We start from the raw sequence: 134,364 nt of genomic DNA, 5'->3' as shown, positions 1-134,364 counted from the left end.
ACATCTGCATTATGCTGCACATAAAACCATTAAAAGCATCAAGGCATTATGCAATAGAAAACAAGATTTAAAAACAATTTAGAACATTCATTAAAACATTAAAAACATTAATAAAAGCAAGAAATAGAATACAAGTTGAAGTGCAGTAAGGGAAATAAAATGCAGTAGTTAGATGCAGAAATTGATTGATATCATAGAATCTTGTTCAATAAAAGGCAACAGCAAACAGAAAAGTCTTCAATCTGAATTTAAGGAGCTGAGGGTCTCACTAGACCTGCAGCTTCCAGGGACCTTGTTCCAGATATGTGGAGCAGCAACTGAATGCTGCTTCTCCATGTTTAGTTCTGACTCTTGGAACAGAAAGTAGACCAGTCCCAGATAATCTAAGGGGTCGGGGTGGTCCATAAAGTAGCAGAAGATCACAAATGGATTTAGGCCCTCAGCCGTTCAATGCTATCTAAACCAGCAGCAGGATGCTAAAGTCAATTATGTGTTGGACAGGAAGCCAGTGCAAAGTCCTCAGAACTGGAGTTATGTGATCCACTTTCCTGATCTATGAGGACGAGAGCTGCTGTGTTCTGATTACCTTTTTACAGAGACCTGTTAACAAACCATTACAGGAGTCAAATGTACTGAAGATCAATGCATGGACACATTTCTCTGATGTGTAATTATTAGCTACAGACATAAAACTATTGTCGGTCCTTCAAGTAGGATTCAAACCAGTAAGTGCTGCACCAGAGAGTCCTACCTAGTCTTTTAGTCTCTGCAGTAGTATGTGATGATCAACCATGTTAAATGCAGCACTGAGATCTACACTAAGACTGAAGTGCTGCCACTGTCTTTGTTTCAGTGGATGTTGTTGAAAACCTTAACAAGAGCGGTTTCAGTACTGTGGTGCTGATTTAGGGCTTACTGCCTTCACACAGAGCTCTCACTATATCATGATACATGGAGCAGAGATTTCTCCTATATGCTCCATATCCTTACAGTTAACATCAGTACCCATAGTTGCATCACTGGGAAGATGAATATTACTTACAGATTTGTCTGTACGAGTATATAGGCTAAGAAGTCCTCCTTTGTGAGAGTTGACCAGTTAAGCTTTTCTGTGTTGATACTTATTCCGTTGCTAGTTATTGCTGGGAGATCTTCAACATGTATTGACAAAGAAAAGGTATATGATGTATATGTTGTTGCTGCCCCATAAAGAAATCCCAAGCATCCTAATGAAGCATGTGTATCAGCTGTGCTTACACAATGGTCGGTTCAATTACCCCTCTGGTTCACCAATGTCACCTTTTTGTCGGCCCCAATTTCCTTCTGGCTGGCCATGTGCCTCTCAAATTAAGTCCAATACCCAGTTAACCTCGGTGCTCTACCAGCTCACGTCCCATTTGGTTTTGTTCAGTGCCCCACTGATTACCCCCATCTTGTTGGCAACCAATGTCCACAGTGTCCCTCTAATTGACCTACATGCCGCAGTGGTAAGCCCTGGTCGTTGTCCAAAGTGCCTAAATGTTTTCCAAATACCTTTTTGCTTTCTCCAAGTGCTCCTATGGTAAGCCCAAGTGACCCTTTGGTTGGCTCAAGTGCTGATCTAATGTGACCTTGGGGCTAAACAAACCATAAACACAACCACAAGCCTGCCCCTGATAACCATAGAGCTACACCTTGTCTTCCTCCCTGTCCCACAGAGAGCCTGTGCATGCCACTCATCAGATGACAAGTTGTACACCACATCATCCTGTACCAAAGCAACCATTGGGCCAACAATCATCACTGTGGCACAACACACTTCAGGAGTGGTAAGAGAGCGCGGCGTAGAGAGACAGAGAGAGTAAAAGAGAAACAGATGTTGCTCAACTGTTGTGTAAGAGGAGACGGACGAACTTGGTGGGTGTGATTTGTGTCCTCACTTGATCTCTCAGGCAGCACTAATAAGACACCCAACATGGCACTCGGTAGAGCGCATACCTTCGCCGCAGCCACATGTTGGCATTAGTTGCATGCCAATTGGATAAAAATTGACCGCGCTATGGTAAAAAGAAGATTTTGACCTTTTCATGACCTTGACCTTGACCCGATCGATCCCAAAATCTAATCAAATGGTCCCCGGATAATAACCAATCATCCCACCAAATTTCCTGCGATTCAAAGAAGATTTTGACCTTTTCATGACCTTGACCTTGACCCGATCGATCCCAAAATCTAATCAAATGGTCCCCGAATAATAAGCAATCATCCCACCAAATTTCATGCGATGCAAAGAAGATTTTGACCTTTTCATGACCGTGACCTTGACATTTGACCCGATCGATCCCAAAATCTAATCAAATGGGATTCGGTTTAATACTTTTTGCGTTATGCGAATAACACACACGCATACAAATATATACACATCAAAACATGACCTTCCGCATTTTCAATGCGAAGGTAAATATCTGATTCTCTCTTATCCTTTCTCTTTTTGTTCTTCACTGTCTCTGAACGTGCTACTGACCATCACTGTTCCCCCTTTGGTAATTTATGCATCACTGGAACTGATTAGCCCCATATGACTTCATCTTCCAGGGTAGTTACATTCCACATCAGTCTTTGCTCTGTCACACTTTCCTGCTCAAGGATCCCTCCCGAATCACCTCTGACATTATTTAAGTATCGATCATTGCAGCAACATATACATTTTCCAGGGATCTCCATTTATCACATAATGTAAGTGTTTTGTTGAAGACCAAAGTGTCAGAGACGCCGGGCCCTGACAACTGAGGTGAGATCCATTAAATGTCTTTTTATACTTTTTAATTTTTATAATTTAAAAGGTTTTTAAGTTTGTAAGTTCTTTAATATATTAAAAGGTTCACAACCGATGCCTAATGGATGGAACCTGACAGCCTGGTATTAACTTATGACTAACAGAACCGATAAGAGCCCTTTTACCCATGCTATACCACAGCGATGGCTACTACAGTCTGCCTTTGTGTTGCTCAAAGCTGTTACTACATGCAATGGGAGTCTATTTATGGCTTCACTCAGCCTGGCAACGGCTTGCTGAAAGACATTTTCCATGATTTGTATGAAAAATGCCCCTCTCCACCAAGCTTGGGTTTGTGGTTAGCTGCGACTTGCACGCGACTCATGGTATTTCCTCCAGAATGATAATACGAGACTCCCACACTGGCACATAAACAAGATCTTCTTGAGAGAGACACAGGATGTAAACACTGACGTTTCTATGGTAAAATTACAAGACGACAAAGAGGGAAAGGAGAGAAAAGAGGGAAAGATTTGAACAAAGGAAAACATTAACAGACAGAAGAAAGACTGATTTAGGTGAGGCAGATTTGTTTGTGTAACATCTTTCAAACATAATGACTCGGGGTAAGTGCTTTGCATTAATGATCAAATGTATTGAAAGACAGGACAGGAAAGAAAAAAAACCAGTTGTCAAGATGATTAATCTACAAAATAAAACTAACAGGCAGAAATAGAAAGTAAGACATTACAAAGCACTGAAGTCTTCAGTTTGCATGTTACAGTATTGTACTGTAAATCAGCTTAATATTTCATTTGTGTACATTATTCCACTAATTCACTGAAACGAAAGAACCTCGACCCCTGACTTTCACATGATACATATGTAGTGTGTCTCCATGAGAAGTACAAAAGAAGAACACATCCTCCATTTAATATACATCAATCCGGCAGTGAATTATGAATCCTTACAAATAGATCGCAGCTGTACACTTTCACAGAAACTAAACACAACAGGAGGCTGAGACTGTGCTTTGCTGGGTTGTGGCTCGTGGTCCAGTAGATGTTCTGATTTTGGAACAATAGTGCTCATTTGCATGTTTAAGTCTCAATTTAATATCCACAAGCCCACCAAGCAGGGCGTAGCTTTGCATATGGTCCTGAAGGACAAGTCACGACCAAAGCTTGGGAAAGACACAACTGTACCCAGCAATATTTTTGTCAACTTGAATTGCCTGTTATTTCGCACAATATATTTTCAAAATCATTCGGATTATTATCGATACTATGTTCGTCTGTCAGAAGAAAAATACATTTCCACGTTTTCCAATGGGCCATCGAGCCAACGAAACAAAATGCTGTCATTTAATTGGCTGAAGTGGAAGAGTCAGAAACACCTAAGTCGTAACTTGCAGAAAGAGAGCTGCAGTAGTCAAGGTAAGCTACTAAATACACTGTGAAATAATAAAGCCTAAAGTATTTCGTTTGATCTCAGCATTGATATTCTTGACCCTGTTGTGCTTTGTAGATATGAAAATGCCACCAAAATTTGAAAAGAAATATCCAAAGTGTGTTTACCACCCAGAGGGTAAGGAGCTATCAACACTTAGTGCCGATGTTGTGCAGGTTGAGGTAGCAGCAGCTGGACCATCAGAGCTTCAGGTGAGGTCTTACTCATGGCATTTTGTTAATAATTACCATGCATTAGCAATGAAACTGAAGTACGTTTGGGGAATCTGAACCTCATGTCAGCACTTTTGGATCGTGAGTTATGTGATGTTGAATACAAAAAAACAAGGTTGTTCCATAAAACCTGAACTTATTACCAAAATATTCTAAAATGCTTTCAACATAAATATACATACTACTCAAATACGTTCTACATGTATTCATTCAGGCATTATTTTGAAATGCTTTCAGGAAACTCAGAAATCCACTGCAGATGTAATGCAGGTGGAAGAAGCAGCAGTTGGACCAGCGTAGCAGCGTCCCGGTCGTCATGAGGAGTGAGCCATACCAGTCTGATCCGGAATTCATCAGAGTACAGCAACTTCAGCAGCACAAGAAGTTACGGTTTCAGGCAAAGTGGTACAGTCAGTAACTGTGGCTGCATCTACATTGAAAAATTTATTTGTTTTGAGTTTATCAAAGCATCAAAAAGACCACTCGGGAAAAAAAGAATGACCCAGCCTTGTGCTTAAATGTCTTTAGTAATTGTAAAAATGCTATTGAAAGCTTTTATCGTAATCAAGCAATTAAAGCACCCCATCATGATGTAACAACAAATGCACTAGAGAAAACGACAGTTCACACCCAACTGCTGAGTGCAATGGCTAAAACACAGCAGGAGGCAAATAGATTTATTTAAAATGTTCACATTTATTTTGTCACTACACAGCTGGTAAAAGTTGTTTATATATATTTTGGATCTAGAAAATACTGTTACTGTATATTGGCATTTTAGCAGAACTTTTCTTATTCATTTATTTAAATATTTATTATTATTATTTATTTGGTACTGGTTTGTATTTAAACTAAGGTGCTATTACTGTTATTATGTTTAAATCAGTCCCAAGTTGCACAAATGTTAATCTATTTTAATATAGTTTGCCTATCAACTACGTTTTTTTGTATATAGCTTGTGGGGTAAGGGGGCTGGCAGTGTCCCTCCCAATGCTGAGACCAAACCTACGAGGGGTTGACAGCCCCAGGACATTTTACAACTGGGAATTGTGGTTCTCTGGTTTTCCATTGAGAGAGCAGTTCATCCTAACAAATACTAAATTGCCACTTTAGACCTTGAGAAATGTTGTTATCAAAATGTAATTATTATGTAGTTAAAAGACACATGTTTTATTATTCATTACGAGTTGGCCCTTCTTTGCCATAAGTCATGGGTTTTAAAGTGTTACTCATCAACGGCAGGCAATGGGAAAAGATGCAGCAGTGACTAATTTAAGCGTTGATGAAATTATTCATAAGTGTATTAGATTCTCGGCCCCCTCTACTCATAGGTGTCATAAGGTGTTTCATGAATTGTTTACGTTTCCTTTTTGGAACATATCGGTTAACTGAGCCCCGGTCTGATAATCTGCATCCAGGGCACACGTGGGCGGGAACCAATGTCCAACCAGGACGGGTAAACAACACCGTCAACAACACTGAGCGCTGATCTCAGGCAGGTGTTGCAGGAGGATGCGCTCCGTCTCCGTGTTCCAATCAAAGCATTTGTCCCACCTCTGCTGCCGTCAAAGATTTGTCTCGTGATAACGTCAACAACAACAACATCATTGTCTTGGTTTTGGTTTGGAGGTGTCTGCTTAGCGTTGGGGCGGTCGCTCACTGCAGCACATTCTACAGTGTCGTTGGGGGGTTACAGATGTGAAGTTTAGCACATTGTCTCATCAACGCAAGTGTACACCGAGGGAAATGTTTCAGCTTGTGCTCCAAGCTGGAGAAGCCACAGCTAGTTATCTGTTGCATCTCCTCTGTTGCTCTCCTGAAGGTTTCTTCCCTTTTTCCCCTGAAGGGTTATTTGGGAGTTTCTCCTGATCCGATGTGAGGTTTTGGGGCAGGGATGTCTATGTGTACAGATTGTAAAGCACTCCAAGACAAATTAGTAATTTGTGAAATTGGGCTATACAAATAAACTGAATTGAATTTAATTGAATAGTTAGTGAACTATACGTCTTCTGCACAGAGCTAAGAAGCAGACATAATAGAAGTGAACATAGTAAAGGAAATGACAACCCAAACCCTTTTTTTGATTTTCAAATTAGCTTAGATTCATTTTTTCATTTTTTGAGCAACCAAAAGACTTTTGTTGTGCTGGAGCTTTTTTTGTGGTAAACATCCTTGCATTTTATTTCACGTTATCAATAGTTAAGCTGAAACGATCCGTAACCTCCCCTGACTGCTTTCACCCTGAAATATGTTGTCTAAACCTGTAGTTTTAAAGGTTATATTTAAATAAAGAGGCTACAAAATGTGTATTTGTACAGACATAATCAGTGAAACAAAATGCCCCCAGATAAGAAAAAAATGTACAACTCAAAAATATGATGTGCACTTTAGAGTCATATTGAACCTGTCTGAACATTGGTTGTTCTTTGAATTCTTTATACAGATCAGCTTACTTTCTATTATTGCCCTCATCAAGACAATACACTAAAATACGACTAATTGTTGCTGTATACACATTCCTTAATGCTTGAATAACCTTTGTTAACTATCATGCCTCTTTTCTGGTATAAAACCCATCTTATCACCGGCTGATGCTATATGGTAACACCACACAGTCCTGTCTTTTTCAAAGTGACCTAAAACAGCATCAGCCTATAACTGATAAAAGAAACAATTCCTACGTCTTGCTTGATACAATTTTAAGCATCACCTCTTATCATCCAGAGAGCATCACATCGTTCAGTGCTGGTAATAAATATTAATTTAAAAGAAATGTGAAAAAAACTTCTTGGAAACCTTCAACAGTGAGCGAGACAATAAAAGTGTGGTTACAAAGCCAAAGAGCCATGGTGGACCTGGTCCAGTCTCTTTTGACTTGGGATTCAACTGGAGTCCCCCGCCCTCGAATCACAGTGTAGCTCATGGAGGATTTAACGGTCCAGTATTGGATAAACTCTTAAATCTTTCTTTGTGTTCTTGGTATCGAGTGGTCCTCTCCTTTTGATAAGAGACTACAGATCCTGCTGATACTCTCCGAGCCCTTTAACTTTTGATCCTAACATGGCCAAACGTGTGTGTTCTGAGATACTCACTTATTGACTCAGAGATCAGGGAGGAGCTCATGTCAATAAACTGGCCTGCCCCATGCTGGCTGCACCATATGGAGAGGTCTGGTTGTAATTCGTGGGACAGGCCAAGGCATAGTGCCAGGGAATTAGAGAGGCGGGCGGCAGGAGACATTTTAATTTGTGCTGCCATGTGCAAAGGCATGCACCTCCATCCTGGGTGGGTTCCTGTGATTAGGCTGGCCAGCGTATTCCTAGAAGAGGGGAGGAGCAGGAAAACATGGGGGAAATAAAACAAGACCCAGGAAATGCTATAGATCGTCTAACTAGCATACTAATAATATGATGTGATCGTAGCTCCATTCTGACTTCATCAAAACATTAGACATTCATCATCAGAAGTGCATTATGCACTTCTGATGATGAATGCAGCATTTCATCTTTATCTTTATCAGAGTCTAACCCATGTCTCTTAAAAATTACGTTTCCATAACTATAAACTGAATTGTCGAGCTTTAGGTTAGGTTTTGAGGGAAGCACATTTATATATAAACATACAGTCTTTAACACGTTGTTCGTTGTGAATTCAAACAATACCAAACAAAGTTGCAAAACAAAACTATTGTATTATGTTCAGGCATTAAAACTACTTTTTTAGGTTGAGTAAAAGATAATAGTTTGTTATGCAACTCAAGCACGGTATGGAACTATGGTATGGTATGGTACAATAGTTAGCAACTAGCTAACGAAGAAAGAGCAACATGAGCAGCTAATCTTTTACCATCAGAGCAACAGGGAGTCTTACTGAGAGGACTTACATGGGTCTTGTTCTTAATTAGTAGTGACACATTTGTTAACGTGCTTATTGGTTTAGCGTTTTGCATTTTTGCACCCTGTAAAGCAGGGGGGTCAAACTTATTTTCACCAGCATCATGGTTGTCCTCAATAATACAAAGGGCCGGTTCTAACTGTAAGACTGTATACATATATATATATATATATATATATATATACTGTATATATATATAATGTATACATGTAAATACTCCCAACATATTGTTAAATAACTGTCTTTGCATTTGATTATTGATTATTCGAGTATAAAAATATATTACATGCATTCATATAAATGTAAACATGTCACCAAATTTCTCCAATATTAGAACATAAACCATTTAATTTAATTGTATTTATTACAACCAACACAACTATATCAAAGATCAAACTCACGTTATTACATTAACTTTGTTCAAAGCTTTTTTGTCACAGTTGAGAAGGACATAACTCATTTTCAACTCCTCAAATTGATTTAATGAAAATATGTTGCAGTTTAAACCTGAGATATAGTTCTGAATATCACAGTATACATGACACAAATTGTTAGAAGTATTCCCTTTTACAGTCAATTAAAAACCAACAAGTGCATCTTAAGGACACAATGTAATACAACATGGAGGAGTCTGGAAGTTCCTGGAGAAGCTATTTACAGCTACTATATTATTTATAAATAGATAATATTAATATTATAAACCCAAGAGGGCTTGAAGTGTCAACGTTTGTGGGACTTCCTCAACATGTACAAAACAGAAATAGTGGTTATTTCTTCCATGGTGGATGGTAATTACGGTAACTGTTTCCATGGCGATAAGCCACACCTCCTCTCCGGCGCTTCTAGCACGAATGAAGCAAATGAAAACAAATAGTCTGGCGAGTAAAATAATGCAAATAAAGCAACGCAAAACATGAAGGAGTGTGAATGGACAGCACTCCGCGGCAAAAAAAAGATTACTTTGAAAATAAAAGCACAGGATATTCTTCTTACATTTTTCTTTTGCCCAGGTAAAGGTGATCATGTCTTTCAAGCCGCCGCGGACCACATACAATGACAAAGAGGGCCGCATTCGGCTTTCGGACCTTGTGTTTGACACCTGTGCTCTAAGAGGAAGAAAAGGTAGACAGTGCAATAATATTTAATCTGCCATTTATTGTTCATAAATTATTTTTGCATCCGCCAGGAAAACATTCATCGTGCAACAAAGGGATCCCATCAAATGTGTTAAAAGGTGCCAACATTATTGAATGTTAGGCTATGAATTAGAAGGACACCAAATAACAGCCATTTATTTAAAATGCTTCCCAGATTCACATCAACAACTTTTTATGTTTACTTTTTGATTTGGTGGTGTAATGCCAATAGGAAACCTGTTGAATTGATTTTATTTCAGCATTTGTGTGAATTCCTTTTACATTAGAAGCAGATAGAGTGTAGCAGTGTCACTGATTAGGCTCCATGCCTCTGATTATCTCATCATGAAGAGTCAACTGGTGTAAACCAGACGGTGGATCTGGTCCTGCGGGATGTGCTGCCGGCTCCGGCAGGGAGGGAGCACCTTTACATCTCCACGGTGACAGATTCCCATGAAAGGAGTGGAGCGGTGCACTCGGCAGCCGCTGAAGATAAAGAGAGCTTTGATCCAAAGTGGGACATTCAATATGTAATGGAGAGAGCACCACTGCACTAAAACTGTTGTTAGAAATGTTGTTACATTTGCCCTCAGAATAGAGAAATTGTGCCTTGAAAATATCTGTCCATGTGAAAGACACATTGAGTTGGACTGCAAAGCGATGCACTGGAGAGTCTTTACGTTGGCTTGGGAAGTCATGTATGTTCAATAATCCGGTGTGGTAGCTGAGAACTGATTGCATACACTGGAAGCTTGTCCGGTGGCGAGCTTTAAGCATTCCTCTGTTTCCTAGACAATGAGATTATGGGATACAGACAGATATGTCCAGACCGCGGGGGCAGCCTGGGTATCGCTCTCATTAGCGAGCTTGGGAGAGGATGGCAATTACCAGTCTGAGCCCCACAGGAAGGCCCAGGCAACTCTAAAGGGACTTGTTAGGTGTGTGTGTGATACAGTGTGCATAAAGGTGTCACCTTTTTCTACAAGTGAGAGACTTAGATGTCCCTCTGTCAGAGCAAAGAGCACTGCTAACTCCACGTTAATTAGGATTATTTCAAATTGTACAGAACTTGAATATCTCATGGTTTAAAAGTAATAATTCACCAGGTCACATGAGGATTAATTAAACCACTATAGCATACAGTCGCATGAGGGATTACAAGCGTATCAAGGTGAGACCACTAATAAATAATGAACTGACTCATTTACTTAATGCATAGTTTGGCATACAATAAGGACCAGTTCATACTTGTTACGTTCAGGATTTCAAGACTGAGCTTGAAAGCTGAGAGCACTTGTTTTGTGACCGACTGTATTTGTTTCCATATAAAACTCAGTTATTCTTTTCAGGGGTACAACTTTGAGGAGGGCACGTTACTCCTTAAATACCATTCCCACCCACAGCGCTGTGACAGGCTGCATTCAGGTTCCGTGGGAAAGCATGATACCACGCATGCATGTGGCAAGTGATGTACCAACAGGACTTGTTAACCCTTTGTGGGTCGAAGTAGAGACTCGTCCAGCTTGAGTGGTTTTTTTACTGATATTTTCTACCCAAGCTCTATATATACAGGACTGTCTCAGAAAATTAGAATATTGTGATAAAGTTCTTTATTTTCTGTAATGCAATTAAAAAAAACAAAAATGTCATGCATTCTGGATTCATTACAAATCAACTGAAATATTGCAAGCCTTTTATTCTTTTAATATTGCTGATTATGGCTTACAGCTTAAGAAAACTCTAAAATCTTATCTCATAAAATTTTAATATTTCCTCAGACCAAGTAAAAAAAAAGATTTATAACAGCTGAGTGTTTGTCAAGGCTCAGGAAACCCTTGCAGGTGTTTCGAGTTAATTAGACAATTCAAGTGATTTGTTTAATACCCTACTAGTATACTTTTTCATGATATTCTAATATTTAGAGATAGGATATTTGAGTTTTCTTAAGCTGTAAGCCATAATCAGCAATATTAAAAGAATAAAAGGCTTGCAATATGTCAGTTGATTTGTAATGAATCCAGAATGCATGACATTTTTGTTTTTTTAATTGCATTACAGAAAATAAAGAACTTCATCACAATATTCTAATTTTCTGAGACAGTCCTGTATATATTTTTTTACAACCTGAGTTTTTATTTATGTAGGCCATCATTCTCATCAGAGATTGACATTATTATAGTCACTGGGATAATGGCTGAGATATGTTGTCGTCATATAGTTTTACAACAGATTGCTAGGACAAGACAAGCAGTCAAACGAGTTTGAAGTCCAGAATACTAAACTACTTATTTTGAAGTAACAACCACAATAATAACATACACTTTACAATACTACAACCAGTTCTTCATGTTGGCCTACTGTACTTATCATAGCTGTGTGTGCATGATATTGCACAATACGAGATAATAGAATATTATTAAAAACAAATGTCATTCAGCAGATCATTGTTTTAATAGCAAGTGTGGTTGTCTGACCAATCCTGTCGCCCTATTGAACTCTGCTGCAAATCTTTATGAGCTATGTCATCACATCTTCAATTAGGAAAAAGGATGTTATTATTGAGTTTCATTTTCAAAAAATGATGGCAGACCTACGTCGTTCCAAAAAAACTGACATGTAACAACCCACAGTTGAGAAGGTACAGACACAAGAAAGCTATTACTTTATTTTTAAGAATTACATTTTAAGCTTTTCAAAAGATTATTTGTCTTGAGCAACATTTACAACTGAAATAATAACCCAACTTTTAAGTAATACTCACCAGATTCTTTCTCTCATGGAACATCAAAGCAGTTTCTAATTGAGTTAAACTTTGAACAAACTTATTTAGCTTTTTGACAAGAAGAAGCAGAAACATTTATCAAATAAATTTAATTCAGTATGTATAATCTTCTAAAGCAGGATACCAGTGCCTTACTCAAGGCACATCAAACGTGAACAAAACTGCCTCTTTACAAAGTGTCCACTGTATTGGTCACTACAGTAGTGTTAGTGTTACTCAGGAAGAAAAATGTGTGCCTGTGTGTATGTTCATAAGAGAGAGGCAGTGTGCGTTTGTGTGTGTGTGTGTGTGTGTTGGGGGGAGAGCCGATCCAGTGTTGCTAATGACTGCCTTCCCATGAGCTTAATCAAAGATTTGTACATTTAATTGCCGTCAAGTCAGCGCTCACCACCTGCCACGTCTTGCCACACATGTGCTCACCCCCTCGCTGGGAGCCTTTCCAGCTCCATCCATCATCCCTGGCTGAAGGCTGAGACAACACAGCCTGCTGGGCAACCGGCACTCAGCCGTCCAGCCGGGCCCATCCAGGCCTGCACAGCATGGACCTGCTCAGCATGGACCTGCTCAGCGCGTCGGGAGGTCTGTCAGCACCTGGGCCTTCCAGTGCCAAGCCATTCCTCACGTTATTAGAAACAGACAAGCCTAAAACTGACACGGACTGCAGCCAGTGAGATGTATGTTTTTTGTTTTCTTCTCCCACTGAGGCGTTCACATGACGCGTAACCTGGCCGTGACCTGAGATACATATCAAAGCAGAGGAGCTCTGTGAATCGCCGCTATCCGGCGCGCCTCTGCAGGCCTCACCCTTTCTCTCACGCAAATCGCCGGGTGTGAGAATCGGTGGTCCGCTCAGCACAGCCCAGGATGGAATGCGGGCCCGATCCGTTATCGGTCTCGGCTTGTTTTCCCAGATGATGCCCACAAGGCAGCCACACTCTGGCACAAGCTGTGGGAAGATCTGTCAGGACTGCTGCCTCTCAGCTTTGGATTTGCGTTGTGACTACATCGCGCAGGACGGACATTATTAGTCCATGAGGCTCCCAGTGAGCTGCCGTGCAACATCAAGTGGACTGTGCCATTTGGAAGGACTTGCAGAGTGCACTCTGTCAGACCGGTATCATACATAGTATCATACATAGTATCATACATATTTCTACTGTAACTCAGTCTTAAAGGCCAAAATCCATTAACAACTTAATTATATTTAGAAATGCAGAAAATATTCAGTTATCAGATCTGCAGTTATGTTAGTAAGGCATCAAGTAAGGATATGGCAATTATTTTTCATGAATATAAAGCCTCAAACAAATTACTTAATAATCAAAAATAAATCCACGAATGACAAGTTGTAAACCCTTTATAAATTGTGGCTTATTAAAGTCTTCTATTTTGGAAATGTGTGAGTGTGGCAGCTGTCCCCAATCTGGCCTCGGCTGCTGGCTGGTTGACAATCAGTCAGCTGCTCTGACTGAGTGGCAATCAGTCAGCAGCCGATGCTGCTTGTATAAAAGGGCAGCAGAGCTGGAGGGAGGGGTCGAGTGAGCAGAGGCACAGTGTTGCAGTCTGCTCGGTGTGTGTTTTGACAAATAAAAGATGTCATTGAGCGATACCTCTTGGTGCGGGTGGGGGAAACCCACGGGTAGCGGCATGGATCTTGCTACAGTGAGATTTTAACCCCAAAACACGAGCATGTTTTAAACCACATAGAGGCAGTGTAATAATGTTTCCTAAATACATTTTGGATTCATAACTTTCAAAGAGCATCTAAAAGGGATTTTATTCTCCTCTCGACATCTGTTTGTCAGACACAAATCTAATCGGCAACTTGAAAACAAAAGTAGAATTAGTTTCACACATAACCAATCTTTCCCAAGATCACATACATTTGATGGTGGCTCAGGTGTTCCAGTTAATCCAGTCAAACACTCACCCCTGAAAGTTTGCTTATTATCCCTTACACGGCTCCAGGCTAGATGAAGGAAAACAGGTCTGACCTGAACGGTGGGAGTTGGTTTGACTGTGAGCTGGCAAGTCTGGACAAGGCCCTCTGCAGCCCGACATCTCCTGGGGCCGGAGCGCTGCCTGCAAGGTGTGATCCAGACCTGCTCCCACGGGTGCCTGAGCCAGGGAGCAGGTGGAAGGCTACAGGTACCTGTTTGACTCCCTGAGCTCATAAGTGGCCCGGCCTTTTCACTGCTAGAGGAAAGAGGACGGTTGCCTCTGTTGGCCTTCCAGAGGGAAAACAAGAGATCTTTTTAAATTGACATTTGATAAGAAAGAATGTCTGTCACCTTTAAACCGTTAAAAGACAACTTTGAAGACACGTTTGCTTTTGATATACCAAAAGCGTTCACTATAAAAAGAGGGAAAATCAATCAACATTGTTGATTTTTCTTTGATTTGACATTAAAATGTTATATTATCTTTAATCCACACTTGTGTAGTTGATTTTTGGATTCCTGCCCCCCACTTCTCATTATTAAATTGCAGCATTGTTGTGTGATCTTGTTTGGACTGTGATATGAAGAAATACGGTTATTGGCTTTTGGTTGATGGTTAGATGAAAAGATTCATCCACAGTCACATTATTCAGCTAGAGTCTAAAACAAATCATAAACAACGTGTTAAAGTAGTGAGCCTTTGGGATTTTGTTTCCTTTGGACCTAGATCCTCGTTACCAGTGTTCAGCTCGGTTCAACGTTAGATTCACCAGACCGAGAGGTCAGTGGTGTCAATCTTCTTATCTCGCTCCCAGCAAATTAGCAGACATTTGTTTTTCCTAAAATCAAGGTTTTGATGGTGTTCCATCTACTTTTGAGCCATGAAGAAAGTGTGAACTAGTCTCCTGGTACCAGCCTGAATGAAAGAATCAATCAATTAAATATGCCACCTTAGTGTATTTAATTGCGTTATACTCAATTATTTTCTCACGGATTTAATCATAAACAACATCAAATGAAAAGATGAAAAGTACACATCAGCACAAATTCTGACTTCAATTGTGAATGAACTGTATGATACTGCATTTTATCGTCTATATAGGATCGGCCTTTTTCAAAGCAGACATGGAGCTTTTTAATTATCAGGGTACACTGAAGCAGCTTCAGTGCGGCAGCAATACATTCCTGTTGTCCCGCATATTGCATAACCAACATATTGCTGCTCCTGATTCATTTGACATCAGTGTTTCTTGAGATGCAGTTAAGAAAAAAATTACCAGACAACCTAGTTTGAGGATTGCACCAGCAGAAAGAAGGCTTGGCCATATGGCCGCTCTCATCATGGAATACAAAATAAATAGGAGTTCATGATCGTGACAGCAGATGCAATCCAAGTGGTCCATTTCGCTGACTCATTTGTTGGGCCACCCACGCATGAGAGCGCCAAGCTAAAATGACACTGTTTCCACGACAACCATAATTTATACCTTCAAAACAACTTTTTGTGATATCTCATACACACAAAAGTATTTAGAAAACTAGCTTATAAATACCACTTTTTTGTTTGAGAAAAATGAGTCTCACAAGGAGATTATTTACTTTGCATAACAGGTTAGCTAAACTTAAACAAACTAAGGGTTGTGAGACAAGCAGATAGTTTGACATGTTGTCTTCATGGATATTGAACCCAGGCAAAAGCAAAAACAAATCAAACAGCAAGATAAAGTTGAAAAGTGTTTTGTGAAGGCCTGATCCTGCATTCTTGAATTGTATCTCACTTCCTACTGTGATTTCCTAGTTCAGGCCAAATGCAGCTTCCTACCTCTTGATCAATCCGGAACATTTCATACGGCCGAGCCAAGAGTTCACTCAAGAGAAAGTCGAGACCTTTCGGCGTATGAATGGGAGGAAGTGGCTGAGGAGCTCACTCCACGCCAGTCATTCAATGATAACACCCCTTCGTTGCTCCCGTGCACTCGGGTTAAATACCAGCGCTTGTTTTCGCTGCAAGGGTTTGATTTGCCTCCATGATTTTGAAACTGAATGTTTAAAAAATAAAAACTGTGGAAAGTTTTTAGATCCCTCCCCCTCCTGCCCCCCATCCTCAGTGAAAACAGGGCCTGATCTGGTCCCGGGCCCCGGCTTGTTGGGACAGCTGCTCAGATGATCTGGGCTCTCTGAAGCTTCCATGATTCACTTTCTGAGTCAACACCACCAACTCCAGATGCTACCTCAATGCAGATCTGGATTCACAGACAGATTTGAACGATGACTCAATTTAATGTGTACAGTATAAATAGTTATACCTCATGGAGCCTGCAAAGGCAATAAAGCAAAACACTAAATAATGACAGTATGACTGTTTTGAAAAATATACAAATGATGTTGAGTTGCCAAAACAACAATACTGCACAGCTTTAATAAACAACTAAAAAGTTGTTTCTGTTATCCAATTTGCTCACAAGACATATTTGTTGCTTCTTGTTTGTTGTCACGAGATTTTATTTTGACAAATGATCAAGAGACGAACAGCTGAATCAGCGCGACAGTCATGCATGTGAGTTCTATTATCTAGGAACTGTGAGGTCCCTCTGCTGTGGTGTTTTTGAACTCCACATCCTTTGATGATCTCGAGCACAGATTGCACCGTTATTCGTTTAAATCATGTTGCTTGGTCAGGATGCATTTTGATGTGCGTGTCTTTAGAATTTCTGTGAATCGTTTTCACCTAGTTAAAGCGACACCGCGCTGCTGGAGACACAGGCTGTATAGATTATTGTTAAAATACCAATCACACATTTTAGAGCTTTAAGTAGTCACGTAAAAAAGCTCCACATCCATTCATCAACATATCAGGACTAATCTGAAAGAGGATTAACGGTGACGGCCACAAGTCAAATTGCCTACGCATTCAATACACACAAAGTGTGTATGTAGTGACTTGGAAGAACTCTGCAGTGTGACACATTCTTTTATGTTTTCTCTAACCCAGGGCATTACCAGAACATGTCCCAGTCACACCCGTACCAACTGGACTGGACTGAATTCGCAGCCTGTCTTTCCCTCACCAGCCTGGCGTGGGCTGGGGGTGGATTAATGATGTCAGGACAGCAGCCACTCCCAGTCTGCGTATGAAGCCACTAAATCACCAATCTACCTCCAGCAGACTGCTCAGAGTTCCCCGCTCCTGCTAAATATTGTTGTTGTGAGTTGTAGGTCTAGTGACTCATACTTTCCATTGACACTTTACTCATTCAGCAGCTACAATGGGAGGGAGTGGTTTTCTGCTGACACAGTAGCGCACACATTCCCGCACCGTTCCTTACCGCCACATTCAGCTGCACTTCCTGCTCCACAAAGTTCACGTGTGGCTTACATTAAAGCAGCAAAAAGCTGTTTGCTGCCAGGCAACATGAAAGGACTGGCGCCTGCAAAGACCGATGGATGCATCGCCTCGCGCTCAAAGTTTCACCTGAGCACAGCCAACGTTTTGCTTGCATGTTCTGAGCATTCAAAAGGAGAAATAACTGGTTAGTAATCTGCACGTAGCCTGCAAAAAAATTGCAGTCTCACAAAACAAACCATCTCGTCATGTGCTCCAAATACACATCGTGATTCCACGTGATGAAAAGAAGGATCTAGCTAATAACGGTTTTGCTTTGCAATGACGCCGTCAATCCAAATAACAGGTGTAACACGGAGAAACGTCACTAAATGCTCAGGCCAGCTGCCTCCAATGTCAGTTCAGAACGCTGTCGAATGGCCGCTGATGAGTAGGGTTGAGTAAAGCCAATTGACCTTTTGCTAAATCCCGACCCCGAACGCTTCTCAGTCAAGCTGTCAGAGCAACCATGGAGCCCACACTGTCACTAACTGCCCTCCCTGCATACATCATATCAGATCTTTAGAACAACGCTTTTGCGAGAAACAGACAGACGGTTCTACAATATGCATGTGTAGGTTATATCCAGGATATCAAACAAATTCAGCAGCGAAAACAAGTTAAACTAGAACGGGCACTCGGTAGAGCGCATACCTTCGCATATCACAAGATTGGGCATTGAATTATGAACATTTTGGCATTAGTTGCATGCCAATTGGATAACAATTTACCGTGCTATGGTAAAAAGAAGATGTTGACCTTTTCATGACCTTGACCTTTGACCCGATCGATCCCAAAATGTAATCAAATGGTCCCCCGGATAATAACCAATCATCCCACCAAATGTCATGCGATTCAAGAAGAGTTTGACCTTTTCATGACCTTGACCTTGACCCGATCGATCCCAAAATCTAATCAAATGCTCCCCGGATAATAACCAATCATCCCACCAAATTTCATGCGATTCGGTTTAATACTTTTTGTGTTATGAGAGTAACACGCATACAAATAAATAAATAAATAAATAAATACACGGCGATCAAAACATAACCTTCCGCATTTTCAATGTGAAGGTAAAGATAACAATAGAAGCGATTGCTAGAGATTACAGTGTAAAAAAGTGGTCATAACCGCCTTAAGATTGTCCAGTCTGCATTAGAGGGCGGGACTTAGCGAAAGTGACAGTTATACTGATCACACAGCAAACACTACAGTGGTCACATGGGCCAATGGCTCCCAAGTGCCGAGCACTTTGATCTTTTTGTGATACGGTATAGTAAAATGAAACACGTCCCACCTTTCTGCTGCTGCTGTTCTACTTGTTCTACTGTCACTGTCTTGTTCTCTCTCTCTCTTTCTCCTGCACTCACCGCGGCTCGGCCTTGGTCTTACGCCTCAGGAGGGGAGTCACTGGTCTGTGTTTTAAAGAAGCGCGCAGCAGGGCCACGTTAGGACCAATGAGAGCGGAGACATTGTGAGTAATGATTGACAGCATGTTGGATTACTCACGAAGGTATTAGTCATGGTGATTTATTACATGTTCTTGTTCTCTGTTCTGTAAGTGTGAAGAGGTCTGTCTGTCTGCCAGGTTCATGATGTGGTCTTGTGCTGGTGGCAGACCTGGTGATCTTTAAAATGTTTGGCAGGAAAAGAAAAAAATTTCTTCAGTTTAAAATACTGAGTAAATTTCATAGAAAATAATTCTTAAGTGAAGTAAATACACATCTTTGACTACCAACAGGTTTCCATAAATCTCTTTTGAAGTGTACACAACTTCATAAAAAGATATCACGTCCATGCAGAAGAAAAAAAACAAAGACAGCTGAGATTGTTCATAGTTCAAAATCCAACAACACTGGACAGATATGGGCATTAGTAAAAACTATTTTGAAATCACTGGATGTGCTCGTGCTCAGCCCAGGATGCTGTACAAAGTGTTCATACCAGCAACAGCAAACATGTTTCTGCTCGGAGGAAAAGCTTACACAATGAAGTATCACAGCCACACACAATACGGCACAAGCATTCTGGGGCCCCATCGGGGGTCCAACAGCGCGAGGGCACGGCTGCTCTACCATTGGCTAATCTTTGGCCGGAGAGAGCCAGTCATCTCTGCGCTCCCCTCTCATCCCACAACTAACCAAACACAGTGCTGTTAGTGTCTCCGATATGCTTTGTTTGTCAGGCCACCTGGACATGCATCTGGTCAGCAAGGGAGTATGCCGGTCAATAGCAGTGACAGATGGACGTGCATTAATAACTGTGTCTTATGTGCCAAAACCACAAGCCGAAAACGCTGACTTTTGAGGCAGTTTTGGAGTTTCTGAACCCCTGTGTTGTAGTGAGTGCACTGAATTAAATGCTGATTAGTGTGATGGGAACCGCAGAGTATCAGAAAGGAGAATTGATGACTGTGCACCAGTGATTCAGGTCAGTACTTCAGTGTCCTCTTTTCCTGCACTGAGACAAATTACATAATAGCCTCCGAAGAGAAAGAGGTTTGACATAAGGAAACCTTTTTTAAATAATACGAGCGATGAGGAGAAATAATTATGATTCGTAAATGATGTGAGGCAGGAGATATCTGAGCTTCATAATAAGATGGACGACAATGCCCCGGGCTTGAAGCAGCTAGTGCACAAAACATGAAGATGTTACATAATTAATGTCATTTTGTATTTATTTTTGTGATCTCTAATAAGGTATGTTGGGGCTCAATTTAAACCAAGAATTCGGTTTGAAATCCAGAAAATAAGAGCACATAATGACCCATAAATTAGACTATTTACGGATAAATAATAAAAACTCTCCTGCAGAAAGTTTGTGTTCAATGTTTTAAAGGGGACTGGCCGTAATGCAAAACCGATAACACGTAACATTGTACACCTTACAGTGTTCCTACACAGTGTCGTGGCTCAAAGTCCATTTTTTGGTCATTCATTGCTCAACAACCTCCGATTGGACAGGACTATCTGTGAGGGAAGATGAGAGCTGGAAAGTAGAAGATTTTTTACGTGAAAAAATGGTGTGACTTGTTTTCTAAACGTTCTAAAACGTTCCAAATCCCCTGAGGCTGCCATTTGTCATTTTAGTCAATTTGAAGTTTGTGCTCTCAATGCTTTACTTTTAATATTCTGTCCATGTTACTTAGGGTTAGGTTATGCTCGATCAGAACTAGTTTGAAAAGTGTGAAGGCTAACACTCTGGAAGTCAATGGCAGTGACAGTTGCCCTGAGTTCTCCATAGAAATATAAGACAACAGTGTCATCTAAGGACAAATATAACGACACGTTTAAGTTAGAGTAAAAAGCTCTTCCTGCATTTGAATCACTATGTTGTGACACAAAAAACACTCATTACATTACATGTCATTTAGCAGACACTTTTATCCAAAGCGACTTACAATAAGTGCATTCAACCTAGAGTACGAACTAAGAACAACAAGAATACAGAAAGTAACATTTCCTCAACATAGTCGAACTACAAATGTACCATAAGTAAGAGCTATTTAAGTGCCACTGAAGTGCAAATCTGTGTTTTAATCCAGATATAGTCGGAAAAGATGTGTTTTCAGTCTCCGGCGGAAGATGTAGAGACTTTACTCTAGTCTAGTTCAACTAGTTACCAAATCCTACTGGGAGGAGCTGATGATTCATTTTGCGAGCGAGGACGCAGCTCGTGGCATTTCTAAGCACGGACATAGAGAATACACAGCATTAGTTCAATAAGCTGTGCACTTGCTGGAGTCATTTTCCTTTTAAAGTTTCTGCTGAGGCAATAGATAAGACTGGAGTTGTTAGCTCTGGATCGACAGTAATCATCAGTCACTGGAGCGTGATTGAGGGGGGGAAAGAAACTCAATATTATCCTTTCACCCAGATTTCTGCTGGTCTCATGCTTCAGCAGGCAAAGGCATGGTGGCCACTGTCATGTGGAGCGGATGATGGGATGAATGTTTGCCACCCTGCTCACCACTACCTGCCTCTAAGTGGTGACTCCATCACCTCTCACATCTGCTAACTCATTAATACAGCCACCGGCAGGAAAAAGCTCTCACCTGCTGAACTGTGTAGGCCCACACGGGGTCACACACACAACTGGTGTGCAGCTGAGTAAGTCAAATTGCGGTGTGTGTATCATTACACATGCACTTTAATGTTGTTATTCAGTTATCCCACTTTTTTGTGCCAAAGAGTGTCGAGTAAAAACATTCGAAGATCCGGCCTGTATCCGAATGGAGCTAAGCTATTGGAAGAGAGAGCTCGTCTATTTAGACTCTTCAATCCTCTAAAATTTAGAGGATTGAAGAGACCCGTCCAGATGCTGAACTTTGCGGTATTCCATTTTTTCCCAGGACTCAATGTCCCGGCCAATGATATCCGAGTTACATCCGGTGAGCTGAAGAAATCCTGGATCTCAGTGCTGGCAGAGCTGCCAAGATCAGTCCTGCTGCCATGAACCTTGATGTCAGACAGCAGGAATGAAATGCAGCAGGATCGACAGCCAGGATCAATATCCACGTATCTTTACCGTTTCAGTGGCGCTTTATTGGGGATTATGAGGGCTGGGTGGTGTCAGACTTGCAATATGATATCAGACAGATATCATGTTTTCTTTTGAAAAAAAAAGGCCACTATTGGGATCAACTGTGCTGAATGTGCATTTGGTTACTTTACAAATAACATAGCAAATCAATCCATTGGGATGCTATAGATCAATATTTATGAATGATAGAGGTTGTCCTTGTGAGATCAAATTCTGATCGAGTCTTTTATTTATACCATATTAAAAGGAGCATTAAACAATGCTATATTACTTTAATCTGGTCACCGCTGCATTAGATAGAGAAAACATCACTTTATATTTCAGAGAGTTAACGTTGTGCATTATTGGGTTTATGGCCCAAAACTGCTGTCGATAATACAGAGGCCTAATGTGCAAATAAAAATATTTTTTCTCTCCACCGTAAACACCATAATGGACAAAGATTCATTAAAAAAGGTAGATTTAGTTGTTTGGTACATTTTAGTCGGCATGGACATGTGAGATGACAAGACAGATTTTCCATTTCTACCGACTACAAAGGAAACTTTGGGCCATGAAGCTTCGGAGGCTGCTATTCACATTGTGGCTGATTTTATTGGTTGAAAACACAAGACAAGTCCAGCCATTTGTTTAATATAATGTTCAATGTTAAAAAAGAAAAAGGAAGGGAAAAAAAATGTTTTGTACAATTATAGACACGGTAGAACAGAGTACATAGTGATAACAGAAAGAAGGACAGAGAGAACAAGCCGACTGTCCACAGCAGTGACGTAGTCTTCGTTCCTCCTGGCGCACAGGAGAGTCGCTCTCACATCCCACAAAGAAGATCCTTCACAACCACATTTGACATTATTGTATATGTTATTATGCTGTACGAATGGCACCGCTCTTTAAACCCGCAGGCGGTCCTTCACTGGGGCTCACCTCGCACTTGTGAGATCAGCCAGGTGGGACAAAAGTGTCTCTCAGGACAGCAAGGCCTGAACCTGCGGAGGTGATCTGGGAAGCAGGTTCTCTGGGTCTTTGTAGCCGTTAGCTGGGCTGGTCAGCGCAGTGTGCACCTCCCTGTAGGCTCTGCACACCAGCTCTGTGGACTGATGGAAGATCTGCTCCCTGCACACACAGATGAAAGCTCTTTACATTTATTATTTAGAAAACAAAAGTAGCAGAAGTGAGCGGGCCTTTCAAGTATAAATCAGATGAGCAGAGGCTGGAAGAGCTTAATTACTTGTGGGTTTTTTATGTTCAGTGACCATTGTGCGCCCCTCGGTGTGTGAAAACAATGAGTGGCAGTATGTGGTGCACACTGCCATCTGTGGATACATATCACTGCATAAATGCAGAAGCATTAGGTGTCAGCCGCAGCAACCAATACATTCAGCAAAGAAAAAACATTTTATTCCCACGAATTATTATTTGCAGCAGTCTTATAATTTACAAATGTATAATACAGTATCATTTTTCATGTCATGGATTTCTGGATCCATGGGTCTAAATGTTTTAAATGAAATTTGGTTCTTCCTCAACACATTTTTGTTTTTGTTTAGTGCTGCACAAAATGTATTACGCAACTTTTTGGATAATAGATAATACTACATTTGAAAAAAACACAGCATTTGTGTGTCACTGATGACATTTTAGAGACCAAACCATGAATCACTTCAAACTAGATAATACATACTTTGCAGAGCTATTGTCTTTGTTGCAACATGGATTCATAATTCATTTGGGGCATTTAATAAATCTAATTAGAAACAACATGTCTTGTTCCGTTTCTTTTAGTTTTCTCAATCATTTATTTCAAAAGTTTTAGTTCCTTTCAAAATAATGTGTCTTAAAAATAAAAATAAAAAATAAAACGTATGCCTTTAAGTGAAGGACATAATGTGACTATTTCTTGCAGTGGAATACAGATGGAGGATGCAAGAGTCTGACTGGAGATAGCCCAGTGAGAGGAAAATGAAATGTAATGTAAAGGACACTTTGGGAGTGCCTCGCTTGAATCTAACTCAGGCTCTTGAGATCCATATTTGTAATTGGCCCCCAGAGAACAGGGTGCATTTAGTATGAAGTAATGTTTTAAAAACAGCAGGTTCCAACGTACACTGTGAAACAAGTGGAGACTATAAGTAAATCCCCATTAGAAGAACTCGTGAAGCCTGGCGGGTGTTTTTATGTATTTCGGAGAGCAGAGTAGCACACTTGAGAGAGAGAGAGAGCGAGAGAGAATTTCAGGGAACGAGTGCGAATCAGAAATGGACCAGAAGCTCATTAATGGCGTCCTGCCCATCAGTCCTCCCATGTCCATTAATAGACAAATTAACCTGCAGTACAGAGTGCTCCTCAAGCCTGCTGCACTTCCCAGTAAGCATGACTCACAGAAAGAGCCCTCCATTGTAGCAGCTGGATTGAGCTAAAACCATATGAATGTTGTATGATCAGTATATGACAAATACAGGCAGTCCCGCCCACGACTATCTTAATGTTGCTTTATCAATTTAGCATTTGAGCTCCCCATGCATTTACTTGAGTGTTTTGTTTGTAATGCAGTAATGATCGCATTACATCTAGGAAACTAATAAATGTAAAACATTATTGCGCCGAGACCCGTTCTAAGGCTATCCCTCTGAACATGCTGTATACCTTGCTGAAACACCACGTTGGCAACATTTAACGCAATGTTCGCTATTCTTTCCCCAAACAGAAAGAGCTATAATCAACAATTAAAACAGGAACTCACTTGATGGCTGCACTGAGCAGGAAGTTTAGCTGTGGCATCACAAGAGTGTCAGGCGACGACAAGTACCGATCGAACTGGACCTGTTGTTTACATGATGAGTCAAAGAATTATAATCATTACGTTTATATGGATTGGAATGATTTCTGCAGAGAATGTGCTTCACACACACACACACACCATTGCTGCTTTCACAGAGGAGGTGTCCATGTTGGGGAGGAGCGACAGAGGACCCTGAGACAGAGAAGTCAACATTAACTCAAGGTCGGTGTTTGAACAGCAACAATGTGGAATCTCAATTCATTCATTCATCCACATTTGCAGGCAGTGTTGAAAAGGTTTTTCCCCTTCCCAAAAAGTCAAATGGATGGAGTATATGATGACTGAAAGCAAGAATTTTACCTCCAACCACATGGGCTGATAATAAGAATCTGGTGATTTGATAACTGCCGTCTATATTTAGCCCTAGTTTACTGGAGATATTTATATGTATCCTCTGTGAATGTTGATTTGTTAACAGAGAAAAGAAGACAAATATACTCCCTCAGTCTTAATAGCTAACGACATCACTGACTTTGTGTGAACACAACAGCTGGTACCTTAAGGCCATTAGTTGACACGGATTATCCAGAATGGCACCATTAAGTCAGGCTTAAATGCCTTAATTGCCAACATTAAAAGCAGCAAATAGAAGGCAGTGCAATGGTCAAAGATAGAGTACGCACAGGGATTTTATGGGATATGGCCGCATTAACAAACACACCATGAGCCTGCAAACTCATCGGCCAGCTACAAGCACGTGTTGATTTAATCACGGTTGCTCTGCATGTGACTTGATCATCTGATGAATCAAAGAATTCACAGAGATCAAATGTAAAGCAGATAGGGAAGGTAAACCTGAAACGTCTAAAATAAACGTGGGTATTCCTTGTCGTCGTTGATATCTAGTATGCTGTCGGGTGTGGACAGCTAGACTTAAACCTTTTCAAACAGAAGACTATTTAAAGCGAAGCCGAGGCAGGCCACCCGAGGAGAGAGGTCGTCTGCGAGAAGAATGACAGTTCTTGATTGAGCTTTGTGTTGAGCGCAGTAGCAGGGTGTGGTGCGTCCTGGCATGACCCAGGGTTTCAAGACTTGCATGCGAAACCACAACTATGGGTCTCGACAAACAGAGTGTTACAAAGAGGGAGGAACAAACCAGGGCTTCAGCTCACGCATTTGCACAGGACCATTCTGGAGAAGCGTGTCTATTTGTTATAGAACCTGAAATGATCTGCCTCCCTCTCTTTGAACATGTGATCGAAATGCTATTATGCCATCAGTCATTTGGTAACCATAGCGATAGCTAGTGTAATGCCCAAAGAGGTGGCGTAAACAATATGCTTTTTCTTTTTTTAAAGGGACCATTAGCGACTCTTACAGGAAAGAAGAGAGAAAAAAACACAGTTCTCCACATTTTTCTAACTTGATGAGTGAGTGCATGTGAATGCAGCGGTGAGTGCTCCATGTGAGACCTGTTCAGGACTATGCTGCTGGACACAGCTGTAGATGTAACTCAGCTGGGTTCTGGTCAGCACGTAGGATGCCTGCTCGTTGATCAGGGTGTCAAGGTGAGCCTCGATCTAGAACATGTAGGAGAGAGTGGTTTAAGCATTATGAGCCGATGGTACTTGTGGTTGATAGTGAGCCACTGTGACATCGATAATGAACTTCCACTGGAGCTCTTCTGGCGCTCCATTATAAAAGACATGCTAGAAATAGAGGCTAGATGGTGCATTTGAGCATAAGCAACAAATGTATGAGGCAAATCCTTTTATTATAAAACAGTTGGGCTCTGTGGGTTTTTAATGAAATTAAGTTTTTTGTCAGTTGTTTTGTCGAACGAAAGTTTGGTCTATTATTATTAGTTTCATGCCCTTGATTGGTTCTAATTGAATGTAAATAGATACCTAAAACATGAAAAAACGTATTTAATCGCCTGACTCCCGATTAATGTGTGAGTCTATTGTTTACTATCGTGACAGACCTGGAATTCGAGCATCTCAAGCCTCTTGTCAGTGAACTCAAAGAGAGCCAAGGTTGTCTTCATGACATACAGGGAGTTGACCATGTAGCTAGCCATGTCAGCAGTGCCGAGGTTACTGGCAGACACAGTACACAACTGTAGGAGGGGATCCAAGATGCAAGAGAGCACCTGGGAAAGATAAAAGGAAGACAGATCCTTAAGATATGAATGACATTTCATTGACGGGGGACAAAAACATGTATATCAGATAGATTCGGAGCAATTGGTTCAATATGACTACAAAGCGAGACGTGTTTGACTTTTCTACTGTTTAAATGAGAGTTCACCTGAGCAAAGTCGGCCTGGCGGGCATCCAGAGGAACCACTGATGAGTCGTGGGAGGCCAGCACCTCCCTGAGGAGGGCGAGGGTCTGAGTGAGGGAGGCGGTCGGTCCCAGGTCTGCAGGTGGTAGCTCCACCTGCTCAGGCAGACGCGGACGGAAGAAGACAGGATAGAAGTAGATGGTGCAAAAGGGCAAGAGTGATCCTTGCAGAGATTAGTTGTGCGTGTGCTTGAGCCTCCACCAAGACAAGCGGCCCTCGTAACATTATCAAAGCATTACACTTCCCTAATGAGCAGCATGACGGACCGTGTATGCGACGGCTTCCTGCTGCTACTCGGAGCCTCAGCTTGTCAGCTTGAGTCAGTAAAGCATTTGTTTAATGAAGAGGGTTTTGATTTCATTGGCTGCTGGATACACAACACAGAAATAAGCCCAGCCACCGTTGTCCACCTAATAGAGCAAATTATGAGAAGGCTGTGTTCCTGGCATTAGCTGGAATTGACACCAAAACCCTCAGGGCTTCCAATTTGATTAACACCGAGCTACAGGGATAATTCTTGTAACTGCTATTGATCAGGACACGAACAGCATTTTATGTGGAAGAGCTCCTACTCGTGCTGAGGTATATTTGGGCGGCAATTTAACTTTATTGTAACATGGTGTTTTTTGGCAGCTAGCGCCATTTCGATGCTGTGGCCAGCAGGCTGAGACTGTTTACAAGCAGGAGTAAAATAGCCGTGTTGTCTTTGAGGGTTTCGACGCTGAGCTCAAATACACAACGCCTGTTTACAGGGATCACGCTGAACTTCTGCACTAACGTTTAAGCATTTTTATGAAAAAAACATATACAAAAATGTTCCTTTACAAAACTTGCTTCTTGTTCTTCATAGGTGAGGAGTCACTTTCTCACATCTGTACAAGAGAAAACACGATTGTGAATTATTCAAATAGAAGTCATACCGCACCTTGTCCATCAGTCTGCTTGCATGAAGGCTCAGGCTGTTAAAGAACATCTTTTTGCTGAGGATGTGCATTTCTTCAATAGTGATGAGCAAAGAGGCCACACTGGTCCCAATGATGGAACTAGAAAAAGATCATTGATTATTTACATTATGAATTATATATGTCTTTCAAGAGCTGACAGTTTTCAATTTACAATGACACAAAACAGAGAAAAGCACCAAATACCCAAAAGAGCAAAAATAAAGTATGTTTCTCTCTGTAAATGACTTCACTTATTAACAGACTCGGAAAAAACTGTTGCCGACGGAGTGAGTTAAAATACCTGATGGTGTGGTGGTAGAACTTGAGCAGGTTGGACAGCTTGTAAAGCAGAACAGCGCCTGGCTCGGCCACAATGACCTGCTCTATCCGAACCTGAGGGACAGATCCATAAAACGCAGAGTGAGGACGTGAACGGCACGCACCCAACAGAGCTGCTCACTGTTCCCCTAAGTGCTCACCTTCAGCGGCCTGCAGACGCCCTCAGTGATGTGTCCAACCACCTCCTGCATGTTCTCCTCCACACCTAATGTGAGGGGAAGGAAGACACACACACACACACACACACAATACATCAACTGTTTTGAGGTGACCATTAAGCAAGCACAGTTTTGATTAATTAGGCAGGTGGCAGCAATGCCATTATTTAAGCTGGCACCAAGACTTCAAGGCTTTACATACGCTACATTTACTGAGGCGATAGGAGATACATTTGAGAGCCTGGATGTAATGGCACACAACATGTTGTGCGTTCTTGACTGGTGCCCCTCCTGAGCTGCGTTGATCCTTAACTCATTCTTTATCCATGCCTTTTGTAGCCATCTGATCATTCTTTGTATAAATCACCGATGTACTGCACAATATACATCCTAGTCCTCGACTGCACTTGATTTATTTTTTCATTATTCTGCTTGTATTATTTTAAACTGTTTGTTTCACGTCATGTTTTGCATGTTTGTATGCGTTACATGTCGTCCTTTCTGTGGACCCCAGGAAGATTAGCGACCGCTAAGACGTCAGCTAATGGGGATCCAGTTCATAAACTAAACTAAACTCCTCTGAGAACTGGAGAAGTTAAATGAGGGAAATGAACACAGGATTAGTCCAGCTGAACTAAATGTACTGGAAATAGTTTTCTTCACGCTCTCAAACTGTTGCCACCATCTCTAACCTTACAGAAGGACTGGTCAACCAAATTCTGTCCAATTAACAAGCTACATATAAGTCAGCGTGACTGTTTACACCAAATTAAAATATGCAACAAAGCAAACATTTCCAATGAGTGCAAGATAAAAACAAAAGAGGAACAGAGCAAACATCCTACCTTGCAGAGTGACTTGTTTCAGCAGAGCTTCTAGGTGCTCCTTCTCCGAGGCGGTGGCTTGGTGCAGCCAGGCCAACATGTCCCCGACATACCTGCAGCGACAACACAGCCTGTGTGAAACAATATCACACACTCACACACACACACACACACACACACACACCTACACACCTACACACCTTCTGGTGTTACATCATGGTGGAAAACATCCAGGTTCAACTTGAATTATTGCGTGTGTGTGTGTGTGTGTGTGCGAGGACACAGGGACGTGAGAAAGAACTTGATGTTCTCAGAACTGTTGATGCCTCCTCTAAAGTGGAGGTGATTTTGCTAGTTTTCTGAGAAAGTCTCCCATTTGGCTCCTGGGCACGGGAGGAAGAGGCTAGAGGATGTTGTACGAGAGGAAACACACACACACTCAGACGCTGGCGAAATAGACATTTAACTTCTTCTTGGATTGGATTTAGTCGGTTAAGAATCGAAGTAGTGTGTAACAAAATCTAATTCATAAACACTCACAATCATACAATAATCACACTGTAGGTTTTATGTAGCGTAAATATATGATAAAGGGGCAGTTGTGTTTTGAAAGAAGAGTACTATATGACTGATATCTTTACACAAACCCATTGTTCCCAATTGAATGTCTCTGTATTGTATGAAGTTTGAAGTTCTGCAGTTTATAATATTGTGTGAGTATGAGAATTGTTTTACAGCAAAATCCTAACAATTGCTAAACAGCCTGGCATTGCAGCATGCATTTTACAAAACATATAAACTGCATTTGTATTTACCAGCTCTGCTTGCGGCCACATGTTAACAGATTGCACATTTTCTATAACATATTTATTTGATGACATGTTTGGAGAGGCAATACCTATTTTGAAAGGGAATATTGACTGATTTGATAAACATCCTCTAATTGAGCTACGCCACACTCAACTCACTTGATCCAGATACATGAATGAACATATGTATTTGTGGTTATCAGAACTAACAGTCGGAAAGGGCAAAGTCTAGTACCTCATGGGGTCATGTGAATGCATCTCTATGGGGCGAGGAGTCCCTCCTAGCCCGCCACGGGTGAGGGCGTCGATGAAGCCTCGGACCACCGCACACCTGCGCGCGGTCCCAAACTCGTCCAGAGTGTACCTAGCCAATCAGACGAGAGAGAAAGAAACACTCAACTCCCAAGCCTCACGGGAAACGACGCTGTCGCAGGTTTTTTTCCCATGCAGACTGTGGGACGGAGGTCAGTCGCTGACACACGTCAACAATAGAGGCAGCTTTTCCAAAAGGAAAAGCTTCGGGGTGGTTTTGATTATTTGGCGGTGGCGGTGTCTGTGACAGACTAAACAGAAGATAGTGCTGAATTAAGATTCCGGGAACATCCGCTCTCATAGAATCAACATACCCAGCCGGCGCATGACCTTGAACACTTACTGGCCACAGACAGGTGCATTCCACAAAAGGCAGACCAACAGAACGAGGGTCTGCCATTAAAACGTATCGTGGGGTGACGTGTGGAGTTCTCCTTTGAGTCAAACTCACAATAAGCTGAAGGAAATTTGTGAGTCCTCTGTAATTCTTTGTTTTGTATATTCTGTATTAAAAGGTATATATCATGTTTCTTCATTTTCCTTATTACATATTAGTGCTTGCCTTAAATGTGAGTCATGGGCTTTAGTAATAGTTATCAAAATATGTACTTCTGTCATTCTTAAAGCCAGAAGTACAGATCATTGTATGATTCTCAAGAGTGACTTAACTTTTTCTAGATTTGATAGATTCTTTCGAAGCCATTGTAAATTACGCTATAAACACACAGCTGTGACACAATAACTTTAGAATTACCGGCCGGTTAATTACCTATCATTTCAAAAGATCAGCTCTTGCTGTAATTTACTGCAAAGTGGGGATAAGTGGTGGAAAGAGATGGACAGGACATTTTTCTATAGTTCCCGTTTAAAAACCTGTGAATGCTCGTCTTATAATCAGTCAGGGAAGTGCCACTCAAATTCTAAATCGAACGAGTGTGTGTTTCTGCTGCTCTACGAAATGTTAGTGAAGTGTGGTGCCTGTAGCTATCTGACACAGTGTTAAGGCTCCAGTCACTATTCATTTGAATAAAGGAATACCCATCTCATTTTAAAACACGTGTACTTCTACCAGGGCCAGAACATGCAACATGCTGTGTGTGTTTGTCGGTTACTTGTAAAGGACAGGTCGGTCCTGCAAGGCTTCCATGGCTTGAGTCAACACAGGGCAGACATCACAGGTCTCGTGGGTCAGTCCTCTGCATTCATCTTTGTGGAGAGAAGGAACATGGGACAAAAGGTATCCATTAGGAACTATGCTTGTGATGTTATGCTCCTTTTATTGTTGCTTGATGTTTTGGGCCATGGTCCGCTTGTCGGAAAGAAAGCACCAAGAACTATTTTCAATCATAATTTCCCATGAGCCAAGAATTCAGTCCTCCAACTTATGCTTCAGACAAAACAAACAATGAACAGGCAGTTGCCAGACTGTGGAGCACTGGCGTCAACACACTCTAGTCTAGTCACACCTAGAAATACAAGTAAATGCCCGATCCAAAAAATGTGCGGTCATATTTGTGTGAAAATGTAGTTCTCCCTCATAAACTACTAAAACATGCATATATAAAATATTCTGGATTTGAGTGTTTTGGCAAATCTAAAAGACAGCAATATAGGTGCTTGTAGCTCATAATTTAGGAGAGGCTCTATAGTGGGCTCTGTGGTGTCTGTGATCTGAATGGTTTATTTCCACTTCAATGACAAAACACATGGCTAAGCAGAGGAAGATTTGGGTTTCTGGCATTCTCTGAGAAAAACTCAGTCAAGGGTTACGAGTCACATGAGTCCTCAAATGTGTCCTTTAAATGCATTACTTGCACTTCAAAGGGCACAATGTTGTGTTCCCAAACCATCAACTGGTAGAAACGTAAGACAAAACTTAAATCACTGATTATGGTGTAAATCAGTATGAAGGCCGTGTACACTGAAGGTCACAGTGAGTCAGCTGCATCAGCCGGTGTGGACTGCACTCACTCTGAGCCCAGCGGTAGAGCTGCTCATATGATGTCTCCTGTAACACGGCCATCTGCTCCATAATCTCTAACCTGGAGCAAGCACACAAACCAAAATCAACATATTACATATCCATAACCTTCTGCATAGTGTCAGATCCCGGCAGTGACATAAATACTAGACCCGGATGTTTTTTTCCCCACCGTTTAGGTCGGAAATTAACTTAACAAATAGAACAGGACCACTTTTTGAATTTTTTTAATGTAAAATGTATTCTGTCAGAGGAAGTTGGGCAATGACTAACACACCGGGGAGAGACGTGCACCTTACCCCGCAGTTTGCTGATTGGTTCGCAACAGGATTTTAACATCCTCGTGGATGTGCTTCACTCGGCTCAGAGCTTTGAAGAAATCCTGGGAAATTGAACAGCACGTGAATTAATTTATTATTAGGAGCAACGGCTTTGGTAAAAAAAATAAAAGTCTTGTGTGACTACATGGTAACCGATCATGCAATAGTAATCAATATACAACCTTAATTTAAGGCAGACAGATGTGTGGTGTTATTATTATTAAATAATATATATTTATGTAATTATTAACATTATTGAATGCAACATTGCCGCGGCATGTTGGCAGAGTGAGAAGACCACGCACTAGAGGACAGTGATAACAGAGTTTCTCAAGCAAAAAAATAAATAAACTGAAGGGAAAATACAGCGACACACTCCTCTGTACCCAAGGCTGCATCCTCGCGTCCTCTGGCTGCGATGGGAGGGTTCTTTACATGATTCCATGAAGTAGTCTACATATGATGGAGATTACCTCAGTGATGGGTGCATCCCTTGCCACTCGCAGGGTTGCCGTCTCCTCATTAGACAGCTGGAACTTTGCAAGGAAGGCCTGAGCAACCTGAGCTCTCAACTCCAGCCGGTGACTGAGAGGAAAGAGATAAATGTTGTAATTTCCTTCCCCTGCCATTGTTGCACTTTAATATCCATGTAAGGAGAATACGTTTTGTCATTTAGTTTCTGTTCATTTCAACACGGGACTTTTCTTGTCATCTTTTCTTTGTCAGTCTTCAAAGCTCTTGAGGATTTTTATTTATTCCCTCACAAAAGCGTTCACTTCATCACAGAGTTTTATCACCGTATTCTGTCATCCTCTTTGTTTTTCTTCCTGTGCAAATAAAAAGACCTGTCAGTGGAGGAAGACTGGAACAAAGTTGTATGCTTTTATTGAACAAAACAGAAAGACGCATGTTGTCAACAAGCTGTAATGTTTAACGCTGCCCAGCAGATGGCAGTCACACCCCTCTGGTCACAGTGAGCTCAGACTGAGACAACAGGGTGGGGGTCACGGGGACACAAACACTGGGGACACACACACAATAAATAACAGAGGAAGACAAAAACACAAAAAGAATACTGAGCCAGATACCAGCTAGGTTTTTTGTCACCACAATAACAGCACAGCGATCACTATCCGTGTCACTATAAGTGTCTCAACACAATAGTGTCCATGGCAACCGCCCCAGTCAAACAGGGAACTCTTGTCACGGGATAGCAGGACAACAGGGAGCGCTCCCTCGGGCCCACGTGGTTCCATCCAAACCACCTCAGCTATATTCTCCAGTCTGCGAAATCAAGGCTGGATGGGTAAATCACCAGGTGGTTTTGGTGGAGGAGAGGAACCCAACATTATCTGACCATTGTCTCTCACACAGCTAATACCAGTGCTCAGCCAGCACAAAGTACTGGGTTGTAATTCTGTAAGAGGCTTCAATGATTTAGTCGTTGTGTGTGCAGCTCACGGAGCCTCACACGCGGGACCTCGAGGACATCTTTGCCCTTTATGTTTTTCGTGGGTTGAGATTTTGTCACGCCGCCCAGACAGCTCGGCGCAAGGAGTAGCAATACAGATTTGTAACTTTTTTTAACATAACGACTTTGAGATTGTCAAAAGTAATATTTTATCTGGTGACACTATTTCGAATTATAGGGAATTATTTAGGTGACAGAAGACAGTTATTATATAATTTTTCTTTAAAAAGGTACCCGTCACTTCCTGACCCTGCGTACGTGACAAAAAGGAGAAAACACACCATGCTAGTGAGAGATAACTCGTATAACAAGAGGCACAGCGACCCGATGCACCATTACAGCTAGAGTGATATGTTTAACCCTCCTGCCCTTCGGTCAATTTTGACCGATTCAAATGTTGTTTGTCGGTGTTCTTTCGGGAGTCAACAAACAAACATAATAATAATTTTCTGGAGATTTTAATAGCTGGGGTCATATTGACCTCAAGGGTAAAATATGTTAGTAAATAAAGGGTGAAACATTGAATCGGGTCAAATTGACCCAAAGGCAACACAAGGGTTAAGAAAAATAACAAGCTATGCTAATGAGGCCATTCATTAAACTAAGTGATGCGCACATTAGGGAAACTATTTCCACGTGAACATGCTTGTCTTAATTCAATATATATGAGCAACATTAACTTGAAATATGTAAAGTCTTGTACAGCAAGAAGCAACTGTTGTCTCAGGAAGGAGAGATTTTATCACTAAAGTGCAAATGTAAGCAGAGAGCTTTCTATCAGTTCTACGGTGCACACAGGGAATCTATATAATTAAAAGGTTGTTGAGTTATTAGCTTCACAAGATCGAGAGAAAAAGACAGAAATGCACTGAATCTGTGATAAAAATGTAAAATTTAATAAACGTCCAGCGCATCAGTTTTATGGGACATGAAATTGATTGGCCATCCGATCCAAATAGGCATGAACTGAAGCTTCTTAATCCTCATCTGATTGGTCACATTTAACACGCCAGAGATTGGACTTTCATTCATAAAGTATTTGATCCAGACTGCATTCCCACCAACAGTTGGTGCCTTTAAATGAGGTTGTGTTCCCCGTGTTTATGAGGAGTTGATCGGAGTGACTCACATATGTGGTATTCAGGACTTTATAGGATTGATTACGCCACAGATAACTTTGTAATATCTTTTGTCAAGTTAGGCCAATGTGTCATGCAGAAAAAACAAAATCATTATCCATTTATTTTTAAAGGACCAAAGCCAGTGTCTGTTTTTATGATCAGTCACCTTGCAACACTGGGTTACGCCACTTGACTGGCAATTAAATAATTTACTCAGTTGACCTCATGAGTTTTATGTGAAGGCGGCAATCGTGCCTTATCCATTAATTACAAAAGCTTCTTCCGATGGACATGTTGAACTTCAGACGTGGAAGCACCGGCAAAACTGTGCAACCGATTCCCCTCCAGAAACCTGTGTTCAGCCAAAAGTGACAGACCGGAGAGGAGAGGGGGATTGTGGGAGCTGTGGTAGCGGAGCAAGAGGAGAGAGAGGGAACGGCGGCGCAGCAGGATCATTCTCCCTGGCGCTGTCAGGACATGAAACGTTCTTCCACCAGACTGCAATTATCGAATACCAGAGGGGAAACATACTCGAGTGACTCTGTAACGTCACACTGCACTGGCAAGTGTGCAGAGAGTCTGGGCTGGTGGTTCAAAGGAAGACCTGAAATAAGCTGTAGTGACCCGGTGCCTGTTCAACACCGAGGCACCACTGGGCTGCTCATCTGCTGGAGGTCCGACGCGTTTCATTGAATTTCAGGGTCCAGTTTGTTATGTCCAGTTGTTCCATTTGCACGTATTTATCTCAAACTGAATCATACACAATGTTGCCACCACCATTTCTGTTTCTGCTTTGCCATGTTGTCCCCTGTTATCGCATGAATCACGGTTGAAAAACTGTTTGCTTCCCACAAATGAGCAACAACTGGCCTCTAAGCCTCTCCTCATTGAGTAGGCCTAAACATCAATTTAAGTTGGCCTTGCGCCACCTGGTGGTGGGAGGTCCAAAGTAACAAAACCCAATAAAAATGACTAACATAAGCCTTACACGGAAGCTCTTCTTGCACAATGTGAGAAAGGTGGACTTAGAGGCAGGTTACAAAGTGACATGATGATGGAATGAAACGCAGTTCCTGTGTTTGTCTCTTTGTGTGCGAGCACACTGCTCAGATTTCTCTCAATTGATTTTGTTTGTTCAAGCAGAGATATTGTTTCAGGAGCACAGCTCGGTCTCATGAACAGCTTCAACACTGGGACTGCCGATGCCCGTTTGATAACCTCACAGAGCTGACTGATGGTGCAGCACCAACTTTATGAAATAAGATCGGTGAATAACATTCAATTAAATTTAATTAATTTCATTTTAAATTGTTCGATTAAAAGATGTTATATTAATTTCTTTCATTTCTGACTGATAATTCATACGGAGCGGATGATGTCGAGATTCACTGTTCTCTCTGTAACAAGTGGACATCCTACCCTCTCGTAAATTGGAAGCCATGCGGGTCGATTATCCATTAAAATCTATTATGAGCCATTTAAAAACGCTTTGCGTGGAAAGTTGGCATTCGCAGGGCCGCTCGTTAGCCACGGACCAATAATCACAGCCAGCTGGGCCTTAATAAGGCTCAAGCGTCCTTTTACACAGGTTGTGTTATCCTATGAGGTCAGGAACGTTCTCTCGAGGCATTTAAACCTCTTGATGACATCATACGGAAAACATGTTGCTCTATTTTCAGGAGAAATTGTCTCACTGACTCACGGGGCTCCATGTCGAACATTTCATCATATGCTGCATCAGTTGTGCGACTTTCTACATCATAATAGTTTATTTGAGAAATTTCAATCAGGATTTAGAAAACACCACAGCACCGAGACGGCACTGGTGAAAATTACAAATGACCTCTTAATGGCAGCAGATAAAGGACTCCTCTCTGTCCTGGTCTTGTTAGACCTTAGTGCTGCATTCGACACCATTGACCATGACATCCTGTTACAGAGACTGGAGCAGTCGATTGGCATTTCAGGCACGGCACTAATTTGGTTTAAATCCTATTTATCAGATCGATCTCAGTTTGTATTTGTAAACGATGACGCCGATAACCACCAACGTTAATCACGGAGTTCCACAAGGTTCTGTGCTTGGACCAATTTTATTTACCTTATACATGCTTCCTTTGGGCAATATTATCAGGAAACACTCCATAAACTTTCATTGTTATGCAGATGATACTCAACTATATTTATCGATAAAACCAGAGGAGAGCAACCAACTCGGTAAAATTCAAGCATGTCTTAAAGACATAAAAACATGGATGACCTGCAACTTCTTGATGTTAAACTCAGACAAAACCGAAGTAATTTTAATCGGCCCTGAGCACCTCAGAGATCAATTATCTGGTGATGTGGTTTCTGTAGACGGCATTGCCCTGGCATCCAACACCACTGTAAAGAATCTTGGCGTTATCTTTGATCGGGACTTGTCCTTTAACTCCCACGTAAAGCAAATCTCAAGGACTGCATTCTTTCATCTACGTAATATTTCAAAAATCAGGCACATCTTGTCTCAAAAGATGCAGAAAAATTGGTTCACGTTCGTTACTTGAGACTGGATTACTGCAACTCCTTATTATCAGGCTGCTCTAATAAATCTCTTAGGTCCCTCCAGTTGATCCAGAATGCTGCAGCTCGTGTTCTCACTAAAACTAAGAAAAGAGATCACATCACTCCTGCACTAGCTGCTCTGCACTGGCTCCCAGTAAAATCAAGAATCACTTTTAAAATTCTTCTCTTAACCTACAAAGCCTTGATTGGTGATGCACCATCATATCTTAAGGAGCTTGTAGTACCATATTGCCCACTAGAGAGCTACGCTCACTAAATGCGGGACTACTTGTAGTTCCTAGAGTCTTAAAAAGTCGAATGGGAGCCAGAGCCTTTGGTTATCAAGCTCCTCTTTTATGGAACCAGCTTCCAATTTCAGTCCGGAGGCAGACACAGTCACCTCATTTAAGAGTAGACTTAAGACCTTCCTCTTTGACAGAGCTTATAGTTAGGGCTGAATCAGGTTCACCTGGTCCAGCCCCTTGATATGCTGCTATAGGCTTATAGCTGCCGGGGACGTTTTAGGATGCACTGAGTACCTATCTCCTCTTTTTCTCTCCTTAAGGATGAATTTTCATCTCTCAATCACACGTTACTAACTCTGCTTTCTCCCGAGTCCTTTTGACTTCACGTCTCATGGGGTCATCGGACCCTATGAGACGGCATAGATCTATCTGCCTGATGGATCGTCGAGGTCTGGGTCGTGGAATTCCTGCTCCTGACTGCGCCACTGTCCTGTTGAGACTCCGCCCACTGTTGAGACTCCGCCCTCCTCCTCCCCACCGCCATCTGCCTGATGGATCGTGGAGGTCTCCATCGTGGAATATGCCTACTATGAACTATTCATACACTCTGTCATATTCATTGAATGTATTTTAACTCTAAATCTGTCCTTCTGTACACATTACATCTATTGCATCTGTCCATCCTGGAGAGGGATCCTCCTCTGTTGCTCTCCTGCAGGTTTCTTCCCTTTTTTTCCCCCTGAAGGGTTATTTGGGAGCTTTTCCTGGTCCGATGTGAGGTTTTGGGGCAGGGATGTCTATGTGTACAGATTGTAAAGCACTCCGAGACAAATTTGTAATTTGTGAAATTGGGCTATACAAATAAACTGAATTGAATTGAATTGAATTGTGGCTATTAGATGCATCTGCATTGCCTGCAGCCATGGAGGCCTTCTGAAGCTCGTTCTGCAGCTCAGCAGTAGCTGGCAACCTAAACGATCAGACCAACAGACAAACCCCGCCCCCTTTCAGCGCCGGCTGCTCGTGAGGTGACACAGTCTCAACTGATCACACGGTGCCGGGCAGCTGGGGAGCGCTATGTTTCATTAGGGAACGACACACAACACCCATTGAGGGATCTCGCTGACAGCGGCTTTGAACAGGGCCAGCCCAAAACAAAAGAGCAGCACACGTCTGTGAGCCGGCGGCCAAACACGGGTCGTCGGCTCTCGCCGGCCCGACCGCTCCCACCTTTGCTTCTGCACACTGTAAACAATGCGCTGCTCCTTTCCGTTTCATTAGAGCTGACAAATGACACAGTGCCATTGGCAGAGAAGTTAGCAAACAGATCGGGACAGGCCTGCTCTGCCAGATAAACACAGATCAGGAGCATCTGCAGGGCTTAGACAACCACTATGCACTCTCTCAGCAGAGCTGCCCTTTAAAGCACCAAACGTGAGATTATGTAGCGCTGCTGTAATAAGTGTCAACAGAAGAAACCTCAAAAAAAAGACAGTGGCCGGGGACTGCAGAGGATTGTGTGACCTGAAAAGGGTCTGGCAGTGAAGACGGGAGTGATGTGGCTGACTGAAGGAGGACAGCTTGACTACACGCTTCCCCTGGCAGCTCTACTGAGAGAGAAATCACTAAAGACAAGGTCAAAGCGCCGCGTGAAGGCACTGTCCCATCTGGCTGCGGGGTCACTGCGGTTTCGCGAATGAATATCTCACACGGGCGGACAGCAGGTCCCGATGGGGCCGCCATGCAAATACGGGCACTCAGAAGGGCGTCCATGTGAAGACCTACCTTCAAAAGAAAAGAACGAGAGACTACCTTCACAGAACGATACGACTTGTATTAATTCACTGCCTGCAGGTATTCGCTGGTGGCAGAACCCATCCGTTGTCTTTCACTGTTGTCGAAAACCCGGCTAAATAAATGTATAGATTAAAGCTGGAGTGCGTCCCTTTTGTCTCCCCCCCTCTGACAGTCTAATGGAGGAGCCACGGCGATACAGCAGCAGCTAGCTTTCAGGAGTGGTTGCACCAAAAGAATACAAAACAATAAAATACAAAACACTCAAAGTTTAGAGGAAGGACATGAAGAGAGTACTCCTGGAGGCGAGAGTGATGCAGCCGGCTCACCTGGAGCCATGGACGGATTAAGAAACCACGGGCCCCTGGGCCTGGACGTGTCAAGGCCCCCCCGCAAAAGTAAAATAAAAAAATCGCTAACAAAACAGTCCGTATGGAACAACGATACCGGAGCTGAGCAGACAACATAACGCAAATTATATGATAGCAGGGACTTCGGTTTTATGTATTAAATGAATAACTTTTGTAATCGTTACAACCACACGGCTCAAAGTGGAAATAACATAGTAGGGAGACCACACCGAGTTAAGGTTTGAATTCAAAAGATAATTTATTAAATTCTTAAATTAACTATTTACAAAAATCCGTAACTGAGAAGCAAGAAAAGGTAAAGCGAAACATGTAGTGCAAATCAGCATAGTGTATGTGTAGTGCAAAAGCTCCCTGAGCTCATGGGCCCCTGGTGCCGGTAGGCTCGTTCGGTAATCCATCCCTCAGTAGGACTATTGGGGCCTTGTTATTGACATGAATGACTTAAGCCTAGCATATACCGGCTACGGCGCATCGTGTCATATCATCATATTCATATCAATACAATGTTAATAACAGCGACGTCACACGCGGAGGCTCTGGCTTAGGGGCCCCCTGAGCTCATGGGCCCCTGGGCCTGGGCCCGGTAGGCCCGTTCGTTAATCCATCCCTGCCTGGAGCCACAGGAAAGTCACCACCAGACACCACAACTACTACTGAGAGCTTTCCCTGGCGGCGATATGCTCAATAGGCATCGAGATAACTTGTTTGGCAAGGGTTTGAACTTAATGGACGTTCATTTCTTTGGAAAAGTCATGCACTTCAGCTTTCATATTACATAATTCATATTATTGGCAGGCTTTAAAGCCCAAAAAACATCCATCAGCATTTCAAAAGTAACAACTGCACCGTCTGACTCCACTCATTGCTCCACATCATGCAGAGCTCTGTGTATGGGAACTTCATATCTGATGACTCCTAATATGTGTTGTCAGCAAACCCCAATGCCCCTGATCAAACACAGGAACACTCTGACGGGCTACTCTCCAGTTGTAATCGTCTGGCTTCCATGAGATAATAGTGTAATGCAGTGTAAACAATAACTACTTTGATATGCATCTCAAAGGCAAACATCACAGAACCATATGAATAACACAAATTAAGTTCCGTTAATGATGATTGCTGCCCTCCTTATGCAAGTTGACAACTGCGGAAGTAATATTCATACAACTCATAAATCATTCACTCCTCCTCATCAGAAATAAAGATGTGCTTGCCAGCTCCCCTGTCCTGCCCCATTTCTCTTCAACATTTGACACTATGAAAGGAGCTAGAAAGAGACTACAAAATCTACTCTTCAATTTATTAGTGTTGGCAGGTCAAATCTGTATTCGTGAAAATATTGAAATAATCCACATGTGATGCTTAATTAAATTGCTTGGCTCCTACTAAATTGAGAAATGCCCTTTGGTTCACAACTTTTAGGTGCAAGTCTTGGAAAACAACACACACATTGTTACCAAAGAGTGTGTGTGCAATAAAAGCTTATCTCTGCCAAAGTGGACTGTGGTGGGTAAAATGTTTCAAATTGTGTGCTTCCACAACATATATACAGGACTGTCTCAGAAAATTAGAATATTGTGATAAAGTTCTTTATTTTCTGTAATGCAATTAAAAAAACAAAAATGTCATGCATTCTGGATTCATTACAAATCAACTGAAATATTGCAAGCCTTTTATTCTTTTAATATTGCTGATTATGGCTTACAGCTTAAGAAAACTCTAAAATCCTATCTCATAAAATTTGAATATTTCCTCAGACCAAGTAAAAAAAAAGATTTATAACAGCAAAACAAAATCAAACATTTGAAAATGTGTTTCCAGGTGTTTCGAGTTAGACGATTCAAGTGATTTGTTTAATACCCTACTAGTATACTTTTTCATGATATTCTAATATTTAGAAATAGGATATTTGAGTTTTCTTAAGCTGTAAGCCATAATCAGCAATATTAAAAGAATAAAAGGCTTGCAATATTTCAGTTGATTTGTAGTGAATCCAGAATGCATGACATTTTTGTTTTTTTAATTGCATTACAGAAAATAAAGAACTTTATCACAATATTCTAATTTTCTGAGACAGTCCTGTACATAGTGTGTATAACACTTTTACATTGTGATATATTAGGCTTAAATGACATCTACAAAGATGATTGAGAGGGCACACACAGCTCTCTCCCTCAGACGAGGGTCAACAACGCCAGACAGAGATAGACCCAGCGGCCTTGTGCTGCTCCAGTCTTAACCGGTAGAGAGGAGACTGCAGAGCGAGGACCAGGAGGCTCAGACACAATAACGATAAGAGAAGTAACGAGGGAGGAGACGTCAGCAAGAAACCTCACATTCCTTAAAGTAACCGGCTTGGACTGGGACAGAGGTCACACTGAGTGACGAGAACTAATATGTAATGAGGGAGTGGACGGAAGGAGCACATGCATTGAGTCTGATGTATAAATAATATGTCAATGTGTTTGTTCGGGGCTTGGGAAAGACAGATGTGGAGGGAGGTCGTTGTCTTTAATACCGGACCCAGACCAGGTTTATTTGTGAAACTGTTGGTTACAAATAAATCTACGTGAAGTGAACTCTGATCCAAACTCTGTGTTCTGTGGGTGTTTGATTACTGAGGTCCAGTGGGTGAGTATCCTGTGGCGTCTCACCAGCAGTCAGATAGGAGAGAGAAATAAGTTTATACGCATCAGGTTAAGAGATTAGTCAGAATCGACCAAAAAGGAAGAAATCCAGCCACAACAGGACCAAGTTGTTCCCGCAGTGCGGTTTGATCGAAGTGCTATTTGTCTTGTAATTTGCCTGAATAGAAAAGAGGTAATTTCTCTGCAGTTGAGCTCCGGCCTGATGAAGATGCCCATCAGTGACGTTTGTGATACGTTTCCAGGGTGACTTGTGTCCTCAGAACAGATAAGGGGAGAATGGCAGTATGGGATTTTTTTGTGTTAAATGTCTGAAGATATTTTACAATAAAATCTCTCATTTAAAAGTTCACAGGCGACAGTTTCGTCATGTTGTTAATTTAGATAGTCAGTCAGACACAACTTGTGCTTGCTTTGAAAAAGTTAAATTGTGTATCTGGATTAATTCCAATCCCAACACTTGTTGGCAAGAGAACAATGTTATGACCACGATGGACACAACCTGACATAAAATAATCCATTTTCTGAATGCTTAATAACCTCTACTGAGAAACTCAGTGTTGTGCAATAAAATATAAAATTTTGTCCAGCAGAGTTATTGAGCAAAATATGAGAAGAACCGTACAGTATAATGCAATCATAATCAGTAGAACCAAACTACTGACACAAAAGTTGCAGTCGAGCTGAATTAACTTTCTGACACACGACTACGTTTGGGAAACTTACTGTTTTTATTGTTTGATCGTGGTAGTTAATGATTACCGTTAATTGGATTGCATTATAATGTAGAGAAGTTTCTACTTTCCTGGTGTATCTGCTGTAGCCACAAGAGGCAACAATACACATGTAAACCAATAACTGTAAGATATATGTATTTTACATATTTCTACGAAGATTCTCAGTCAGCTTTCAACTCACTTTTCTCCCTGCAGCTTGTTGGTTTTTATTATCAGGTCTTGAGTTTGCGCCTTCGCAGCCTGTTGAAGAAAAGTTGCTGTGTTTTTTAAAGTTGGATTGCAAACATTATGCTGACACATTTAAATAGAATACATAAGCAGTGATTGACACACACCATGTACAAATATACCAACTATAAATATGTATGTTATGAAGTAAGTCAAACATAACGTAATATAACATAACGTACCTTTAAGCGATTGGTCATTTCTTCAGAACATATGCTCATGGCCTGTACATCCTCATGAACACTCTCAAGCTCCTTTGGAGAACATGAAGTCACAGTTTAATATGCAGCCTTGTTCACACACGAGTCAAACACTACTGATCCAATAACATGTTGTGGAGTAGCCTGCTTCGATCTCAGGTTTTCAGATTCCCCACTACGGTCTACCATCTTGGTGAGAATAGCTGCTCATAAATTATCCCCAAAAGAAATGTACACATTTCCTTGAACTAAAAACTCCATCTCACGCCCTGAGCTTTAAAATGCACTTTCTGAATTGGACTTTCTGTTCTACATCACAATCACAGCAAACCTTTCCAATAATCTGAAATGAAAACACCAGGGCCAGTCTGTGCCAGTCTGTGTTGTTTATTAAAATATAATAAACAATAGATGCAACAGCCTCTCTCGTCATGTGTCAACCCACCTCAATCAAATATAATAATGACCACTGACTGCACAGGTACTTTGCATGGTTAAATTGAGTTGGACATGAGTGATGTTTAATGGTAAACAACCGGTATTTCCTTTGGAGACGTACCTCTTTCACGTCCTTAAATATTCGGGCGAAGTCCTCGTTGATCGAGAGGCTTCGTCTCTCGATGTCACCGCGAAGATTTCTCCTTGTGCGCAAACTGTTGACGGTGAAGAACACAGAGAGCGCCTTCAGAGCCTCGAGCATCTCCTGAAAGCACGACAAGGACGTCACAACGTGTGCGTGTGTGTGTGTGTGTGTGTAAAATGTAAATGTTGCTAAAGTAAAGCCTTGAAGTCTTGATGCCAACTGAGTTTAAATAATGGCATTGCTGCTAACTGCCTAATTAATTAAAACTGTGCTTGCTTAATGGTCACCTCAAAACAGTTGATGTATTTAACGTGTGTGTGTGTGTGTGTGTGTGTGTGTGTGTGTGTGTGTGTGTGTGTGTGTGTGTGTGTGTGTGTGTGTGTGTGTGTGTGTGTGTGTTGGGGACACAAGCCAGGACCCCAACACACACCCAAGTGTAAAACTACAGCCCCGCACTGAAAGACTGCAGCAACACGCCAACTGTTAAATGAATGAGACTTTGTGGACGTTGTTACTGTGGTTGACCCCAGCATGCGAGGCACAATCTGGGGTAACTTAGGTGACAATACCCCCAGGCAGTGGTGTAGTGGTCCCTGGAGAAGTGGGTATACTCGCGCAAAGGAGAGTTGTTGACGGGGCACCAGCGGTGATTGAGAAGTGGGTATACGCTATGCTGACTGAAAAATAAGTGGGTATACGCCGGTATACGGCGTATACCCTGGACTACACCACTGCCCCCAGGAGCAGCGTTATGTCCAGTTATGACGCGACTATCTTCCAGATTTAGACAACGCCATCTAGCTAGCAAGAAGCTAAACTCTTCCCTCGTACCTTGTCATTGTCGAGCCTCGTCTCCAGTATTTTGTTCAGCTTCCTCGACAGCGGGTTATTGGGCGGCGAAGGCGCATTTGGGTTCGGTAATACAGCGGAGCTATCAGGAGAAGTGTCTAGTTTAGTATCAGCCATCGTATACAAACACCTCCACGTCAACTTTCGGAAAGATGTTTTGGTCCGTCTGAAATTAACGTCCGGTGGGAAAACGATGCAACGTTCCGCTACGCAGTTAATTATTTTTGCGAAAATAATGTACTATTATTTTTTAGAGAACGGGCCACTGGACTGATATACAAATAATAACTGCGATGAAATTGTACAAATATGACTTTTTCTAAACGTTCGGCTTCGTCACCTCTTCCAGAACGTGTTATTATATCGTTCCAAGTACTGGATGACGTCAATGCCATGTAACTAGATATTTGAAGTAAGTATTTACAATAATTAAATGAGAACCCCTTTAAGTTAGTTTACTGGGTCGACATCTGAGCCAGGTTAATTTTTCAAAGAAAAGAGAGACTATTATTAAAAGAGATCCCCGATGCCTTTTCGGGAGATGCTGCGTTCATGTACATATGGAAATATTATTGATCGTCCTTCGATTCTTTAGAATGAAGATAGTGGGGTGACCTTGTGGTTAGTAACACAAACACCATACACATAGGCTTATGGGTTTATACATACATTACTGCAGGCTACGTGACGATCATCGACGATCTGATGTTAATGTTAAAATAATATAATAATAATATAATAATGAGCTGATACCTCTTGTCTCAATCATGTCTCAACAAAATTTTATAGGTTTTCATATTTAGTTTCATCCATCATTCCAGATAAATGTTGCTTAATGTTTGCTTGAATGTCGACAGATATCAAAGACTTTACTCTGTTGGTGGCCTATCAAGAAAACATTGCTCCATTAAATTCCTCTCCACTAATAGTGTCTCTCAGACAGTTAATAAGCAGTGTGTCCTAGGCTAATACACACATATGTATGCCTACTATGAACTATTCATACACTCTGTCATATTCATTGAATGTATTTTAACTCTAAATCTGTCCTTCTGTACACATTACATCTATTGCATCTGTCCATCCTAGGAGAGGATCCTCCTCTGTTGCTCTCCTGCAGCTGATTCCATGTTCAATTTTTCCCTGAAGGTGTTAAATATTATTTGGGAGTTGGGTTTCCTGGTCCATGTGAGGTTTTGGGGCAGGGATGTCTATGAATGCTGTACAGATTATAAAGACTTTACTCGAGACAAATTTGTCATTAAATTTCTGACTAATAGTGTCTATACAAATAAACTGAATTGAATTGAATTGAATATGTGTTTGGACAGGATGTAACACAGGCAAGTATCCTGCATTATGCATTTTAATACATCACGTAGGTTAGCAATTGCATTTATATATCACACATTGACTCCAAAAGGTGTCATGTTAATGTGAGAACACTTTTTCCAACTCTTCCAAAAATATATTTTGCCGCATTTTGTAACAATATTGAGAGAACGGATTGGAGGTCATATTGTGTATCATATATATATATTTATATATATATATATGATACAGCTGTAGCTGTTCGGCTGGGAGTACATAGTGTGTATCATATATATAAATGTGTATATATATATAATATATATATACTGTATATAGATATAATATATATATTCACTCATTCGAATATTTACCATGTGCTGACAATACTATCGGCCTACTACACCAATACGTTCATAACCTATCCTCCTTTCCTCGCCAAGGCAACTCGATGTAGGTTTACTTGATGCGGGATGGTTATTTCCAAGTCCCGCAGTTTACGAGGCATCATTAAATGCATCAGAAACATGAGGAGAATGATAGTAGCGGTGAGTCCAGCCCCTGGGTGGGGATTTGTGTGATCGATGGTGGCCTCCCGAGTGTTTCATGGACTCGCCCCCTCCCCGCCTCCCTCCCTCTCTCTCTGAGCAGGAATGTGGAAACGGGGAGTTCACTCAGTCAGTCAGCGCTGCAGGTCTCTGCGCCGCACAGGAGGGAATAATTCATTTTTGCCTCGGTTACATATGTTGATGAGGAGGAAGTGCTTTGTGAACGGATTCTGAGGTCACTTTTAATCATATTTTTGTGTGCAAGGAGCAGGGGGGGGGGATTAAAATTCTTCGGCTGAACGAATTTCTCTCCTCTTTTCCTCGACTGAAGAAAAAAGTTTGCTTTTGAGAGCCGACACAGCTGGAGTCTGCAGATGGAAAGAAGCTCGCATTGGACACCGAGTGCACATTGTTCCGGAGCACTCCCGACATGTAAGCGCTCGTTTTTCGTGTTTCTTTTTCTTGTTTTCATAATTTACATTCCGGCGGTGTGAGCACTGCGATACCACAGCGAGGTCACCCCTAACGAAAAATCCCGGCATGCATGTTCCCGACGCGGCTGCTCCTGCAGGGAGCGCGTCCTCAACTGCGTGTCCAGTTTCTCTGCTACTTGCTGGGCATTTTCATTCGTTGTTATAGTCACACACTTGTTCCAGTTGTGCTCTAATATGTGTTCTATTATGAGCAAGTTTATTGTACTGATACTTAAGAGTTAACATTGTTTTCAAAATGAAACTAAATTCACAAGGAACCGCACGTGATATTACCAGTCAATATACTGGGATAAACTGGTTGTCATTATGCATATTCAGGGTTGCCTTAAAGGTGCTGAATGGTGTGAACAAACTAGAATGCTTAATTTATTTCTCTTGTGTGATTATAAAGGGAAGAGAGAATAACGGTGCGTTCCCTCATCCTATCATATTTGAGTCGATAATGTGTCGACTGAGTTTGATAATTGATGAATTGTGTCTGCTATTAGTCATGAATCGATTATGAATTGTATTGAAGGTATCTGATAGCTGTGCCTTTTTATTACACAATGTTGTATCTGCTTAATAAGGACAAATCCTTCAGTGCACTACAGGAGAGGAAATACCTGACAAACTAATAAGTAAAAATACTCTCCTGCTTGGATTATTTTCAACCTATCAAGCCGTGGCTGTTTAGGGTTTTCCAAAAGATAACAACTTGTCCCCACAGATGACTTTTTTTCTGTCTTCTCTGCGTCTCTTCCTCCTGACAGGGGCCGGGAGTCACTGAGAAGGTGAAGGCTGCTCCACCACACTGCGACTGCTCATATAACTGCCGTTGGGTCCGGGACTGTGAACCGCTCGCAGGCTGTTTACCATGGCGTCTAGTCTGACATGTACAGGTGTTATCTGGGCCCTACTGTCCCTGCTGTGCGCCGCTGCCTCCTGCGTTGGCTTCTTCATGCCCTACTGGCTGCTGGGGACGCAAATGGGCAAGCCGGTGTCCTTTGGCACGTTTCGCCGCTGCTCCTACCCGGTGAGGGACGAGGAGAGGCAGGCCACGGTGATGCTGGAGCAATGCGGCCGCTACGCCTCCTTCCTCGGCATCCCGAGCCTGGAGTGGAGGATCTGCACGGTGGTGACGGGGGTGGGGTGCGGCCTCCTCCTGCTGGTGGCCCTCACAGCTCTCATGGGCTGCTGCATCTCGGACCTCATCTCGCGTACGATCGGCCGCGTGGCCGGCGGCATTCAGTTTGTAGGAGGTGAGTTGATGTTTGTGTGTTTGTGTGTCTCTCTTCTGACTGTGTGCTGTGGTTGGAATTCTGAGGAGATAGGAGGCCTATCAAGTGTTGATCTCTCAAGTCACATCCGTCCTGACGGTTCGCTTTGCATTGAACGATTCTATCGAACTCTTGGGATGTGTAGAGAGAACTGTGAGGTTTTACTGGCTGTGATTAATTTATCATCTAACATGGTTGGTTCGGGATCACATTCACGAGGGAATGAGGAGGTGTAGAAATCTTAAGAACCGTGAACATTTCACCGCAGGCTCGTTTTCTTGGCCCAGAAAAGCTGTTGTTTCCTCACACTTGGCTCCACAACGATTGGAGCCCGGCTGAAGATATCGGGTCAGTTTACATTTCTTAGCTCCTGATTGCAGATAAATAAATAAAAATATCACACATGTGATTCTGCTCCGAGTAAACGTTTGAAATAAGGTTTTCAAACAGAAATACCCCATTTACAAACTGAATTGTTGATTTCACATCAAGTGTGTTGGCACCAAATATGTGGCTTTGCTCTCAACTAAAACAGCTTGGATTATTTTACTTCCACTCTTATGTGTGGTAGTTTTTGGCATCAATGCATACCTTTTTTTAGTTTTTCTGTTCAACTGATGAAACAATGGAAAATCCAGCCAACATGCCGAAAAATATGTTGTTGACTTGATCCTTTCGAGTTGCAGAGACGCCCACACCCGTCCTCCTGCTCTTTGCAAAAATGGGAGTTCTAGTCATATGTCTTTTTGTTTAGTGTGTTTGTTTGATGGCGATAAGCAAAGCAGCAACGTTGTTCGGCTAAGCGAGGTCTAAGCGAAGGCTTCCACTGAAACTGCAAGTTTCTCCGGCCCTCATCAACTCAAAAGCATTTGCTCTCATACTGCGGGCTCACCACCAATCCCTGTCTCTTCATCCGAGCTTTAAAAAGTAATGTGACAGAAGCAGGTTGCAGGCAGATTTGACAGCTGACAGTTAAAAAAAAAAATATATCTACAGAGAACCACCACAGCGTGTCATGTCCTAGTTCTAGCTGCTTTTGGAACGTCAGTATTAATGATGTATAATATGGAGTATGATGAAGGTGAAGGCTGGTTGGCTTATTCAGAAATGTGCACTTTTATGTAAGGAGAGCCCCTTTTAAGCTCACAGCAACCCCAAACATAGAGTTTTACAGCAAGATGCTATTTTTGGTTACAGGATTTTTAAAAATCCGGTCTGTTTTTCTTGCAATTTCTCTCTTTCTTAGACCCACAAATCCAGCACCGTGAATGTAGATGGAGGGAAAGCGGAGGAAGGTGTTATCGAATACAAGGGCCACCGCTCAGTTCCTTTTAACTTGAATGCTGGCGAGCTAAAGGGCAGAGATGTCTCTGAAGGGCTAATTGGAAGTGACACAATTGGGAAGCTCGATGGGCCCCTCTGTGAATTGTCTACCGCTCGCAAAGAGTGGAGAAATCTCTGGGTCAATTGTGAGAGAAAAGAAGAAGGAAGGGGGAAAAAAACCTGATTATTGAAACATTCTGCACTATTCACTTCCTATTAACTGAGAATCTCGCTGTGAAATGAGGACCTGCTGGTGTGTGTTTGTGTGTGTGTGTGTGTGTGTGTGTGTGTGAGGAGGGGGGATGTGATCAAATCTCAGCAATTAGCGGGAACAGTAAGAGGGAGTAAATGAGACTATTTATTTCGTATTAGCCAGATGAATAAAACCTCATGGTTCCCGGTCTGATGCTGGCGTCTTCCTCCTCTTGTGCTTCCTCTGCTCCTATTGTTGGCCACTAATGAAGAGTGTCTCACCAGAGAAGCTGGGGCCTCTGGGCCACCGGAGGATCACATCCACTTTAATATCTCCCTGTAATTTATCTCAATCCCATAAAAATAGATTAGAGCAGAAAGGGTTTATCAGCATGTTATCTCATTACTTGCAGCACAGACTGAAACTATTGCTGCTGTTGTTGTTGCTCCTGTTGTTGTTTACCTCTTGTAATTCTCCTTTCTCCCAGTTTGCTTCTGGGCAAGTTGTTGCTCCAGCGCTGGTTAATTGCTAATAGCAAAGGCCCAGATTCCCTGTACGGGCCGGAGAGTTTGCGTCTGAGTATGAGACGATGAGACGGTTCTGGCTCACAAATCAAAGGCCTGAGCGCTCGGTGCTGCTTACACTGAACAAGCGCCTGCGTGGTCATTTCTTGTCTTCGTTATGCAGCGGTGCGGAGACGGGAGGTTCAGACATTGAAAGATTTTTTACTTGGATTTGGTTGTTAGGGATTTTGATCCCCTCCTCCCCTGTAGAGTCTTGCCTTGTCTTTCGGGTTGCTTAAGCAGAGTCTTGCACAGAATGGGGGGGGGGGGGGGCTGTTTAACGTTTGTTTTCCACCGGCTCGATACAAGACCTCAGTGGACCTATTAAAGTACTTTGTATCTCCCCTCGACACAGGAAGCTGCCTTTTTATTTTTTTATTCCCGTGTGTCTTTTGTTGGTGTTTATTTTCTCACTGCTGTCCTCTCTGTGACTGACAGGTGGTTTTGTTTTGACATTTTGCTCTTTGATCGCCTCATGATGACTGACACTTTGACGGGCTCTGTGATTGAATGACTGGTCGGCTCCATTACCAATTACATGGGGGAGGACTATTTTTACTTGATACTATTTCTGATTGGTGGGGGCTTATAAAAAGGCTGGGAAACCAACTTAAAATGTCGGTGGTGCAGTTGGAGTAAAGAGAAAGAATTCTAGTAGGCAGCAGTCAGTTTGTGTGAAGCGTGCTGAAAAAGAGACAGTCAGGGCTGAGTGATTTGTCAAAGAGAGTGCTTTAAATAGTGGTCTGTGCCATAGTTAAATTATGAAGCCACGCTAAAGTATAATAATTTAGACTTCTAGAGCACTTTTCTAGTACACAAAGATGCTTAAGTATATATATATATATATATAGTATCTGCACTGATGTGACGTCATTGTTATATATATTTTGTTCTGGAGGTGTCCGAAGTTTCCGTGATGTCCATTTGGTAATGTGAATATGTGAAGTCAGACCCAGTTTCTACACCCCGTTACCCTTTCAAACCAATCAATCAAATACAACTGCCATGATCCACAAGTTCCAAAGGTTGATTAGCAGCATGTAAAGCTCAAATAACATCACAAGTCGCATTCGGAGAGGCAGTGGTGAAGCATTGTTCTAAAACATGACTTAAATCTCCCAAAGATATTGCCTCGACCCGCGGAGAATGTCCAATGGTCTGAGATCACTTGAACTTGAAATGTCAGGCGATATAGCTGCTGGATAGAGGCTATATCTTTTTAATGAGAAGGTGCTGAACCGCCGCATCCTTTAAATTGAAGGAGAAATACCAGGACAAACAATATGATGCAATAGAGGCTGCACTATGGCCTCTCAGGGAGTGTGTTGGGGCAGCTTGTACGGTGCAAGCGGAGGAGTGGTGTCAGCGGCTGTGGTCTCAGAGGAGGTGCAGACTTACTGTATTAGGTTTTTATGTCCCGAAGGGATGGGGGGGGAAGAAGTTTAAAACAGCCCAACGCAGCATATTTTACTGCCATAAGGGAAGGTTACGGTCAGCAGGGAATCCATACGATCTAATTGTGTCTGTCACTGTTGGGAGAAGTACCGAGAACTCTTCGCAGTTTTAACAGAAATGTGCAATGCATAAAAGCATTTCTTATTGATTCGAGACATTTAATGTCTATTCCATACAATTGTACCCCTGGGTTCTGACAATCCATTGATGAAATTAGATGAAAAATGTGGGTTTTCTTCCACATGCCTTGTGATGCTCCCACGTAAAGCCTTTTAGAGATGGATGACACACTTTTCATTTATTTGACATGCATTTATGCTTCCGGGTAGGTTTGCCCCCCAGCCCCCCCCTTGCCCCAAAGCAAGGATGGAGCGTTGGGCGTGTTTTTTTTTTTTTTTTGACCTTGCGACTGTGTGTCTCTCTCTCTGGCTCCCCCCCTCCTCCTCCTGTCCTCCTTTTTGGGGACAGAGCCCTCGCAATACACAACCCCAGATTGTCATCAATCAACTCAACTGATGACAATCAGACACTTCTGAACCACACCCCCGCTCCACCCACTCTGCAGCCGAGCTTAAACACCCCCCCGCTGCCACAGACGCGCTTTCAAAACGTGTGAATTGGATTATTTATTTTTTTGACAGTTTTTTCTTCAAAGTGGAATTGAAGATCTGAGTGTGAAAGCCACACCATCATTTAATAAGATTAGATGAAACGTTATGGGGCTGGTTTGTCTGAACAAAAGGACATGAGTGTGGGTGAGACTACGCAATGCGCTGGGTTTATAGCCTCCATATGGTGCACGGGCCTGTTGGCCGCGCTGGTTGAACACTTCCCCCCACCTGCCTCCGGTGAAGCTGCAGTTGATCTAAACCATCAAATAATTGGCAGCGTTGCCTGCTGGGAAAGCTTCTCCGTTTGTTTTGCTGGTTGATTGGCTCTCAGCATCTCGTTTGCCCACGCCGGTGTGCGATGTCAGTAAATAAAAATATTAAGCCGCAGAGAGGATGAAAAGCACATGAAATACCTTCAACTCCGGGTCTGTCTCACTGAAGTAGTGACCTGTTACATGTAACACAGCATGCTCGCCATGCGGTGTTCAAATGTAATGTACCACATCGGCATGCGCTACCTCACAATGTACGTCAAGGGCACGGGCGCGAGGGACACATTTAAAGACATGGAAATAAATTACGGATGGTCTGCAATTTTGGCTTCCGTGATGTTGCCAAGGGCTATTTGGCACATGGGCGTGTTGTCCTGTTGGAGAGCCACACCACCACAGCCGGCAGCTTTGTCCTTGTGTCGGCTTTGTGAGCTCCTGCCAGCTGGATCGCGCCCAGTCCCAGAATGTGTGTTTCCACTCCCCTCTCGCCATCAGCACTCGTTTTCAAGAGGTACAACTAAATAAAATCACATCCGCACGAGGAAGGCTTTGGGATGAAGAGCTCATGTTTCCTTGGGGGCAGAGGGAGGGGGGGGGGGGAGATTCTGTCCGGGACAGTGGCTCTTGACAGCGATGACTGTTCGCGAGACATTTCCTCAGCGATGGATGAATATTCCCTGAAGCGCCTTTTTATCCTTTTACTTCCAAAAGCATATCTGTATCCTTTCCTCCTCAAAGGCCTGCAGGTTTGATGTGACGATGATGGACGACACTGTCTCATCCGTCATGTCGGCATTGCATAAAACTAATGAGATATAATATATTTGAGAGGAGTCACTACGGACACAAGCCTCGTGTAATATTTTTTGGAACGCTATCTCGCTCTTCATCGCACGCGTTTCCGGCCACTGATAGTGATGAAGTGGACGTCTCTTCCTCCGGGTTGATTGATGACCTAAAGTGCAGAACCCCGGCAGCTAACGTACAGTTCCCTAAACCCCCACCAACATCACCACGAGGATGTTTGGAGTCGGAGCGAAGGATCTGCATCACAGGCAGTCTATATGCTCTATCTTTCTCCTTCACCCATCACTCTTTTTCAGGATAAGCTCACACCTCCTTTTCTGTCCCCCCGCCCCCTCTCCCTTTTTCTCTACCCTTTCGGGTTCCAGTATTATTTCCAATTCTTTAACTTTGTATTACAGCCTTGTTTCAACTTTCCCCAAATTCTACTTTATGTCTGCCCCTCTGTGTCCTTCTTTTCTCCTTCTCCATCTTCTTCCCTCCCTCTCCTCCTCCTCCTCCTCCTCCTTGCAGTGGGTGTGACCGCTGTCTGTCATAAAAGACAGCGAGTGAACAGATGAAGAAGGAAAAAAGAGTGAGACAGATACGTAGAGAAACAGGGCGGAAAGCCCAGCATCAACAGGGATTTAGTTTTGTCAAACAGGAAGTCTGGGCAACCAAAGGACAGACAGAAGGGTTATTTCAGTCTTCTCCTCTGTTGGGTCATTGTTTTCACTGCCGTAGCAGCAGGCGCGCTGCAGATCGCCTCTTTTTGTATCACTCGGAACAGAACTGTTCCAGAAAACGTATCTTGTGCGTTTGTACTTGTTCTTGGCTTTAATGCAGCTATAAAACACTGAGCCAGTTGTGGGGAATACATGAAATTGGGATGTTTTTAGTTTGTGCATGCTGGTTAGACAAAATGAGCACAACGATTTAGCCATGCTAGCAACTAAATGCTAACATCAGCATTCCTACACCATCACACTTGCTATTTAAGTGTCGAATGTCTTGGCACTCAGGAAGCGGATTCACTTCCTTGTGAAGAGTTTGCTTGTTTCCTGAGATAATGATGTTCTCCTCCTCCTCTTCACACGGAGCGCAGCAGTCAGAAAAGTAATTGCTAACACATAGCGCTGACACCTAGAACAGTGAATCTGTGTGAATCAGCGCTCAGGCAGATGCTGAACAGATGGTGGAGGCGCCGCTCTTCTGTATCTTTGGTGACACACATCGCGGAGGGCATGTTTGGTGTCAGTGCACTCGCCGGTAATCACAGTGAGCAATACTTGAGTCACAGGTAGGGATAGGCCGTACAACAATAAACCCCTTTCAAGTAATCTGAGCCATTTTAGGACTTGTTAAAACCCCGCTGTGTGAACAGAAATGCAAAGAGAGAACAAGAGAAAGAAAGAAAAAAACAGTTTTCCTGAACTTTCCCACATTTTCGTCTAATTCGAGATGAAGAAGATGGAAAGCCCACATTTGACCTGTTAGACATCTCGGAGGGAGTCAGAGGCCATGAGTCGCCTGAATAAATGAATACTTATGGATTGAATGGATTGGGCCGGAATCCTTTGGGATGAAGTAGTTTGCTCAGTATGCATACCCTGCTTTACAGTCTCAGAGGCACCATGCTTTTAACACTACAGTTAATGATACCCTGTTCCCCCTAGTGAGGGGGAATGTGGGGTCAATACTCCATTTGTGCTGCCATCTCGTAGGTCAAATCGCAGGCCAGCCAAGAAATAGAATACGAGCTGGATTTGTGAATAAAAATGGCAGCGTATAATAGCCGGGAGGGGAGTTTAATTCTGGCATAAGAATCCACACTAATTGGCTGTTTTTCGATTATTTTGCCTCAAACCATAAATACATTATACTGTACACTTCCCTGTCCTGTCCATGAGAAAAACCCTCTTAAGAACAAGGAAATTTTTCTCCTTTTCGTCACTAGCATTAGGAGCTGCAAGAATAGCCAGAGCCCTCATGAGCGGTAATGCGTGGAAAAGATTTGCCTCGGTCTCCGGGTGAATTATATCAGGGTCAGTGTGCAGCTCCGGGTGAGAAGCATCGTCTCTCAGTTGGTCACTCGAACACATGTGGCTGCGAGGACAGGTGAAGGTGGCGTGAACGGCAGCTGGAGATCAGATCAGAGGAGGACGGGGGAGTGGTGGGTCACCTGTGCACGTGCATTTCCTCGGCCTGTCGGATCACTTGGTGGCGGGGCTGCACGTGTGAAAAGTCTCTTAAAGTGTGAAGATGTTGTTTCCTGTGTCCATATGTGTTTGTGTGAGAGTGCTGGTAGGTTAGCCTGCATGCCGCTGAGTTTATTAATGTCCCGTGCACTGGGGCCAGGGCCTGCCTTCACTGTCTGCCCAAAGTAATGCTGGGAATTTAGGGTAAATATATTCTGGTGCCCCGCCTCCCCCCCGCTCCACCAAAACTCCCCCACCCGCAGAACCACGACCAGTTTAATGTGAGGCTTTTAATGAGTGCGCTTGCATGTGTTGCACAAGAGAAAGTCTCACACTTGAATACATTCCACTGGTTTCCTCTTGTTGTCGTAACAGCAGCGGGCTACAATCTATATTTAGCTTGTGATCGTGCTAACGGAGGCAAGGATTTTCCGTCATCAATTCATCCCATATAAATTAGAGGCAGTAAGTCTCTTGAGGGAGTGAGCGTTTGTGTGTTTTAGTGATCAACACAAATATGAATTCCCTTGAAGGAATGGGATGTGCATTCTGGGCTTTTTTCCCGCCTTGCAGAAAACAAACCATCAAAGGCGCCTTGGTGGTGTAATAAGCAAAATGTCACTCCCGTGATTATCATAAAAGGACAGCCCTGTAATTGTGCTGCATGAAATGATGTCCCTCAGTTTTTATCAGGCTGACACAAGCTCCATTTTGTGGCCCACGTCTGTGCTTGTGGAGACCAGGGAGGGTTTAGTGTGTGGTGGGAAGGCGACACACTGTGATTCCAGTTCTGCTTTTCTTCCCAGACTCTCATTCCAGCTGCTCAGCTGCAGTTGGGTGGGCTCTCCCCCGTTTAGGATTTGGTTTCCACAGCAGCAGGGGGTGCAGCCCCAAAGCAGACAGAGAGAGAGAGAGAGAGGGAGGGAGGATCAACATTTGAAGAAATCCCCCGAGTCTTCTCTGTTAGTGTTCTGTTGCTGAAGATAAACAAGTTAAGCAACAAGTTGCCTTTTAGATACAAGAAACAGCCACCAGCATTCTGCTGATTGGAGTTCAGTCGGCTCAAAAAGCAAATTGTGACCCTCCGCGTGGAGATTGTATGAAAGACTCAACAACTAAACGTCACTTTGTTGCCTGGCCTTCCTGTGTGAACCCAAACGAGAGACGAAAAAAACTAAACTCCGCAAGAAAGAGTCTAAAGTCCGGCGTTACCCCATCTAGCCATCAAACGAAGGCTGTGAAAGTGCGCTGGAATAAGAGGGCCCATGAGATGGAACGCCCGTAAGACCGACTGGCTGGATGTATTTTGCAGCTTCGTGAAAGCATAACACAAGGTCTCTGGAATGCTCCATCTCGGAGAGAGCTATAAACAGGACAGCAGACGTGCTCTACCCATATTTGTATGTGTTTGAGAAGATCAGCAAGCGCTGATGCCCTTATATAGGGTTGTTATGGGAAAAAAACTGTTTGGTGGAAGAGCTGCGCACACCTGTCTGAGGTTGGAAAGCTGTTGTAGAGGAATAGAATAATGTTGGAGTAAAAACCTGATGGATGAGTTGTGTCAAAGGCAGTTGGATGTATTGTAGGTGGTGAGAATGGTATCGGCAGCAATAACGTATGTCTTTCCTCACTTGCCCTCCACGCCCGCTCCGCCTCCTCCTCTGCTGCTTTCATACCCTTTTATTACCCTGAGTCACATGTTCTCTTTTCTGTCTTCTCTTCAGTCTGGCTTGACCCGTGTACGAGATCAAAATGAAAACCGAAATGACAAACACAACTGTAATGAAAAGGCTGCAAAAGTTCCGCTGCTTTCCAAAAGGGGAGCATGAGAACAAAGGTGCTCTTTGATCCAGCAGAGTGACTTTGCTCTCTGCACTAATTCTGTCTCTGGACCAGTCTGAGCCCCCTGGTGTTGTTCTCCCAGGCCTGACGAGCCAACTACACCCAGTTCCTGGCCCATAGGCTCGCTAGGGGGTCCCCATGGCAACGTGGGACCTGGCTCTACTTTCTGTCGCATCAGAATACGACAATATTTTTCCACGGGAGTGATTTGAAGTCACTCTTTGGCCGAACCCAGGGCCTTTTAATCACATATTCCAGCTATTGCTCGAGCTGGCTCACAAGCTGCTCTCTCTCGCGGGTGATGGTGTGGATGAGTTGAAATTATTAAATGTGACTTATTCTCTGGCTTTATAGACTCGCCAACATAATGAAAATGGCAGTCATCATCAGTGTGTGGCTCCAAGATAATACAAACACTGACCTCCATCATTTGCATGCTTTGTCCCGTCGCTTTCATCTACAGAAAGAGTCATCTAATGTCATTCAGAAGCGAAAATTGGATCACTTTTTTTTAATGGCAATGATTGTGCTGTTCCAACATCTGAAAGAAGTATTGATTTGTGTTCTTTTAATGAAACAAATGAACCTCAATTTCTTACGCCACACCTTAGTGCCATTGCAGGGGGAAACTAGAATAGAACCTCAAGGTCAAGAGACACGACTAAAGACAAAGGTGTCTCCTGTTCCGGTGAAGCAGAGGGGAGTGATTACACGTGGAGCCCAACCCTTGGGAGGTGAAGTGTACTGTTGCGATGCGAGTGGTATCACTCACATCTCCTTATCTCCTGCACCGCCAGCTAAGACTTGATCATTAGTGAATGTGTCACTATCGTGGCCGTCCTGATAGTGCTCCTCTAATGCGCGTCCTTTCGTTGGCATTCCCCTCTGGGCAACACCCTTGTCTGCCTCCCGCGGTTTCCTGTCTCGAGCACGTAGATGCAGGAAAGGCGGAGATATGGCTCGCATTAGAGCATTGCCAGAGGTGGCTGCTCAAATTCAATGTGGCTCTCTCACAAGGCACGCATTCATGTGATCATTTCCGACAAATAAACGGATATTTGGCTGACTGCTTGTTATAACAACATTCAGTGGCTGGCTGAACTCCTCTGACAAGTCCAGAAGTCAATCTTTCCCGCCATTGCTGGATCTCTGAGAGATCCGTTGGATCAGGAAATGAAGTCCTTCAAAGCGGTTCTCCTCAACGTGTTTCAGCCTGACCGATGGGCTTCGCCATCTGACATTTGAAGATAACCACAGAGTAAGTGGTTGGCCGTAGCATTTTTAAAATAATTTACTTTCAAACAGAAAGCACTCGGCCGAATGGCTCGCAAAGAGGGAGATAATAGAAGGGGAGAAGTCAGGCACTCAGGCCTGCTGATAAAACAGCAGCCACACATCAGAGTGGACAAATACTAGGTTGTATTATTTTGATCGCCTCCTTGATATCCGATTTTTGATTTCACGTCACATCCATGTCTTTCTCTTGACCCGCCCAGAATCGAAACGCTACCCAACATCAGCTTCTTTTTGTTCCGCCTCTGTAACTGCAGCAGCTCTCTGAAGTGAGGTGACAGAGGTGGCTATTATAGGGGGAAGCGACTCTGACATCCGTCATCCAGTAGTTGCACCACTCCCATCACCCATGAACAGCAGCGACATCAAGGTCAGTCTGTAAGCCATCCGGTAAAACGACCCAGGCTGCATGCACAAAATGTCAATAGATTCAGAGACGGAGACCATGCCATATCATTCTGGGTTTTGGCCACGAACTGTCCATTATTATCTCAGCATCTTCTATTCCAGCCTCCCCTGTGTCTGGAGCTCTGACATCATTTAGCTTCCACTTCCCCGGGCAATGAAGTTGAAGATGAAATTCATTATTACAAGAGATGAGAAACAGCTGAAAAGCATGTGGCCTTACTGTTGATATGTGCTGGAAATGTCCTCTAGAATATGAGCAGGATTATATAATGTATCTCGGCGGATGTTTCCCATGTGACCAACTTTTGGATCAAACTGTGAAGCAAGCGAGCTGCACCTCGTTCATAGAAATCCAAGTGGCTGCTCTACTGGAGAGACCGCTCTATCAGTCTATCCTACAGCAGAGTTTGATTAGTCTGGACCTATTGACCCGGCTTTTTCAGTCCAGATACCGATAGCCATGCTTCGGCTGTCAGCCGATACCGAGTACTGATCTGATACGAGTGTTAACTCAATCGGCTCTACGCATCACTGTGTGGAAGTGGGATCGTTCTCTGAAGTGTAAAGCAACATCAAGCTTGGCCTCAACATTGCTTTCTTAAATTTCTAGGAATAAAATAGAACTGAATTGTTGTTCATTGTTGAAATATTTAATCGTGCAACAGCAAGTTGGTAAAAAACATCCTACAGTGTAAAGTTTTTGATTCAATAATTTAAATTACATTCTGGATAGTATATAAACATATAATTGGATTGAGTAGATCAGCCACATTGTCATTGATTCCTGAATACAGCTGTTTAAGTCTGTATCGGTTTGGTACTTAAGTCGGTACTTCCTTCTCGATTAGTTGATGTAATTTGCGAAACTGACTTTCCCCCCCAAAGAATCAGATAAGCACCACTTTAAATATTGTGTTTACTAGCAAAGTTATCATAAGTTCATCAGAAATAAATAATTCAGCATTTAAACAATTATTACAAAATTGTTCATTTAAATAGCATACTGCGTTTTGGACTGGAGTTTCTCTCTAATGCTGCAAGTAGTCATATAACTGTAATTCATCAATCTCTATTCAACGGCCATTTAGGATGGGATTAAAATAAAAGAGACAAACAAGAATTTAAATTTAAATGGTACAGCTTTCGAATGAAATCTGACAACTTATCATTTGAAAAGACTGCTTTCCCAGTGGTTTGGAGCTTTTATCTGCTGGTGAATCTCACTTTCAGCCTTTTCTTTAGGCTTTCAAATCCAAAGGTAAGCGCACACGGACGAAAAAGCGGCAAATTTGCGGTTGCTGGTCAATCCACAGCTTTGCTCTCCGTCCTCCAGAGACACTTACAGTGAAAGACTTGAGAGGAGCTGCGCACCTTTTTTTTCTCAACACTTGCCGACCGGATAGAGCCAACTGGCGCGTGTAGATTTCCCCGGCGACTTCCATTCGGTTTGAAAGGAGAGCGTGTACCACACATACGCCACTCCAAACAGAAAACAGGCGCTGGCGTTTTACAATTACTGCCAACGACGTCACGATGTAACGTGTGACCGAGAGATAGCAGATCAAAGTAAAAACCTGCATGCATTGCTGAGAATGAACAGATACATACACTGTGACGGGGTAAAGGAACTGATTGTTTCTCAAATACTTCTTTGGGCAAGCCTTTTGGATTTCCTTAATTGAGCAAAAAAGAAGAGTTTTCTTTCAGAAGCTCCTCCGATTTCTCACAAACATCTTCTTTCTTGGAAGGCAACTGAACAGAACAACATTTCACAAGCAGACAGCTAGGGGGGGTATTCAAACAGTCATGCCTCCCGATGGGCTCTCAGCAGGGTGTCTCTGAGTCACGGAGACACCCTGCTGAGAGCCACGGCGATCTGTAATCATCCCGTCAGCTGGGAGCCAGGTTGTCTCCTTGCCCTCGGAGGCTTTGTTGTTCTGAGCGGGCTCTTCTGTCCTTGGCGAGCCCCGCAGGAAGTTACACAGGAGGCGAGTGGTAGTTCGGTGCAGGGTGGAGACTCCAGCAGGAGCCGGGCCCGGGGCTTGTGACAGGGCCGTCTGCAGGACTTATTGATCTGTGAAAAGAGATGTACATCCTCTCCGCCGCTACCGGCTGACCACTACTTGGCACTTGATGATGAATGTCTTTTGGCCGCCTCGCTGTGTACCCCGGATGTTTCTCCTCAGTTTATTTTTTAAATCTTTATTCTTCACATGCAGCACTTTGATCTTCTGATTTTTGTCTGAAAAAGCCCCCAAAGGATTGGTCGTGCGTCAAGCAATTAATGAACCCCCACCCCCCAAGCCTGCACTCCGGCTAACATCCTCCTCTATCTCACCGCTTTGTCATAATTACCACTCGGTTGTTCGACCTTGAGCTTGAGAAGTAACACCTAACCAAGGGCAACGTGTCGCGTGCAGAGCAGGGCTGTGATTCATTGGCATGTACATGGCTGGCTATATATCTTCAGGAAGCATCATGGGTGGTGGGGTGAACATTGGGGGAGGGGGAGGGGGGAATGGGCTACTGTCGCTTGAGTGGCTGCTAATGTGGTCACACTAGTGATAATATGAAACAATTGGAAGGACAATCTTTTCTTATTATGTTCCCGGAGCCTAAACAGTGCACACAAAATGAGGGGGGGTGGCAGCTCTTATCCTTGAGTCCAAGGTGATGCCTTCAAACAGCTTGTTTTGTCCAACCAGCACCCTCCACTTTTGAAGTAGAGAGAGAAGAAACACTCCTCTCTCTCTCTCTCCACCATCCCATTGCTTTCTGCTGTGGCACGTCAACTGTGATCCAGACCTAATCCACCAGCCCAATAGTGAGGGAACCAGGGGGGGCCAGGCCCAGCTCCATTGCCACATCAGTCTTCAAGACAGACTGCAACCTAGTGCAGAGCTGCGATAGGATGCTGAACCCCAAAGCCTTCATCTGGTCACCCCCCCCCCCCCCCCCTGTGCGTAACAGTGTTCGCTAGCCCGGGAGGTTACATTCCCTGGCTCTGCTCTTTGTGCCGTTTCCTGTTCCTCACGACGGGTTCAATCTTGTTCTGGAAGCTGCTCACAGAAATATTTGCTGAAACAACATTTTCTATTTTTGTCTTCCCCATGTTGCACATTTCCGCCGTAGCTCTGTCACGCAGCCAGATGAGAGCAAACAATCATTCTAATAGTGATGCAAACACAGGCACATGGTGCAGAGGCAGCCAAAGATGCTCCCCATCAGTGTGTGTTGTTCTCGGCTGAGCTAAGAATCAGGAAGGCAAAGAAAAAAAGAAGTGTTTGCAAGTCAATTGTGTGCTTTCTTTTTTTTTTTTTTCATGTGCTGTGTCACAGAATGCCTCCATCTAGTAGTTTGAGGCCTTCACAGTCTGTTTTAGCACTGTGCGAATCTTTAGGAGTCCGTATTTGTTATACTGGCTTATTATTCTGGCCTGTATGTAATTCAGCATTAAACATTAAAGCTACGTCTGACAGATGGCCGGCCTCACGGCGAGTTATTTACTCTGGCAAGTACACTCAGAAAGTCTTGCAATCGTGCCAAAGTGAATGACAGGCTGCCCCTCGAGAGGAAGTCAAATACAGCTTCTACAAACTTCAAGGTAACACTTCAGTGAAGGAGACAAACGGCACGTTTCAGCTGAAGCCAGATGCTGATTAATCAGAAATTACCCAATTTAAAAGTTTTGCAGGGGTTTTTTCAGCAGAAAAATAGCCCATGAAATGAGGCATTTGAGAGAGTAGCTCATCTTTAACCATCCATCCATCCCTTATTTCACCCACTTCTCCCTGCACCAGCACACTGAGTAAAGAATACATTAGAGTGTAATATAATAGAGGCTTTTAAAGAAAGATCGGAATTGAGTGTCAATAGACGATCACATTACCAGTTGTCCGTTGGAATGACTTTCCTGCCCATTAAGAGGTATTATGATCTCCTCTCAAATATAATTATAGCGGAAATGGGCTCATGTCTGTGCTGCTGAAATGTTCTGGAATACACACCAAATTTTATTTTGTGGTTATTTTTCTTCTTGACGACACCTGTCTTTTTGAGGCTCAATCAGATAAAAAAATATATTATTTTGGTCGCTGGCTTTCCTACCCTACTTTTCCAATGCATTTACAGGAAATCAAATCCTTTGACGCTCACATTTGCTACACCGATGCTTGAAACCCCTGCACGTCTTTCTATAGATGCATAAAGAGATACAGACATGGAAGTCAGCGGGTACAAATGGCTTATAATCAGCCTCTTCCTCCTCTGTGCCCCAAACCTCAGCTCTGTTACCTCCACTCTCTTCCCCTCCCTTTCAGGGGCTGCTGAAGGTTGATGGGAGCTGAGGCGGGGGAGGGTTGGGAAGGGGTTCTTTGCATACCACCAGAGAGAGTGGGAGTTTTTTTTCTCTCTTTTTTTCCTCACCTCTGCAGGCTCTACCCCCGCATCCCCCCCCCCCCCCTTCATCCCAATGCCTCCCAGCCAGCATCGTAAACTGTGCAGCAGCAGCAGCTGGTGGCAGAGAAGAAGACGGAGAGAGGAGCGATGCCCTGCTATCTCACTTACCATCTTCTTTAAATAAAGGCCTGTAAGAAGAGTGTGTGTGTGGGGGGGCAGATTCCACTAAAGAGCTGAGATGTGGCACCCATCCCACAACAAATCACCAGATAGAGAAGATCTAAATAAAGACCCCCCCATGCTATAAATACGATGGAAAACAGGCAGACACAGGGAGTAATAAGTGGCAGCATGTGCTGTGGTCAACCTCTGTGGGCGCTCCATGCTTTGCATTTCTCCTCTGAATTCATCCATGAAGGCGCTCAGTTTAGCACGCGCCGCAGCAGAGGAAGCCCGGGCAGCAAGGGCATGCCAATCAGACCGGTGGCCTCTATTTTCATGTTTTCTCAGCTGAGGAAAAAGACAAGTTGCATGCAGCAATCGAACGCAGCGTTCACCCCGATGGACCGGCAACTGCTCGATATTACGAGAGACTCGCAATTCTGAAATTGAATGTTGAGCGAGGGGCCGGTCGGGTTAAAAGCTGCTGTGCTCCTATTTTCTATTTTCCTCCCCCTCCTACCGGGTATCATGATCTCCGGATGGCTGGAGGAGCATTTACTTTGTTGGCCCACAAGGATCAATTAAGCCATCAGGAGGCGGAGACGGTAATAAGACATGTAATGGAAGGCTTGGGTTCCTTGGGGAGCGGCGGTAAATTCATCAGCGCCTCGTGTTCATACATTTATCACCGGCACATTACAACTTGTAATCAGTCACAGATGTCAGGGGTAGTGCTGACTCTGTGTCACTCCTCGTGTGTCGACACCGGTATCTGAAAATACATAATGCGTTTCATGTACGTCTCTGACAGAATTTGGAGGAGCTCCATGTGAGCATCTCATGTGTAAAAACAGAAATGATCAGAGAAACACTTTTATCCCTTCAACGCAGATTTCATTGCTATCGTGTTTGATTCATAGGCGGAAGATTTTCATCTCAAAATGGGTCAAAGTTCCGTTTCCTTGCAACGTGATGCCGGTGCAGAAGAAGGGGAGTGTTAACACCTTTTTATTTGAAACAAGGGTGTAGGGGGGAGCACTTCAGCACATGAGGTGTGACACTGGGGTACGAACACGTACTCCACATGTCTGTCTGCCGTCACAGTTTGCTAAATCAATTAACGGCTCCAGATTTGGTTTTCACGCCTCCTTCCACCACACGTTGGTTTCCGTCTAACACGGCTGGTGCCAAAATGCACAAATAAAAAAAAAAAGGATAAAACAAAATGATGTTTGACTTCCTTTCGACCAATCACAATCCCGCCCAACTCTCTAGCTGAGGAGATAATGGGCGAGTTTACGTGTTGTGATGCCCAGGTGAAGTGCAACAAAAGTTTTGGTCCGGCGGTGTGTGTCGACCCAAATACTGCTGACCGCATCTTGCGATGTCTGCGTTGGCTCACACAGCCAATTCACTCATTGGGGTTTGTGGAGAAATTCAACCCCGCCGTACAGCGGCGACTGGCAGTGCGCTCCTTCACTCACCCATTATTATGAACCATTCCTGCACCTGACTGGATGAACACGCCAATCACTTGGCTGTCAGCAGCTCTCCTTCGCGACGTCCTTTCGGAATAGGTATAGTTATTGTTCAATAGATTATCCAGGAAAACTGGTCAGAAATGAGCCGTGCAGCTACATAATCACACGTCAGCAGCCACAACACCTGGTGGGAGCAGTAATTCACCGGTGTGTTTGGGGTGGAGAGAGTTTGGACTGGTGACATCATCAGCATTGCTCCCCACGCGGTCCAGTGATTGGTGTGCCAGCTGTCAGCCTCGGCCCCTTCCCAGTGGATGTTGTCTGAGATAAAAGCCGTATGGTGGAGTTGGGATAAGGAGGAGTGTGGTTGTTATTTGCCTTACGGGCAAACCTTTACCTCCGAAGATTGTTTTCTTCTTCTGTTGATGACCTTGTGATGCACACGGAGGTATGAATTAAAAAACTCCACTTTTCTTCATCTGGCCATTTTTATGAAGTAAAGTGATGCTGTTTCTCATGCACAAGACGCTTGTTTATATTTGTGAAAGAGTATGCACATCGCCTATAGCTTACTTGTATAATTTGAGAAGAATAAGGACATCGGAATCTGAAATAAGCTGCACTGTTTTCCAAAGAGCCTCATAGCTAAAAACCCTCCTGAGGGTTGTCTGTATACACGGCGGTCTAATTGCTCTGCTGCATTTCTGTGCTCCGATTCTTTATGAGTGGGTATGTATGTGTATTCTCGACAGTAATAACCCTCTGTTATCGGATCCCTAAATAAAAGCGGGATAACGGAGACGCTGTGAGAGTCTTGCGGAGTGCTGCCTGTCTCGTTGGCCTTGCCATATGGTGTTGGTGAAGGAGCCAGCGCCTGGGGAGGATGCGGCCGTATGTTGGCAGGAAATACACGGACACAGCGGGGTGGCAAAACGAGACGGAAGAGGAACGCGAGTCTCTTTGCTTGCAATGCAAAAAGCACAGACCTAGAGCGAGTGCATGCCGTATGACAGGGACGAATAAATGAGAGCGAGGAGAACGGAAAGGGTCGAAACTGACCTTCAGTCTAAATCACAAGGTGCAGAGCCATTCATTTAGTGTTCCCTGTACGGCCATAAAGACGAATGACTCTTGATCTCTTCAGCCATTGCCACGGTCTCGCCAATGAGCGTGCGAGTGAGGCACGGCCGCCGTTTTACATTTTAAAAGCATTTCTTTTCTTCTCCCTGTTCCACACTTATAATGATTGTGCGGCATTCGAATGACTGATGAGGGACCAAAAGTCCGACCCGCAACCCGCCCGAGAAATCTGTTGGCAGCGGTGAACGGCGGGGGAGGAGGTGGCTCCCCTGTGTTTTGTGCGCGACCTTTTCCGAACAACTCCGAGGACTTTTCGGTGCCATCTGTGCTCGACGGGTACCACTAATCCCATTGCTGCAACATCCGGCAGTGATGGCTGCCTTTGCATCATCATATATATATATACTGTATATATATATATATAATCTCCCTTTTGCAGTTTTTACATCTACTAGCTTTAGCGTCACTTTAGTGTGATTTATAGCAAAATCTTTAGCTACAGTTTGTGGACAATTTGTCCGTTGCTCGAAATAATATACTGTATCTAACTTTATTATTCTGCAGTGTTTACTCTTCAGATACCTGGTCTAGCACATGCATGCACAAAAGGGATTAAAATAGAGGCGTGGTTAAGACATTTTTAATGCATCACATTTCTTTCTTCTTTTGACTTGAAGTTGAAAGCACTGCTGATGTGTTTATCGCAGCTATTGTTGCTGCGGTATGAGTTCCTGTCCATCTCATAATACATTTCTACAGCCAGCGCAGATTCCCCTTCATTCTTTTGTATGTTCTCTTTCCCTGCCGTGGGCTGAATTTCTTTTTACAGCACTCTCTCCTTCTCAAATGAAAGCACGCTACCTGGGTGTGTTTATCGACCCGCTCACCTTCGTGCCTATTTGCCTGCCATTGCCAGAGCTCCAAAAGGAAACATTTCGAGACGGAAGACTTTGGTCCCTGCTGAGAGGAAACCCATTTTAGCTTTTGGCTCCATGACAACAACTGAACGCTGTGCAAAAGAATTCCGATCGCTTTTTTTGGACAAAGGGACCACCAGAAACTGAGCATTTCTGAATTAATTCTCAGATGTGAACTGATACCTCTTGAGCTCACTCATGCACACACACACACACACACACACACACCTCCCCACCATCACCAAAGGCAGTGTTAATCTTGATGTTGGTGATCCGTCCATGGTCGTCTCTGTGCCTGGCAACGTAATTTCCACTCTAGTCGGGACAATCCGGAGACCGCTCTGTGTCAGCAAAGGTTTAGTGCGTTGGAGGTTTTCTGCTTTTTCTTTTCATGACAGTTCACCTCATTTTCCTTCACTCTGCATGGCCCTATGTGGAACACCCAACTTTGATACCCTGACTGTGTTTGTGCTCCTCTCCTGGTGAGTGAGATACACTACAGTGGAGGAACAAAGTCTTACTTCCGTATTGTGGTGGAGGAAAACAGAAATAAGCTTGAGGGTATGGCACACATTTCTCTCTGGAACGAGAGCTGTGGACTGCCAGCCGGCTCTTTGTATTATTATTATTTGTTTTCTTGAATGGTGATTATTTTTTCTGTGAATACCTTAAAACATGTGCGGTTAAAAGATATTTCCTCAGCCATCAAGAGACCACTTAGTGAAACAGAGAAGCTTAAATTGCAATATCCAACCCGGGGAGGGTTAGGGTTGTTTACCTCTGTTTGAGAATTCTCTCATAATTTTGAATCATTTACAGACGTAGGAAGTGATGACATTAGGATTTGTATTTGGAGCTGCAGGTCAAATGGATAACAGGCAGGGTGGAAGAAGCACACCAAATTGACAGTCTGGCAGTGAGAGGAGAGTTAAGCCAAACTCTATTTGGTTTTTGTACTGTGGCTGTATGCAATATTTTCTCCTGGCCAGTGATTTATTATTGTGAGGCTTCCATGCAGGACAGGTTTTTTGGTGTTTTTCATTAAACGGGCTGAAGTGTGTAAGTGCTTCCCTGAGGAAGGATTCATCACTGCTTTCTCGAGAATGCAACCAAAGCTCGCCTCCCTAACTTATGAACCACTAGAGCAGCTGGAGTTTTCTAGCAGGTGACCCCCACCCCACCCGACCACCACCACCACCACTGGCTCCTGCTGTTCATTCATCTCAACATTGATTGTAATAGTTGGGGATGTGGGGGTGAGGTTGCAGCAACCTTTGATGGATGGATGGTCTGCTGGCTACAAAGTCTGATCTGGTTTCTATATATATATTATATACATATTTTATATATATCACGCCTTTGGGGCTAAAAGTCACCCTCACATTTCTATTTTTTTTCTGGGACAGTGCGGATCTTTGGATGCTGGCGACAACACAGCGTGTGCAAATACGGATCCTAGCGCAGAGCCCCACAACTGCTGTTAGCCTGTGATCATCAGATCAGTAGCTGAGTAAGGACATGGTGACCTTCAGGTTTGGGGGATGGGGTGTTTTTTCTGTAGAGACTTACCCAGTGTGCTGAATTTAACCTCTCCTCCATCAGGAGTTCCCAGACACCAGCAATTGTGTCTTAATGAATTCACTGAATGCTAATCAGGCCGCCTAAGTCCACGGGGTGGGGCAGGGTTTAACGCGGACATGGTCCTCGATAAATATGCACAGGAATTTATTTTTCCCCCTCTGTCATCACATTCTTTCTGATGGTGGGAAAAAGGACAGGATTTCTTGCCTTTTTAAGCTTGTCTCTTTGAGTCCAGTCTGCGTTGCTGTTGTCCTGCTTCATCTGCCTGTTGATGCGTTTGTGTTCCTCATTACGGAGTTGAGGCAATTCTGTTTTGATTAAGCTCGTCTCGCGGGGATACCCTGTGATTGTTTCGTCCTCTGTCAGTGCGTTTACATGATGGTATAATTCGAATCTTGCTTTAGTCGGACTATGCTATCTTTTGGGGGATCTGCTGTTATCCCAATATACATGGCAGTGAGTAATTCGAATCATTGGCCGAAAGCATGTCATATCCGATACGATAGGTGGCGCTGTTTTCATTACAACTCGTGGTGATACAGCCATTTCCGCTTGACCTCTTCACCACTTCCAACAACAACCAACAACAACAACATCAACATTTCGAGAAAGAACCATGAACTTTAGTATGTTCAACTCCTTCAATACATTAAGCATAAATTCTGTCTGCTCTTCGGTCCAGAGATGTGTGGTGGCTCTTGTGTTCATAGCGTTGTTTGCAGCCGCCGCTCCCATAAAACGCGCTGCGCGTAGGGCACCAAGTCCTGAGGGGGCTCCACAAAATAGGCAACTTAAAAAATCCTCATAGTTATAATAATTATAATGCCGATATTATTTCAGTCTAGAAATATTAGGCACCTTTTAGGCATGTATATCACAAAACAGGCAGAACAAGAGATATATTTAATCGCTCAGCACCCCCGTTAACACTTCTCGGGTCGCATCGCTCTGCCGTGATGCGCGCCGACACATCCGCACACAGACCCGATCTCAGGGGGGCATCATGAGGAGTTATGCTTAGGGCACCAACATGGTTAGCAGCGGGACTGGTTGTTTGTTTGTTTTCTGCCGGCCAGGCTCCCAGCAGTGACAACTTATCGTCTCTTTCGACTTCCGGGTCACGACATGGGAGGGAGGGAGGAGGGCGGCGGGATCTCAAGCATGCGCAAAGACGCAAAGTCCAGTTCCTAATCCAATTCACCGTTACATGCCGCGATAGTCGAATTACCAACCGGATCGGATCGAGTTATCCAGGCGTGTTAATCGGATCGTAGTCGGACCGCACATAGTTGGACAAAGGTGTTTACATGAAACGGATAATTCGATTTCAGTCCGACTAAGCCAGTTATTCGAATGCATGTAAACGCACTGACTGGCTTCAAATTGCTCCAATTCAGTGTGCGTACAGTTTTGCCGCCGAGCCCCCTGTTTATATAAATACTTCAGCACCACTAGCCAGAGGTTGTATCCTCTAACATTCATCAAGACTCAACGGACTCCGAATCTATTATCCGAGTCCTGTTACCCCCACGGACAAACACTTTATGGCTCAATCCATCAGACTGACTCGCTCTGAAATGTCCATTCCCAACAGCCGTAGTGAGGCTATTCAGTCACCGCGAGGCTACAGTAATCAACAGTCAAGAAGAAAATCCCTGAAAATAACCTGTGATCTTGGACAATTGAGGCATAATTTGAGAGCAGTAACGAGTCCCTCTCAGAGCCTCATGCACTCAAACTGATTTAATCAGAAGACGGAGCTCTTATGACAGTGAATGGGAACCTTTGTGGCCACATGACACCACACCGCAGGCGAACCTTACCGCCTTATCACCAAGAGCTCTTTAATGGCACAAAGCTCATTTGGCTGCAAAGTTTCACAGTTTCGTCCCATAAAGTTTATCTCTAATCACCGTCAGCGCAGCAGACCCAAGTTTTATTTAATTTTAAGCTTCTGACGAAGAGACGTTCATGAATACCGATGGGACTTTATAAAGCCCTGTTTGTTCGAAACTGATTTAACTGGAGGTTGAGATGTGATTTGTATAATAGAGGGAGATCCTCGATGATTTTAATCCCAATGCCAGTCTGACACGGTTGTAATTTAAGTACAAAAAAATTTACCTGCCACATCACCGCAAAGTCCGAGGTCCCACGGGTGATACTTAGTAATCGCAGGCAAATTGTTTTTTGTTCTTGAGGTACAAAGGTTTTCTTCTTTTTTTGTTACACTTCAAAAACACTTGAGGCAGGAGTGGGAACTGTGGAACATGGTTGGGAATGCTTTTGGGAGTTGAAGGATCGCTTTGCATAATGACAAACTAAAGGTCCTCATGCTTTAGGGTATGGAGATAATTGATGAATAACATGAACATACGAACATACTGTGCTATTAGTCCCGTGTGGATTGAGTAAGTGACAGTGGAAGAGGAAATGCACTAGGGCTGCAACAACGAATCGATAAAATCGATTATTAAAATAGTTGGCAACGAATTTCATTATCGATTCGTTGTGTCGCGCGATTATTACGGCGCTCAATAAGTCACGGAGTATAAACAAAATTGAGTTGAGCGCAGAGCGGCGCAGGAGAAACCAGAGCGAGGGAGAGACGGAACGCTGCGTTGTGAGAGCCAATCAGCGCTGAGCTGCTCCTCTGTTGATGAATCTAATTGGCTGCTGCTGCTCACGTGGCGCTGGATGCGGAAGTCATTCACGTAGCTAAGTGCGCCTCCGGGTGACGTTATGAACCCAGACACCAGGGCGCTACATGTCACGACGTGTGTGGCATTTCCACAAGAGTATAACGTAGAAAACGTGGTTATTTATTCCGTGGCGGATAGCGGAAAATATTTTTCCACGGAGAAAGGCAACGGAGATAAGCCACGACTCGCTGTGAGCGCTGCGCGTGCAGACACCATTTAACGGAGCGGAGCAGCGCGTGCGCTCTGATCGCTCTTTTAATGAAGTATCGATACTAAAAATATGCTAAATCACATCGTTTTTAACGTACGGGTACTTTGTTAGCATCGCTACACCGTGCAGCGTGACAGCAGCAGATGTAGCGGACTAACATTCAAGCTAACCTAACTTCCCAAACGCTGTGGACATCTGAACGCTGATTGGCCGAGACGCGACACGTCCATCAAAGATATTTTATTGCGAAGAGCACCACTTCACATTTTTTCCGCGTCTCACTGCAATCTCAACGGCAGCGGGCCAGGTGAACAAAATAATAAATCGGAACGCGTCTCTGATATTGTTCAGGGGGCCACATGGGGACCGCTGCTCAGGAGAGGAAAGCTGTCAGTCTGTTTGTGACGGTTCATCCACATGCTGACCAGTGAACAGGTTCATCCACATGCTGACCAGTGAACAGGTTCATCACCATGGTGACCAGTGGATCTCCAGGACCTTTCCATGACTTTAAACCAAATTTCCATGATTAAACATTTTGTGAAAACTCTGTCTATACGTGACAGAGTGAGAAGATGTAGTATTTAAAATAACAATGAGAATTCCAAAGCATACCGTATATATACCGTGTAAATTAAAATTTGAATAAAACAAATTTGCATTAGTTTTCCAAATATTTTGGGATTTTATTTTTTTCAATTACTTTTCTAGGCCTGCTAATAGCCATTTAAAAATTCCATGACTTTTCCAGGTTTTCCATGACCGTACGGACCCTGTTTTGAATAAAGGGTTGAAAATTAGAGTTTTTTTGTTTTTTTATCCGATTAATCGATTAAACGTTTGAATAATGTTGAGAATTATTGTGAACGCGTTTAATAAAGTTTCGACTGACTTATCTTATCGATAGAATAATCAACCGATTAATCGATTATCAAAATAATCGTGAGTTGCAGCCCTAAAATGCACTCTAACCAGCCTGTCTGCAGGATGGAACCACTGGTGCTTAAATAGCACTGTTCCTTTGTGCAGATGTTTTTTGTTTTCCTTCTCTTTGAGCATCTCAGTGAAAGGCAGTTTTGCAAAGGACTCAGGGAACAATTGATTTTCATTGGTCCTTGCTCCCATGCTATAATCTCTGGATTCATGCCATCTACTGACTCACATGACAAGAATCCCTGCAGCGTGATTAAAGCCATGTGTTTGTGCGGGGCAGGAGTGTCATGGAGGTGTTACATGTGCGTTGTTTGAAGCGTGGCCAAAAGAAAACAGGGCGCCGTCCTGTTTATAAAAGTTTTCATTTTATTAAAAACACATCATGCTGGAACACTGGCCCGTTGTTCATTCTGCATTACGTCCAAAGTGGACGCAGGAGTAAACGAAGCAGGGCCACGAATGTATATCAAATAGTTGTGGGTGTTTTCCTGTATTCTCTATAATTACCCATATAAACTGCTTCATTTTCAGCCCACTGCACATTAATGAACCCTTTTGTTTTACATTTGATTTACTGATCCAGCTGGTTTTATTTTATTTACCGTCAATGCTTTTTTAGTGAGTTGAACTCCGGGCTTAATTAACAAAATTACAAACTGTTAATCGAGACGACGATTTAATGGCTGTGCCTGTCCAAACAAGAAGCAAGTCGTCACACTTAAACAGTGCCCTGACCAAGTGGTACAAATATTCGGTTTGAGAAAAGCCCTCAGGCGCTCTGTGCTTTTTGTCGTGTTGTACCACACCGGGCATCTTTTCCACCAAGGCCAAAGGAACAAATGACCGTGTCATGTATCTTTCCCACACAATCAGCATTAAGAAGCTCTTAGAAATGTTCGGTTATTTTATTACCCGTGGGTTCAAAGGACTCCCTAACAACACTGGTAAGAAGGCAAGGCCAACGTTTATCTTAACATAACAGCATCCGCTTCTGTTTACCTCGTTATTTTTACTATCCTGTCAGAGATGACAAGGCAGCATAGAAAGATAACGGTAAATCTTCATGTGAAATGGAATTGGTCGCTTCTTTCTTGACATCTGTTTCATTTCAATCGGCTGAATTGTCGTGGTAGAAATAGCTTTTCATCCTCGAGCAGACAGGATAAACCAGATATTATGTGATTATGTAGCATCACAATGCCAATTCAATAGCAACAACATATCAAAAGCACACTCAGCCCTGCACAACCTGATCTGTGCCTCTACACTGCAATGGCCCATTGTATTGCTCACAGATTACTTGACATGTTACATAATGTGCTCTCATTTCCACAATTCTCCTCTTCCTCACGGGCTCTCAAATGTCACAATAACAGCAAGTGATGAGAGAGGAGCCACTTGAGCTTCATCATGTCATATTTATCTATCTACATATATACAAAAGTAAGAATACCTCAGCAGTTTCAGAAACATCAGACATGTCTGAAAATGTCCACTTAAAAGATAGTTTAACGTTTCTTACAGAGGTTTTGATGAGAAGATTGACTCTAAATATAGAGCTAATGTACAGGCATCCGCTTAGCTCAGCATAAAGTAACAGCTAGCCAACTAAAATCAACGAGTCATTCCACTTTTTTGTCTTATTGTACGGATTAAACAAGCAAATAAAACGTGAATTGTTGAGTTATTGTGTTATCTTTGGGCAGAACTCGGTGAGATGTTTCTCCCAGTTGTTGTGTTAAGCTACGGTAACCAGCTGCTGGTGGTAGCTTCATATTCGCTGTGCAGAAATAAGACTGGTATTGATTTTCTCATCTAACTCTCGACAAGAAAGCAAATAGGCTCATTTCATCAAATTACAAACATTTAAATGCATTTATTTTACATCTGATTTGGTGCTTTGTTCTGAGTGTAGTAGTGTATCAGGTCATAATCTGGTGTTGATACAACCTTTCCCGGGCTTTAAGAATGATAATGGTTTCCAAAGCAGATCCACACAATGAAACCCTGGGGGCAGAAGTGACCTGTTAGTTTATGGAATGATTGATTTCTGGGAGTATGGGAAGTAGACCCGCTCCCCAGGGGTAATAATCTTGCCTGCTGTGTGTCCCAGAAGACGGCGGGGATGATGTGGGCCGGCGCTTTAAACGCATGCTATGGAGTACTTTGTACACTTGGCAGTGGGAGTCAGTTTTTCCTCGATCCCTGAAGCGCTGCATTGTCTTTTGAAAAGAGGCTCTTTGTGTTTCTCGTGTGGAGCAGCTCACATGATGAGCCCAGCACTGTCAGAGCGTTATTGTGATGCGAGCATCTGTGTGCAAGATACCAAAAGATTGATTGCATATTTGGATGCTATTAAGATGAATATTAAAGTGTAGAAAGCTGTGTGTTAGCATGTTTACCGCTCATTGGAAACGGTAATTAAGGCAGGAAGGCAACGCTGACTTTTGGACACGTGGCCTACCGTCGGGCTTTTCTGTCAGTGGGAGGAGGGAGGGGGGCGGGGGGGGGGGCTCAACACATCAGACATGACCCAGTTAGAAGAGCTACACTTGTAGGACCATATCAAGTGGATCCTACCCTGAGGAGGATTTGGCTTTGTTCTCCTCCCACTTGTTCCTCTTCACTCGCCTCTCTGATGGATTGAACAGCCATCACTTTTTACAATGGAATTCCAGACGAGCATGCTGACTGCAGAACAGTCTGTCGAAGGTGTTTATATTTCCTTTCAAGCATGCTTTTCAACTTTAATTCGATTTTTCTAAATGAGTGACATTTCCATTAAATGAGTCTGAAATGCTGTTGCCTAGAATCTTTGCTTTGAGTCCATCTTTGTCATGTGGAAGTAAAGTAGCTTATTGTCACCACCCCCCACCCTGCCTCACAATCAAAACAAGTCATTAAAATATTGCAAGATATTGCCTAAAGCTAATCTTCCCCCTGACTTGAGTGAAAAAGAATTAGGCAGCAGATTCACACCAGTGCAGCGGTCAGGTGGTCTGGACGCGTCAGGTCAGCCTACACATACATGAGGTCATTGTTTCTGCTACTTTGCACAGAAGCGGCGACATTTACAAGACAACGGTACAATTCTTTTGGAAAAGCAAGAGGAGGAATTTCTCTCAGATCCTGCAGAATTCTTTCCCTTGTTAGTTTTTTCCCCCCCTTGCCTCTTATTTGACTTCTCCCCGTTACTGAGAGGAGGGGGAAGAATGTCCAATTTGCAACATGAGATCAGAGGAGCCATGGTCGAGGTCGCAGGGAGGCGTGTGTTTGTAGCTGGAAAGAGTGAGACATACAGCAGATATCTGCGCCTTCGTGCGAAGAGCTCATTCTTCCCACACGCTCAGAAGACGTCGTCTGTTCGAAGTTATTTGCGACGTATTTAGCTGCCTCCCCCTCCCCCCTCTTTCATGTGTATGCAATGTGCTGTGATCCCGAGCTGTAGAGCAGATGTTTGGTGTGTTTTTTTCTTCCTAATATTCGCCCACTGCTTAATGAACCAGAAGTTAATTTCGCTCTTGTAATTGCTGTGTTTATTAATTACCTGTTGAAGCCGGAAAACTGTGTGACAGATGAATGGTGTGATTAGATAACGCCGGCTCCCGACAGAATGCCCGTAGCGAAAGCAGTGAAACGGATCGATACAACACGAGCTGCTCTGTCCACCCAGGGCCGAGGAACTGAGGGGTGGACAAGGAGTGAAGTGAGACTGTTACAGGAGAGCGGCACGCGCCCACAAACCAGCACGTACTGTACATGTCGGATTACATATCCCCAAGGAACAGGCCAACCCAATATTCAGCCCCCTCTCACCTTTGACAGCGTTCCATCCCTATAACTTTTCCACAATCTGAACTTTTTAAGTGCTGCATCTATAATCGATGTTAATCGCGCTCACGATTTGGGATTCTGCGACCAGGAGGAAATTGCTGCATATGAAACCAAGCGCTTCCTGAACTCACAGGTTGACACTTTTGAGGAGCGTTTTGAAGCCGCTGCGAGCGCGCTCTGCAGCGGCAGCCTGTGAAAAACTTTCCTGAATGTTTTTTGTAGTTCAGAGTAGAAGAATCGTCTTTGAGAATTATGAAAAGCGCTATAGAAATGTTATGTATTATTATTATTATTATAAGAATAGTCTATGGGCGAAAAAAAAATGCACTTAAGATTCAGTTTAAAGCATATTCTAATGAAGATCTTTACATGATCTGAACACACCTGGATTTAGATTTACTTAGTTAGTTTGGTCTCTGCAAAGCATGTAACAAATGACTGCGATAAAAGCAGGAATTAAGACAATGGCTACATTTCTCTCTATTTCCTTTTTGGAGAGCTATACAGATAGTGATGTATGCTTTTCAGAACCAATTCACACTCTTGGGGTTGTTTTAAATTCGTTACCTTAACCCTGACATCGCAAAAGTTCACAGACTTGATGGACCACAACACGACGCCTAGTGTGCTGATGGCTGTTTAAAACAGTTAGGTTCAGTTTAGTATTAATTAGTCCCAGAGGGAAACCGACGCACGGCAGAAAGAATAAGAAGTTGATAAAGAGGCAAGTGAAAAACACGATGGCCTGTCTGCAGGATGACATGGAAACAACGACACGAACAATGCGTCTTGTTAAATTCTTTGACGTCTCCTGGAATAAAAGGGCCGTTTGTAACTGTCTGACCTTTTCCCGGGCCGGCGGCGGCAGCAGATTCCGGAGGGAAGAAGCCGAAATTGGTCATGGGGAGGATGGTCACACTCTGAATGAATAGTCAGAGCATTGGGAGAGAGCAGGTTTGTCACACAGCCCCGGTCAGTAGTACAGTTTCCTGTGTTTGGTATTCAGCGGACTCAAATGAAGACTGCAAGACTGGAAGAGCTAATGTGTGGTCACACTCTGTCACAGTTTGGGGCAGAAACATCGTTCAACCGGAAAAAACATCTCCACCATAAACACACCTCTCATTCAACTGGGTGATTGAGCGATAATCTTATGGGGAGGCCTGTGCAGAAAACACCACAGCAGCTTAGAAAATGTATGTGGATGAAAATGCAAAGTAGTATATTGGCTGAATAAGGCTTGGATGCCAGCCACCGGCTGCAGCGGGTACTCGTATGCATCACTATGCACATCACACATCGCACGTACTCCACCGACTCTCTTTAAACCCCTTCTCTCCTCTGTATCCCCCCTCATCCTGCATCTCTCACAGCTCCAGGATTTAATGATTCAATGGAATCTCCAGATCCTCGTCTCGCTCGTACGAAAACGCCAGCTTCGACGGCGAAAAATGCTCATAAGAGGAAGCCCGTCTGAAAAGGACTGCAGTGATCCAACCTGAATGACGGAGAGAAGCAAAACATGACAGGAAAAGCAGGAATGCTGATGTGTGCCTTGCGTTTCAAGAGAAGGGAAATAAAACAAATACAACAACATGCCTCGACGTGCAGGGAAGGTTCGATTGACAGATCGGTCACATGGGCTGTTTGGGCTGAAGTGACACAGTCACTGCAGAGACTCAGTCAGACCCTGTCGCCTCCCCTAATTAAATCTCAGAATAACATGTTGACAATGTCATAATAAAGACACTTTCTTTATCTAATAATTCCAATGGGAGCAACCATAACACTGTGACACTTGCACAGAATGTCATTCTTTGTCATTCAAATCAACACGCACACTAGCCACGCTGTTAGCAATACTACAGCAAACTCTCATTGAACAGCTCGTGTAGTTACAGTGCATAATGATGGAAACTGAACAAATAACTTACCGTCTGTCAACTTGTACATTACCTTTTTATATGAGTTTTTATTCATTTGCTGTTGTGAGACTGTCTAGTTAGCGGTTTTACTTACCTCCCCTTTCATTGTTAAATGTGTATTTCCTCTACCCATTGAGTATTCAACCTTTTCCTTGGGATATCAACATGTTTCTGTAAAACTGCCTCTCCAGGTGTGGGTCTCTCTTTCAGACGGTCATCCAATCCCCGAAGGGAACGTCTTACATTCAGCCGGCCCATTCAGGCACACATTCCCTGGCCACCAAAATTCTGTGGAGCTTAGCGGCGGCCCTTTCTCCCCGTCCTCTTTGGGCCCCTGAGTGATAACCTTGAATGCTGTTGTCTCGGGGCAGGAGGGAGGGTAAAGAAATGCCATGCTTCTTGACAGAGAGCAGGATAGCCCAACAAAAGGCATCAGCACACCCTAAATCAGAGAATGTGGGGGATATGAAGGGGGGGGGGGGTCAGTTTTTCATTCGGGTAAAAAGCGTCGACAGAAGAAGGACCGGGGAGCAATGGAGCCTCTTTGACGGAACAAAGCACTTCTCTGTGTGCTTTTTAAAGCCATTTCAGAAGTGAGCTCCACTACGATGATGAAATCTGATGCAACGATGTGCAGAAGAAATGTTCAGTGTGTTAGAGACGATTTTATGGATTGAACACTGATGCGTGGGACTGATTGTATTCGGTTAAGTTCATTCATCTGAACTATATCCCAGTTTGTCGAATAACCCTTCAGAGCCCCCATTAGGCCTGAGATAGTCACAGTGCTAACGACCTCATGGAGATCAATGGAAACTCAATCTGTGGATAAGTTGTCTGGCCTCTGAAGTTCCCACCACCTGCCGCTCCACCTCCTCTGCCAGAAAGAGGTTTTTCAAACGGCGGTTGCGGTCAGAAAGCAGCGGAGTAAACAAACACACCGATCTCCCAGAAAGATGGGGCCGTCTTTATGTTTGACCCGGTTGATGCTGCCGAAGAGAAACTCATTTTGACTCTAAACCGTGGGCGGCCGTGGATTTCTCACATTCCTGATCCTTTTCTGATCCGTCCGTTTCACGGTGTGAGGCAGTCGCTGTGGACCGGCTGCAGTGACCGCCTGGTGGTGACTCGTTCCACCACGGCCCGCATGGAAGCTTAAGCGGAGTGCTGAAAAAGTTGCAATGTGAGATGTAAACATCTGTTTCAGCCTAGGAAATGAGGAGGACAGGAAGTCTCAGTCCCCAGCAGCACGCATTGGAGAATCTGAGCCCGAGGTAGCTGGCGCTCACAGGTCCACACGTCTCTCGGGCGGCTCGCCTCACAGACGTTGTGTGAAAGAACATTCTCCTTGCTTGGTCATCTGTCTCCCACATCCGAGTCACCAGCCTCTGGTTCTCAATAACCCACATATAGTGTGGAGGATGGGATTTGACTATAGTGGCAACAAAAAAGTAATCAAATAAAGAAAAAGAGAAATGTAGGGCCACAGTATAGAATTACATTGGGCGATGTGTTTATATATTCTTATATCTGCTCCCACAGTGATTTGTGTTACGAGGTGTGTGTCTCCATCGTGTCATGGTAACATGTGAGTGTTCGTATTGATTTCACCCACTGCAGTGGTGCAGCTCCCTGAGTGTATCCCCCAAAACAACAGAAAAGACTGGCAGTTCACCAAGAAAGCTTTGATTTTTTTTCTCTTTTTTTCGGTTAACAAAATGAAACTGAGCTTTTGTCTTTGTCGTGGCAGGAATTTCCCTCCTGTCTGTATCGTCTTAGATTCTCAGCGTTCCATGTCATCATCATCATCTTCTGACCTGATGTGGAAACTATTCACTGAAGTCTTTCGTTCCCCCGTCCTCCTCTCTGAGGAGCCTGCTACAGAGCGGCGGCTCTTTATGGTTTTGATCATAATATTACAGTTTGCAGGACAGAATAACAATGTCTGTGGGAGACAAAACCACAAGCTGCCTTGCATTACCCCCCCCCCCCCCCCCCTCGTGTGTGCCACAAGGAAATTCCATTTGATTTCATGCTGCTGTATCTCTGCATTAAACTTGAAAGGGAATTTTTTATTTGGTTGAATATTAATCTCCTGAATACATTATCATGCTTGCATGCCTTATCGTCTTTACTTTTACAAATTTAAATAAATACACATTTAACCCTCCTGTCAATTTGACCCCATTCAATGTTTAACCCTCCTGTTACCTTTATATTTACTGACATATTTTACCCGTGGGGTCAATTTGACCCCAGCAATTAAAACCTCCAGAAAATTATTAGAATTAATATTGTTTTCCAAGTTTAAGTGTGAGGTACTTTATGTTTGACTACCTAAATAGCCCTTTAAATATATAAAAAAGTTGATATTTCTTATATGTTTGACACAGTGAAAAACAGCCTGGGGTCAAATTGACCCCAAAGAACACCGACATTAAACATTGAATCGGGTCAAATTGACCCTAAAGGTAACAGGAGGGTTAATAACATTATGTAACTCTAAATATTTGGTAAAGACTGTGTGTGTGTGTCGCCTGCTCCTGAAGTACACCTAGCAGAATCGTGTGTTTTCATGTTCGTCACAGTGGCGGCAGGGATTTCCACGAAATGCCCCAGTGTTACTTAAAGGTTGTAATTTTGAAACTCCCCTGAAGTTGTCTCACGGGGCTGAAGAAGAAATAGCAGAGTTGTTACGTTTGACAACCCCTGGATCCCCTCTGATCCTGAGCTGCTGGGTCCGAGCCTTTTTTTACATCCCCTCATCAACATTCCAGTTTCGTTGAATTGATTTTCTCCCCAGAAACGAGCGGATGACATTTGCCGTCCTTCTGGCCGCAGCTGGGGGAAAACACAGATGTCTTTTTCACTTTTCCAACTCCACCTCTTATGTTAGCCAGTTTGTCTGGCCCATTTGCATTTGCATATGGATTAATTTCTGCTAGATACCTTGGCCTATATGTAATAAGGCAGTCCTGTATGGCCTAATCGGGTTGGAAGGCGAAGCTTTCTTGCCTTCTCTTCCTCTGCTGCCAGCCTCACATCCCAAAACTGATAGCAGGGTAGATGCATCGGAAAGGATTAAGCTAATGTGATGGCAGAGCCACCGACAGGGTAATTTCAAGAGACAGGCCTTGGCAGCCGGGGATAACTTGTCAAGACCCGGCTGTTGCCTAATATCATGGATATTAATCCGTAATGTAAATAGCCTTGACTATATTTTACTCTTGTCATAAGTCTCCTTAATCACTGACATAAAGGAGTCCCTCAAGGATTTCCAAGAGTTTTACAGTAATTATTGCACACCAAAAAGATGCTTGTTTTTTTTTGGTGTGTATGTGTGTATGTGTGTATGTGTGTGTAGGGGGGGGGGTTCTCGCTCTGTGAGAAATTGCCATGCTATTTGCATATTTGCATATGTTCCTTCCTCAGTTGCAGCTATTCTTTTTTATGAGCTGCTGGCAGGGGAGTGCTTTATTTTGTTGCGGTAAACTATGTGATGGAGTGTTAAAATCACAATCTGTGTCATTTCACAAAGGGATTTGAGGCTTGTTAGGTAAAACGAGTCTCTCCCCCCCCCCCCCCCCCCCATCAGTATCTGCTTAGAACTGTTGATAAGGGGACGAAAAAAATCTGAGCAGGAACATCTCCCTATTGGAGAGCAGCAGCTTGTTGTTTTTATTGTCTTTTTAATCATTTTAATGAAAACATAAACCAAATAATGAGTCAAAATCCACAAGCAACACAAGGTTGAATTTATAAACCGCTTGCTTTGCATTTTTCTTCCTCATTTAATGACAATATTCTCAAATTATTAAAACACAACATGGTGCAAAGAAAAGCAATACAGACCTTCCTTTAGGAGCTGAGTGAGCACCTCGATGGTGAGCGTGTGTCCTTGCCTTCTTGTCAGCCTCAATTCCCTCAGCACTGACGGACTCTCTTTCTCTCATCCTCAGGTCTGCTCATCGGATCTGGCTGTGCACTCTATCCACTGGGTTGGGACAGTGAGGAGGTGCAGCAGACATGCAACAACAGCTCAAACCAGTTTCAACTCGGTGAGGTGCACTCACACTCACACACTCACACACACACACACACACACACATGGCTACGGCCCACACACCGATGATTCAACCGTGACTGTACATGTGTCTGTCCCAGAACTGATAATTGATTTTATGGATGATAAGACTCCAAACTGAGGGGACTTTTTTATTTCTGATTGATAATAAGTCAACAGAGTTTCTGCAGAGTTGTAAAGCTTTGAAGATGTGTTGAGAATAAAGCAGGTGCTCTGCATTCAGCTGGCATTGCCAGGGCTATCTCAGACAATAGATAGACAATAATATGCTACTTTATCAGGTGCAGTGCAGGGGGAGGGGCTATTCATTCTGCAGCTGCTTTCTATATCTTTATGTGATGCTAATCAAATAGCGTTTTGATCTTCTACTTTCTACGAGAAAAAACATTTCATGCGATTATAGTGTTTTAATTAAATGTCAAAGGCATTTTTGATAGAGTTGTTGAGAGTGAGACCAATACTTGTGTATCAGGAATGCATAGGTTTGCTTTCTCTTTCAATTTACCAAAAAATAAAAACAGAAGTTCACTTCTATTTTTTTTTTTTTAAGAAGTTAGATCTATTTTTTTCTACTTTCTTCCTCACACATTAGGATACGCACAGCTTCTCTGTTCTCATAGGACTGGCTAACTGCAGCTTGTTACAAAACGCCTCGTTAAAAGAATACTCCTCCCCCCACCTCCCCCCGAAATGACCATTTGTAAATCAAATCCTCATCCAGAGTTAAAGTAAAACATTCGAAGAAAACATGGTTTTTCTGTGAATCCACGCTGAACAGAGAATCAAAAGTCTGGATGAATTGAAGATGCATGTGTTGGGGAAGTAGTGAGCTTACACTAGAGTCTAGACAAATGAGACTTGGATTATACTGCACACATTTTTAGAGACCACATTTACTTCAATTCATTAAGTCTTGTCTCCATTCCCCATAGAGGCATGCGAAAACAACAACAAGGTTTTCTCCAAGAATTCACCATAACACGTAAATAACTGATAGATTTAAATGTGTGTGTGTGGGGGGGTAAAGTCCCACCAGTGTCCCCAGTAGGGTGTGCGATCCAACCACTATATTTGAATATTTGACTATCAATTTGACCATACGTTACTCAAGGACAGGTTGTGACTTGACAAACCATCACTAACAAGCCAAACACAACCGCTATGAGTTAAATTAGTTTTGAGTTTAGACATTTTGAATAATGGATTCACACAGATCGCAGCTGCCTTTTACGTGAGCAGATAGATGTGACGCGACGTTCAAATCCAACCAACGTCCATAATGATTCTGTCAGATTAAAATTCATGTCATCTTAATTACTGGAAAGTCAGGCCAACATCATTACTTCATCAGAAGTAATGATGTTGGATATCGGGTTGTAATCTTGTGATTTCACACCAGTGGTGCCCCAACGTAGTCTCGCTCATTAGTCGTGAATAGAGCAGTCAGTACTTTAGTCTTTCAAATATAGCTGTGGGTGTCTGCAGCCAGAGCACATTCATTACATGCATGTGAAATATGAAAGAAAGAAATATGAAAAGAAAAAGGGTTGGGGAAATGATCACAACTATGTCTACAGAATGAAAGCATGGGAGATCCAAGTCACTGCTTTGACCTGCCCACGTTTTTCAAATGGAATCCTCCAACATCATGTTAATAGTTAATAAAGTACAGCCACGTTTTCAAAGGAGGGAAAACTCATTTTCAGTCATGCCGAAAATATGAGATGTGTTTTTAATTGTGCCTACTGAATCAGGTTTCTGCAGTGAGAAGACAGCTGATATGATTTGTTAATCAGACGCCTGTTTGTCCGACCACCCGGCTGGTAATCAAATAATGACATTTAATCAGACGTCCTCTCCACATGTGATGTTTAGAATGGGAGGTACTGATTGTCATCTCCACTTGTTCCAAACACAGAGGCAGATTTACATCAGATTGGTCTTTGATAGTGTACATAATTCCATTTTGAGGATTATAGAAGAATTCCCTTTAAATTTTAATCTGGACTTGCTTTTGGCTCACCTTCAGTACATTCTGCCTCTGGTGTTCTTTCCAAATGTCTGTGTGTTCTGTCTGTTTGCAAATGAAGTTTCACTAGGTCCACTGCATTTGTTTCAACAATGCAACTTCACAAGAGGAAGAGAAATGTTGAGGCTTGAACAAAAATGTGAAGCAGTTCACAACATTGTTTTGCTCTCAACTCTGAGGACTTTCTCCTCATCGGAGACGAGGGTCGGAAAAGACAGAGAGTATCACGTGCTGTATTTATGACTTTGGGCTGTATATAAAACTGACTTGACTTGAAAATGACATGTTAATGTTTGATTGAAGGCATTAATAGTGTCATACTTTTTTGATGCAGACAGTCCGCACAATAAAAGCATTTCAAATGAACCGACCGTTATGTTATCAGTCGGCGGTGACCTTCACATCCAGGCTCACTCGACAGTCCAAACATCCATCAACACTGAACATCTCCACAGCATGCAGTCGTGTTCTGCGAACATATAAAATCTTGGAATGAAGTAAGAACCTTTTTATGACCACAAACATGCACGAGGATGGACATTCGCTTCTCCATTCATACACTATTGTCCAGTGCCAGTAAATTACCACTTTTGGACGGGCACTGTGTCCAAAAAAAAGGTAGAGATATCCATATTATGAGCACAACCAAGGTAATAAACAAAGGAAATAGCCCTTGTTAAAAACTAAAGTGTCTTGAATCCCTTTAATATTAACATTGCAGGTACATGACTTGAATAAGAAAACAGTTTAACAGCCTTATCTGTCCAAATGTCATTGAAATCCATTCATGGGTTTTTGGAGATATCCTGCTGACTGCCGGACAGAGAGAACCCAACGGTGGAAAGATATCACCCTGAATCCTGTGCTTCCCTCTGCAGGTTCCTGCCAGATCGGCTGGGCGTATTACTGCACAGGGGCAGGGGCGGCGGCCGCCATGCTGCTGTGCACCTGGCTGTCTTGTTTCGCGGGGAAGAGGCAGAAGCGGTACCCGTACTGAAGGGAGCTTCGCGGGGGTACGGGGAAAGAGAGAGGAGCCCCGGACCTCACACCAGTACAGCACATCAGGCACCAAAGACACCAAGTCATTATGGTGCATCATGGGACACAACTCATCTGACAACTGCAGGGACTGTTTCATAATTCAACGCACACGCACACACACACACACATACACACACACACAGCTTTAAAAAAAACTTGTTATTTTCTCAAGAGCTGTTCTTAAATGAAAATGGACCAATCCTATTTGTAAAATTGTTACATTTCTTTAAGTATTCTTTTTTTTCTTCTCTTCTTCCTCTTCAGTCATTGGTGTTTATGTGCATAGTGTGCCCTGTGATGATGAAGAGAAAAGTAATCTTGCTTCATTGTTCCGTGAAGTGTTTCTGTCTCCTCTTCCTGTCTCATCCTTGCCTTAAACACAAACTGAAATGCAATAATCCCTCTCACGTAAAGCAATCCAACACTGGCTGCCTGCTTCCTCGACTCGACTCGACCTATTCAAAAGTCTAAGCATAGTTTATTTAACGCATTCATAAGATGATATATGTTGTGTATGATAATGTATTTTATCATATTAGCACATGTTTTGTATTCACTCTTCAAAGTATTCTTTGTCATTATTCTCATTTTGTAAATAAATGTTTATTGAAATGTGGTATTCAAAGTTATTTGGTCCAACATCACGCCTTGAGGTTAACTGAACAGGCTTCCTCTCACATTCCTGAAAAGCTTTTCCCATGACCTCTTGATCTCCGTAGTGTTCATTACAAGTGGGAGTCCTTCCCCCCCGAAAATCGATAAAGAGGATAAGGCTTGGAAGTGCTTGTGAATTTTAACTATAATTGATCAGGTACAGTGACCTCTAGTCAGACTATTTGCCTTTCGATCAGGTTACTCAACTTCAAAGTGTCTTGAGTTTTCCAGACAAAGCCTGAGATTCAATCACACCCTGAGAAATGAAGTAGCCGCGCATCCATCAGCTTAATGTCAAGGTCCATCTCAGAGTCCCTCCACAATGTGAATAACAATAACGGTAGCTGTATGTGAGCTGAGCCCAGCTTTCCAATCCCTATTTTTAGTCCTTTTGTTGTTCCTCTCTGTTTTACTATCCTTTGATAAACAAATAACTCTTCAGAGATTCCTCCATGTCGAGTGTACAAAGTCAACTCCCTTACAATGCAGCAGTACTCCAAGTCTTTGGCCCTCATTATAGCATGCATGTTTTCTCGTATAATGGCAAGCCCCCCTCCTCCATCGTCACTTGAGAAATCGCTCTCAGTACTTGCTCTTGCTCTGTGTAATAGCATGGCTCCTCTGTATTCTGCTCTCTCTCCGGCTCTGATCTGCTGTGCTGATTGATATAACCCACGATTATTACAGAATGTCAACCAGATGCCTCATTAGCGCAGGCTGTCACATTGGGGTTAAGTTGGTCTGCCCCCTCCTTTTCATCAGTACCCATCCCTCAGACTGACTGGCCCTTTAAGAGCATCTGCATACCTGCAGGATTTGAGCATTTGATGCAAATGTTCAAAATGCAATCACTTTAATGGGTGGAACCAAGAAATAAATGCAGATTAGCTCTTGAAATACTTCTCGTCAAAATAGCTAAACACAGTATATATCAATGTGAAAAATTACATGGATCATCTTTTTTCCATTACATTTGTGATTTTTCAAAACCAACAGGAATACACTCTGGATTAGCTCTTGAAGCTGCAAATTAGCTGCTGGATCAAAAATTACAGTCTGCATTAGAATGTTCTTTTAATTATCCTAATTAATTTTCTTTCACTTTTAAAGAAAACTGCAAGGAAAACCAGCACAAACAGAAATTCATTCCACAAAGTGAATGCTGCTGAAATGACAGGCAACACAATCGTATGGCGTCAGTTGAAAAGCCTTACATTGTGCTCCATCAGTTTTAATATTATAGTAGCTGGCATTATTTGAGAGACAAAGCACTAATATTATGCATCAATTATTTTCCTTCGGATTAGTTCTCTTTCTTCGACAATACCCTAGCGAGATAATTACTGCCCTTAAGAGCAGCTCTGCTTAAAAAAGGTGCTGTGCTACTTTAATAATAATCTCCCTAAAAATATTGCATTATTAATTGATAGTGCTGCAGAATAGCAAGATAGTAGTCTGTCCGCCTCGTGTAATATACTACATGTGAACGCACTGGCAGTGGAGTAAAGTTGATTTTAAGTGCAGTATCTGCAGCACAAAGGCAGTCACACAGGTGTTTCCCATTAACGAGAAGGCAAACAATCAGTGTTCCCCAGAAAGTGCAGTAGTTTGGGCAGAACATACACTACCGTTCAAAAGTTTGGGGTCATCCAGACAATTTCGTGTCTTCCATGAAAACTCACTTTTATTTATCAAATGAATTGAAAATTGAATAGAAAATATAGTCAAGACATTGACCAGGTTAGAAATAATGATTAATATTTGAAGTATTAATTTTGTTCTTCAAACTTCAAGCTCAAAGGAAGGCCAGTTGTATAGCTTATATCACCAGCATAACTGTTTTCAGCTGTGCTAACATAATTGCACAAGGGTTTTCTAATCAGACATTAGTCTTCTAAGGCGATTAGCAAACACAATGTACCATCAGAACACTGGAGTGATAGTTGATGGAAATGGGCCTCTATACACCTATGGAGATATTTCATTAGAAACCAGACGTTTCCACCTAGAATAGTCATTTACCACATTAACAATGTATAGTGTGTATTTTTGATTAATGTTATCTTTATTGAAAAAAACTGTGCTTTTCTTTGATATTTCTGATTCAAAGTCAAACTAAATATGTGTCTTATACGCATGCCTTTAGTGTCCCCACTGCAATTAGGAACTGCCAGTTAGTGGGGTTAACTACGAGCAGGATAGCTGTGTGGTCTGTGTATTGCGAAACATAGAAGCCCTCTGCTGAGAGATATACACTGTATCAGGAATCGTTATTCTTAGTCTTCATTTAAATTAAACACTTTTTATTGTAACTTTTCGTCTCCTGACTTTTCTTCGGGTCCACCCAAAGGTTTTTGAACACAACAGCTCCCACAGATGTGTTCCGACATTACCTTTCAAGCTACGTCAGTTAAAGCTCCAGCTCCAGCAGGAGCATTATCCCAAAACCGGGTGAGACCTGGTTATAGGAATGTTATACTTTCTAAACACCAACAGTGTTATTCCAGAGAACTTGCTCTGGGCACGGTCTCAAAGAATAAAAACTAAACATTGTGTGCTTCTCAAAGCTTGCAGAGATGGTTGGTGCATCTCCCTGAATGGATCTCTGTTGAATTATTCAAACTGAAAAAAAGGAAAACCAGCCTCACAGCCTTCTTTTTACTCGGGGAACATGAATTCCTATCGGGATGGAACATCAGAGACAATTAACAAAGGGCAAATATGTCAGCACCCCATGGAAAGCCGACTGTAATGTGAGTTATATATGCAGAGAAGATGCAAGAGCAGCATTCGCTGAGCTCCTATCTGATAGGCATTGCAACACCGCCGCTCTGTTCAGTGTAATCAACTCTGCTATCAGCACTCTGCCTAAAGAATCCGTGATAAAACCCACTGCACGCTATACCCAAGTACATAACACTACATGGCATGATATGAACTAAATATTGTGTGTAAGGAGACCAACACATTCCCACGGGTTTAACGCCATACAGTATGTTCTTCCTTACCAGTACCAAGAGTTGTCAGGCTAACTTCCTCTGGTACTTTTTATATCTTCCTGTGACATTTCTGTGGTACTCGGAGAGACTTGTGTGGACTTTTGGGACACCTACCACAGGAATGCAGCACATGTTCTGGAGTAATTTACCACATGTTATTTATGTGTATGGTCCTGTGGTAAGTCTATCAAAAATACCTCACAAGTTTCTGAGGAATGGAATAGGACCCCCTTAATAAACATCACTGTGGTATGTGGGGTACCAGCGTGTGATTCTCTTTACACAATACCAAAAATGATTTTTTTTGTGAAAACATTCATTAGAATGTGTCCACAAAAGGCTTATTTTTCCGAAACCATCACTCTTTCGTAGGCTCACCTTAACTTTCCTGTATGTCTGCTATGAGCTTCTCTGGCACTGCTACAGAAGATACAACATGCTAACATCATCTAGTATGGTGGTGTCATTCTATTTGGGAGTATTTAATAAAGCTGGCAGGTTCCCTCTGTATTCGTAAACTGTAACTGTTGCCTCTGAGAGGAAAAAAGGGAGGAAAGGCAGCCTGATCCATCCCCAAAGGCCTGTGAAGGATAAACCTGTTAGTACTGAAGACAGGGAATTAAAAAACAGGAACACGGTGACAGCATCCAAGTTAATTATCAGGATATCTACATATGCTCTCAGCTTAAGAATGGGGATGAAACCTCTGTTACGTAAACATGAAGTCGAGATCAACTTTGGATCGTCCCACAGAGTGACCTTCACCATCCATGAAGCAGCCCCGGCCCCATGGCACACAAGGTCGTGGCTTTGCTTCTTTGATGTCCATCTGTAAGAGCCTGGTAATCAAAGTGGATTGCTTTTTCGTTTCAGCTCATTCATTCACAATACTAAGATGTGCCTTGGAACCAGGCTGCATCTGTAATGGGATCTGTATGCACTGTTTTATTACATCAATGCACACACAATGGTTTTAATTTCACACAGGACATCAATTTGAACATTTGACATTGGCATTATAATTAGCCTTATATGTTAAAATATGCAATAAGACTCTTGAAACAACACATATTATGTGTCTTTTAACTTTATATATTTAACTTTTAACGATGTATATACATATATATAACCCTAAAGTATCTTTCTCTGTTTTTAAGGGGTCTCTGATAGTCCTAAATATACACCTGATGTTCTATATATAGCTTGAAATATAGACTTTTTTTGTGTTCAGTAAGAATCATTTTACCTAAAAACTCAACCGAAGCCGCAACATGTCAGATTATGCGACATGGGCAACTACACTGAAAATATTTTTACATCACATTTGACTGACTTGTTTTGGTCCTCAACTTGTCATTTCCCCAGAGGGGCTTCAAAGTTATCAAGCTGCCACTTGAATGAGTCTTGCTTTTCATATTCTCTTCATAAATAACTCTTGTGAATTGCTCTTTTCGTCAAGGAGGCCCACGTGGGTGACCCGATCCCTGGATTGAGAAACCTCCACACTGAAGGTTCCTAACGTCATTCAGTTAGAATTCTGTTTTGGCCCACAGCTGCTTCATGTCAGTCTACTGCCAGCACAAACTCAGAGAAGTGTCACAGGCTCTGACATATCCCATAGTTATGATTCTGCATTTAAATGCTCCCTCTTTCCCCTTACAGACTTATCAGTTCCTAGAGAAACATGATCTTTAATTTCATAACCAGTAAAACCCCATGAATGATGAGCTAGTTGGCCTTGTGTCATTTATTAAGGAGCAGATCAGACTCAAACAAACAGCCTGACAACTTCACTTCAGCAAGGAATACAAATGCTGTGTTGTTACAACTCACAGAAGGTCCAAGCTTGTTCGAGTCGAGGTGAGGTGGAAACAACTCTCTTTACTTGCGAAACAAAATACGGAAAGTACAAAAACGATCCGGTTACCGAACAAGGAGTAGACACAGACTAAATATATGTGTACAAAAAGTACAAAATGAGTTGTTCCAAAATAACAGACTTTGATTATGATTAGTAGGGCTTCAAGTATACTCAAGTATACCAAGATTAAATATACTTTGCATATTTATTGTTCACCTGTGTATACATGGGAACGAGACACAGGTGGAAACAATGAGGGTGAGGCTTGCAATCATACAGGAGGCAGAGAAGTGGCTGAGGGCAGGTGAAGGTAATGAGCAATCAGGGTCAGGGCAGACAATCACAGGGACAGGAAGTGCAGGGAAACAGAGGACACAAGAGACAGGACTTCAAAATAAAAAAGGAAGCACACAGGATGTTACAAAGTTGCTATTCATGGTTTTAAAAGAGAGATTACCATGCAAGAGACATAACATGCCTTCTGTATAGGTCCATTCAAGTTACATTTAAATGTATTTTATATATCTGTGCATAGGCATAATCAATTGTCTGAACTTTTGTCTTAGAAAATGTGTGTTCAATATTTTTTAGTTCAGCCACTTTCTTTTCTGAAAATCCACACAAAAATTCATGAAAATCACCAGATGGACGTGGCAGTTGGTCGCCTTTGATTTACCCCTAGTCTGGTAGCCTATTCTATAATACCAAGATCTTATGGCTATCTTGTCTTATTTGATCAAAAAGGAATTTGTTGTTGAAATTCCGTATTACATCCAGACAGCAATCATTGAATCAAATGCTCTGACTGAAAAATCCAATATCTGAGGCTGCAGGTGAATAATACACATATAGGCCTACAAGCCACAAGCTGCTTAACAATTGTGAGTACTAACAGTAGCCATGTCAGCTGTTTACATTCATTGGTGTATAGTTGTCTGTCTCTGTCATAGACTGTGATCTCTATGTGTCAGACTCAGCCCTGTGATTGGCCCGATTCCTGCCCAGGGTGGAGAACTCATTTACTGCACCTCACGCCCAATGTCAGCTTGGATTGATTCCTGCCCCCGGCGATCCCCGGAGGAATCGTGGTTATAATCGATGGAACTTTATCCAAAAGTGCCCATAACATTTTACGAAACTGCTGCAGAGAAACTGTTGTACAATGCCCAATATTGACCTCATTATTGCCTAAATGTTCTTCCTGTGGTGGAGCACTGGTGTTTAAACTGTTTGTGTGTTGCACAAGATGTTTGGGATATTCTGCTCCACACTGTTTTTCCTATACGTTTTGAAGTTTCAGCCCCTATAACTACAAAACGTGTATCATACACTTTAATATTTGTGCTGGCTATTTACAATTGCATCGCATGTTTTGGTGGTCTCCATTCATTGATTTGTGATTATGAAAAGTACTGAAAGGTTCTGCCATTGTGTTAATCCATGACAGCGAACAATGTCTGCATTACTTTGTAAACCAGATTTGTTTTACTATGATTACAAAGTCTGCATTGTGTAATCTCATAGGCTACTGTGAATTGGATACGAACGTGAACAGACTTCTATCAGCGCTCCACTGACATGTCGTAATCTCTGTTACTCCATGAACTCCGTCGGTGGTTGTCAGTTTAACAGAAAGGTACATCTTGGTACAGTTCGCTCAGAAAAGTCAAAAACACTACCGCCCGAACAGGGACTTGAACCCTGGACCCTCAGATTAAAAGTCTGATGCTCTACCGACTGAGCTATCCAGGCTCTACCGGCGTCTTGAGGTATGACCTACAAACATTTTTCCAAAGCTGATGCTGATATTGACGTTTTGTAGTATTACAACAATTTCAACAATATGTACAGTGTGGACACATTAACACACGGTGATGGTTTGGAAGACAAATAATATAAGAGGAGACTTTAATCGTGTATTTTAGGTCCTAAGCAGTTCAAAAACAGAACCAGGGCTCTCAAGTCTCACGCATTGAGTGAGACTCACGCATTTCGGTCTTAACTCACGCACTCCCGCCACACATCGTATTTCTCACGCTGAAAAAAACTCGGCTATTTAATGTTTGAATGCAGGGGTGCTCAATACGCCGATCGCGATCGATTGGTCGATCGCGGTCGCTGCAGAGCTCCGACGCCGGTCTGCGCGCATCGGGACGGAGCAAAGAAAAAGTCACTAGCACCCCCCCCCCCCCCCCTATTACTATTAGGAGGCGATACTCTACCTCCATCTAACGACCACGCTCTGCACTACAAGTGTAATTTGCTTCCGTCATATGAGGAAATTAGGAGCGAGGAAGTCGCAGCTGAACAACAGTAAAGTAGATTTTCTGAGATTGAAATGTTAAATGTGTTTTTTATTGCTCGTCGTGAATGTCTCAGTGTGAGCACTGAAGATCAAATCAAGACGATCTTCTTGCCTCCATCGGCTCACTCTGCGGTAGCTCACGTTAGTAGTTGTTTATATTGTTGTGGTCCCTTTGTGGTCTATGAAGGAGCTCGATGGAGAGATACTCAGTCCAGAAGGTCATCGGTGAGGGCTCTTTCGGTCGGGCCTTGTTCGTCTGGTGTAAAAGCAGTCAGGAGAAGTATGTGGTCAAGGAAGTCCAGCTGCCAAAGGTATGTGCAAACAGAGCAGCAACAACATAAGGGGATGTTGGATGTGGATCACTCTGTAAATCAATCTGCTGCAGACTACTTTATTCCAGACTGTTATATCCCTGGGGTAGGATATGGAAATGGTAGGCCTATTTGCTCTGTGCTGATAACCTACCAGACTTGGAGGCTGATTGTTTTGCAGAATAGAGAATAGATCCTCCATGTATTTGCATTTTTATAGCGTCACTCTGAATTGGAGAATTCGAGGAGAGAAGCCATCCTGCTGTCCAGAATGAAACATCCCAACATAGTGGCCTTTAGGGAGGCATTCGAAGGTATTCACAAGTCTATCTCTCTTCCAGCAAGACAAACAGTTATTGTGGTTTGGACTGCCGGATAGACTGTGCGCTTTTGTTTGTTCAGCTGATGACTCCCTGTGTATTGTGATGGAGTACTGCAGTGGAGGAGACCTGCTCCAGAGGATTCAGCAACAGAAAGCTGAGCAGTTCTGTGTCGATGACGTAAGCCCCGACCTTCCTGCAACTGTTCTCAGAATTGTGTGTCTCATTTGATGTATTTCGTGTTTTGTTTTATTGCCATCTTTTGTTTCCAGATCTTGAGGTGGTTTGCTGAAATGTGTGCTGCCGCGCTGCATATCCACGACAGAAGGGTTTTGCACAGAGATCTGAAGTCCAAGGTGCAGTACTCTGTAGACATCATAGTTTATAGTTACTATAAACGTTAATATATATATATCTTTATTCCAGACTCATGCGTCCATAAAACAACAAACACAAATACAACAATAATATATAAGATACAATACGAGGAATATATTCCATTGTATGTCTGAAATGGTTAACATACATAAAATAGACAATACAAACTCATGCGTAGGGCCAGATGAGTCAGTAATTGAGTTCATTGGTTGATGTGAACGCTGGGGAGGGAAATGAGATAAGATCCCAACTTCATCTCCCACTTAATATACTTAATGTTATTATTTTGGCCTCATCTCAAGCCGTCGCTTCTTTTTCATTTACGTACCCAGAACATTTTCCTGACAGATAATGGCACAATAAAGCTCGGGGACTTCGGCTCGTCGTGTATTCTCATAAGTAATACCATAAGTAATACTATAAGTAATACTGTTGTTACCATTAGTAATACCATGAGTAATACAACAAGTAATACCACAAGTAATACTATAAGTAATACTGTTGTTACCATAAGTAATACCATGAGTAACACAACAAGTAATACTATAAGTAATACTATAAGTAATACCAAATGCAATACTACAAGTAATACCATAAATAATACCATATGCAATACCATAAGTAATACCACGAGTAATGCCACCCACAAGTAATACCACAAGTAATGCCACCCACAAGTAATACCACAAGTAATACACTTTGGACCAGTGATTAGCTCGCAGTGGTCAAAAACTCCACAGGTTACCTTTTTAGATTAAAAACAACTGCTGCTGTTTGGATTAATATATATATGGAAAATAGAGGGAACCGTCTTTTAATTATATCATTGTGTTTTTAACCTTATCAGTTTATTAATTATAGTTCAAAAAGTCTTATTTAATTATTCTGACGGCTCATTTCAGACTCAATGCAATTCCTTCTGTATATTAACTGATAACATATCTGCAGTATTTAATCTCTTTGTTGGAACATTATTAACATTAACTTGTCTCACTTGTAGTTGCTACAATACCACTGAATGCACTGCAAAAAGAAGTGAGGACTCATTGACTGGATGAAGGAAATCAGCCAAAGCTCCACGTGTTCCTAAGTTGATTACCTCTGCACCTCGTGAACTGCAGCTTCTCACACAGTCGGCCTCTCTTCCTTCTTCCGTCTCATCAGCTGTTTGACATGTTGATTTAAAAACAATCGTGACTTTAGATAAATCTGGAAAGCTGCAAACATTTAGTCCACCTGAAGACACTTCCCTGCCTCGCGCGGTTCAATGTGCGATGCTGCGATGCTGGTGATCGACTGAGTTTTCATTGTGAAAGAGACACACCCATGGTTTGATCAATATTGTTTTAATTGCTAGGATCTGCTTGAAGCTTATGGCACGGGCGCAGCCAGAACATCACGAAGGCTGCAGAGTTTAAAATACACGAGGACGAAAGTCAATCAATTCTTTTCTCTCAGGCCCTTGGATCTTGCTCGAGATCCCTTTAATTTCAAACTGAAGTCATGGGTGTGCGGTGGTCGTTGTGTGCGGTGGTTTCCTGGTCTTTGATACTTTGAGAGGAGCGCCAGGAAAAAAGAAGAAAGAAGACTGAGGTAAGGCATCAGTGTAAGTGGGGCTCACAGAAAGACCGCACGTCCCAGAAGATTCTACATTCAGCAGCTTCGATCTCCTTCGTCGTGTCTCCTCCTCCTTCCTGGCTCTCGTCGACTCATCCTGAAGCTTAAAAGTGTCGCCCGACCCGTCGCAGATGATGTTCTGATACAGCCTCGGCCGGAACAGTCTCCACCCGGCCAGTACCAGTGTCTACAAGAGACTACGGAGGAAAGACGACCAACCCTCAACAACCGCTTTCAAGACGGCTGGTGAGGCAGTCCTGTTTCACCTTATGACGACACGCACGCTGTGTTTGGCATCATTAATTTAAAGATAAATATAATAACGAGTTATTTTGAAATTTATTTATTGGTTGGTTGGTTGAGAAAATATATCATGATATATTCATGAATTCATGATATTGTTGTTTAATAGTGTTTAATATTATTTAATTTATTTTATTGGTTGGTTGAGAAAAATATATTTATAAATTATATTAAAGAGTTTGATATTATTTAATTTATTTTATTGGCTGGTTGATAAAATTATATTCATGAATTATATTAAAGTGTTTAATAGTGTGCTGTTTTAATCCACCAGCCTCATCCAGAGCTCTTTTTTATTATGTGTGCACAAGGTACATATTTTAGCCAAAGATAAAATAACTATTTTATTTTGTATTCAGCAGCAAATAAAGTTTTTATGAATTGTCAAAAAATGTCCTTCACAGTTCACTAATACGTCACTTTTAAAAATAGTCTAAAAAATCAGTTGAAAGCTGTCTCAGCTGAGCTGGAACCATTGAGCTAAATTATTATGGCTCAGACATTTACTGGCTCGTGTGCCCACTCTTAAAGGAAGGGTTTTAATACTTACTTTTAAATGGGATGTACTTCTTGAATTTAAAATGCTGTACTGTAACTTTGCATTGTGTGTATTTATCCTACTATTAACAATTATCCTATGTTGTTGTTATTGTTTATCTTGTCTTTTATGCTGTACGGTCTGTCAGGGACCATACCTGATGCAAATGAGCTGAAGCTACACTCTGATGTACGAGCATCGAATGGCTTACATTTATGTTTTAACTGTACATGGTCCCTTTTAATAAAGATAATAACTAATAATATCTGAAATAACTGAAATTACACACAAACGACTATCTTGTGCACAATCATTGTTGAAAAAGAAACCTCTCAGGCGGTTCCATAGAAAACACTAATAATTACATAAATATATCTATTATTGATTTTTACGTTTTGGGACGTGGGACCAAAATCTATTGTTAAATTCTAATCTGTCCGGGCTGTGGTTTTCCCACAAGTAGTGTGTTTTTTCTCTGGCTCTACACGGTGTGTGTTTTCCATTCACATGTGTTGATTGGCATTGTGGTTACCCATGTCCCGAAAGGTCAGCCAGCCACAGGTTGAAGGAGCTGCAGTGTTTCTGGCAGCGTTGCTAACCAGCAACACTCGGACCGTCAGCCCTCGCCGACCCACCAGCCGGGCCAAACACCGCGATGCCTGGGACACAGGGCGACAAGGCAAGCCTGAGAGGCAGGCTGAGGGTGAGGTTCGAAGGCAGCGAAGGCACCAGAACGGCGACGCTTCAAGTCAACCTGCGTTTTCACATAAAAGTCTAAAATAAATAATCTTTAATGACAAATCTAAACAAAACTATGCATCTCTGTAAACCTTCTCGATCTAGTGATCATATGTGTGCATCATATTTACTGCCTTAAATACATCTTGTAAAGGAAAGTTGATTTTAACTTTGGTCATTGGTTCTTATTTTAATGCTATAATTTTAAATATTTAACATTTTCCTGAAAAGGAAATCCCGTTCAATCATGACTTCGTAACTGGCAGTGAATGAGAAAAAAGAAAAAATTAATAATCCCTCACTAATAACAATATATTAATATTCCCAGAAAACATCTCTCTTCAAACTATATTTATTCATATTATCATGCAAAATTACATTTTGCAAAGAATTATATTTAGAACACATTATGATAATATCTGAATAATTGATCTGATATATGATGACATGATGATCAGATCAGTGCTCGTTACCTAAGCTGATCCAGTCATCCAGCATTTCCGCTTAATCAAAATCCAAAATAACTCGACCGATACATTCACAGAGTAACCTTCGACTTGACACATGTTGTTGTTTTTGTTATCACCCAGTAACCCGCGTGGGTTGTGGACATGTGAGCCACTTACCTGGGAGTTTTCCGGGGCCCCAACTAATTTGACCCTTGTATCACGATCGCTTCCTGACATGTTCTTTCCCTCAATGTTACTTGATCACCAAAATAAGGCTGGCTCTAGTTTGTAATCAAAGACCAGTTTCATTGTCACAGGGACCAAATAGGACCAAAGAGTATTTCAACACTGCATTTTCATACAAGCCTCCTAAAATAAAGTTGTTTCACAATAAAGAAAGCTTAAAAACGAACAAAACCACATTTATCTTCCTGACGTAACGCCCTCCGCTATCACCTTTATGGTGGCTCTGAGGATGGGGAATCAGCGCCTCCGGGGCCTGCGGTCCCAGCACCTGCTTGATGAACCTCTCGACTCCCTCTCCGGCTACGTCAGAGCGGGTAGCCCGACTGGCTGAGGACAATGATGCTGGTTTCTATATTTGTCGAGATGCACGCCTCTTATCAAACGCTACGATCTCCGCCGCCATGCTTCCAGGAGCATGGTTTCACCCCGCGGAGTCGCCCAAATGTTAACCACCTAGGCCTCACGCAAGAGACAGACCAATAACTTGATATCGAGACATAAAAATATTTAACACAATGAGATTATATACTCATATAGTAGGACGGAAACACAGTCGACCTTGTTCATGACAGTGTTGGACTCCCAGGAGCCCACAGAAACAAGCTCTCAGGTCTCTAGTTAATGAGTCAACATAGGATGCCAAGGCCTGATGTAAAGCAACAATGGACCGAGAAATGTTGAATAGTTTTAATCCTCTCATCATGCTTCATAGTTATAGCTACACCACCGTCAAACTTTAGAACACCCTAATTTTCCCCAGTTTTTATTGAAATGTAAGCAGTTCAAGTGAATAACCTGAATGGTATTAAAGGTCAGCGTGCAAACTGCCAGGAGGTTAAACAAAAAAGTTTAGCAAAAATAGTGCAGATTTCAGGGTTATACAAAAAGGCCTTTTTCAAGGAACAAGTCATGGGTTAATGACTTGCAGCTGTTCTGAAAGTTTGCAAGTTCTGGAAGTAAATTAAGCCTCGAGAGTTGATGCTCACGATTCCTCCAGGTGTCTCAACTTTAGTTGATTGCTGTCTGTGGAACAGCAGTGTCGGAACAGACTGTGTTGCGACACCCTCTTAAGCATTATTTGGACAGTATTGTACTGCAGGAGGTCGTATATTGCTCTTATAATGGCAAGAAAAACACAACTAACAAAAGACAGACCATTCTGTGGAGCCGAGCATTCCTATAAACCTTAGTGGTAATGACTTTATGAACTTCTTTAATGAAAAGATTTTAACTATTAGGGCCAAGATTAATAATCTTGTTCATAACCAGCCAATCTGTTTCAAGTGGAATGGCCTTGAAACCGCTGTATGCCCTGGTATATTTGAGGATTTTCCCATCAACCGTGACCAATTATTTCAACGGTTTTCATTTTAACACGCTCACCTGTCTCTGGGACCCCATCCCTATTTAGGCTGCTTAAAGACGCTTTGCCTTTAATTGGCGGCTCTCTATTAGATAATATCAATGTCTCTGCTAACAGGCCACGACCACACTCCTTCAAGGTGGCTGTTATTAAACCTCTCCTGAAGAAGCCCACTCTGGATCCAGAGGTATTGGCCAACTACAGACCGATCTCAACCTCCTTCCTCTCCAAGATCCTGAGAAAGTGGTCGCAAATCAGTTGTGCGACTTTCACATCATAATAGTTTATTTGAGAAATTTCAATCAGATTTTAGAAAACACCACAGCACCGAGACGGTACTGGTGAAATTACAAATGACCTCTTAATGGCAGCAGATAAAGGACTCTCTGTCCTGGTCTCTATTAGACCTAGTGCTGCATTCGACACCATTGACCATGACATCCTGTTACAGAGACTGGAGAAATGATTAAGTATTTCAGGCACGGCACTAATTTGGTTTAAACTTATTTATCAGATCGATCTCAGTTTGTATTTGTAAACGATGACGCCACAACACCAACGTTAATCACGGAGTTCCACAAGGTTCTGTGCTTGGACCAATTTATTTACCTGATATGCTTCCTTTGGCAATAATATTATCAGAAACACTCATAAACTTTCATTGTTACGCAGATGACACCAACTATATTTATCGATAAAACCAGAGGAGAGCAACCAACTCAGAAATTCAAGTATGTCTTAAAGACATAAAACATGGATGACCCGCAACTTTGATGTTAAACTAGACAAAACCAAGTAATTTTAATCGGCCCTGAGCACCTCAGATCAATTATCTGGCAGGATGTGGATTCTGTAGACGTATTGCCCTGGCATCCAACACCACTGTAAAGAATCTTGTTATCTTTGATCGACTTGTCCTTTAACTCCCACGTAGCAACCAAGGACTGCATTCTTCATCTACGTAATATTTCGCAAAATCAGGCACATCTTTGTCTCAAAAGATGCAGAAATTGGTTCACGTTATTACATTTCGAGACTGGATTACTGCAACCCTTATTAGCAGGCTGCTCTAATAACTTTAGGTCCCTCCAGTTGATCCAGAATGCTGCAGCCTGTGTTCTCACTAAAACTAAGAAAAGAGATCACATCACTCCTGCACTAGCTGCTCTGCACTGGCTCCCCAGTGCAAACCAAGAATCACTTTTAAAATTCTTCTCTTAACTCTACAAAGCTCGATTGGTGATGCTCCATCATATCTTTATGAGCTTGTCGTACCATATTGCCCCACTCTAGAGAGCTACGCTCATCAAATGCGTGGACTACTTGTAGTTCCTAGAGTCTTAAAAAGTAGAATGTGGGAGCCAGAGCCTTTAGTTATCAAGCCTCTTTTATGGAACCAGCCCACCTCAGCCTGGGAGGCAGACACAGTCACCTCGTTAAGAGTAGACTTAAGACCTTCCCTCTTTTGACAGAGTTAGTTAGCCGAATTAGGTTTGTCTGGTCCAGCTCCCTCGATATGCCAATATAGGCTTATAGCTGTCGGGATCGCTTTAGGATGCCTGAGTACCCATTTCTTCTCCTTAAGGATGAATTTTCATCTCAATCACACGTTGCTCAACTCTGCTTTCTCCCGGAAGTCTCTGACTTTATCGCTCATGTAACACGACCTGCGAGACGCATAGATCCTATCCGCCTGATGGATCGTCTGGTCGTGGAATTCCTGCTCGCGACTACGCCACTGTCCTGTTGAGACTCCGCCCACCCTCCCTCCCCACCGCCATCTGCCTGATGGACTGGAGGTCTCCATCGCGGAATATGCCTACTATGAACTATTCATACCTGTCATATTCATTGAATGGTTTCAACTTAAATCACCTTCTGTACACATTACATCTGGCTGCATCTGTCCATCCTAGGAGAGGGATCCTCCTCATGTTCTCTCCAGGTTTCTTCCCTTTTTTTCCTGAAGGGTTATTTGGGAGTTTCTTCCTGGTCCATGTGAGGTTTTGGGGCAGGATGTCTATGTACAGATTGTAAAGCACTCCGAGACAAATTTGTAATTTGTGAAATTGGGCTATACAAATAAACTGAATTGAATTGAATTAGTTTCTTTAAAGGAACAGTGCGATAAAAATGAAATGCATTATTATTATTGTAACCTCCTTTGGAGGAATTGAGGGGTTCTAAAACTTTAAACCGGTAGTGAATATTAAATAACGTGAGTGGTGCAAGAAATACTCAGATCCTTTACATCAGTAAAAGTAGATATACGACAGTAAAAGTGCATCCACAGGAGTATGAGATGTGAGGCCCATGTTGTCTTGTTTAAGGATCATATATATAATACTGCCATGCCATATATCATGTGTTTATGTGTGAAAAGCAACAGTGTGTCAGCTAAATGTAGTGGAGTAAAATACAATAATGCCACCTCTAGTGTAAGCATATAAAGCAGCATGTACGGAAATACCCAAGTGAAGCATGCTGCAAGTACCTCGAACGAGTACCACACGCGTACTTTACGTTGGTTAACGTGACATTCCACCACTGCCTGAAGTCAAACATGCCATTAGTCCGGCTGCGGAGTTCAAAACAAACGGACATCTGCAATGTCACGACGAACCCAACGGGATGACGCGATTTAACGCTCGCGAGCCGTTATTAACGAGGTATGTGGTAATAACAACGTAGTGACGTAACTTAAACACCAGAGCTGATAAACTGACACTGGACCCAGTAGCTTGTGTTTCGTCGCTTAAATAAAAAAACATCCGGACGTGAACGCCTCACCTGAAAGGGGCATCCGCCTCCGTAGGGCGTCTTTATCTTTCTCACGTTACCTGCTATAATAAATGTATTTAGTTTTAAATTAAACTAGCTCGCTAATTGAGGTGCATGGATATACCAAATAAACATTCCGGATGCAGTTGGTGACTCTTCGTCTTCTTCGTTGGTGTTTGATTTGGCACAGTGGCATCATGATGGATGTCTCCGCCTTTTTAGGTAACGCACGCACGCACACACACACACACACACACACACACACACACACACACACACACACACACACACACACACACACACACACACACACAATCGCTCACTCACACATGTATATTTATCAGGGTTCGTACGGTCATGGAAAACCTGGACAAGTCATAGAATTTTAAAACGGTTATTTCCAGGCCTGGAAAAGTCATGGAAAAAACTTAAATCACAAAAGTTCTGGAAAAGTCCTGGAAATGTTGTTAAATTCACACGTTCATTTACGCCGAGTTTGAAACAATTAATATGTTTTTGAAAGAAAGACGCTCAGAATATAAACCGGCATACGCTCTCATACTGGCGGCGCAATTATTATTTTTTCCCGTTGCAAGTGAACGCACCTTAACCGGAAAGTTCGCTGGCCATAGCAACAGCAGCTCGGGAGTCTGGATCCGCCGGCTGGGTCCGCTGCCCCCCCATATACACATATTTTATGCCCATCTGGATTATTGTTAAAATAGATCTAGATACAGGTTATTAGTGAATGTAGGAAACATTAAACACTTTGTTCAGTAACGGTGACGATGAAAATATTATAGCCTTCAATGTTTATGTCAAAAAAGTAGCAGGAAACTGCAGGGAATCGAACCCCATCCCAGCAAACCAGGAGTACCATTACCAGTGTCTTTTGCTGTGTGTGTGTTTCTGTATTTGTGTGTCAAACATTTCAAGGATTGACTGCATTTTTTTCAGCAGTTTGAATATTTCAGTTTGGTCATGGAAATTTGATTTAAAGTCCTGGAAATCCATGGGCCAAAATGTGTAAGAACCCTGATTTGCACTAATATGTATATATATATACACACTTACTTTCTGAGAGTGAGATGTTGCTTTGGTTGGTCAACAGAAAATTAATTGTAATTAATTGATTAATCATCACATATTAATCGACTTGTTATATTTGAGGGTTTTCCTGTTTTAAGGAGAAGTTTCTGACGATGAACTGATTATTTAAATTTGTATACAAATATTTTTGCATATTTATATTTAAAGGTTGCAACTCCCACCATTTTATGACATTTTACAGTTTTGTATTCCATATGGAACATAAATACATCTTCATTAAACAGAACATATAAACTGTCTTCTTCATTTAAGTTTTTGTATATATTATGTCTGTTAATAGTTTAATTGTTAACTTCCAATAGTTCAATAATAACCTCCACGACTGGTTGATGTTAAACACTGTGTGTGGTAGTGCAGGATGATGGCCACAGTGTACGTGCGTTTCAAACAGGTGGAGGCTCTGACGGGACGGCGGCGAGCCTGCTGAGCCGAGCTGACTGAACTGGGCGTCGGGTTGCTGCCCTGGGCCTCGACCAGCTCCTTCGGGATGTGCCGTGGTCGCCAATCTTCCAGGTGAGCGCCTGGGTCAGTCCATGTCGTCAGCAGCCTGTGCAGTGTTAAAGGTGTGTGTAGTGTGTGTGTGTGTGCAGAAGACCACGCTGTTCTCCATGCACCTGGTGGGGCGCGGTGCGGTGTGATCCATCTTGTCCAGACGTCCTGACCTTGCTCCGCATGCCTGCATAGCCGCCGCCTCCATCCACAGCAGTGAACGCCTTCCTGTCCGGCTCACATCGGGTCTCGGACTCTGGGCAGCATCTGACACTGGGGCATCCTTCTACGCATCCTTCTTACGCGAGGAGAGGAGAGAGAGGGAGAGAGAGAGGGAGGGAAAGAGAGAGGGATGGAGATGGAGAGAGAGGGAGGGGAGGTGTGGAGAGAGAGAGAGAGAGAGAGACTCTCCGGATACATAATCCCCCGTTCAGAGTTCTTCACCTCCGCTGCGTTCCCTAACTCCTCCTCGGTGTTCGTGTCGTCCGTGGTGATGTACGGCAGTCTGCCCGGAGTGGACGTCGTTCGCAAACTGCACTGGACTCCAGGAGAGACGGTCCGTCCTGCAGCCGGAGAGACGGCTGATCGTAGTTTTTGTTAACGCAGTTTTCTAACTCCTCAGATGTTTTCGCACTCGAGCAGCTCCCCACGTCTGTCGTCTAGAGAACAACGATGACGCGTCGTTGCGCCGGTAACGCCGCCTCGGCGGCTTGTTGTTGATGTTGGTTTGTTTGTCTCAGGGCTACGCCGCTCACATCATCAGCTTGTTGTGTCCGGAGTGGTTTCTGGCCTCTCCAGGGCCATCAGCTCATCATTCCTCAGCCGTGTCCGGAGTGGTCTCTGGCCTTCTCCTCATCAGCTCTCAGCTACATCCGAGATTTCAGGTACTTCCTCTGCTCTGCTCCGCGTCTGCTTTTGAACGTCGACATATTCAATGTAGCCTACGTGACTCTCGATAAGAGTTCCTGAAAATGAATCGCGCGCGTCGTTTAACGTTTTGAATAAAGTTCTGCGTGTTGACGAATGGAAATCGTTTCTGAACTCTTTGTGTTTTTTGTTTTGTTTCTGTCTTTTTTCGTTTTTCTGAAGAAAATAACTTTGCGAGCCGAAGTCGATTTGCAGAGCGGCCACCTGTACGACACCTGGCCACACGGCGGCGCCGCAGAGTCGACCCTCAAACGCGACGCCTCCGAGTCGTCTCCGCTGCTGGCGGGAGGAACGTAACCGGCTGCACGGCGTCCGGCTGCTTCTCACTTCCTCTCCTCCGGCTTGAAGGCCTTTTCATAATAAAGACTCTCAAAGCTCGTAAAGCTCGTAAACCAGTTCACCAAGAACATTCTTCCCTTTATCGGAGAGACTTCTGCCTCCACCCCAAAACTACTAATTTTACTAATAAATGATTTACTGATAAAGTGTATTTTTGTTCAAACGTGACAAACCTGGACGAATAAAATTCAAACTACCTGAATGGGAGAGGGATGAGTCCGAAAACCAAAACAGGCCAGATCCCGTTGGTGGCGCCAGCGTCTGGGTTGGGTGAGGAGAGAAACGGGCGACTCTTCATGTATTCTGATTCGGGTTAATTATAAATTAAAATGTATGTGTATGCGTCGGTGCACCATGGATAAACACGACTGTGGACTAATGCATGAGCTGATGCGGAGGGTCAGCTTCTGGAAGCCGCCCCGCTCTTCTGGTCCATGTACACTGCTGCGTAGAGAAACCACTCCATGGATAAGGTTACTAGCTTTGTGGACGAATGGACGAATGCATGAGCTGATGCCGGTCACCGCCGCGCCATGGATAAGCTTACTAGAAGCCATGCTTAAATGGCCGCTTCACGCCGCCTCTTTCTGGTCCATGTGGCATGCGTTGCAGTAGAGAACCACTCATGGATAAGGTTACTAGCACCTTGTGGACGAATGCATGAGCTGATGTGTTCGGAGCTTCGCCGCTTCGCGCCACGCTTCACGCCGCCGCCCACGCTTCCGGTCCATGCTTCGTACCGTGAGAACCACTCGGGTAAAATTCTGCCCAGGCAGATCGCAGGCTGGTACTGGGTCGCCGCCGCTCGCGCGCCGCTTCTGAAACAGCTGCGCCACCGCCCTTCCGGTCCATGTGCTGCGTAGACAGTAGAGAACCACTCATGGATAAGGTTACTAGCACCTTGTGGACGAATGCATGAGCTGATGTGGGTCTCCGCCGCTTCACACCACCGCTTCCTTTCTGGTCCATGTACTTTGCGTACAGTAGAGAACCACTCATGGATAAGGTTACTAGCACCTTGTGGACGAATGCATGAGCTGATGTGGGTCTCCGCCGCTTCTTGCCGCTTCACGCCGCCGCTTCACGCCGCCGCTTCACGCCGCGGCTTCCCTTCTGGTCCATGTACTTTGCGTACAGTAGAGAACCACTCATGGATAAGGTTACTAGCACCTTGTGGACGAATGCATGAGTTGATGTGGGTCTTCGCCGCTTCACAAAGCCGCTTCTCGAAGCCGCTTCACGCCACCGCTGCACGCCACCGCTTCATGCCGCCGCTTCCCTTCTGGTCCATGTACTTTGCGTACAGTAGAGAACCACTCATGGATAAGGTTACTAGCACCTTGTGGACGAATGCATGAGCTGATGTGGGTCTTCGCCGCTTCACAAAGCCGCTTCTCGAAGCCGCTTCACGAAGCCGCTTCACGCTGCCGCTTCACGAAGCCGCTTCACGCCGCCGCTTCACTAAGCCGCTTCCTTTCTGGTCTATGTACCTTGCGTACAGTAGAGAACCACTCATGGATAAGGTTACTAGCACCTTGTGGACGAATGCATGAGCTGATGTGGGTCTTCGCTGCTTCACGAAGCCGCTTCACGAAGCCGCTTCACGCCGCCGCTTCCCTTCTGGTCCATGTACTTTGCGTACAGTAGAGAACCACTCATGGATAAGGTTACTAGCACCTTGTGGACGAATGCATGAGCTGATGTGGGTCTTCGCCGCTTCACAAAGCCGCTTCACAAAGCCGCTTCACGCCACCGCTTCACGCCGCCGCTTCACGAAGCCGCTTCCCTTCTGGTCCATGTACTTTGCGTACAGTAGAGAACCACTCATGGATAAGGTTACTAGCACCTTGTGGACTAATGCATGAGCTGATGTGGGTCTTCGCCGCTTCACGAAGCCGCTTCACGCCGCCGCTTCACGCCGCCGCTTCCCTTCTGGTCCATGTACTTTGCGTACAGTAGAGAACCACTCATGGATAAGGTTACTAGCACCTTGTGGACGAATGCATGAGCTGATGTGGGTCTTCGCCGCTTCACGCCACCGCTTCACGCCACCGCTTCACGCCGCCGCTTCACGCCGCCGCTTCCCTTCTGGTCCATGTACTTTGCGTACAGTAGAGAACCACTCATGGATAAGGTTACTAGCACCTTGTGGACGAATGCATGAGCTGATGTGGGTCTTCGCCGCTTCACGCCGCTTCACGAAGCCGCTTCACGCCACCGCTTCCCTTCTGGTCCATGTACTTTGCGTACAGTAGAGAACCACTCATGGATAAGGTTACTAGCACCTTGTGGACGAATGCATGAGCTGATGTGGGTCTTCGCCGCTTCACGCCACCGCTTCACGCCACCGCTTCACGCCGCCGCTTCACGCCGCCGCTTCCCTTCTGGTCCATGTACTTTGCGTACAGTAGAGAACCACTCATGGATAAGGTTACTAGCACCTTGTGGACGAATGCATGAGCTGATGTGGGTCTTCGCCGCTTCACGCCACCGCTTCACGCCACCGCTTCACGCCGCTTCACGAAGCCGCTTCCCTTCTGGTCCATGTACTTTGCGTACAGTAGAGAACCACTCATGGATAAGGTTACTAGCACCTTGTGGACGAATGCATGAGCTGATGTGGGTCTTCGCCGCTTCACAAAGCCGCTTCACGCCGCTTCACGCCGCCGCTTCACGCCGCCGCTTCACGCCGCCTTCTGGTCCATGTACTTTGCGTACAGTAGAGAACCACTCATGGATAAGGTTACTAGCACCTTGTGGACGAATGCATGAGCTGATGTGGGTCTTCGCCGCTTCACAAAGCCGCTTCACAAAGCCGCTTCACAAAGCCGCTTCACGCCACCGCTTCACGCCGCCGCTTCCCTTCCGGTCCATGTACTTTGCGTACAGTAGAGAACCACTCATGGATAAGGTTACTAGCACCTTGTGGACGAATGCATGAGCTGATGTGGGTCTTCGCCGCTTCACGCCACCGCTTCACGCCGCCGCTTCACGCCGCTTCACGAAGCCGCTTCACGAAGCCGCTTCACGCCACCGCTTCCTTTCTGGTCCATGTACTTTGCGTACAGTAGAGAACCACTCATGGATAAGGTTACTAGCACCTTGTGGACGAATGCATGAGCTGATGTGGGTCTTCGCCGCTTCACAAAGCCGCTTCACGCCGCCGCTTCACGCCGCCGCTTCACGCCGCCGCTTCCCTTCTGGTCCATGTACTTGCACAGTAGAGAACCACTCATGGATAAGGTTACTAGCACCTTGTGGACGAATGCATGAGCTGATGTGGGTCTTCGCCGCTTCACGCCACCGCTTCACGCCGCCGCTTCCCTTCTGGTCCATGTACTTTGCGTACAGTAGAGAACCACTCATGGATAAGGTTACTAGCACCTTGTGGACGAATGCATGAGCTGATGTGGGTCTTCGCCGCTTCACAAAGCCGCTTCACGCCGCCGCTTCCCTTCCGGTCCATGTACTTTGCGTACAGTAGAGAACCACTCATGGATAAGGTTACTAGCACCTTGTGGACGAATGCATGAGCTGATGGTCTTCGCCGCTTCACAAAGCCGCTTCACGCCGCTTCACGCCACCGCTTCCCTTCTGGTCCATGTACTTTGCGTACAGTAGAGAACCACTCATGGATAAGGTTACTAGCACCTTGTGGACGAATGCATGAGCTGATGTGGGTCTTCGCCGCTTCACAAAGCCGCTTCACGCCACCGCTTCACGCCACCGCTTCCCTTCTGGTCCATGTACTTTGCGTACAGTAGAGAACCACTCATGCATAAGGTTACTAGCACCTTGTGGACGAACGCATGAGCTGATGTGGGTCTTCTTTGATGTTGTCCTCTTTGATATGGTCTTCTTTATCGTCGCTGCTTCCCGCCTCCGCTTCCGAAAGGTGAAATATTTCCCTGGCTGTAGGCTACTTACGCCTTTTTTCGCTGAAACATTAAAGCCACACTGACGCGTTGTGTTGTGACGTCATCAGAGGGATCCCGCCAGGCGTTCCATCTCCATGGATACAACATGGCGCTGCGCACATTCAAATGTTATGATGTGGCTCTTCTTTCGTAAGTAATAATAATAATAATAATAATACATTCTATTTGGAGGCGCCTTTCAAGTCACCCAAGGTCACCTTACAATAAAATCAAACAGGATACAGGATAAAAGTATGAAAGATAAAAACACCATTAAAACAGAAGTTCAACATAAAAACAAGTGAAGTGTACAGGATCCAGTTATAGAGAGAATGCTAGTTTGAACAGGTGAGTTTTGAGTTGAGACTTGAATGATGAGATGATGGAAGCCAGTGAAGTTGGATGAGTACAGGAGTGGTGTATAGTAACTTTACTTAAGTCGTATTTTTGGGTATCTGTAGGCCTACTTAATTTTACTACTTATATTTCTATTTACTTTTACTTTTACTTCACTACATTTTGCAATGAAAACTTGTACTTTTACTCCGATACATTTCCCCTGAAACAGTATCGTTACTCGTTACTACGGAAAATAATAATCATGAGAAACATCGTAGACTGTTGTGGAACACACCGCAGCGCACCTGAACGCAGCATGAACACCAGGTTGGGGATCAGTGGTCCTTGCCGCGTGTTTTCTCTTCCCAGTGATGCCCAGGATGCGAGCGAGCGGCTACAGATACGACTCATTTCATGTGAAGCAGCAATGGAAGCTACTCGAACAACCACGGTGACCAAGATCAACGTCCGTGGCCATATTTGGGCGAACTCTTTTCTTTTGTCGGAGTGAAAGTTTCTTCCTCCCGGATGAAGTGCCTCTTATGCCGACCGAAAGCTACGGAGATACTGGCCTTCAACAACTCACCAACCTCAGGAAACACATTGAGGTAAATTAAGATTAATCCCATGAGCCGCAACGTTAATGTTTAGTTTTGATAATCATCATAAACCTGTTAAGATATCTAGCAGTGTTGTCCTCAGGATTGGAGTAAGTTATATCTTTGGCAGGAGAGGGGGAGGCAGGTGTCTGATTGTCCTACGCATGTTGTACGTTAGATTAACGTTCGCTAGCTATCGTAAATTAAAGAGACAATTTGCGTTAGTTGCAGTAGACGAATCTCTAGCGAGTTAATGAGCTGAAGAAGTGTTGACAGTTGTGAGAAGTTGTTGATTTGAGTCGTCTTGGCTATAATATAATGCTAATCATTACAGCATTATTATCATTATTTGTATTAATATTATAAGAGTGACGGTCCAGTAATGGCGACGATATTGATTTGGGACTGTTGTTGTGTTTAACTACAGAGATACAAGTGCATATTCACAAATCAACTCTGGATGCACGGACAGTGCATGAAACTAAATGTTTAAACCTCAAGTTAAAACAAACTATTTTGTACAAAACTGTTGGTTGGGGTCATGACATGTTTGGAAGTGTTATTAATTCTATCATGTCTGTAATACTCTCACTTTATTTCAGGAATGGACTACATCAAGCAGCACATGGAAGAACCCTCCCTGCAGCTAGGTGATGCCACCAGGTCCAGTTCATCTGATGAAGAGGACTTCTTCTTCATCATCTCAAGCGCATGACAGCAGCAAACAGCTGGATGGAGACGTGGATCACGTTGACTTGCTGAAATGCTTCCCAACTGTGTGCTGCTGTCTGTGAAGCTAGACACACTCTACCTGCACCATCAGGGCCTGTGAAGCTAGACACACTCTACCTGCACCATCAGGGCCTGTGAAGCTAGACACACTCTACCTGCACCATCAGGGCCTGTGAAGCTAGACACACTCTACCTGCACCAGGGCCTGTGAAGCTAGACACACTCTACCTGCACCATCAGGGCCTGTGAAGCTAGACACACTCTACCTGCACCAGGGCCTGTGAAGCCAGACACACTCTACCTGCACCTGGGCCTGTGAAGCTAGACACACTCTACCTGCATCAGGGCGGTGAGCGACAACACCTCTACCTGCACCATCAGGGCCTGTGAAGCTAGACACACTCTACCTGCACCATCAGTGCACCATCAGGGCCTGTGAAGCTAGACACACTCTACCTGCACCAGGGCCTGTGAAGCTAGACACACTCTACCTGCACCAGGGCCTGTGAAGCTAGACACACTCTACCTGCATCAGGGCCTGTGAAGCTAGACACACTCTACCTGCACCACCAGGGCCTGTGAAGCTAGACACACTCTACCTGCACCAGGGCCTGTGAAGCTAGACACACTCTACCTGCACCATCAGGGCCTGTGAAGCTAGACACACTCTACCTGCACCATCAGGGCCTGTGAAGCTAGACACACTCTACCTGCACCAGGGCCTGTGAAGCTAGACACACTCTACCTGCATCAGGGCCTGTGAAGCTAGACACACTCTACCTGCACCAGGGCCTGTGAACGGCTCTTCATCATCGCAGGACTCGTCTTCAGCCCCAGAAGAGCGACACTGACATCTGTCCATTTTGAAAATCAACTTCTTTTGAAGATGAACAAGACATTTTTCACTTTAAAGTGATGATTCTGGTTGTTACTTTTGGTTCTGCTTTTTTCTGTGTTAATCGTGTTTTTATATTTTAGTAATTTCATAGTATTCATATATTGCTAAGTTCATCCTAGCTCATACTCCTTGTTCATGGCGGCCACAGCACCCAAACAAATAAACTTCATCATTCTCAAAATTCTGACCCTTTGTTTTTTTTATTAACAGCATTTACTTTTACTTTTACTTTCAATACTAAAGTACATTTAATATCAGAAAACTACTTTTGATACTTAAGTACAAAAAAATCTGATACGTTAATACTTTTACTCAAGTAGTATTCTCATAGGTGACTTTTACTTTTACTTGAGTAATTTTCCAGTCAAGTATCTTTACTTTTACTCAAGTATGACTTTTGGGTACTTTATACACCACTGATTCTCAACAGGTACGGCCACCATTTATAGTTTTAAATCACTGCTCGGTGCTCGATTTGCCGCTGCTACATTTGAGCTCTCACCAATTTTGTTCTCGTAATTGTGTTGCAGCTCAAAGGCGTATACATATGTCGGGACACCATATTATGTGGCTCCAGAAATCTGGGACAACAAGCCATACAACAATAAGAGGTATCCCCCCATATTTGTTCAACTGGTTCCACTGGTTCTACGGCACATGATCTCATAGTAAAAATCATCATTTCAGGAAATTGGCGCATTGCAACAGGAAGGGTTCATTTTATTAAAAGCAAAAAACGTAAACCCCCATTTATAGAACAATACTTTTAAAAAGCTAATGAATAAATATCATTTGTAAAATGTGGTACAGAGGGCTGTGTTCATAAAGACGATCTGCAGGCTAGTATTTGTCTACTGAGGAAGTGCTGAACAGAGATGAGCTCCTGCTGGTTCTCCCCAAGCACAAACAATTTCCAAAACTCCAATCATTACAATTTTAAAGGGACACTTTTAATGTCCAGACTTTTTGACGGAGAAAAGAAAATCCTCGTGATTTTCTTCTGACTTTCTCTTCCGCTTTGGTTTTTCGATCGACGTCGCTCTTTCACACAATGCCCTCAATGTCCCGCCCTTTGCGTTGGAGTGTCAATGACAGCGGGGGGATTTCAAAACAAGCCTGTGTTCTCAGCTCAACGATGATGATGTAACTTGTGCGTGGGTTCACCCGTCTCATCTTATCTTTTCGACCGTGACGCATGTCTGGAGGGAATGAATAACCACATCTGTGTCTGTGTGTCCTGCAGTGATGTGTGGTCTCTGGCTTGCGTCCTCTACGAGCTCAGCACCCTGAAACACCCGGTACTTCCTCCTCTCGCCATGTCTCCACGGGTTTTGACTGCGGGCCTCTCTCCAAATATGTCTAATATTCCCGCTGTCATCTTGCATAACAGCGAGATGCTGTAAAAGCGTTGTTGTTGAATCACTGAGGCCCAATTTCGACAGCTGAGTTTGTGTTTGTGTTCAACATTTTTTTTGGCCACGATGTTTTTGTCTTTACGCCTCGCTTTTGTGTCCAGTTCCAGGCGTCCAGCTGGAGGAGCCTGATCCTTAAGGTGTGCCGGGGGTGCATACCCTCCCCTCCCCAACCGCCTGCCTTACGAGCTGCAGTACTTGCTCAAACAGATGTTTAAGACCAACCCGAAAGACCGGCCGTCCCTACACAGCATCCTGACCTCTCACCGCGTTTCCAGACTCCTGCGTACGCACCTGCCCTCCCAGGTACACACCACACACACACACACTCACACACACACTCACAGCTGTGCACTTAAAAGTGCCGTTCCCTTGCAATTCGAGCTTTCTGCGTACAGTTGAACCAGAAGTGTTTTTATGGCCGCAGTGCGACACGCTGTCACGACACCGAGTCAATGTGAGAATTTGAACTCTTATGCAATTCCCCCCCCTGTGTGGAATCTGGCCTTTGACAAAGCGGTGTTAGTTCAGATGGACCCCGTAGCTTATGTTATGTATTGTGATTGTCTGCAGCGCCTTGAATCTTTCACAGGCGCTGGAGACGCAGGAACAGGGGAGGCGTAAGGGTCGATGGGACAGACGAGAGGGGAAGAAGGTGGCTAATACTCTGGGAGAGAGGAGTTTAATAAAAACGTCAACATGTGAAGGTAGGGTTCAAGTCAAAGTTAACGGCATTGTCAAGATTATGTGATAGACTGCTGCAATGCAGGGAGAGCCAGCTCACAGACATTTTTGTGAGGATACAAATGCGCATGTGTCACGTGATTTTATATGATTTTTTCAAACTATTAAAAAACTATTGTTCGCAACAAAAACCACACAGGGGGAGGATCATCAGTTATTTCTAGAACACTTTCAGATGTTTTATTTAATGACATTTTTTATTTATTTAATCACAACCTGAGAAGGGTCTGAAGAATTGGCGTTGAAAGTCAAATGAACAAACCGTTCCTGTTGCAAGTGAAACGCATCGCTATGACAGCAAGAGATGGTGACAGATATTCTTCTTTGTTTATTGTTTGATGCTTTCTTTTTCTCCCCTTGCTCTTTGTGCTTTTGATCCATGCAGCTTCAACAGAATATTAATGTTATTTATCGCCAGGACCCTTCTGAGAACAATAAATATACATATATATATAAAGGTTACTTAGGATAATTATATATATATATAATATATTTATATATATATAATATATAATATATTTATATATAATAATATATTTATATATAATATATATATATATATATATATATATAATGATCCTAAGTAACCTTTTACCTCGGGTGTGGAGTTTCCCGAAGCCCACTGTGAAACCCGGGGGCCGGGTCCTCGAAAGCGGTGGGCCGCTGAGCCATCGGACACCGTGTGCCAGATGTTGGCCAACGCCAGCCTCGTCTCCTCCGACAGCACGGCATCAACCGACCAGGCCTTCGCGGCTTCTACTCACGGAGGTATGAGAGCAGTGGGCATGCGTTCACTTCCTCACAGTTTGAGGAGTGACGTGCAGTGTCGGAGTGTGTCAGCTGTCTCCTTGTTTGTTTGACAGAAGAGCCAGAGGACGGCAGGCAGAGGAGACAATGGGACAAGGATCCTCCTGAGAGGCTTCTGAGTCTGTTGGAGAAGGCCCGGCTCAGCAGAGCCTTCAGCACCTTTTTAATAAACACCGGAGGTCTGTTGATATCTGAATAATGTGTTATTTAGTTTTCGTTACAAAGTAATTTTCCTCTTGATGGGAATATGACGTCCTCTGGGGTTCTCTCGTTCAGTTGACGACCCTCTGGTGGGACCCCTCTCCCAAGTGCGGGGGGACGACACTGACGGCGGCGAGCCTGAAGTGGCCGAAGACGAGGAGCGTCTGCGGTCGCGCTCTGATGACGAGGACACATAAGCACCCCTGACTTCTTACGTACCCCTTTTTTAATGTCTGGTACATTACTTAAAATATAAATTCCCATCGAATATGAACATCCAAATAGTGTTTGATTGAATGTGTGGAATCTTCAGGTTTTTTTTGGAAACAACGTCTAAATGTATTGTTCTGCTTCTTCTCGCCTCAGAGACTTTGAGGAAGAATCTCCGTGCGACTGGATGGATGACTTTGAGAAAATGTTGTCGGAACACTGAAGCCTTGTTTGTTTTGTAAACTAAATCATTTCACATCATGTATATGAGACCAGGTCTTGATCCGATAAATGAGGAGCAACTTTTATAACATCTTTATATCCAAGTTTACACAAAAAAACAGGCGGTAACGCATTAGTTTATGTGTATTGATCTGCATGGATCCGTGTGAACCTGATCGCACTGCTGCAACAAAACACGGCAGGTTTAGTTGGACATTGTTGAACTTGTTGTGAAACCTTTTTTTTTTGTAATAAAAATGTTTGATATGTGTGTTTGTGTGTGTGTGTGTGTGTCTCCGCACTCTGCTTCCCATTTGATGTTGCACATCTGCTGCGTACTGGTCGAGTTACAAATGATAACATTCCCAGTAGATTGAGGCCGTCTGGAAGCTCCTGTTTGCCTTTGTCGAGGGGGAAACAGGAAATACTAGCCTCAGAGCTGCGGGGTCTCCACGGGATCGCATCATTTTGAGTCCGCCCCTTTGATGTCCATTTCCTATGAGACATAATACACTAAAAATGTCCAGTCATTGGTATTCTTTGTCTTTTACTCTTCGGCGAGACACTAACCAGCCGTACAATGGGGCAGACGCTGACTGCTGGTCTATTAATGTACCACTAGGTGGAGTTGAAATCCCTGATGTCAGCCGTTTGTGGTGAAACATCTGCTCATGGCTCAGATATAATTAAACCTTTGTTGAAGTCCTTTTTGATATTAAGAATCGATTATAGTCAAATAAATATAGGAGTGCTCTTACTGCTTCGTTATTGCCACCCAAAGAGCATAAAGACATTTTACAAAAGGGAACAAGTAGATATAGTTTCTGTCTTGTTTTGCCAAATTAGAAGCTGGAGTAAAAGCAGGCGAGAGCGAAACCACACGTTGGTAACACAAAAATAAAAGCCTCGCTCGTGACGGTTTGGGCTCAACAGGATATAGATAGGACAGACTCTTGAGTCAACAAAACCATAATGGTGCTGATTCACCATCAGCAGTCCCCCCAGGGATGTATTATCCTGCTGAGGCCTCCCATTGGCTGACAGCTTTCCACATCTCTGCCCACAACGTGTTTTATTGAGGAAGGCTGCAGTTCGCCCCTTATCTTGGAGACGCACTGGATCCCCCCGAGGGCCTCACACCCCGGCCCTCTGCTTACTTTATCTCCCCTTGTACCTCCAAAGATGTCCGTGTTGAGTGAGGACACAGATAAAGTCGCATATGAGCTGCCCCACCACCACCATGCGGTGTGTCCTGCAGATAGGAGGGTCTCCGATCAGCGGCCACGACAAAGCAGATGGCGTCCTCGTAGCGCAGCCGTCTCAACTGTCTGAGCTTGAATGGTATTAATGTATTGTGGACTGTAATACACATTTGTTTTAGTTTATTTAACTTCTGTACTTTTTGAGACTAAGCTATGAACTATCGTATAAAGTAGGCGTCAAAAGCTTTTCGGTTCAATTGTTTATTCTTTGGAATCAGGAATCCTTTTTAATCGTTAAAAAGGATTTCATGAAAGGTTTATTAGACACTAATATGTTGAGTAATTCTTTTTTTTGCCACATGCACAGCTGATGCATGCAGTAGTATATATGATATGCCCTTTTGTCTGTTATATTACGATTTCTTTATTGATTCTTACATTTAAAACACATTTTTTACTCCCATCTTTGTTATGTTGATTACTCAGATTCTATTAATTATTCCATAATGTTCAGTGTCACTAACAGAACAATCCAGGGAATAGGCCCATCGAGTCACGTATCTGCTGCATGGACTATATTCCTTTTGTTTGTTTGTTTGGTTTTTGATTTTTTGGACACCATTTACCATGAATGACAGCATCTCAAACAATATTACCGTTATATAATAAGAATTAATATAACAAAACACAATACAATCTCAGTAATGAACAAAGTATCAACACAAATTACTAATTATATACGATAGAATGCATTGCACGACTATTGCTCTGTAAGTGATCATGTTATTAAGTTAATTATTAAATTATTGGGTAGGGGCGGCATGGAGAATACAAAAATTGTGAAGTAACAATTTTCTGAGGTTGTACTTTGGAAAATATGGACCCGATCAAGCGGTTGAACGGGCTTCCTCTTGCAGGAAGGATGTGAAGTTGTGTCTGTTATATCTCACTGGCTATAAATAGGGAAAAAGGAATTTCTCTTTGAATGAATTGTTCCTCTGCAGCATTCCTATAGGCCGACCGAGTGTTAACAGCAGGGTCGTGTCAAGTCAAATCAGTTTGATGATACAACGCATTGTGTCTCTTTCTGCTGTAATACAACCTCTGCAAACTCACAGCAGTGTTTTGGTTTGTGGGAGAAGTACTCACAAAACCCTCAATGCTTCGAGTTTTTGGACATCGCGTGCCAGCTGAGCAGCTCACGAGTGAAACAACTAAATCTGAGGGCCCAGATCGCATTTCCTCTTTCTCTGTTCAGTTTACGTTGAGGTGCTACTCATTTTAAAACGTCCTGCATTACAGTTCCTCCTCTCTGGCCCCTGCTCATCTAATCTGAAGGGCCTAATTGGTCTTGTTCCCACTCCATCCTGGTGACCCGATAGCGTCACCAATCAAGCAGCTTCCCCTCTTATCGAGTCCTTTTGCTTGTCTGCACATCTCCTTCTGTCAAAGCCTACGAGGAAATATTGGCGCTGGTTATCTGCAACACTCTCTGTTCCCCTTCTATCACATTGCTTGTTTTTGTGGCTTGCTTTCTGCCTCCCCCAACACACACACACACACACACACACACCAGTTTCACACAGGAAGAGCACTGCAGCTGCAAGATGACCCAGTGATCTCTGTCTGGCTACTGATGCGTAGAAAGGCATTTTCTACTAAATTCCTTGTCTTATTTAGAGCTAACTGAGGGAAGTGTTCACATTTCTAGTGTGTTTTGTTTTATTTATTTTGTATTTTAGGTGTTCAGCTACATTTGCTTTCTGTACAGTATTTGAGGTTTTAGCAAAGTTATCGCCCAGTGGTATCAACCACACAGTGAGGGAAACAATGAAACCAGCTCTCGTGACTCAACCAGTAAAGAGAAGCGCTGTTTATTATTTGCGGGAAGCAGCTCTTCCTGTTAATAACAAAGCACTTAGGCGCTGCAGTTGGAGGTCTCTTTGCAGCTATAAATATGGGACCTGTCATTGTTATGATTATTTCAAGCCCTCTGCAGTGACCCGCCATTGTCTCCTGCCAGCATGTGCATGCTTCTGTGTTTGTCGTGGAGCTCCACAATTCATCAAGGTCAGGTAAAAAAATAAACAGGAACTGTTATATTTGGATCCTGTGTTAAGTGAAATGGGACAGTATGGGATCTGCCCAGGTTATTGGGCAATTTGCAGTTTTAAAAGGCTGCTATTGTTTGTGGCTCACACACGCCTGGTGACTCCTCCCACTTTAGGCTGGGTCACAGTCCCTTTGCTATCCGTGGAGCCGATAATAGATCGATTGGACTCTTTAAAAGCTTCCAAACACGTAGCTTACAGGCAGTTATATGAAATCAGATACTTTACATTTTTTATGAAGTAAAACAACTGTTATTGTTTGATATTGGCAGCAGGCAATTTCCCTTATAATCTCAAGGGGAAAAATTCCAGCCTATGAAGTATTCCAGTTTGAAGTCTTGCAGTAATCGTATGGGCGCTTGCTCCCTTATCACTTCACTGATCTACACACTGATCTCCAGATGAATCTTGTGACACACACTGTCCTCCCCCATCGTGCAACATCTCACATCCGCCACTATAGCTCTGCTTGTATCCAGTAGTAGCAACACCCTGCATTGTGGTTTTGAAATTAGTCGAATTTGGATGCATGCATTTATAAAGCTCCCACAATAAACCGATTCACAGTATAGCTTTGCTCTTAAGTTAGAAAAATAACAGTATTTTTCAAAAATAACCCAGTATGTTTGTTTATCAATGGTGTCGACACAGATCAATTCACACTCCAAACTGTTTTGTTTGTGACGCATGACAAAGAATATTGCGGAGGTTCATGCCCCAGCATGAATCCAATATTTCAGGCTTGATTCTGTGGAAAGGCACGGTTAGCCTTCATCTCATTGATCTAAAACGGTGCTACCCCAACTGCACAAGTTCAAACAGGAAGAAATGACAAGTCTTGATCAGTCACCGTGCCACTTGGACTTTCCGAACCCACAACACTGTTTTTACAACTCTGGAAAAGTTTCCAGTTGGTTTAAATCAACACAGGTTTTTTGCATTGGTCTGAAACAATGTTTCAGATTTTCATCTGTGTTTTGTCAGGGCAGCCGTCAGTTTCCACTCATTTCATAGACTTGAAGTTTGCAAGTGTGTAATTGTAATCCATCCATCAACTCAGTTTTGTGCTGTTGTATAACACATAGAAACAAATGGAGGAAAACGGACGGGAAAAGAAATCTGAAACACCAGAGGTTTGCTAACAAATCATTTTATAGTAATCAACACCTGTATTGTTTTTAAAATATCCAGTAATGTTATGCTCATGGAAAACAAAGGAAATAGTACAATCAATATATGATCATTAAATGGTACATACCTCAGTGGAATTATCTTATTTGCCTGTTACATGGGGCTAATGGCGTGTGTGTGTGTGTGTGAGAACAATGCAGATAACCTTGGGGGTATCAGAGCCATGTCCTTCAGTTTGGCCAAAGTGTCAATACATTAGGTGTCTCCTTCAGGAGCCTCATGCTTCAAAGGGACGAGGAAGTTGTATTTTTGTCAACGCTCTCTAAATTGGACTAGGAACCAACATGTCACGGCCGTGGCCTGTGCTGGTTGTCTTCCGATTTCCTGTGTGGGCGTGGCCCTCCTGCCTTGCTCCTCTGCTTATCCTACACACCTGTCTTCAATCAGTGCATCAGCCCTCTCAGCAGCCTGTAGAGTCTGGACTACAGACGTTTCTCAATTCAAATAACACTGAGTACAGACTTGTGTTGCTTTGGAGTCTGGACTACATGTACTCGTGCTGGTGCGTTTCCTGTCTGCGTGCCTACTTCCTACCCTGATGCAACCTCATCCTGCCGACATCGCTCCCCCTCAGAACTGCACCAACCTCTGTGTTAGGGCACCGCGTTTTGGGCCCACCCTCGTGACACCACAACCATGTTCTTCCCAGGGAGAAAAATCCTTATTTACATAACCGTAATCATGATTAAGTCTTAGCAAGAGTTATGGCTTCTAGACAACAGCGGGTTTGAGAACACGAGGACATGACCTCATTGGGGATTTAAAGTGTGATTTTATGTGGTTATAGGAGACAGAATGATGCAGAATAACAGTGGGAACGTATCGTGTGTCTGTGGAAAGTCCTCATGGTATGTGTGGTTGTGCTGCGGGGTGTGTGCTAGGGGCGTTTGTTTTTTTAGGTCTGTACTGTAGCATTAGTGGGGTGCGGGTTTCACTAATCCTGCCATGTGCTTCGTGGAGCCCCTGTGTAAAACTTCTGAGGTGGACTCCAGGCTTCATTACAAGTTGTGCCGATCATCTCTCATGGGTTGACTGTGTAAATGTGAGGTATTTCTTTTCCACTGTCCATAGTAGCCTACGGGGAAAAGACAGATAAGGATTCAGCATTTGTCAAATTTGAACAGATGACAAGATAGTTAACCCTTGTGTTGCCTTAGGGTCATTTTGACCCCAATCAATATTACACCCTCCCCCCGCCTTAGGATTAATTTGATCCCATTCAATGTTTAATGTCGGTGTTCTTTCGGTAGTCAACAAACAAACATAAAGTGCCTCACACTTAAACTTGGAAAACAATATTAATTCTAATAATTTTCTGGAGGTTTTTGCTGGTGTCAAATTGAACCCAAAGGGTAAAATATGTTAGTAAATATAAAGGTAACAGGAGGGTGAAACATTGAATCGGGTCAAAATGACCCAACGGCGGGGGGAGGGTGTAATATTGATTCGGGTCAAAATGACCCTAAGGCAACACAAGGGTTAAAAGAATCTGACAGTGGCAGCCTTTTTTTAACTAACTAAATAAACCTGTTAACGTGATACACTAAACTCAGAATGACAGGTATTATTCATAATGCAGATCAAGTTTTTTTATGTATTAATTTGATGTTATGTTATGTGTATCAAATTTACATTGACTCAAAGCAACATTTGAGCCAGTTATTCTGCGTTTTGACATGGGGGCATGATTGGGACATGTGGCTGCTGTGGGATTTGACCCGCAGACCTTTATTTTCTCTCATGAGACTGTCAGTCAAACCAGGGGGCTGTCCTCTGGTTAGAAACTGTAGCTGCCGGGTAAGACTAATGTGTCTACATTGGATGGTCACACATTTTTAAAATCCACGGGAGTTCTCAGTGAAAGGACTCCCAGTTAAGAAGAGCTAATCACAAAATCGACCTCGTATTTCTTATTGCCTAAAATATCTTTACTCAGTTGGAGCCACAGCGCTCCATTCATCTAGAACAGGGGCGTCAAACTCATTTTCTCATTTTCACCGTGGGCCAAATCAGCATCATGGCTGCCTCTTGAAGGGCCGGTGTAACTGAAACACTGTATAAACTTCTTCCCTTGTTTTCCCCGTGAAGGGTTGTTTGGGAGTTTTTCCTGATCCGATGTGAGGTTCTGGGACAGGGATGTCTATATGTACAGATTGTAAAGCACTCTGAGACAAATGTGTAATTTATGAAAATGGGCTATACTAATAAACTGAATTGAACATTTTTTTGAATTAAACTACACCCTAACATATTGTTAAATAATTCTCTTTGCATTTGATTATTGTTTATTTGAGTGTAGAAATATCGTACATAAGAACATTTCTCTAATATTATCACATAAATCCATTTAATTTGAAACCTTCAAAATAAAAGCATAGGATATTTTTCTCGAATTTCTTGAAGAAAAGGTGATCACGTTTCTTTTCAAGCCGTTAGCGGCCACATACAATGACGTGTTGGGCCGGATTCGGCCCGTGGGCCTTGTGTTTGAAACCTGTGATCTAGAACATCTCCCGTCAGATCTTTGCTTCTACACTGGTGTCATGGCACAAATAGGCTTTTAATACTAAAGGGGAAGACTCATCCGGTCGATAGATGAAGGAACAACGATGGGCTTTGTGCACGCACCCTTTGTGAAAAACAGTTGAAATGCCCAAATTGAATTTCCTATCTGCGTTGCCAAAATTCATATGAGACAAGCTTGAGCTTTCCTGTTCGCTGCACACACTTCTTTTGTAAACACCACGGCATCCAGAAGAAGGGAGTGTCTCATCAACATTCTGTCTGCACTTTTGGTTTCATTCCTAAAATGTTATGCGAGCAGGAGCCCAACTGGGTCAAATAACTCTTCCAGGGATTGATAAGGCTTGTTTATGTTCCGAGGCGACAGTGAGTTGAGGAGGATTACACGGTGCTGGTTGGTGCACTTATTTATCCTACCTTGTGGACACCGAGCCTTTCCCACCGCTGGTGATTCGCTCAGTGCTGCCTCTGATTTGAGAAGAACGAAGGCTGTTGTGTTTGTTGTGTTTGTGCGAGCACAAGGCTGTTTTGTTTGTGCTTCTTTTTGTTTGTTAAACCACATCCTGATAAATGGTTAGTTAATGTAATGTGCTGTCCCCCTCATTGTTTTTATTGCCCTCAATTTTCCGAGCATGCAAGCAGGAAATCTCTCCCGCCCCCCAGGAGGGTGACAAACCTTTTACAGAGCAATAATAATACCGGTTTATCCCAAATCCAAGGTGGGGCTATAAATGCCAGAGATGTGGAATGTGATTCTCATGTAATTGTGGGGAAATGTTGCACATCTCTAAATGGGCACAGGTCGTATCAGGCTAATAACAGCCATTTCCTCTGAAATTCATCCTGTGAGCCGTGCAGAGAACATGGCTGATTATCCTTTGCGGAGAGACCCCTTTCACCCAAGATCCATTTAGTGAGACAGGCGCTGCCCTTGTCATGTGATCCAGAGCTGTGGAGTGAGTCTGAGGCCGAAGACCTCACCACGATCTCCCGTCATACTGAGAGGTCCCTGTTAAGGCCCCAGTGGAGATTACTCCTGACACGAGTTCTCAACACACCAGAGGATTTTCAGTCAGTTGGGACTGACATAACTTCAAAGCAGCCATTAGGAGGTTCAGTGGAGAGAACATGCTGGGTCGACCAACAGGGGGGAAAGAAAGACCGGGAGGAAGACACTGACTATGATGACGCTGCGGAAGAAAAACGTTGTTTTTGTCTTGTGCGATTCTATCAGTCACTTAAAACAGATGATTTAAGGTTGAAGAAGGCAAAAATATCAGTCATCAGTAAGTATAAATGTGTTTTATATATAGATATTTTTTTCTTCCCGCATCACTCGCACAATAACATTTCCCAAATCCCCCACTCATCTTGTGCTGCACAAAAACTGCTTTGACGTACACTCCAATCTGAAATGACAAGAGCAGCGCAGAACAGAGTGTCCGCGATGACACGCTATGTGGCGTCTGTGTTTTCTCACCCTGCCGCCAGCTGGGAAGGAGATACAGGCTGATTAGATAGCTGTTGTGTATGCAGGCCAGCCTGCTGCGCTCATGTGAGGGGGTCCTGATACAGAGAGCGTATACAACCACAAGACGTCAGGGTGTACACTACTTCATGTCCTTGACATTTGAAGCAACATTTTAAAGTGTGAACAATTAGGAAACGTCTCGCAGTTACATCAGTGTTTATGAGTAAATGTGAGTATATTCAGAATAACTATTTAAGAAGTGCATTTACTTCCTCCTTTTAGTCTAGAAAATCAATCTACTCACATCACTCAACTTCATTTGTACTGTGATTTCCTCCAGTTGTCCCTCTATCTCTGCCCTGACCTTTGGCCCAGATGACAACAGCCATGAACACCCTGTGGTCAGATAACGGTCGTCCGTGCTTCATTCACACAGCCTGACTCGTCCATGCAGAGGTTCTAAACAACAACAACATGCTCTTGAATGGATTATAGTCAACAGGTTCTACTTCGAGAGGCTCAGTATACACGTGTGGCCAGGTCGCAGCTACTCGCACGAGGATGACGTGAACCGCCTCTGAGTCAAGTTGTACTCGTTTGTTTTCATAACAACCCGGGTCTTTGACCCCCCGCCTTTGTGTCCCTCACATGGCCCCAGAACCAGAGTTATAGGTGGAGTATGAATAAAGTGCCGCTGCCTGACCTTCAGGCTATGTCAATCAAGCTAAAGCACCATGTTGCTTTCTTGTTCTTCACTCTCACACTGTGTTGACTCAATGATGACATATCACTTATAAAGTTGTCCACAAACAGGACAAATATCTGATACGTATAAAAATAGAAGTTTTTTTCTTCTATGAGGCCGTGAGCAACAATCTTTTCAAATTATGCCACATGACCGTTTTCATTTTGATTCTCTGTTGATCAAAAGACCAGCCTCTTCGAAGATATTACAAACACGATGTCCTTGTGGAGGAGGGGAAAAAAATCTTACAGGATGATAAAATGGAATTCCTATCTCGGATAAGTTAAACATAAAAGACCCTGCAGTGCACTTCACTCCCATCCAGTACCAACTCATCCTCTCACGATGTTTAAGCAGACGTCAGAGTGGCAGACAGACATACAATTATGTTGATTTAAACCTGGTGGTTTTTACACCACATTTAATGTTTGCCTGGAAATGAACAGTTGCCATCAATAAAGATGCCACTGGTCTCCACACAGTAAGCTGCAGTGAGTCAGACTTACTCCATCAGACTGCCTACTTCCACTTCTTTGCCTCCTCATTTGTATGCAGCACAAACATGATACAACCTGTTTGCTGTTGTGTGTGCTTCAGAACTATTTTAGTGTTCACTGGGACCTGTTAAGTAACTACCTTACGCCACTGCTACAATGTTCCCCTGACTTGTGGAAACGGTCATGAGGATTAATGTTGTAAATAAACTGTTATTGCCATTTTGGTCCATGTTCAACAAATAAAATAATTTACATTCTGGCGTCAAGAGAGATAGCATCTTCTTCATTTACGAGACAAAAGGTTTCAGGTACAATTGTTTGTTTTAAACAGTACATGACCTTTATTCATAACTGTGGCATGAGAGCAGTATGGAATACTGGAAGTCTGTAAGTGCATGTAATGGTCAATAAAGACATAGGCGATAATGAAATGGTGCAAGAACAAAAAAGGCACTTCACAATAATAAAAAAAGAAGCCCTGTACAATCTATATCTTTTTATAACTTTGTTAATTTAATAGATGATAATCTAAAGTTAGCACCACAACTTACCACATACATGTACAAATATACAGGCACAAGTAGGATTCAACATCATAACTGTCCTTCTGTTCAGAGATCACATTACCCACAAAGTCACCTGCAGAGTAATTGGGCTGAACACAATTACAAAATACTCCACAGGAAAGGAAACTGAGTGTGGAGCGATAAGCAATCCACAGATGCATGTAGCAGTAAGACCCCGAGATGAAGATAATACCTCTTTGGCAGGTGCTTCATAAGGCACACCAAAAGCAAATGAACTTCCCATCATCTCAAGGAGCTTAATTTCTCAAAGGAAGGATGGATGTTATACCTTCTCATGGTGTGTGTAGCAACCGCGCCATCACACCGACGACTCATTGTGGAACACTTTAGCTTTGAGATTCCTCAGGCTGCTCTGCAGGTTGGTGGTGGTTTCTGACTGCTGCGCCTCGGAGAACTTGACCTCGTACGACCGGTTGACCTGAGACTTTCTCTTCATGGAGTTCTGGATGGTTTCTGAGGTGAAATAGTAAATAATGGGATCAAAGCAGCAGTTGGACACAGCGATGCAGAGGGCTATCGGGTAGATCGTCCGGACCACCGACTCCGCAAAGCAGCCTTTTAAAATCTTAGTGCGGACCAAAGCATAGAAAACCAAGTTCACATTGTAGGGGATGAAGCAGAAGCAAAAAATAAAGAGATGCACAATTATCATGCGCAGGATCTTTGTTTTGTTCAGCTTCCCGCCGTGACTGATGGTGTGGGGCTGGCGCAGAGTCTGCAGCACCATGATGGAGCAGAACACGTTGAGCAGAAGGGGGATGACGAAGCCCACCGTCTCTATGAATATCACCATTTTGGACAGGTGAGATTTCCACTGCTTGGAGGAGAAGTTCTCAAAGCAGAACATGGCGTTACTCTTGTTGTAGTGGGGTGAGGTGGTCTGCAGCATGAACCCAGTGGGGAGGCTCCCGGACAGCACCAGCACCCACACGGCAACGCACACTATCTTGGCGTTGCGCTTGGTCCGAAGCGCCCTGGAGCGGAACGGGTGCACGATGGCGAGGAAGCGATCCACGCTGATGCAGGTGAGAAAGAGGATGCTGCCATACATGTTGGTGTAGAAGAGGGAGACGGACACCTTGCAGAGCATGCCTCCGAAAGGCCAGTTCTGGTTGATGAAGTAGAAGACCCTCAGAGGTAGCGTGAAGACAAACAGCAGGTCAGACACGACCAGGTTCATCATGTAGGTCGTGGTCTCGTTCCTCAGCTTCAGGGAGCAGGTGAATATGTAAATGGCCACAACGTTGGTGATCAGGCCCACCACAAACACGATGCTGAAGACGGCGCTGTACAACGGGTATTTGAATCCATCGTTCTTGTCACAGGTAGAACTGTTTGCCGTGCTGTCTTCAGCCCAGCGCTGGGTTAAGTTGAAGGGAGGGAGGGTACTGTTGTACATTCTGAGGGACAAAGAGTGGGTGTCTGTTATGGAATAGCTATATAATGAAAGGGCTGCCCTGCACAATGAATTCACCATAAATGGAGAGTAAAGCACAGAACAGTCGATACATTTAAAGACACTCTCTCATCTGATAATCCACGCCATTGGTACACAGGTTACTTTCCAACACAACTGCCCATGTTAGAGAGGACTGCTGCACATGGTCAACATGAGTCCCCGCCTTGGTGTGGCTATCTCGGGGGTTACTTCATACTGAAAAGACCCCTCCCAGAGGACAGGGATTCAGGCAGGAGCGTCCTCCCCTCCCCCTGTCCTGTCTCCTAAGCAGGCTGCGGCCCACAAGTTGCAGACTGAGCTTCACTTACTCAGATGGATCAGTCACACAATTACCACGAGCCGCTGAGTCCACGAAAGAAATGATGGCAAATCCAAATTCAGGCCCCATAGAGTGAAGTCCACATGGCAAAATCCTTTCTGTTTGTCAAAAACTGCGTCCTGTGTCTTTGGCCTTTTTTGTTCCAAAAGCGGCAAAGTTGTTGTTGGCTTTCTCCCTCTCACAAACCACAGAGCAGCAGGCTCATTCAAAGGAGCTCTGGAGCTTTGAGTGTGTCATAATGTGAGCGTCTTACTGTTTCTGTCAGTCACTCAGTAAGTCGACTTCTCTCTCTTTCCCCCGTGTGTCTCTCTTCACTCTAACAGCCTCCTGAGCTTTCACTCGACACGCAACACACTCAGACTAGCTCTCCTTCTCCTTTGTGCCGGTATCACAGGCGGTTTTTGTACTTTGGAAGGGAGAGCAGCTGTGGTAGGCCCTCCCACTGCCTCCCATCTAACCCCTCCTACTCCTTTGTTTGCGCTACAGTTAGAGCAGGAATCAACCTCTCAGCATGGTGAGGGAATTCATCAAAAGTTCACAATACATGCTCAACATTTGCTGGAATACTGTCACAATGAACACATATTCATACATCAATAAATGTGAATGAAATACATCATTTTTTTACAAATGTTTGAGCAGTGAGAGTGCGATGTTAAATGTAATACCACCAATAGTGAGCATTTTTTAAGCAATATTCTGTATCAGGAAGGGTTAATTAAGTGCTTTGAGCTGCAATTGGAGTTGAGACATAATTTTCACGATAATCATATCAAAAGGCCAGCTCTGACTAAATGTGATGTCATGAGTGAAGATAAAAGGCCTCTAAATGTATTAATTCATGTTTTTATCCTTGCACAGCCCTTCACAGCATCCATGGTGGAATGTAAATGTTACCCTTAATATATGTATTTAGCTTCTGTAATTAGGAGTTGCTTTGAAGTTATCATATCACCTATATTATTATAATTCTATTTAAATGAACTAGCTACATCATAAAATGCTGCTCACATACTAATGCGTGAGTAACGAGGCCTGAGAAGTTCACTAAAACCCTGTAAAGCTGGAGGTGACGGCCTCCGCAGGTCTGATGGGCGGACACCAACATTGAACTGTTTCCTTGTTGTCTTTGACAGCCTGTGTGGGCAGCAGCTCTGCTAAAGAACCACTGTTTTATTCTGCAAGGGACACAGAGACGGAACAGAAAGCTTTCTCTATTCAGCGGTTTTTCAGCCGCCCATGTCAGCCCATGCCCACAGCTTTCTCAGCGCTGAAAAATAGCATTCAAGATCTCCTGTAGTAGAAAGTCCCCACTTGGCAGTCAGCAAAAACATGAAGGCTTTTGTTGTGAGTGAAGTAGCTTAGCAGGGAGGAATGTGAAGTCTATCAATAATTAGTGTCCGCCAACTTGAAGGTGCTCTCAGCATTTGTGATCGGCAGCGCGGTCAGTGAATACTGTAAATTGTTTGAGTGTATTTCTGTTGGCTGTCGAATGGGAGTAGACTACCGACTGGGACTAAAACAAGTGCATCTCTCTCAAATTCTTTTGAGTAAAACCATGCAAACACAAGAGGGCTTATTCAGTTGATTTGTATTCTAATAATATTGCCCTACTTGGAACTAACTCCAGTGATACAAACATAGCGTGCTCTGGTTTAGCAACATGACACTAATTACCTTCGCATTGAAAATGCCGGAAGGTTATGTTTTGATCGCCGTGTATTTATTTATTTATTTGTATGCGTGTTATTCGCAAAACTCAAAAAGTATTGAACCGAATCGCATGAAATTTGGTGGGATGATTGTTTATTATCCGGGGACCAGTTGATGAGATTTTGGGATCGATCGGGTCAAAGGTCAAAGGTCATGAACAGGTCAAAATCTTTCGCAGAACTCAAAAAGTATTGAACCGAATCGCATGAAATTTGGTGGGATGATTGTTTATTATCCGGGGACCAGTTGATTAGATTTTGGGATCGATCGGGTCAAAGGTCATGAACAGGTCAAAATCTTTCGCAGAACTCAAAAAGTATTGAACCGAATTGTATGAAATTTGGTGGGATGATTGTTTATTATCCGGGGACCATTTGATTAGATTTTGCGATCAATCGGGTCAAAGGTCAAGGTCAAGGTCATGGAAAGGTCAAACTCTTTTTTTACCATTGCACGATACATTTTTGTCCAATTGGCATGCAACTAATGCCAAAATGTTCATAATTCAATGCCCAATCTTGTGATATGCGAAGGTATGCACTCTACCGAGTGCCCATTCTAGTTCCACAATGTTTCATCTTGACTTCAACAACAATACCCAAACAAATGAAGGAACATATTGCAGAGCATCAAAGAGACAGTGGGTGTTTTATGGCCACTGTGTCTCTCTTTGTCACTCCACCACAAAATAAACACCGTCAAGGCTAGAGTGAAATGTTCAAGAAAAATAGAAAAACCTGTACTATTGTCTTTCACTCGCAAAATAGTTCCATCCAGGACATAAAAATAAGCTCTTCACATGCAAGTATAGTGGTCGCCAAACAAAAACATGTGCCTGAAATCCCGTGACTGTTAAATTTCTCACAATGCCAGGAAACTGTCTGGCACCCTCAAGGCCAAGACTGAAGGCTTCAAGAGAATAAAAGAGAAAAAGGCATGAGAAATATAGCAGGTGACATAATAAACTGTTGTGTAACGGTAGTCAGACACAGTTTATACATTTGGTGATGACTTCAAACTTCCCGAACATTTTTTAAAGAATGCAACAGGAATGTGACTTTACAGTAAAGGGTTGTTCCTCAACATAGACGGAGCCTTCATGTTTTACTTCTGAATTGCTACGCAGTTCTTTTACTTCTTTTCGAGACCGACAAGGCAATTTACACTGAGCTAACTGGTTATAATAAACAGAAGGCTTGAGCACATTTTGGTCAAGACACCAATAGAACTGGTTAAACGTGTCGGAGAACCGACCTGTAAGCTGAAAGATGTTCAATATGGTGGACCTGCAGCGATATTAGTCATTTGGCTGGTAAAACATGCATTGTTTATGCAGCTTGTGTTTGTGAGCTATAGGTGCTGGTAGGTGGATGTTGTTACCTTTGGACAGAGCCAGGCTAGCAGTTTCCCCCTTTTCCAGTCTTTGTGCTAAGCTGATGTATATACATGAGAGTGGAGTTCATCTTCTCATCTAACCATCAGCCGGAGAATGAATGACAGCACTTCCCAAAATGTTGAATTATACCATTAAACAGCAATCACGTAGTTACTTGAATTGACACTTCACTTTAATGTCCACGCAAATAGAAAAGCGCCCCAATGTACCGAAAGTCAGTAAATAGTCATTGCAATATTAATATTAGCTCATTAAAAAGAAGTTGTTTCACATTTTAAAATGTTATGAAATGTTATGAAGCATACGGACTTGTTTTGGACTCCAAACCCTTACGTAGGTCAGATTTGGGACTCAACTTTGGGATTTGGGAGATTTAAGACTCATGTGACTGTCAAAACAATGACTTATCGCACCTCTGGAAGAAGATCTAAAATAACACATCCTTCGGCACTAAAACTTAATGTTTTTGATCTTTGCAACATGCAAAAGGAGTAACTCAAATGAAAACTGCCGAACAAATGTCTAACTTGGAAAACAAAAAGACATTCTGGACCACAAACAGCTTCACTGCAACTCCCAAAAAAATATGGGTTCATTCCCTCATGTTCACCTTGGAAACAGAGGCCACACAAATGTTTAGCTGGCGTTAACAAATAAACAAATGACAAGTGAAACGGACGCAGGCCAACAGAACTGCAGACCGTATTCGGACGGCTGAGGCCAAGGTTGTTTTCCAGGACTGACACAGCAACAGAAAGTCTGTGTGTGAAATCCAGAGCCCTGCCATCTGACTACTTACTACATATGTGAGGTGGAACACTGTAAAAAAAAGAGTAGTTTAGTAGTTGAAGTAACGTACAATCTACTTTTGTGGATTATATCTATTTTAATTTACACTTTGTTCCCATAACCTGCCATTCTCATTTCAATAAAAGCACACCAATTAGGTTTCTCTCCGCGTTGTGTGTCTGACGTCAGGATGTCCACACCTCTTCCAGATTTTTCCTCAGCAGTCGAGCCGCCATTTTCTCATCTGAAGGTGACTTGGATAACAGGCAAGTCCAGAACTAAATGTAGTTTTGTACGTACAAATGTAATATGTCATATACAAAATGGGACCATCTGAATTAGTTACATTGTGTTAAGTATTACGTTACTAAGTATTTAGCAAGCTAGTAAACTGACAAACCAAACCACCCGTCGTCATGCTAACGTTAGTCCTTGCATCTCTATATGTCGAGATGCAAGGACTGTGGAAAGGAATTTACGAGAAGAACTGAACTGCTCAAGCTGTATTGCAGACTTCAAAACTGGTAGTGACACTCCAATGCTTTTCTGGACTAGCCTAGTGCCATATTGTGGCAGCACAATGAATGGCTTTTAGACAAGGGGCACTGAAAAGTTGAGCCTTTAGGTGCTCCAAGTGACAATCAAAGGAAACAAAAAAATATTCCTCAAACCACATTGTGAAATGCTTTTACACTGATTTTGTAACCTGTTTTTAAAGGTGCGAGTTTGTCTCGAAACATGTTTCTTTCCATTTCAAGAAAATACTCTAAATTAACCTTTACGTGCAAGTAGTGTTACAGACACGAATGTTTGCGAATGACTCAAATCTTCGCCGGGCAGTGTAGCGGACCCCAGTCGGACAACAGTGAAGCGTACTGATGTTTCAGAATGTACTTTATTCATGTTCAACCATGAGCCTTGTCGACGAACATACATTTATGTTTCCATTTAATTTCCGAAATCACCGTAAGACCTATGGAACAAACAAACAGAAATGAGCAAGAGTGTAAACATTAATTAAATGACATTCATATATACAGGTGGACATTAATCACAACATTAATCACAACATTTTCTCTTTCTTATATACAGATATACTAAGTCTAGCTCAAATCTAGCATTAGCATCTTATCACGATAGGCTACAGTTCATTAAAGAATAAAGTCACTCAACATTTAGTCAAAGCCTAAATAAAAACACAAAGTACCTTGTTCCCGTTCCAGCTCGGTGCTTAGTAGTTCATAGAGTCGGAGAAATGCTCATGAAGACCCTTTTCCTTTAGTACACCGTCAAAAACAAACTTTTTCCGCAGTCATGTTACGATATTAACAGCTAATTCCGGTTCTCGCCTGAAGTACTTACAAATAAATGGACCCAAAACATACAAAGTCACTTACAAAATAATGCCTTACGGGAAATAGTCAACATATTTACAGATCCTTTTCAGAGTCATTTACAGACGGCGGGAATGACGTGGATAGAGCGAAGCGAAAACTTCACACAACGCTGTTGTTGTTAATCTTGTTGTTGTTAAACTTGTATTTCTTGGGGTGTTTAAGTCCCCAGGTGGACCCTGCTGTTGGTTCCCTAGAATTTCCCCCTCCCTTAAGGCCCTGGCACACACAGAAGAAGCATGTGCTGGTGCGCCCCCACACTGCCTTATCAACAGGCTTTGGACTGCTTTGTAAAACGAATACCCCCCCCCCCCCACTGAAACCACTGCCTGCATGTACACTAATATAAAAGCCTTTTTACCGAATGTCTAATCAACTCTGTGTCAACTTGTCTTCACAAAGTTATTTTTTTACTTGACAGTCCCTGTCGTGACAATCTCAACAACTATTCCGTCAAACTCATTTTCAGACTATATTTACTGAGGTGAAGAAGTTTAGGAATCAGTAATGAGT

General features: G+C 43.2%; 5 protein-coding genes and 1 non-coding gene across 7 annotated transcripts; 3 read left to right on the top strand and 3 right to left on the bottom strand.

Annotated features, from left to right (window-relative positions):
- Window positions 1-18,881: 18,881 nt before the first annotated feature.
- LOC130210270 (serine/threonine-protein kinase Nek3-like) lies at window positions 18,882-96,697 on the top strand. Its single transcript, XM_056440302.1, has 6 exons — window positions 18,882-19,045; window positions 94,652-94,775; window positions 94,996-95,089; window positions 95,178-95,275; window positions 95,368-95,451; window positions 96,474-96,697. The coding sequence occupies exons 1-6, from the start codon at window positions 19,029-19,031 to the stop codon at window positions 96,489-96,491; spliced, it is 435 nt and encodes a 144-aa protein (XP_056296277.1). The 5' UTR covers window positions 18,882-19,028; the 3' UTR covers window positions 96,492-96,697.
- Window positions 22,691-45,858, bottom strand: cog6 (component of oligomeric golgi complex 6). 2 transcript variants are annotated; one of them, XM_056440300.1, is made up of 20 exons: window positions 45,700-45,858; window positions 44,845-44,988; window positions 44,268-44,339; window positions 44,039-44,097; window positions 33,403-33,514; window positions 32,909-32,991; window positions 32,600-32,670; window positions 31,741-31,834; window positions 30,552-30,680; window positions 29,529-29,620; window positions 28,666-28,730; window positions 28,488-28,579; window positions 28,168-28,285; window positions 27,206-27,337; window positions 26,880-27,047; window positions 26,368-26,475; window positions 25,034-25,087; window positions 24,857-24,936; window positions 23,041-23,229; window positions 22,691-22,945 (listed from the first exon to the last, which is right to left on the bottom strand). In XM_056440300.1, the coding sequence occupies exons 1-19, from the start codon at window positions 45,832-45,834 to the stop codon at window positions 23,082-23,084; spliced, it is 1,956 nt and encodes a 651-aa protein (XP_056296275.1). In that variant the 5' UTR covers window positions 45,835-45,858; the 3' UTR covers window positions 22,691-22,945; window positions 23,041-23,081. The 2 variants fall into 2 exon arrangements, with proteins under 2 accessions (XP_056296275.1, XP_056296274.1); XM_056440299.1 differs by having other exon boundaries at window positions 22,691-23,229.
- Window positions 47,708-87,257, top strand: LOC130210269 (LHFPL tetraspan subfamily member 6 protein). The gene is made up of 4 exons (XM_056440301.1): window positions 47,708-48,005; window positions 48,820-49,308; window positions 83,451-83,549; window positions 86,483-87,257. Exons 2-4 carry the CDS (start codon window positions 48,924-48,926, stop codon window positions 86,599-86,601), a joined length of 603 nt encoding a protein of 200 aa, XP_056296276.1. The 5' UTR covers window positions 47,708-48,005; window positions 48,820-48,923; the 3' UTR covers window positions 86,602-87,257.
- trnak-uuu (transfer RNA lysine (anticodon UUU)) lies at window positions 93,839-93,911 on the bottom strand. Its single transcript has one exon. It is a non-coding gene; the product is annotated as a tRNA-Lys (tRNA).
- A 17,686-nt stretch (window positions 96,698-114,383) lies between the features above and the next one.
- On the top strand, window positions 114,384-116,725 carry LOC130210271 (serine/threonine-protein kinase Nek3-like). The gene is made up of 5 exons (XM_056440303.1): window positions 114,384-114,576; window positions 114,863-114,977; window positions 115,623-115,782; window positions 115,878-116,000; window positions 116,098-116,725. Exons 3-5 carry the CDS (start codon window positions 115,704-115,706, stop codon window positions 116,217-116,219), a joined length of 324 nt encoding a protein of 107 aa, XP_056296278.1. The 5' UTR covers window positions 114,384-114,576; window positions 114,863-114,977; window positions 115,623-115,703; the 3' UTR covers window positions 116,220-116,725.
- A 9,959-nt stretch (window positions 116,726-126,684) lies between these two features.
- On the bottom strand, window positions 126,685-129,007 carry lpar6a (lysophosphatidic acid receptor 6a). Its single transcript, XM_056440990.1, has 2 exons — window positions 128,549-129,007; window positions 126,685-128,181 (listed from the first exon to the last, which is right to left on the bottom strand). Exons 1-2 carry the CDS (start codon window positions 128,626-128,628, stop codon window positions 127,080-127,082), a joined length of 1,182 nt encoding a protein of 393 aa, XP_056296965.1. The 5' UTR covers window positions 128,629-129,007; the 3' UTR covers window positions 126,685-127,079.
- Window positions 129,008-134,364: the final 5,357 nt, after the last annotated feature.

The sequence above is a fragment of the Pseudoliparis swirei genome, chromosome 20 (assembly GCF_029220125.1).
Source record: "Pseudoliparis swirei isolate HS2019 ecotype Mariana Trench chromosome 20, NWPU_hadal_v1, whole genome shotgun sequence".
Taxonomy (NCBI): Eukaryota; Metazoa; Chordata; class Actinopteri; order Perciformes; family Liparidae; genus Pseudoliparis; species Pseudoliparis swirei.
The sequence above is the reverse complement of the archived record's forward strand: the minus strand, read 5'-3'. Positions and strand labels throughout refer to the sequence as shown.

What these genes read in the sequence shown, in the direction of transcription:
- LOC130210270 (XM_056440302.1), top strand. An exon ending in AGGAAGTCCAGCTGCCAAAG is followed by an intron (nt 94,776 to 94,995) that starts GTATGTGCAAAC and finishes GCATTTTTATAG; the next exon opens with CGTCACTCTGAATTGGAGAA. An exon ending in CTTTAGGGAGGCATTCGAAG is followed by an intron (nt 95,090 to 95,177) that starts GTATTCACAAGT and finishes TTGTTTGTTCAG; the next exon opens with CTGATGACTCCCTGTGTATT.
- cog6 (XM_056440299.1), bottom strand. Translation starts at nt 45,834, where the DNA reads ATGGCTGATACTAAACTAGACACTTCTCCTGATAGCTCCGCTGTATTA. An exon ending in GACCGACCTGTCCTTTACAA is followed by an intron (nt 30,681 to 31,740) that starts GTAACCGACAAA and finishes CTGATTGGCTAG; the next exon opens with GTACACTCTGGACGAGTTTG. An exon ending in GCCAGGCCGACTTTGCTCAG is followed by an intron (nt 27,048 to 27,205) that starts GTGAACTCTCAT and finishes TATCTTTCCCAG; the next exon opens with GTGCTCTCTTGCATCTTGGA.
- LOC130210269 (XM_056440301.1), top strand. Translation starts at nt 48,924, where the DNA reads ATGGCGTCTAGTCTGACATGTACAGGTGTTATCTGGGCCCTACTGTCC. An exon ending in CGGCATTCAGTTTGTAGGAG is followed by an intron (nt 49,309 to 83,450) that starts GTGAGTTGATGT and finishes TCTCATCCTCAG; the next exon opens with GTCTGCTCATCGGATCTGGC. An exon ending in CTCAAACCAGTTTCAACTCG is followed by an intron (nt 83,550 to 86,482) that starts GTGAGGTGCACT and finishes TTCCCTCTGCAG; the next exon opens with GTTCCTGCCAGATCGGCTGG.
- LOC130210271 (XM_056440303.1), top strand. Translation starts at nt 115,704, where the DNA reads ATGTTGGCCAACGCCAGCCTCGTCTCCTCCGACAGCACGGCATCAACC. An exon ending in CGCGGCTTCTACTCACGGAG is followed by an intron (nt 115,783 to 115,877) that starts GTATGAGAGCAG and finishes TTTGTTTGACAG; the next exon opens with AAGAGCCAGAGGACGGCAGG. An exon ending in CTTTTTAATAAACACCGGAG is followed by an intron (nt 116,001 to 116,097) that starts GTCTGTTGATAT and finishes TCTCTCGTTCAG; the next exon opens with TTGACGACCCTCTGGTGGGA.
- lpar6a (XM_056440990.1), bottom strand. Translation starts at nt 128,628, where the DNA reads ATGGGGCCTGAATTTGGATTTGCCATCATTTCTTTCGTGGACTCAGCG. An exon ending in TGTGTGACTGATCCATCTGA is followed by an intron (nt 128,182 to 128,548) that starts GTAAGTGAAGCT and finishes TTTGTCCCTCAG; the next exon opens with AATGTACAACAGTACCCTCC.